Source organism: Eschscholzia californica, unplaced genomic scaffold (assembly GCF_041429995.1).
Source record: "Eschscholzia californica isolate CP2 unplaced genomic scaffold, dmEscCali1.0.p SCAF_4, whole genome shotgun sequence".
Taxonomy (NCBI): domain Eukaryota; kingdom Viridiplantae; phylum Streptophyta; class Magnoliopsida; order Ranunculales; family Papaveraceae; genus Eschscholzia; species Eschscholzia californica.
The window spans coordinates 44,487,523-44,623,930 of NW_028238461.1; the positions used below are offsets into that span (position 1 = coordinate 44,487,523).

At 36.7% G+C, this 136,408-nt stretch overlaps 18 protein-coding genes, 1 non-coding gene and 1 pseudogene across 27 annotated transcripts; 7 read left to right on the forward strand and 13 right to left on the reverse strand.

Moving 5' to 3' along the window:
• The first annotated feature begins 3,587 nt into the window (after positions 1–3,587).
• Positions 3,588–6,639, forward strand: LOC147545018 (cold-regulated protein 27-like). 2 transcript variants are annotated; one of them, XM_086633172.1, is made up of 5 exons: positions 3,588–3,915; positions 5,101–5,313; positions 5,427–5,712; positions 6,059–6,171; positions 6,255–6,639. In XM_086633172.1, the coding sequence occupies exons 1-5, from the start codon at positions 3,853–3,855 to the stop codon at positions 6,354–6,356; spliced, it is 777 nt and encodes a 258-aa protein (XP_086489298.1). In that variant the 5' UTR covers positions 3,588–3,852; the 3' UTR covers positions 6,357–6,639. The 2 variants fall into 2 exon arrangements, with proteins under 2 accessions (XP_086489298.1, XP_086489299.1); XM_086633173.1 differs by having other exon boundaries at positions 6,318–6,639.
• Positions 6,640–7,125: 486 nt separating this feature from the next.
• Positions 7,126–7,199, reverse strand: TRNAE-UUC (transfer RNA glutamic acid (anticodon UUC)). The gene has a single exon. It is a non-coding gene; the product is annotated as a tRNA-Glu (tRNA).
• A 711-nt stretch (positions 7,200–7,910) lies between these two features.
• LOC147545020 (uncharacterized) lies at positions 7,911–18,304 on the reverse strand. Of its 2 annotated transcripts, none has more exons than XM_086633169.1 (8): positions 18,037–18,304; positions 12,769–17,868; positions 12,143–12,396; positions 11,920–12,058; positions 10,752–10,953; positions 10,310–10,657; positions 9,231–9,934; positions 7,911–8,946 (listed from the first exon to the last, which is right to left on the reverse strand). In XM_086633169.1, the coding sequence occupies exons 2-8, from the start codon at positions 17,695–17,697 to the stop codon at positions 8,188–8,190; spliced, it is 7,335 nt and encodes a 2,444-aa protein (XP_086489295.1). In that variant the 5' UTR covers positions 17,698–17,868; positions 18,037–18,304; the 3' UTR covers positions 7,911–8,187. The 2 variants fall into 2 exon arrangements, with proteins under 2 accessions (XP_086489295.1, XP_086489294.1); XM_086633168.1 differs by having other exon boundaries at positions 12,760–17,868.
• Positions 18,305–18,836: 532 nt separating this feature from the next.
• On the reverse strand, positions 18,837–21,226 carry LOC147545021 (EKC/KEOPS complex subunit tprkb-like protein). 2 transcript variants are annotated; one of them, XM_086633175.1, is made up of 7 exons: positions 21,113–21,226; positions 20,733–20,815; positions 20,006–20,072; positions 19,774–19,896; positions 19,591–19,674; positions 19,415–19,501; positions 18,837–19,145 (listed from the first exon to the last, which is right to left on the reverse strand). In XM_086633175.1, the coding sequence occupies exons 2-7, from the start codon at positions 20,798–20,800 to the stop codon at positions 19,059–19,061; spliced, it is 516 nt and encodes a 171-aa protein (XP_086489301.1). In that variant the 5' UTR covers positions 20,801–20,815; positions 21,113–21,226; the 3' UTR covers positions 18,837–19,058. The 2 variants fall into 2 exon arrangements, with proteins under 2 accessions (XP_086489301.1, XP_086489300.1); XM_086633174.1 differs by lacking the exon at positions 21,113–21,226 and having other exon boundaries at positions 20,733–20,949.
• Positions 21,227–21,751: 525 nt separating this feature from the next.
• On the reverse strand, positions 21,752–27,943 carry LOC147545022 (protein WEAK CHLOROPLAST MOVEMENT UNDER BLUE LIGHT 1-like). Of its 2 annotated transcripts, XR_015223184.1 has the most exons (5): positions 26,213–27,943; positions 26,075–26,119; positions 24,309–25,121; positions 21,861–24,007; positions 21,752–21,803 (listed from the first exon to the last, which is right to left on the reverse strand). XR_015223184.1 is itself a non-coding variant. In XM_086633170.1 (4 exons), exons 3-4 carry the CDS (start codon positions 24,924–24,926, stop codon positions 22,148–22,150), a joined length of 2,478 nt encoding a protein of 825 aa, XP_086489296.1. In that variant the 5' UTR covers positions 24,927–25,121; positions 26,075–26,119; positions 26,213–27,943; the 3' UTR covers positions 21,752–22,147. The 2 variants fall into 2 exon arrangements, 1 of the variants encoding a protein (XP_086489296.1); XM_086633170.1 differs by having other exon boundaries at positions 21,752–24,007.
• A 1,127-nt stretch (positions 27,944–29,070) lies between these two features.
• Positions 29,071–31,524, forward strand: LOC147545023 (initiation factor 4A-like protein). The gene is made up of 7 exons (XM_086633177.1): positions 29,071–29,416; positions 29,501–29,549; positions 29,625–29,762; positions 30,064–30,297; positions 30,904–30,943; positions 31,020–31,117; positions 31,200–31,524. Exons 1-7 carry the CDS (start codon positions 29,358–29,360, stop codon positions 31,215–31,217), a joined length of 636 nt encoding a protein of 211 aa, XP_086489303.1. The 5' UTR covers positions 29,071–29,357; the 3' UTR covers positions 31,218–31,524.
• Positions 31,525–32,092: 568 nt separating this feature from the next.
• LOC147545024 (calmodulin-like protein 30) lies at positions 32,093–35,660 on the forward strand. The gene is made up of 2 exons (XM_086633178.1): positions 32,093–33,908; positions 34,265–35,660. Exon 1 carries the CDS (start codon positions 32,712–32,714, stop codon positions 33,267–33,269), a length of 558 nt encoding a protein of 185 aa, XP_086489304.1. The 5' UTR covers positions 32,093–32,711; the 3' UTR covers positions 33,270–33,908; positions 34,265–35,660.
• A 641-nt stretch (positions 35,661–36,301) lies between these two features.
• LOC147545025 (phosphatidate phosphatase PAH2-like) lies at positions 36,302–42,771 on the reverse strand. Of its 2 annotated transcripts, XM_086633176.1 has the most exons (10): positions 40,530–42,771; positions 40,048–40,451; positions 39,853–39,926; positions 39,344–39,428; positions 39,017–39,103; positions 38,821–38,893; positions 38,402–38,445; positions 37,074–37,202; positions 36,873–36,968; positions 36,302–36,769 (listed from the first exon to the last, which is right to left on the reverse strand). In XM_086633176.1, the coding sequence occupies exons 1-10, from the start codon at positions 42,262–42,264 to the stop codon at positions 36,713–36,715; spliced, it is 2,784 nt and encodes a 927-aa protein (XP_086489302.1). In that variant the 5' UTR covers positions 42,265–42,771; the 3' UTR covers positions 36,302–36,712. The 2 variants fall into 2 exon arrangements, 1 of the variants encoding a protein (XP_086489302.1); XR_015223186.1 differs by lacking the exon at positions 38,402–38,445.
• A 2,326-nt stretch (positions 42,772–45,097) lies between these two features.
• LOC147545026 (uncharacterized) lies at positions 45,098–46,268 on the reverse strand. Its single transcript, XM_086635782.1, has 2 exons — positions 46,100–46,268; positions 45,098–45,951 (listed from the first exon to the last, which is right to left on the reverse strand). Exons 1-2 carry the CDS (start codon positions 46,266–46,268, stop codon positions 45,098–45,100), a joined length of 1,023 nt encoding a protein of 340 aa, XP_086491908.1.
• Positions 46,269–50,523: 4,255 nt separating this feature from the next.
• RAD54 (DNA repair/recombination protein) lies at positions 50,524–59,851 on the forward strand. Its single transcript, XM_086673494.1, has 22 exons — positions 50,524–50,555; positions 51,010–51,447; positions 51,630–52,010; positions 52,575–52,661; positions 52,766–53,006; positions 53,084–53,209; positions 53,309–53,365; positions 53,508–53,594; positions 54,047–54,142; positions 54,294–54,344; positions 54,542–54,616; positions 54,709–54,795; positions 55,522–55,613; positions 55,685–55,817; positions 56,740–56,859; positions 56,938–57,051; positions 57,169–57,252; positions 57,382–57,459; positions 57,560–57,618; positions 58,036–58,213; positions 58,297–58,395; positions 58,977–59,851. The coding sequence occupies exons 2-22, from the start codon at positions 51,233–51,235 to the stop codon at positions 59,337–59,339; spliced, it is 2,823 nt and encodes a 940-aa protein (XP_086529620.1). The 5' UTR covers positions 50,524–50,555; positions 51,010–51,232; the 3' UTR covers positions 59,340–59,851.
• Positions 59,852–63,002: 3,151 nt separating this feature from the next.
• On the forward strand, positions 63,003–68,755 carry LOC147545028 (uncharacterized). Its single transcript, XM_086635144.1, has 3 exons — positions 63,003–63,085; positions 67,778–68,340; positions 68,470–68,755. The coding sequence occupies exons 2-3, from the start codon at positions 67,789–67,791 to the stop codon at positions 68,527–68,529; spliced, it is 612 nt and encodes a 203-aa protein (XP_086491270.1). The 5' UTR covers positions 63,003–63,085; positions 67,778–67,788; the 3' UTR covers positions 68,530–68,755.
• Positions 68,756–69,079: 324 nt separating this feature from the next.
• Positions 69,080–70,621, forward strand: LOC147545029 (sugar carrier protein C pseudogene; annotated as a pseudogene).
• Positions 70,622–73,949: 3,328 nt separating this feature from the next.
• On the forward strand, positions 73,950–78,865 carry LOC147545030 (DEAD-box ATP-dependent RNA helicase 53, mitochondrial-like). 4 transcript variants are annotated; one of them, XM_086633180.1, is made up of 8 exons: positions 73,950–74,584; positions 75,026–75,153; positions 75,476–75,887; positions 76,020–76,118; positions 76,645–76,869; positions 77,070–77,231; positions 77,810–78,396; positions 78,522–78,865. In XM_086633180.1, exons 1-7 carry the CDS (start codon positions 74,255–74,257, stop codon positions 78,359–78,361), a joined length of 1,908 nt encoding a protein of 635 aa, XP_086489306.1. In that variant the 5' UTR covers positions 73,950–74,254; the 3' UTR covers positions 78,362–78,396; positions 78,522–78,865. The 4 variants fall into 4 exon arrangements, with proteins under 4 accessions (XP_086489306.1, XP_086489305.1, XP_086489307.1 ...); XM_086633179.1 differs by having other exon boundaries at positions 73,956–74,584; positions 78,519–78,865; XM_086633181.1 differs by having other exon boundaries at positions 74,054–74,584; positions 78,561–78,865.
• Positions 78,866–80,056: 1,191 nt separating this feature from the next.
• LOC147545031 (B3 domain-containing protein At3g19184-like) lies at positions 80,057–83,162 on the reverse strand. Its single transcript, XM_086633184.1, has 7 exons — positions 82,694–83,162; positions 82,497–82,598; positions 82,369–82,403; positions 82,106–82,265; positions 81,134–81,340; positions 80,701–80,797; positions 80,057–80,352 (listed from the first exon to the last, which is right to left on the reverse strand). The coding sequence occupies exons 1-6, from the start codon at positions 82,826–82,828 to the stop codon at positions 80,738–80,740; spliced, it is 699 nt and encodes a 232-aa protein (XP_086489310.1). The 5' UTR covers positions 82,829–83,162; the 3' UTR covers positions 80,057–80,352; positions 80,701–80,737.
• Positions 83,163–84,811: 1,649 nt separating this feature from the next.
• Positions 84,812–87,310, reverse strand: FLDH (NAD(P)-binding Rossmann-fold superfamily protein). The gene is made up of 5 exons (XM_086633185.1): positions 86,795–87,310; positions 86,577–86,708; positions 86,290–86,454; positions 85,555–85,860; positions 84,812–85,125 (listed from the first exon to the last, which is right to left on the reverse strand). Exons 1-5 carry the CDS (start codon positions 87,068–87,070, stop codon positions 84,985–84,987), a joined length of 1,020 nt encoding a protein of 339 aa, XP_086489311.1. The 5' UTR covers positions 87,071–87,310; the 3' UTR covers positions 84,812–84,984.
• A 1,965-nt stretch (positions 87,311–89,275) lies between these two features.
• On the reverse strand, positions 89,276–92,630 carry LOC147545033 (uncharacterized). Its single transcript, XM_086635272.1, has 7 exons — positions 92,231–92,630; positions 91,671–91,728; positions 91,251–91,331; positions 91,075–91,110; positions 90,705–90,944; positions 90,477–90,618; positions 89,276–90,085 (listed from the first exon to the last, which is right to left on the reverse strand). Exons 1-7 carry the CDS (start codon positions 92,407–92,409, stop codon positions 89,598–89,600), a joined length of 1,224 nt encoding a protein of 407 aa, XP_086491398.1. The 5' UTR covers positions 92,410–92,630; the 3' UTR covers positions 89,276–89,597.
• A 4,562-nt stretch (positions 92,631–97,192) lies between these two features.
• On the reverse strand, positions 97,193–101,076 carry LOC147545034 (uncharacterized). The gene is made up of 7 exons (XM_086635639.1): positions 100,671–101,076; positions 99,067–99,124; positions 98,780–98,860; positions 98,370–98,405; positions 98,001–98,240; positions 97,771–97,912; positions 97,193–97,499 (listed from the first exon to the last, which is right to left on the reverse strand). Exons 1-7 carry the CDS (start codon positions 100,859–100,861, stop codon positions 97,405–97,407), a joined length of 843 nt encoding a protein of 280 aa, XP_086491765.1. The 5' UTR covers positions 100,862–101,076; the 3' UTR covers positions 97,193–97,404.
• An 18,406-nt stretch (positions 101,077–119,482) lies between these two features.
• Positions 119,483–121,044, reverse strand: LOC147545035 (uncharacterized). The gene is made up of 4 exons (XM_086637874.1): positions 120,573–121,044; positions 120,400–120,458; positions 120,090–120,254; positions 119,483–119,973 (listed from the first exon to the last, which is right to left on the reverse strand). The coding sequence occupies exons 1-4, from the start codon at positions 120,933–120,935 to the stop codon at positions 119,904–119,906; spliced, it is 657 nt and encodes a 218-aa protein (XP_086494000.1). The 5' UTR covers positions 120,936–121,044; the 3' UTR covers positions 119,483–119,903.
• A 7,184-nt stretch (positions 121,045–128,228) lies between these two features.
• On the reverse strand, positions 128,229–131,088 carry SDH5 (succinate dehydrogenase 5). The gene is made up of 4 exons (XM_086634245.1): positions 130,703–131,088; positions 129,287–129,597; positions 128,694–128,879; positions 128,229–128,519 (listed from the first exon to the last, which is right to left on the reverse strand). Exons 1-4 carry the CDS (start codon positions 130,902–130,904, stop codon positions 128,463–128,465), a joined length of 756 nt encoding a protein of 251 aa, XP_086490371.1. The 5' UTR covers positions 130,905–131,088; the 3' UTR covers positions 128,229–128,462.
• A 1,147-nt stretch (positions 131,089–132,235) lies between these two features.
• LOC147545037 (26S proteasome non-ATPase regulatory subunit 14 homolog) lies at positions 132,236–135,853 on the reverse strand. Its single transcript, XM_086633973.1, has 6 exons — positions 135,462–135,853; positions 135,181–135,358; positions 134,153–134,234; positions 133,682–133,858; positions 133,410–133,577; positions 132,236–132,620 (listed from the first exon to the last, which is right to left on the reverse strand). The coding sequence occupies exons 1-6, from the start codon at positions 135,589–135,591 to the stop codon at positions 132,429–132,431; spliced, it is 927 nt and encodes a 308-aa protein (XP_086490099.1). The 5' UTR covers positions 135,592–135,853; the 3' UTR covers positions 132,236–132,428.
• Between the last annotated feature and the right edge of the window lie 555 nt (positions 135,854–136,408).

Sequence of the window (136,408 nt, forward strand, 5' to 3'; positions counted from 1 at the left end):
CTCTAACCCGGCAATACTAAAGAATTGGGATGTCATTGTAAATGATAAAAGAACATAATAATGTTTGTCTTGTCCTGGTCTAAATTTATGTGGAAGTCGATTATATAATTTAAATTTCATAGTAAAAAAGTTAACCTATAAATATAAAAAAAATTTGGGCTTATAGTCCAAAAACCTGACCCTAAACACACATTTAGTCCTCTCTAATCCTAAAAAGGGTTTGTAAACCAAAATATTAGTGTAAATGGATATCTAGTCCATTTGTATCCATCTCAATAGAAAACACAAATCCCTAGAATACATATTAAATCATAATACCTAAACTAATCTTCCTTATATATAAAAAACTAATTTTTCTTCAAAATCTCCAAATATCCGTTTTTCATTTTTATCTCCCACCTTCCCTCTCCAATCACAATTCTATGAAAAGCAACCATTATCTTCATTCTTCTCCAAAACGGAACTTGTTACTTTTCTCTCTCTAACACCGAATCATCTATTGAACCTCAATTTTTTAGTCTCGAAATCTGCTTTATCTTCATTAGATCAGCTGAAAACTCCATCGTTTATTTCGATTTCCATCATCAAAGATTCAAGTTCGAACCATTATTAGATCAACCTTTGCTTCTGAGATTAAAGTAACAAACTTAGTCTTTCTTTTTAATGTTTTTCATCATCATCTTTAAAGATAGTTATTATTTTCATTATAATCGATTTCATCTTTGTATCATCTTTTCAAGTATTCATTATTATTCATGATTTTCTCTCTCTAAGATCTTCATAACCGATTTATGATGTTAATGTTAAGTCCTTGTTTACTAATTCATTATCTTCGATTATGTTATGTTTGTATCCATGTATTATTTTATTTTTCATTTGATTTAGGTTACAGATCTTGATGTTTAGAACATCTCTTGATATCAGATCCGATAAAGATATAATTTTGGATCCAGAGAAGATTACGTACGTTTTTTTTGTAACAGAATGTAAACGATGTGTAATTTATACGAAATTATGTGTACTTTATTGAACATCACAATTTTGTACCAGAGAAGATTCCGTACGTTTTTTTTGTAACATAATGTACCCGATGCGTAATTTACATGGAAGTATGTCCATTTATTGAACATCACACATTTGTACCATAGAAGATTTCGTACGATGTTACTGTAACAGAATGTAAACAATGTGTATTGTGCAAAAAATTATATGTACTTTATTGCGCTTTACACACCACTGAAGATTTCGTACAATTATACTGTAACAGAATGTAAACATTGTGTAATGTTCCAAAAATTATATGTAATTTATTACACATTATACATATTTTTTCACATAACGGTGATCTTGTGATTCAAACTAAAGTTCTGTTTGTCTCCTAACACATATGAAGTTTAACAAACAATATGCATAATTTATTCCATTACACATGTCGTTTCTAGTAAATTATATGTTTTGTTGATAAATGTATATGTTTTCTTTTTGTAGTTTTGTTGTTACTTATGGAATTTCCTACAGAATCATCCAATCTAAGTAAGACCAAAAACTAAAATCTGATGACTGGGATAAAATATTACTGAAGTTGGTCAGTTGTTTTCTGGTGGTGCAAAAGCATTTCGATATGTTCTTCGACAATATAGTGTAACTGTTGTTTGTGCTGTTCAAGACTACAAGTGGAGAGTACATGGATGGACACCATTTTTAAACTAGAGAATATTTTGTACGTTTTCGTTTTATAACAGAATGTAAACGATGTATAATGTAAAAGAAATTATGTGTAATTTATTGAACATGACACACATACATTTGATAAATTAAGTTGTATACATGAAAAATGATAGTTTCCTCATCATAAATAACACATAATTTACGTAATCGTTTCATAATTTGTATTCGATGTGTGTTTATGTATGAGTAAAAACGAAAACAAATGCTGATGTAATGTTCCCAGAAAAATATACTCTTTCCAAATCTGAAAGTTAAGTGAAAGAAAGTGATATATACGTTTTGTATATTAACCCCCAAATCACGCTAATTGATCTAAGAAAATATACTCTTTCCAAATCTGAAAGTTAAGTGAGAGAAAGTGATATATACGTTTCGAATATTAACCCCCAAATCACGCTAATTGATCTCAGAAAATATACTCTTTCCAAATCTGAAAGTTAAGTGAGAGGAAGTGATATATACGTTTTGAAAACTAACTCCTAAATCACGCTAATTGATCTCAGAAAATATACTCTTTCCAAATCTGAAATTTCGTTAGGGTTTTGCTAACTAATCGTTAGGGGAAAGTTTTGATTCGGTTTCAAAATAGATGATAGATGAGAGAGAAAATCTTGTTTAAATTATATAATTTTTTCCTTTTTTAAACCCAGAATCACGGTACAATATGCCGTTTGAATTTCGGTCCGGGCCCACGTTAAAAAATCCAACGAAATTTATTTAGGGACATGGAAGATATTTTGTTTAATATACAAAGGGTTTTTATTCCCAGAACAAAAGGACTAAAAACCTAATTTTTAGGAAGATCGGATCATAAACCCTTTTTGAACATTAATTTGGGCTATATACCCATGGACCCTAAATATAAAGGTTTCTGTGCCAGGTAATATTAGAGACAAAAATTCTTTTGTTATATTTTTGAAAGATAAAAATAAGTTATCTTTTTGTATATTTTAATTTGAAACTCCCAATAGTTTGAAATTGAAATCCCTTTATAATTTTCGTATAAAAAACTGCAAAAGCTAAATGGTAATCTCATTTAGTGTAATTATAACCCATTTGATACAAAAATAGATTTTAGAAATCAAAACTTCACTATTTTAAACATATCTTAAGATAGTGACTGTAAATCAATGGTCGAGATGCTATCTGACCCATCATACACACCTCCGTGGAGACTATCGGGAGACGTAGTGCGGTTACGTGGACACCTCTCAACCGTGGATATAGATTTATAATTCTGCCATCGTATTTCTAATATGGAGGCGCATCAATTAGCAAAATCAGCTTTAAGCACCTGACTTGAGCGAGTTCGCATTCAAGTCCTTTCAGTTAACTTTTACATCCGTACTATTATTACTTTGAACTTTAGTACTTGAGTCATTGTAATGAATATCGGGTGATCTATTTGAAAGCTTTATTCAAAAGAAAAAAAATATCTTCTTCCTTTTGCTCTTTCCCATTGAAAAAAATATACTCCTATAAAAACCAAAAAAAAATAAAATAAATATCTTTCATAAGAAAAAAAAGAAAAAAACCAAAATAACCCAAGGCAGCAAAAAGGAATAATTAAGGGGAAAACAGAAAAATATCTCATAGAGCAAGAAGAGTTCAAAATGAGCCACGTCGGCAAAGGTGAGGACAGATATTTTTGAAACCAAACTTGAAAGGGGATTTCTAAAAACGCCCCCAAATCATTGCTTTAGACCCTCCTACTCTACTCTATCAACACATGAATGAATCCCTTCCAAAATTTGTCTATATAATGGCGCCTAAAGTAGTAATATGGAGCGCCTATAGATCTGCCCGACTCGAGAAAATATCTAAGCTCCTAGATATTTTGATGCGGAGAAGGAAATAATGACTTGGCTCCGACACGTAAAAAGAGCAAAACGAAAACAACACCCAATCTTTATTCTCTCTCTCTCTCTCTCTCTCTCTCTCTCTCTAAAAGAAAAGAGGAATCAATATTTTTAGAGCCATAAATTACTTCTTCCTCTAAATTCGCCTAAAAATATCCTTCAATTTTCACAAGAGATATACTATAACCTTTCGTTCTCTCTATAACAACGGACGGAAATCTCAAAACACATATATATAGCAAATCAGATTAAACCGAGTCCAATCATGCCGGAACTCACAGGAAAAAATTCAAGCGATTTAGTTCAAAATGGAGAGATTTCTAGCTTGGTAATGCTTTTTCTTCTATATTTTCTTTGATTTGATTATATATTAATAATGGGTTTTTTTTCTCAAGATTAAATCTGGGTTTTTCTTCTTTGGGTTGAGATTTTATTTTTTTCCCCTCTATTCTGAAGATTAGTTTATAGTGAAGGATAAGATTAGTGATTTTGATATTGTTTAATGGAAGAAGCTGGAATGCTTTTAATTAGTTTATGTAATTAGTTAATCTCTATAAAACTCTTGATGGTTATGGTTTATTAGAGAATAATTTAGGTTTTAGGGAGTTTTTTTTTTTTTTTTTGTTGAACTATGGTTTTAGGGAGTTAAAAACTTATATCTTTGATGGGTTAAATCTATAATTGCTGAGTTTGCTCTTTATCTGTTGTGATTTAATGGGTAACCATTTTTAAGATTTAGGTAATAATTCCAACTACAAATCAGTTGGTTGTGAGTGGGGAAGAGTTTTTTCATATATACTTTGTTACGAGATTTTCTTTTGTCCATGTGGGACTATTCTGAAATTTTATCATTTGCAATGTTATTTGTGCCTACAATGTTCTTTTTTCAAAAAGTATACTCATCCACCTCCAGGGACTCCCACTTGAACCGCATGTGAGAGAAACCCTTGTTTCTCTCTCCACGTGACTAAACATGTGAGATGAGAGAGAAACTCTTGTTTCTCTCACATGCGGTTCAAGTGGGAGTCCTTAGAGGTGGGTTGTGTAGCCTTGTTGTTCTTTTTTGTTGGGTGACGTGGAGATTGTGTGAGTGTTGGGCCTATCATATATGGATCTAGCTTCAATACCATATTAAAGTTTGTATTCTATCATGAAAACTCCTTTTGTCCATGTAAAAAGTGTTTGTACTATCCGATATTGGATTTTGGTATATTGATTAACAAATAGTTGCAAGATTTAGTTTTCTTGTATGAAGAATTATGCATGTAGCTCCAAATCTTTGCATTTTGTTGATCGGAGAAAAAAAATATTTTCTAACATACATTATTTAAGAAATGCAACTTGGTTGAGCCAACTTTGATCCTATTATGGTTTCCACTCTGTCTTGATGAATGAAGATTCCCATGATAAAAGTTTACTTAGATTGCTTTGAACTAAAAAGTAGATTCTTGTACTAGAATCTATTGTCTATTCCAACTTCGTTTCTTACTTATTGGTCGTACTTTCGTTTCAGGGCATTAAGGTTTCTAAACCACTGTCGACGGAATGGACAGACGAGAAGCATAGTCAGTATATCAGTTCCATGGAAGCCTCATTTGTTAGAAAATTACACAATCTTGAATATCGTTCCAATGACCAACCAGAGAATAGGTCAAGAGGAAGGAGTAAATTTAATCCGAACTCTTCTACACAATCGAATGCTAACACACAAATCTCATCTGGCAAGGTAACAAATTTATTCTGCTTAATATGCTCTATTGATTACAATCACCGTTAACTCATTCTTGAATTGGGAATTTCTCTCATCTTTCGTCTTCAATTTTGTTCTCTTTTTGCTAGTTCAAGGTTCTTCGAGGTGGATGCTGGGAAAACCTCAACTTGCGAAATCCTCGACCTCAGCTGGACATTTCAAATGAAGCTCGGGCTCTTCCAGGAAACCCATGCCTCCAACATTTAACATCCGCAGAAAAAAGACTTGAAGTTGCATCACCGAGCCTCGAGGACCAAATTGCACCTCAGAGTCGAGCAGTTCACTTGAGAGAGAAGAGGATGGTGACAAATTCAAATTACTTTTCTTCTAGGGACTCGTGCCTCTTTCGTCAAGATACTATTGGAAGTGTAACAGGTAACATTCTAATGCATCTCCTTGGACAATGGGTACATTACCTAGTCAACGAATTAGTCGGCTAAAGTGTGGATCATTTAAGGAATATCTTGTTTGTGCATCCTCGAGCTTCCCATCCCATTCATGTAGAGTTTGGGGTATTACGAGCTAATTTAAAGTCACTAATTGTTACTCATTACGGACTAGTTTCCTTTTTATCTTTACCTACGAGCGTATACAAATACAATGCATTTCTAGGTTGTATTGTTAGTGCATTTGGCTTACCTAAAGTACAGTTTGATGTGCATATTGAGCTTCGCTTTTTGAAGTAAATTCTGATTTTCTTCATCTTGATAAAATGATCTAGAGGGGTCAGATCAGAACTTTGACAATGAAGGATATGAAGGGGAACATGTAAGCAGTTTGAGTAGAAGCAAACGGATGAAAACCGAGGATAGTAAAGATTCAACCAGAAATCAGGTAATATAAGAGTTACTATCTCTTCTAACTTGATATCCTAGACTATCATATGTTGTTATTTGAGATTCTAGTTTTCACTTCAGGTTGTTCCTATTTGGAAGTCTCCTATAACAGAAGATTCTAACGAGAAATCCTCTTCTCGGCAGATTAAAGCCGAATTTGTTTCAGATGAACAATCACAATAACTATCATTCGTGCGTGTGGGTAGTTATACCAATATGAGCTAAAAGAAAGATATCAATATTTGAAAGATGTAAAGTTGGAAGTTGAAGTTTCTGTAAAAAATTGGTGAGAAGTAACAAAAGTAGAGGAAAATATGTTGTTACAGAAGGTATGTTGATAGTCTTGTCTTAATTTTTGTAGGAAATCCATTAGCCTAGAGAACTAAAAGAAATGGAAGAGTAGATTTAGAAGTATACTTAGTTCTAAAAACTTATTTGTACTCAATATAATAACCTAATTCATTCTTCTCTTGTGTTCTTTTTATCTAGAGTTTCTTCATGTCTTAGATAGAGATTCTAATTATCAATAAAATACCAAGATTTTGAGTTTATAATAACCTAATTCATGATAATATTGGTTCCTAAAGGTTCTTTTGTTATTGCAAAATCCAATCTCTTGTTTGAGTGTTGTGTTATCTTTTATTAACTCTTCTTTCTTGGAATTCAAGGTATATTTTTTTTTTTTTTTGGCACTTGTCACATACTTTTAAACGGTTCTCTTATTATAGTAGAATTTGTCGGATACCATTTAGATCGATTGTCCTTGCGTAGAAAACTAGAACTTTAGAATTATCTTGTGCAGTTTCCATTTTTTGGTAAATCCTCAGAAAAAGATTAGAGTCCCCTCGATATCTCTCTTATTCCTTTCTTTTGTGTTTTTGGGTAATTACTTCAGCGGAAGATTAGTTTATTTCTCCTGTTATTTTCCCCAAAAAAAGAAACCTTATAAAACTTCCATTGCCGGGATTTGAACCCGGGTCGCCTGGGTGAAAGCCAGGTATCCTAACCGGGCTGGACTACAATGGATTGATATCAATACTAACGTTTCATATTATAAGGTCTTTCTATCATGCTTGAAGATAAAGGTTCAATCATATACAGTGATACACAGATTCCCACAAAAGAGAATTATTTCTTTCAAGACCCACTCGTGATTAGTTAATGATCCAAACGTTATGCTATAATTTTGTGGACCTACTAGAAAAGTTTCCTCAATCTTTGTCCAAAGAAAAATTCGACACATATAGCCGATTATATAAACACTAAAACTAGACTATAAACAATACCATTACACACTCACATGAGGTTGAGAGGAGCAACTATATTAGCAATTTTAGCCAACAAGATAAGTAGAGATGCAAATTGGTTGTCTTTGTCATTAGATCAGTAGGTGAATTTTTCGTCAAAAATGAGAGTTCTCACACTCTGTCTGCCTCAGAATTGCCATAAGTACTACCATCACATAGAATTCGACACTAAGACTCAACATACACACCGAGTTGATGAAATTCCAATAAAGTCGAAATGGTATAAGCTTCTGAATCAAACTCAAGTCAAAAGCCCAAGACTTAACAAAAAAAAATAGTCAAAAGCCTAAGAAGAAAAAATCTCTCTCAAAACTAAAATATACAATAAATAACACCCCAAAAAGAAAGGAAGCAGACACTTGCTTGTCTTCAATATAATATAAGAAAGTCTATAATCTATCTTCCAAGAAGTCATGTCCAAGAAAAGGAATGAACTAACATGCAGATACCCTTTTTATATAAATCTAAATCCAGCATCACTCAAATTTTGATGTCTAATAATCCCCCATCTCTATCTCCATTCACTCAAAACCATTTCAACAATTTTAAACAATATGCCCCCACCAACAATTTGGGCCTACAAGAAAAATAAATCTCATAGCCAACTCTTCCATCCTACAACCACAGTACTAGTAGTGGTAGCTGCTATCTCTCTCTAGTGATCTTCAGCAAGACAGGGCAAATACTGCGCCTTGGCACTGATGTCCTTAAATCTTTGAAGACGTTCCGCTTGAGGTTGTCTTCGCCACATAAATTTGCTTGGTCTTCTGAGACTGAAAGTTCTTGTCTGTCCCGGAAGATTGATTCCTTCCCTGATACCCACTACCCATTCTCCTGTGCGACCAATCATTTCCTGATCCAGAACCTGAACCAACCTTCTGGGGGGCTCTGTTTCCTCTCTGATCAGTATTATATCCACCAGATTGATGAAGGTAGTGTTGCTGATTTGGGTTTTGCTGCTGGTTATTAGTCGACTGATTCTTATGAGCAGAACTCATGCTCTGACTATTGCTGCCACCACTACCATTATTGTTGTGATTTCCACCACCACCACCTACTTCATTATTTGCAGAAGTGTTTCTTGATGTGCTCTTTGAGATAGCCCTCTGCACTTTGTTGGCATTCCCGTTGCTGGGGTTGTATAAAACTGGCCTGCTATTATTTAAGACATGGGTACCTGGTGTGGTGGAGCTCGAGGATTCCACCAACCCAAGCCCATCTGGAAACTGCGAGCCAGTAACAGCGGTTGGTCCAGGAAAAGACCTGTGACTGTCTGGAGGTAATGAGTTATGCTCGTAAAATCTGCTGCCAGTTGATTGATCCACTGGTAAAGACAACCCATGGCTGAATTGTGGAGGGAAACCACCCTCAGGTTGTTGCTGCAATGGCAATGAAAGAGGAACCGGGTGAAGATGAGGTGCAGGAACATGAGACCAGCGTGCTTGAACTGGAACATCTGTGGAAGACTGGAAGAGAAAAACAAATTTGGTCAATCAGGAGCAGTTATCATAAATGAATGCAGAACTTTCTTATGTTAAGTGGTAAACAAAAAAAAATCATAAAGTAACCTGCTCTGTAATGATAAATATTTTTCTTTACTGTGTTGGTGTTCCCCCATTCAAAACGTGTCCTAATCATGTTTGATACTACAATTTTTTATTGTGAAAACTAAACTTTGGTGTCAAATAAAGAACCTCAATTATAACGGGAGAGAAGGTTTACCATCTCTGTATGAATATGAAAACTGTACCTGGAAACGGGACATATCGAACATGGCAAACGGAGAAGGCAGGGGCATGAGGGGTGATCCGGGGGCCAGATGTTGGATGGGAGTAGGGATGCTTGGGGAACTTTGTTGTGCAGAAGCGTTACTCAAACTGCTAGTTTCTCCCTCACTAATACCCACTGTGGAAGTAGGGACCGGGTTGTGCTTCCAGTCAGGTTGTTTTCCAGAAGGAATATATGTAGTACCCATGTAACTCAAACCTACCTGCCCAAACTGACCACCAACTGGTGCAAAATGGTTATAAACAACCATGTGTGGTGGACCTTGAACACCAGGTATTCCTCCAGGTGGACCGATAAACGGGCCAGTGAATCCTGCCGGTGGCCCATAGAAGGAATCTGCACCTGAATGGCATTGTTGCCATGCTCCAAGAGGTCCCTGTCCCGAAGTATTACTCTTTTGAGACTGTGACTCTGTGCCGGCAGATTCATCGTGAGGAGCAAATGCAAATATAGGGCCACCTAACATGGGGTTCATCTCATAACAAGGAAAATGCGACGTCGGTGCAGTAAAATGAGAAAGCATTTGACTAGAAGAATTTTGCGGACTGGGTAAAGGCGGCCATAAAGATAGGGAAGGCATTTCTACTGACAGATCGGCTGGAAGGGCTACAGTGAGAGACTCTTCGCCCCTTGATCGACCTATCAATTGTTGATTGCCTGATCCACCTAACAAAGATTCAACAATGTCAAATTGAAATAAAATTTCAAAGAAAAAATTGCAAGAATGTCAAAGTGAAATGAACAATAACTAAAATAACTTTTCCATTTCAGGTTATGTTTTTCATTTCCGTGGAAAGGTAGGTTAGAAAGAATTGGTTGAAGTTTCAATTCCATGGAAATGTGAGTCTAAATAACTTAAAACTGTGACAAAAAGTATGGCTTTTAACATTTCCGTGGACTACATTTCTCTGCTCCCCCGGCAGAATGAATTCCACCATAGTCGTGAAAATGACACTTCCATTAAACACATTTCCTTGCTATCAAACCTTAAATTATAAAACTTGGAGGGACTAGTAGAAATGAAAAAATTGTTTTACCAACCTCCGGAAGCTATGTTTTCAATATCCACATTTCCAAATCCTCCTGCACCGGACACAGAGACAGAACATGCATCAACCCCACTCCCAACTATCTCATCACTACTAATAGCAGCAACAGCAACTGCAGAAGCAGCTGCTTCAGCTTCAGCCTCGGGATCATGTAGATGAGCGCAATTTTCATCAGGACATTGTTCTTTCTCAAAGATCAAAGAGTGACCACTCTCAACTGCAGCTGGTAACGAGTTTTCAACTGGAATACTGGCTTTGGGCCTAGATGAAGCTGGATGTCCAATTGCACTAGAGATGGCACAGCTGCTGGAAGGTAGAATGGTTGGTGAGGTAACTGCACCTGAACATCATACGCAAATAAGTCAAAAATCACTACCAGGCTGTAAACAGAAATAACTTTCATTTTTTACCAAATAAAGAAACTAAGGACTCACCAAATTGTATTTTCTCCCCATTTAGCAGGGAGCTGAGAGGACTTGACGCAGAACTAAATGATTTGTCCTGTGTCAGGTTGGATGGGGGTGCCTTGCAGCGCTCAGTAATGACACTGGACTGATCACCAATACAAGCGACGCGAGAATCAAATCGTGCTGTCTTCATAGCGTCATCAAGCTGAGTCTGGGTTAAATTCATAACCTGAAAATTATATATGATGAGAAGTACTGACTCCTGGGGTATTTCATATGAACAAAGTGACAAATAAATTCGACAGACAAACAGTAAATAAAAATAGGAAGGCTAATACAATAGCAGGAGCGAGCAGTGAAAAACTCCTAAACAACTTATAATATGATTGAAACAACAATTGCATAAAAATGATTACCTAACTGTAAGACCAAATTGACATCACATAGAATTGATTAACAACGTCAATCTAAAGAACAAAAAAAACGACATCACATAGAATTGCTTAACAAAGTCAATCTAAACAACAAATAAGCAATACAAAAACAAACACAACAAGATTATAATAGAAACTAGTCAACCAGTTTCAAATATTAAAGAGACACATGTTGCATATGTTAGGAAGACAAGAACCACAAATAATTTCCATCAGTGAAAAGGTTCCAGTTACTAGTTTATATCTACCTCGCGTAAGAACCAAATCCCACTCATTATGACGCTCAAATAATATTGAATATCAGTTGACCCAAGAATATTCATGTGGCCATGCCATTGGTAATATATTTATCAACACCCAAACATGGGCATCTATAAATCAGCTCTACATGGTTTTATGGGGAACATGACCAATAACGGAACTCAATATGCATCCATCAGAAACAATGTATATGCACGATCTCATAAAATAAGCCAACATAAACAAGACAAAGCTAATTTAAATAAATAGAAATTCTGCTGCTCAAAAGTAGAAACATTTAGATCGAATATTACTAACCAGAGAATCAAATATTCAAATAGAAATTTTGCTGCTCAAAAGTAGAAACAGCTAGAAATAAAGCATTAAGTAGAACATAAGGCTGATAAATTCTTCAAGGCAAACCAACTTTGTTGATCTGTTATGAATTGATCTCTCTTTTACCTATGTATAAAAGAAATATTTTTTCCAAACTAGATAACAACAATAAAATTTCTGCATACCTGCTGGTTAACTCGTCCGCTGCCCCACGTCCCCAAAGATGTTGGAACACTATCCAAAGCAGTACTCTGGTTATCAAATGATGTCACAAGGTTTGACCCACAATTAGATATGACGGTAACGGAAGCTCGCGGGAAGGACCTGCAGAAGAACACAAAAGAGGATTAATCTAAACTAATTTCTTGCCTAATTGCAGTAGACAACTTCCATCTAGAAGTAACATACTTGATAGAACTGGATCTCATAACAGTGGGAGCATCAGCATTGACGGCCGGAGTCCCAATTGGGGCCAGGGGTTGTGAAACTATGTTATTAGTAAACCCAGAACCTATGTCAATTTTGGACAAGCCCTGCACATTAGTGAGAGGGGAGTTGGTAGGAACACTTCTTGCTGCTTCTCTAACCAATGATGCCGGTGCTTTACCGGAATATGCTGGAGGTCCAGTTTTTTTCGGGACAGAACGTGGTTTCCGAGATGCCTAGCACACAATAACAAATGAAGCAATCAATCAACATCATGTCCGATAGTATGAGATGGGTCGGGATTAGTACGAAATGCCTAGCACGCAATAACAAATGAAGCAATCAATCAACATCATATAGGATAGTAATGACATGGGATCAAGGATTAGTGCGAAACACGTCAATGATGATAAAATCCCCAAACTAACTATATAACAAGCACAGAGAAAAAAAAAAGACTAGCTTCGACCAAATGTGCTCATTAAACCAGAATTTCCCGTAAAATAGTTCTTCGAGATGTACCAAACAAATTGACAATTTGATCCAAGAATTCTTATTTCATAAAGCTTTTTAACAGCCCAAATATAACAAAAAAATACCTTCATCACCTGGGATTTGGCCTTAATTTCCTTTTCCCTCTGTTCTCGACGATCATTCAGCATCTGCTTCTTGGTTTTAACTGTGATGAAGTCATCTTCATTGGATGAAGCTTCTATGCCAGGTTGCCTGAAAACACGTACAACACCACTATGCATAGGAGCATCAATATCCTCCATAGAACTACTATTCCTTTTAGAGTTTGCCTCTTCAAAGCTTGATATGTTGAGTGAAGATGCTAGTCTCTTTGCTGGAGCTTCTTCTCTAAGCCTTTCCGTCTTGCTTTCCAAGTCAACACCATGTGAACCATTTGATTTTTCTGACATTTTTCCAGGGAAATCCATCTTGTCGTCTGCTGCAGCAGAACCTAAGCCATCTATTTGCCTCTTCTCAAAATTATCCCTTACCCTGAACTCAGTGCGATAGAATTTTTGACGAGGCCTTCTCTGAAACTCACCAGTAACCGCATAAGTCCTATAAGGACCATCAGAAACTGGATTTGCAGGTCTCGGTCCAGAATTCTTGGCATTATATATAAACCTTTTCCCTTTGCTACCAGATACTGGGCCAGGAGCCCTTGACACATACTGAGATTTACCAGCTTCAGGTTGCAATTGACCTAGTGACTCTTTGTTGCTAGTTCCATATCTGTCATTCTTCTTAACAGCCATGTCATTTACATGAACAGATATGCTCTCACTCTGAGATGATAGAATTTCCTTATCCGCGGATTGTGTTGCAGGCAAGACGCTCACCTTTGTAGGCGAGTTATCCTGAGTTAATTCCAAAAACTTTGGCATGCCATGTTGGTCATCCAACAGAGAGTTTGTAAGGTTTGTTTGAGACAGAGTGCCTTGGGCCACTCCAATATTTGCGGTATTTCCCTGGTTCTGGCTAAAAGGATAATGAGTGGCGGCAGAGGGTTGAACAAAAGACACTGACTGAGGACCCAAAGGCAGAATTCCCTGAGAGACTGGAGATGCATATCTCAACTGCCCAAATTGGAAGAAAGGAGGCTGTGAAGGGTGCATGTGACTGAGAGATGAACCAACCTGAGGATGTAAATGAAGAGGCATCTGTATCGAACCAATCTGTATAGCTGGAACTGGAGATGGTATTAACGATGGACCTGAAAACAGGCCAAACTGAAGGGTAACAGGTACTTCAGCAGCCTGACTAACACCAACTGAAATAGGAGACTTGATTGGCTGGACAACTGGAGAAGGTAGGGCTGCAGTAGTAGTGACATTTTGCTGAGCTGGGACACTGACATTCGCAGAAGCTTCTATAATATCTCGTCCATGACCCACAGATGCTGCTAAATTACCAGGTTGCACAGCCAAATCCTGGACCACATTTTGAGTTTCATCGGCTACATTGTTAGAACTTTGCAAGATTGTTTCAGGAGAACTATATTCAGGCACACTGTCTTGTCCATTGCCAGACAAACCACTAAAAGTTCCAACTTGTGTCCCAACTGGCATATCTCCATTTCTTGATGATCTTTCAAACTCATCACCACTGGGAATGCCGACTTGGACACCCTCATTGAAGCCTAAGATTGTTTGCCCCATGTTGCCAGATGTCTCTTTCACATCCAAATGCAAACTTTCAAACTCTTGGCCCAAATTAGTGTTTTCATCATCTCCTTCTTGAACTTCATCTTCTTCAAGGTAACCATCTTCCTCCTCATCGTATTCCTCCTGCTCCTGCAATTCTTCATCATTTTCCATAGCCCATTCGTCATCTTCAATAGCAGAAGCAACATTCGAACTTGAGATATTGTTTCTGATTCGAGGCTCAGCTACTGAAAAGTCATGCTCATTTTCGGTTAAAGAAATCTCTTCACTTTTTGCAGTACTTGGTAAGACAGGGGAATCCCCTGAATTTTCGAGGTCATCAAGTGAAAGATGATTAGGTGAGTGAGGCGGGCTTGAAACAGAGAGGGAGGATTGTGAGTCACACCTTGAGAAAGTAGCCTTCTCCACTTTTTGGTCCTGGGATATGGTCTCCAGTTCAGCATCCATTATTCTAGGTTGTTCAACTCTTTCCTCGATATCTGTACGTAGAATAGATCTGGGTTTCCTCACTGCATGGTGGTACCTCATCTCACCTGCCGAAAAAGTAGAATTTGGATTTTCCATTTCAGCACTTGTGGTGTTTTTATGCATCGAAGCTAGTGATGGCGGTGGGAGAACACGAGGCTGTCTCACAGAATGCCTTGGCCTAGAGTAGGCAGAACGCTCATCAGCTTCAAAGTTCTGATATAGTCTATCTGGATATGAAGCATGAAGGCTACCACGAGAACGACCTTGTCCCCATCCCAAATCACCGAACTTATCTATGGAATTATCATAAAATTCAGGATCAGCCTCTTGGTTCATGCCATAGTGGTTTCTATCATCATCAAGATTCCACCTATGCCCTCTCAGATGAGAGAAATCATCAAATGGATGGGGCTCTGAGATCCCCCCTTTGGAAGACGACCTTCCTGGTATGATCCCAGAACCTCCATAGAACTCCTTCCTTGGAAATACTCTTTCTGAACCATATGTTTCCCCTCTTGGACCACGGTAATTATCTTCGTGATCCTGTAGCATGAAGTTGGAACTGTTTCCATGCTCAAACACATCCCTCCTCCAGGAATTTGTAGGTCTACCTCTGGCAATAAACGCAGAATCCCCATCTCTTGAAAAAGGAGGCCTGGGACCCGAGTCAAAGGATCTGTTCGGATTGGAAGCATCAGAAGATGCGGAAGTAGTGATCCTTTCTACCATTCTCTCACCATCTTCCCAATCTCCAACGTCGCTCGCCCCCGGAAAATCTGTTTCCTTGACCTTTCCTCGCATTCTATCCTCCCTCACAGCATCAGGGAACTTATCATCCTTAACCTCTTCAGTCTGCCTCATTGCAATTCTTGCTTCCAACTCCATAAGCTTTTTCCTGGCATTTTCTTTCCTCCTCTCTTCCTCCATAAGAATCCTTTGTTTCTCCTCTTCTCTAGCAATCTTCTGCTCTTCAGCCCTTCGGATTAGCTCCAGGCGCTCTTGTTCTGCTCTCCAAGCAGCTTCCCTTGCTTCTTCTTCAACTCTTCTTCGCCATTCTTCCTCTTCCCTTGCTAACCGTTCTCTGTCTTCCTCTTCTTTCCGGGCAATCTCCAAGGCTCTGGCTTGTTCTTCAACTACTCGTTGCCTCTCTTGCTCTTGCATCTTTTGAACTCTCTCGAGTTCAGCCTCAAAAGATTCCCTTACAGGATCATGGAAATCAACCTGTTTCAAAACATCTTTCTTCCTCTTGAACACTCCAACAAGCCCGCCGGTGAGGGGATCTATTCCGTCAAAACCAGGACCACTGACAATGTCTTTAAGAAAAGGATCCTCTATGTACGACTTCGCACTGGTATTTCGTTTTTCTTTACCAAAATTGAACACACGGTCAGGAATCACCTTATTCGAAACAGGTGCCTTTGGAGCTAAGCTACTTGGGAAGAAATCCGCTTTGTAACGATTTGATTGATTCACACTGTACTGATTACGCGCATTCTGCACACCCCCTCTTCCACTAAATGATTCAAAGTTGTGCGCACTTTGTCTGTTTCCTTGTTCATAAGAATTCCTCTGTCCACTATTAAAACCGCCCCGAGAATGGTCATCACTGTACTTGGTTTCTTTATTCGTTTCCCAACTCATATTCGAAGACCTTGCACCAACACCATTTCTGTCAATTCCATTTTCACGAACACCAAACCCTCCTCCGTCTTTTGAGATGGAGGAAGATCTCCAAGAACTCCCTTCATAACCTTCCCTGCTAGGAACTCTTACATCTTTGTTGTAATGGTTCCCCCTGATCAATTCCTTTGAACCACCCTTACCAGCTTCATCATCACGTGCGCTTCTCCCATCAGAAATCTTGGGAACAGATGCTCGAGACGGCATACTAATCCTTGGAAAGTTTAAGTCATCATCCCAAGTCGAATCTTTTTTCAGGTACCCATGATTTCTGTCTCTATCTGGTATACTGTGTCCTACATCACGCTCATCATCGGCCCAATCAGATGTATGTTTCAATCTAACAAGTGGCAGTGGGCCTGGGAAATATGAATCTTGCTTCCGCGATTGTTCAGCTGTACTAGACCTACCCATTACATAACTACCACCCTTGTTCTCATCTGTGTTGTTACCAACAGGCAGTCGAGATTGTACCTGCAGGGGCATGTGAAGTGATGATGAACTTGAATACGAACTTCCCTTCTGAACATCAACTTCTTCCTCACTCGCTTTCAGTTTCTGCTTATTCAGCAAATTATCCTGCTGCTTCTGACTACCAGATAATGGCAATGTGGCCTGCAAGGAAGGAAAATCTTCACCTTTCAAAACCACAGCTTTCTCTGCTACAGGAAAAGACCTCGTCGCAGGAACTAGAGCTGGTCCAACTGTTCCTGATCGAGCTGAAGGTGGCATATAAACACTATCCCCTCTTGATCTGACATCAGATGAATATGAAGATAAATTACCACCACCATCAACAATCTGGCTTGATCTTTCAATAGATGAGTGATCATTTCCAGAAGCTTTCTCTGGCAAAGTAGAAGGAGCAGGTTTTGACCAACCCATACCAGAAGAAGTAGGTCTAGATCCAGAGCCAGTAGTTCCTGAACCAGTTAAACCACCCCCAGATGCTGATGAATCAGAACGTTCATGTTCCTTTCTCAAAGAGGGCAAGTTCAAGGGGGGTGGTACTGATAATCTGGATACATTTTTCTGTGCACCGACAAGGGAACTCCGATGCCTGGAAAGAACAACCATTCCTCCACCACCACCACCACCACCGCCATGAACACTGGACCGTAATCTACTTGGTCCGGATGAATTTGCAGGCTGACCATAAGATTTATTTAAATTTACTGAAACAAACTTACTTCCAACGCCATGATTAGCCATCTCAATCTTACCCCAAAAAATCTTCTCTTTCCGGCAAATGCCGATCTCAACCAAAGCATGAAACTCAAACCCTAAATTTCTTCTCCAACACAAACAATATCAAAACCACCCCTCTTGAATAAATATCTTCTTCAAACCCTAAAAGCCTCTCTTCCAATACAACTACGCCACCTAAAACAGAAAAAATAAAAAATGATCCTATAATTTCAGTACAAAATTAAACCTATCGAAGTGTCATTTCTGTTGTGTTTTTTACGCAAGTAGTTGTTGATTGAGATTCAGATAAACAGATAGATAGAGAGAAATAGAGATCGATATATTTTAGGTGAAGAAGATTACCTGGGTCGGCTTATGGTAAGGTCTCTGTCGCAAACCCTAATTCAGTGGAGGAGAGAGAAAGAGAGAGAGAGAGAGAGAGAGAGAGAGAGAGAGAGAGAGAGGAGGGGGGGAGTATCAAATGAAAAATACGAAGGGTTCCTTTGGTTGTGTTTTTAAGTTCCTGATTATAAATGTTTTCTTTTAGGTTACAACAACGATGGGCGAAGAGTTCAAAATTGACACGATTCTGCTTTTTTTTTTTCCTTTTATAAATCCTCACGTTCTCAATAGAGCTAGAGTGTCAATCTCCTACTCAAATACATATAGAGCCAGTTCAAAAATCTCATTCACAAAAATGTAAATAGATTTTCTATATAAATTACATTGGGTTGTTCTTAAATTAGATATATATCGAGTCGGGAAATTCAACCTCTTTAAAAACATCTAGTTTTTTCTAAACTTATAAGCGGATTTACGCAAAGATGACTAGTTAAGAAATAAACAGAAACAGTAAAAGTAAACTTCTAAAGTGTTATAAGTACTATATTTGATCATGATATAACGAATTCTTTTCGAATACAGTAACAAAGTTTCCAATTCTAGCCCAACCGAAATTCTCATTTGCATACCTAAGCTATTTATGAAGGAAGCATTAGTAGGTTGAGGTCAAAATGAGGACCTAAGAATGATAACAATCAATGACATTCATGATCTCGTTTACTTTACCGACTGAGCTAGCACAATTAGGAACGTATGAAATAAAGGGAAGATTAGTGCTTTGAAGTCAACGGAAAGACACCAATCCGCATTAAAAGAAAGTTAAAAAAAAAAGATTACTACTTCGACATCAGATTTCAAAATTTAAATTCAAGGCGAGGAGAGATATATCTTTCACTCTGTTTTGCCCAACGAGGCATTACATTTAAAGGCATACCCAAACCTACAACATTCTGGAATTACAATAATAAAAGATCAAAATGAATGTAGTGAAGATGGACAACCCCATTAAGTGAACAAGCAACATCATGTTCTTTCTTTTGTCCTCAGAGTGCATCTCGAGCAGCAATTCGACAAGTAATGGCATCTGCAAGTGATGATATCCCTAGTTCCAGACCAGATATCTTATAGTGCTGAAAAAAGATAATAGATCCAAGTATATTAGTAGATAAAAGTAACAGCAGAGAGGAAACACTTGTGATGTCTATGTTTTTCTTTTTTCTTATAAACTTACAGATCTGACACCTACTAGCTTCCCGTCTTCAACTTATAGACGTAATCATCACATTTTTCTTCCGATAAAAAACCACATGAAATATGACACTTAAAGAAAAACAGACAGTCTTAAGTATGTTATTTTGAATTTAACAGACTTTCGATATAGAGGGATGAAATTAAATACCTTTTGAATCTGGGCAACGTTCGCTGCTGCTGCCAATTCTTCCAAGTCGACCTCTTTCCCATCTATAAGCTTCTCTACAGCTTTCATCTATTAACAGTACCAACTTCATATGAGTGGTATAGACGAAGGGAAGAGAAATACAATAACAATTTTGATAGAAGACTATGGTCGCTCACCTCTTCAAGAGAAGCACCAAAACGAGCAGCAAGAACATAAGTTGAGCTATCCGAGATGCCACATCTTTTCAAAGATTCCGAGATCTATAAGAAAAGTAGGAGCCCAGAGTCGAGGATTATAGCAAATCAAAAGAAGATCAAGAAATAAACACAAGTTTCTGTAAATCAGAGGAATTAATTTACATGTTTAGATCCTGAGTAGTTATAAACAAGCTCGGAGTGGAGAGTTCTTGTTGTCAACGAATCCCGTGATTTGGATAGAAGAGTTTTATGTGCAGCTGCTAAGAGTGGAAAAACATCTGGTATCTGTTTGATCGAAGAAATGTCACTATCTTGATCAAGAGAAATGAAATAAAATTTGAACAAAGAATAATGATCGGAGACTAATTTGAAAAGCAAAACTCAAAAATCTTACAAGTGTTGCATTCAGAAACGCTACTTCGGGTTCTAGAGTACCAGTCTGCATGAGATTAAGAAGTTCCCTGCCGCAAAAATGAAAGATTATTAGCCACTAAAGTACCCTTTTCTTCAAAACATATATGTATAGTTGTGGTTTACTTGAAAGTCGAAACATACTAACATAAAGTAACTTACTTCCAGGTTTTACGATTTCTTTACTTTAAAGTGATCATAAATCTTATCCAAAAATGCAAGATTGAGGAGATTTACACGAGTTTTGCACAAAGAAAATATGAAGATTAAGCTGCAAGATTAAATAGGAGACTAATTTCACACATAACTATTGCTAAGATTAACCATGAAAATGTATGATATGCGAAATTCAGTTAGTGAAGGATATTGACCTCAATTTCATGCAACAATTAGAGCATTTTCAAGCTTTCTCTTTTCCTAATTCTCCCAATATATTTTTTTCTTTCTGTCGAGGATTAGGCAAATGATTACCCAAATGAACTCTATAACCAGTATAAACCACTCAAAGCTAAGGAAACCCCATATTTGAGAAGATATCTTCAATTTCATTATCATCCCCAAATACGTTCAAAAACCAATTCATTTCAATCTAATAACAAAATATGCATTTTACATCAATCTTCACAGTATTTTTGTTTCCATGGATTCAAATAAGAAGCAGTAGAATTTAATGAACTGTCTCTAACAATAAAGCATGAGAGAGAGAGTACTTGGAATTGGTGACCCCTTTGAAGAGAGAAAGAGAGAGAGTGCTTCCGTCTACTTCGAATACCTTCATCCCTGATACTCGTCACTTGAAATTTATCTGTTAGTATAGAGAAGGAGATTTTTGCTCAAAGAAACAGACAGAAGAAAGTCTATGAAAAGCAATATTAGGGTTTCTCCCGCCCTTTTGAGAGGACAATGAGTATTAGCTAGGTCCGGTTTGACCCGTGATCCCGTGCGTAATTAGTCAAAAACCCACAAAATCGGCCCTATTGGTTGAATTTGACTGAACTATAGGTCAGAACGCCTTTTAGTTTTTTAGATCTGAAATCTGAATTAGGACTTAGGAGCTCACCGGAGACACAGAGAGAGATAGAGTTCTCACCGGAGACTGAGAGGGAGATTACGCCGGAGAGTCTGATAGGGACTGAGGCAGAGAGAGTCAGTGAGAGATGGAGGAAGAGAGATTCAGAAGTTCAGGGTTTTGCTTTTCACTTCACTAGAGAAAGAAAAGTATAGGCTTTTGTGAAATTAGATTTGTATGTGTAAAATATTGAATAGGGTTATAAATGTAAAAGTGTTAGTCAGACACTCAGACCTAATAAATTACTCAGCTTTAGAAGATAAGCATGTAACTTTCAAAATAATTCAGTATTCAAGTTATTCAATTCAGTCAATTTAGATTCAGCTAATTCAGATTACACTTAAAAAAAAAACACAACCTAATTGACTTATACTCGATTTGTCTGAATTTTGACCTGTTTTAATTGGAGGTCAAAAAATGGTCCTCTCAAATTATTCATGACAAATATAAACTACCTCTACACTCGAACTTACTTTACATCTAACTAACTCAAATGAACATAGAACCAGTCCGAGTCATTAACTTATACACATAGAATCGGTCCGAGTCATTAACTTATACAAGTTAAAGCGGCAAATAAAAACACTGAAATCAACCCAATTAGCTACTTGCAACAAAAAAAAACGAAGTTAGCTGAATTGTAAGACATAAAAACCCAAGTTAGCTGAAATGTAAGACACTGCTTAATATATACAGAAGGTTAAGTATTGCACTTAAAACATAAAATCAAAAGTAAGTACTTCCCTCATACAAGGAATTTCTATTTTACCCAAAAAATTCATACAAATTTGATATTGTCTATGGTGGGTAATACATATACGTTACAAACACAAATTCACTACTTCCAACACACAAAATTTCGATCAAGCAAAAGCTTTCACAAAAAGATAAAAAAGACATAAATGGGATTTCACTTATTAATATACATGGAGGGATTACATACACAGACTGGCAGATCCGCTTCAGCATCTTGATTTTCTTATCGAATCATATGGCTGCAGAAACACAAGAAACGTCGATGACAACAACAAGCACAAACTCAAGCTGAAGGAAGTCTTACTCTGACTTTGGGGTCGGTGGTTTCTTTTTCGTCAAAAGCATTAAGAGTTGTGGGAAGAATTTCTTCTTTTTCTTCTTCCTCACGCTCGCCATTTCCGGGGAAGACTCAGACTCCGTGTTACTTAATGGCGGTGTATGTGATTTTGTGTTTGGAAGAGTAGCATCTGCTTCTTTATTTTTCAATTCAAAGCTAACCCGAGGAATTCTAGGTGGGTTTATCATTCCTTGAGCAGCAGAATCGTTAGCCTTCCTTCTCTGCTCATTTTCGGCCCTCCATTTCCTTAACTCTTGTTCGATACCAAGCTTTCCTTCTTTAGCTTTCTCAGCTTTCTCTAGAGCAGTTTTTAATGCTTCTTTTCTTTCACTCATTTCTTTAACGACTTCTTCTAGTTTTTGCAAGCTTTTGGTTTCTGATTCTTTTGCCATTACAATTTGTGAAAAGGCTTCTTCCACTTTCAGGTTGGCTCGTTGTTCAGCCTCATGTGCCCGTTTGCTAAGTTCGTAATATTCTTCTATTGAAAGAGTAATACCTCCTGGTTCATTATCGGATCCGGTTTTTGTAGGTGATTCACTCTCGTGTAAAGCATTGATTGCTTCCATTGCTAACTTCTCTGATGCCTTTGCTGCTTCGATCTCCTTTTGAGCTGCAAGTAATCTGCTTTTTACTGTACTTGCTCCAGCCTTGGCCATTTCTGCGTCTTCTTTTACTTTTCTTAGCTCATCTTGGGCCAAGGTAGCCATTGATTTGGCTTGATCAGCTTCTTGAGCTGCTTGTTGTAGTAGCTTCGGCAACTCAGTCATCTTTTCTCGGGCTTCCTTTTCCTTCACCTGGATTAATGCTACTTCTGTTCTTGTCCTGTTTAGTTCGGCTTCAAGAGATGCAACTGCTATGGATGCCATTCCTTCTCTCTGTCTCGTGGTTGATATTGCTGATTTTTCTTTCTCGAGTTCTGATTTAAGTGATAAAGCTGCAACTTTCAAACAATCTACTTCGGCGGTTGCCTTTTCTATATGAAGTTTTACTTCTTCAAGTTCCTTTTTGGCATGTGAAGCTGTTTCTTGTAAATGTGTATGGGACTCTTTTTTCGATTGATCTTCTTTTTCCTCCAAATTTGCTTCTTTTTCACCACTTTCTTGGTTCAATTTGGCTTCCATGTAAGCTGCTAATTCAGATTTTAGATTTACTAACAAGGCTGATGCAGTTTCTAGCTTCGACTTGAGATCCTTTGCCGACAAGACTTGCTGATTTAGCTTTTCTAGCTCTCCTTGTTTTTCCTTTACTTCTTTCTCCCACCTGAGAGAATCTTGCTCTCTAGCCATAGCTGCTCCAATTCTCTGGTCCTCTGCTTCAAGATGAGCAGCATGAGCAGATTCCAACGATTCTTTCGTTGTGATTAGTTGTAGTGTGAGTTCTTCCACTGTCTTCTCAACTTCCTTCGATGCAGAAGCAGCTTCCTCAGATCTCTTCACGGCAATTTCTCTCTCTGAAAGTAAGGAAGCATATTCAGCCTGGAGTTTTTCCGACTCCTCTTTCACAGATTTCAATTCCCTAACCGCAGAAGCATGCCTTGCTTTGGCAACTTCAAGCTGTGCTTTCACCGCAACACTAGCTTCATTAGCAACTCCTTGCTCCATCTCTTCCACTCTCAGCTTCACAAGTTCACAATCCTGTTTTGCTTGGTCCTCTTCAATCTGAGCTCTTTCAAGGTTCAACTTTAGTTCTTCGATTAGCCTTTTTGTGTTGTCAAGCTCTATTAGTATTGCTGTTTTTGCTTCTTCAGCTGCCTCTGACTGTTTTTTGTATTCCGGAATTTCTTCTTTTGCCTTCTCAAGTTCATGTTCAAGAACTTTTCGCCGCTGTTCACATCCATCAATGTATAGTACTTTAGATCATCGTGCCACAGATGGATGAGATAAAGTTGATAATTGACATTCCCAGATAATAATACAAGTCTAATAAGAAGGGTATACAAACATGGTGTTTTTTTTCATTTTAGACCTGAAATATGACTCGATATCTGAATCGACTTTAATCAGAATTTAGACTAGTCAGACTCAGGCGGGGCGTATTCAGACAATCAAAATAAACAAAAATAGTAGTGAATTAAACGAGAGTAAAACCATAATAACAATGGGGAGAGTATTTTTAAGCACCTACCTCCAAACTCTGGACTTTATGAGCTCTCCAATCTACAATTCCTCCAAACATGTTAACAGCTTCTTTGACAGATTCAAATGGAGCTGCAGTATCAATCAGAGCCCTGTTTAAGTAAATATTCTTTTCATCTTTACCATGATCAGCGGAATCTGGTGTACTTGGTATACCAGCAACATCCTTTTGGAGTTTTTTAAGCTCATTAGATTGTATAGTATTTTTGGGTTCAGCTTCAGACATTCTTACTTCAGTTAGTGCAGTAGAAGGCATTGTATGGTTTACCGGAACATCGGAAGTGTTATTACTACTAACAGAGACACCATCCAGTTCTTGAGTAGAATCATGGAACTGTTCTTCTGATATTCCACGTGTATCATAAGTTGGCATAACATGGGCTCCGGAGGAACTATCTACAATTTCCCCATCTCTGTTCTCTGATTTATTAGCATTCTGTTCATCAGATGCTCCTAATGAATCAGAAGCTGGAATATCTTTGACATCAGAGGAACCAACTTCAGTTTGCTCGATCATGGCGACTGGTTTCTCTGCATTCTCTTTTGTGAGATGTTCATTCTGGTCTGTAATTGAACCGTTAGATACCGATGTAACAGATCCTTCCATTTCTTTGAACTGATGGTCACGCACTAAATTTTCATCCACAGTTAAAGAGTTAATAGTTTCTAAATCCGAAAGCCATTTAGGATAAGATAATGATGCAGGTGGAGAGGATTCAGGAAGGAAATTTCTTGTTACACTCCTTAGTTCCTCCAATCCACCTCAAGTACAAATAGAGGTGGATAAGTCCCAAATAGGTATCTAATACAAAATCATAAAAATTGCAGCCGAGTTAGTACAGTGCACGTAATAAATCCTGCAAAGCTTCATTTTCATGAAAAAACAACAAATTGACTTAAAACAGAGACCCAATTAGGGAGCCAAATCACCACACCTATTTCAGCACTCGCCAAAAATCAGAGAAATAATCACCGTTCCTAAGTGGCAAACTATGTGAAATCGACAATAAAGTAGTGCAAGTACATAAGTGAAAGACAAAGCAACTAAATGGGGAAACTAATGCCTAAATATTGAGAATTTATGTTAAGTGCTAAAAACTATGGAGCTACCAGTCCTGAGTCCGAATCCATTCTTGTGTATACAGAACTAAACTCAAATGTGTCTGTGTTGTGTTTTCGTCCATATATATTTCGTAAACCTCCATTTGCAATTTCACTTCTACTGCCGCGAGTTTCTTTTTTTCTTACCATAAGAAACCACAAGTTCCCATTACTAAAGGTCTGCCGAAGAATCTCTTTCTACGAAGATAAAGTCATAAAACACAGACTTTAGAAACGAGAGCCTCTTATTCCAATAGAAACTAGGGCATTTTCAAGTTTTTCTTTTCTCCTTCTATTCAATCGGTACAACATAACTTAGCTAGGGAAATTCCAACCTCGGTTTTGCTGAAACCATTCCCAATTCGACCATTAAGAACCTCATCAATTTGATAATCAATTAAATTTTAATACTAGCATGATGATATAGTCCATAGATTATGAATATTTGGCATAAACTGATCAAAACCTAAATAGGTAACTTTTGAAAGATATGTATGTTTAATCTGGTGAAGAATAATCTGATTATTCAAGAATCATTCCTCCAGACCTAACATGTCAATTATACAGATTATGAGCTAAAAAAAAAGCGTAATCCAATTAAATGTAAATTAACTACTCCATGAACAATAGATTAGAGAGAGAGAGAGAACTTACAGGGATAGAGAAGATTAATGAGTTGACGAAGGTCGTAAGATTCAGCTGGAATTCAAGAAGATTATTAAGATTATTAATAAATGAAAAGGACACTAAAAAATAGGAAGAAATATAGATCGGAAATTAAGGGAATTTCACCTCCTTCTTGATCATAACAAAAAAACAGATCGAATCTGTACGAATTTCCGTCTCTCTCTCTCTTGTTTCTAGTTTCTCTCTCTAGAGTAGGAAGATATGATGATGGATATTGTGCCAACGAAGAGGACCTACTTTTTTTTAACAAAAATGATGATTGAAATTAATTAAATAAATTATCTACGTGGGTGTTGTAATTTTATCGGAGGCGGCCTACTTTGCTGCACTAGCCCAACATCCAATTTTTTTCCCTTTTAATTTGGAAATAGACAGCAAGAAAAGAACACCGCCCGGCACAGTGACAAAGATAGAACAAAAGTCAAACTTCTATTCAAATTGACTGATCTTCTCCTCGTTAGTACTAAATTACCCTCTTGTTATTTAGGGTCCGTTTGATACATGTGAGACTATTTGGATGGCAAAACAATCTTTTTCTTGTGAGAAAGAATTTCTTTTTCTTATTTTTACTGTTTGTTTTCTGTGGGAAAATTTAGGAGAAGATTCGGACAACAACTTTGGGCGTCTATAGAGCATTTCAAAAACTCAATCTTCGTTCAAATTCCTTTAATTGTAGTCTTCTTCTTTCTCTCTTTAAATGTACTCGTCTTCTTATCGTGTTCATACAATATAACTTATCTGGCATAACGGAAAACTAAAGATTTTAGAATTTCGTCTAAATAGAACCGAAACTAAGAAGATTAAACCAAAATACTAATTTTTATTGATAAACTGAATGAATCAAACAACCACTAGGTCCTCTTTATATAACCTTATGATTTCCTAAACCTAATAAAATTCAAATAACAACTTCTGAGAAAATAAAACACTAGCATCTCAAGAAAAAAAGTAACTACCTAAACTAAAAACACTAACTAATTCTGACACACGTAGCTTCGGTTATGCTCGTTTTAGTATGTCACCTACTCACCTTTATATTTTTGTCGCATTGATTTCTTCCATGTATTTTTCGGTCAATTCCTCTACATCATTATCTATTGGTCGATTTCCACTGGAGAATTTTAACCTAGCTGGTGTACAAATACTTATGCTCAGATCTGGTGAAATCAACCTAATTGATCTTCAAGTACTTATGCTCATAATCTTCCTATCTGGTGAAATTAATGATGTTTTTCCACCGAATGAAATTCGAGATTTGATTCAATTTGATATGGTGAGATTTGAAATTTCAAGTTCTTTCACTTCTACATAATAATCTCTTTGGTTCGACTTAATCTTCTCTATTTTTGTAATATTTCGATTAATTTGTCGTCTCTAAGGATCATTCGATTAGGGTTTAATAAGCTCATTGACCTTGTTTCACCTTCAAAACCCACGATGTTAACAATTGAGTTTCGAAGAATTGAAAGTTGTTAACAATTTACGGATTCAGATTGGTAACGAATGTATTCACGTAAAAAGCTTTTGATCTTTCCATAAACTTGTTTCTGGTTCTTTACTGATTCAGATTGCTAATCTAATAAGTTTGGAAGAATTGAAAGTTGCTTATAACTCACTTACTGGTAATATACCTGAATTTTTTTTAAGAATTGTACTTCAAAATGTTCTTGATCTTGAAAGAAATCAGTTCTCTAGTGGGATTCTTCATAGAAAGAGAGGGAGCGAGACAAAGGGCAATCCGAGAAGAGAGACCTATAGAGGGAAAGAGTTATGCGGGATGTGAGGAGAGAGGGCGTATTTTTTTAATATAGAGTGAGGAAACAGTTCTCCAAACCTTTTATGTGGACAAATCAAGTAGGTCTTTTTTTTCCAACCTTTCTTTACTGCGGAAGATCGATTTTACCACTCTTTTGGTTCAACCAAACCGTCAAAATACAATTTTTCTATGAAATCAATTTTCTCAGTTTATTTTCTTATGTAACAAACCGACCCTTACCTGCGTTAGATAGTAGGTGTACAATATGTTATTGGATCGTCACACTTGTTGGGTTTTGGTATGGGTGTCTTTGTGGGATGGATTTCTAATGGAAATTGTAATAACTATTTAAACTTAGAAACGTCGTTTGCCCTCAAATTTGGTGTTGTCACTGGTCGAAAATTGATGTTGCCAACTTCCATTAGTTGGATTATGTGGAGAGAAAAATTCTCTGACCAGTAAGAGTCAGCCACATCAACATTCACTGTGTGGTCAAACAAAAAATTCAAGATGAATAACATTTCTCATCTAAACTTTAGACATTGATTTTGGGCATACACTTTCGGTTGTTATAAGTGAGTTTGTTTCGTTAATTACTGATACAAGCTATGTGATAATATTAATAAAAACAAATTCAATCAATTAGTCAAATTAACCTTTTCCTTAATGAAAGATGACAAGCCTTCTATTATTTCATATGTGTAATAACCGTATTATAAGTTGTTTGATAACACTACAAATGCAATTCCAATTTTTTCGACTCTATCTCCTTTAATACAGTTTCGACATTCATCTTGACCATACACCACAATAAATGGTCGTTTGAAGATAAATATATATTTGTTAAGATTTGAATCAATAATTTCTTATAATTGATTGTTTTAATCGACAAATAAGTAGTTCTATATAGACCACAAACCTCCGCGTCAAGGAGTCATTACTATCTCTAATAGATATAATATGATACAATCACTAAAACGTTGTAAAGACTTGGTTGCCCAAGTGATTTAAAATGTTGACATAAACTCCAAAAGTTCCTGAAAGTTCAGGATTGCTCAAGTGATTTAGTTAGACTTTAAAAGTTTTTAAATTTGACAATTATCGTGTTTATCACATCTTTGATACATCAACGCTATTGTAATAACTATCGTACTAGTCAATTTCCACCAAAAGGCTGACCTTTTAGGAGAGAAACCCAAATCAACTATTGAAGTTTACTCACAATTTGGGACACAAAGCTAGAGGATGTTGATGAATCAATTTAGACTGTTTGATTTAGATTTTCCTCCCAAATTTGTCTCCACCACAGGATTCTTGATCAATTGCCAGGATTATGTTGACTTGTTAGGTCAAAAGTCAAGCGTAGAATAACAAACCAACTACCGGGGGTGAGAAATCCAGCTTCGAGCTTCCTCTCTGAGAAAAGCCCTAGGAAAATTATTCTGCTAATCAGTAGCTGTCCTGTTATTTGCAAGCCAAGGAAATTAATCAACAATGGCGATCGAAAATCTAGATTCTCCATTATCTTCTTCCCCAAATCCCTCTAATTTCAAGTAATTTCTCTCCCTATTTCACTATCAAATCTTCAATTTCCTCTCTTTCTGTATCATTCAGTTTACATTTTTTCTCTTTTTCAGTCAACCTCGCCATTTCTACTTAGCCGTCGACAGAACCCAATTCAAAATGGTCTCTTTCTCTCTCTAAAAGTATATAAATTTAATGTTTCTTTTGTAAGTAGAAACGAAGTTGGGGATTTTGCAGGAGACGTTGGTGGATCTATTGGGAGTAGCAGGGAGACGTTCGTCTTTACCAATAGTGCTTTGTTGCAGCAGCCGTGATGAACTCGACGCCGTTTGTTCAGCTGTATCAAATCTTCCTTACATTTCCTTGTCATCTCTGGTAATTTTTCTTTCTCAATTTCCTTCTATTTTGAATTTAATTCATCAAACTTTGCTTCTAATACCTAAATTTACAATTTTTTCAATGTGGGTATCTCTGATTCTGGTTATTGATTTGAAAATTTCATTACCCATAGATCTATAATCATAAATTCGTTTAGTGTGGTGATTAGCATGATGAATTTCTGGTTAATTTGCTGACTATAGATTCATAGTAATTAGTTCTTGTAAAATTTTCTCTTTCAGATAGAATTTGTTTTGTTGGTAATCCCTAAACGGAATGCATATTTTTCATAATGCAGTATAGTGATCTTGCTGAAACCGAGCGTACATTGATACTAGAGAAGTTCCGCCAAGCAACTCTAGAGTGGAACCGGGAAGTAACTTTTCATCCAGGAGATGATACTGAAGCGGGAAGCCAAGAGCTAAAATCGTCAATGATAGTTGTAACTGATGCTTGCTTGCCTCTTCTTGCTTTAGGAGAGTCGCCTATTTCAGCGCGACTTTTGATCAATTATGAGTTACCTGCAAAGAAGGTAGAGTTCTATGAAAGTAGAGTACTCTCGCATTCCTATATGTTTTTATCAATTGCGTTCTCGCAAGATTCAAGATTACAGAAGTACCATCTATATATTGACCGAATATTTCTGTGACGAGAATAGTTTGATTGCTTTGCCTGAACTTCAAACTAGTTCATATATGATGAAGCAGCATATGCACTGTTAATGTTCTTGAATGTAGTGTAAAAGATAAGTTCTTAAGTTCGTAGACTCATATTAGGTTTCATTGTTCTGATTTAATAAACAACGTTCTATTCGACCCAAGTTATGACCGACCCAAGTTATGGCCGACCCAAGTTATGGCCGACCCAGGTCTGATGTTGCTCGCAATTTAGTACTTGGTTCTTGCACCTTTCTTTCCACATCTTGAGGGAATGCTAACTAGGCACGAGAGTCCATGGAGTAGGCTTCGGGCTGGCATGCATTGTGATCAGGTGTAATGATTGGAAATTAAGTAGCTATTAAAGCTGCTGAAATTTATCATAGTGAGATGTTAAGTTCAAATGTATAAAACTGCTGAAATTTCAGTTACGTTTTTGCGAAAAGAATGAAATTTCCATAACACTGGGTGGTCTCATGCAGGAAACATACTTGAGGCGCATGTCCACTTCCTTGACATCAGGTTTTCTCCACCCATGTAATTACTTAAAAATTTGATTGGGTGAAATTTCTACATGGGTTCTGACAAGTTTGCACAGATGGGATCGTGATCAACATGGTTGTTGGAGGTGAAGTGGTAACTTTGAAAAATCTCGAGGAAAGCAGTGGCCTTGTTATTGCGGAGATGCCCATACACGTAAGTTTGTTATCGTTTTCTTTTCTGCTAAAACACGCTTATGGTGTCCGATGAACTTAACATCTCACTATGATAAATGCAGATTTCTGAGATTTTATAAAGATTGTCTTGCCATACTGAGGAATGTCAATCGTAGTGGTTCGTTAAGTGGCAGCAGTGGTAAGCGGACCTTAAACCACTTCTCTCAACTTTGCAGTATAATTATTCTGCGTTCTACCTGTTTAGAAGCAGGCTCTTTGAGTTTAGTTCGGCTTTGCTGGAAATGAACTTAGAGTAGTTGATTATAGCCTTCGTAGAGTTTAGCCATGTTAGTGACAAAATTTCAACTATAAATACACGTACATATATGATCATAAATATCGAAAAGAGTTCTATCCTTGTTGAAATATCATCATGCCTTTAGAATCTGATCCTTGTTATTCTATTCTTATCTTGTTTAGTGTATTTTATGAATTGAACGGTTACAATTAGGATTCTTAGTTATTACTGTCAAACATCAATCAATTGCCAAAATATAATAATCGATAACTAGAAGGGAATTAAGAAATAAGTTTGAGGTGATCCAAGTTTTGTTGAACCTCCAACCTTCTGCTTGGGAAGCACACGTTCGATCTTCTGGGCTGCAGGCCCGACAGAGTTCACATATTTGCCTAAGTAGATGTTATGAAATATGAGTAATAACATTGTAAAAAGAATTTAGAAGGTCATTTACAAGAGGAAGGTAATGTCGGGAATGCTTAATGTGAACCCAAAATCATAAAACTAAGTTAGGTAGCTAATCCTAATTAACACAATTATCTAACAAGAAAAACCTTCGTCTTCCTTAATAGGCAACTGGATTTAAGGCTCACAACGTCTACGTAAGCAACGTTTAGAAAAACCTTGGTGTATAATAGTCACATTGTGAATATAATCTATAATTTGGAAGGACGGGGATTCGGGGAGAGGGTTTTCAAACCCTAAACTTTCTACAAAGGAGATGCCGAAATACAATGAGTTTTACCAAGTGGCTTTGACCAACTCAACCAACAATTTGTTTCCACTTACTTCATTACTTGATGTCACTCAGTAAGTCAGCATTACATAAACCGCGTTATAAAAGAAGAAATGAAAAATTAAAACAAGAAAACAGAGGAAGTATGGTGGAACTTGTTTTGTGAGTCATATAATCAATTTAAGAGATTCTATTCCTCATCTCTTAAGCTTCAAGCCATATCCATCACTCCTTCTCCTTCCTTTCTTCATTACCTTTTGTTGTTAAAAGCTACTTTCTTCTCATCAATTAGAATCCTTTTGTTCCTTATTATTGTATGCACTTAACTATACAAGTGGTAAACGAATGACTATAAATCAAGCAACCCTAAAAGGCATTCCTTTTTTACCTTTCAATCTCATCCTCTTCTCAACAAAAAACAAAAAAGAATGAAAGAATCTCTTTCTTCTATCTTACCCACACTTTCTTGACCATGAAAGGAATAAATAAAGAAGTGTGAAATCTATTCTACCCGACTAGTATAAATGTAGGATATCATCTCTATGTCGATCTATATACGAATTCTTTTTCCCTTGATTATAGTTATTTTGTTAAGAAAGAATGTCGAAAATTAGCATTTTGAATTTTCAGTACAATCTCTCGAGGAAACTCCCTTCGAAACCGACTAGATGGGGATCGAAAAACAGGCTAAGATCGAATGGTATTTCGCCTGTTTTTCTCCCAAATGTCGATGAAATGAGAAGGGTTTTTCAAAAGTTTGATGCTAACAAAGATGGGAAGATTTCACAAGAAGAGTATAAATCATTGTTGAGAGCTTTAGGAAAACAGAATGTTGAGTTAGAGGTAGCTAAAGCTTTTGAAGTTGCAGACACAGATGGAGATGGGTTCATTGATTTTCATGAATTCATGGATGTCCAGAAGAGAGGAGGTGGTATAAGGAGTAGGGAAATTCAGAGTGCATTCAGAGCTTTTGATTTGGATGGTAATGGGAGGATAAGTGCAGAAGAATTGTTTGAGGTTTTGAAGAGGTTAGGAGAAAGATCCAGTTTGGATGCTTGTAGGAGAATGGTTAAAGGAGTTGATGCTGATGGTGATGGATTGATTGATTTGGATGAGTTCACAAAGATGATGACCCACACTCTCAAACTTCTAATTTAGGGTTAACTAGTTGTTTCATGCATGTTTTAGGAATATATATATCATATGTGTGTTTGGGTCTAGATAGAGAGAGAGAGAGGGTTCAATGTGGGTCTTAGAAGTGAAGAGTGATTATACTACGTTTGAGATTGAACTTCAATCAATAATAACAACAAGAGATAAATAATAGCAACCACTTATACGGAAAAAAAAATAGTAGCTTTTGCTGTGTTTATTTTTTTTGTTAAAGTGCTCGGTGTTTCTTGAAATAATGTGTTCTATTCGTACCCGACTAACCAAGAAAATAAGTGCTTTGCAACAAAAGGAAACAAGAAAACAAGTCTTTTTGAACCATTTAAGTTACCACAATATAATTAATGAAAAAAAGGCTCTACCGCAATTAAGTCATAAATTCATTCGAAGTTTCAATTCTAGATACAGAAAGACAAACACACTGAAAAGCAAATTACACACAACACTGAAAATAAATAAAAAGTAATAGTAAAAACCATAACGAAAGCGAAACACACATAAAACCCTAATAAAGTCCCTCGTAAAAGAACTCTCTACAACTAGCTTAACCACCCCTCCGGCCGGCGACCTTCGTCGGAGAAGAAGGAGTGACTTGGAGAGAGAGAGGTGAGTTAGAGAGAGAGATGAGTTGGAGAGAGAGAAAGAGGTGAGTTGGAGAGAGAGAGATGATGTGGAGAGATATGTGTGGGGGAGTAGGAAGTGAGGTGAGTTAGAGAGAGAGATGAGTTGGAGAGAGAGAGAGGTGAGTTAGAGAGAGAGATGAGTTTGAGAGAGAGAGAGAGAGGTGAGTTGGAGAGAGAGGTGACGTGGAGAGAGATGAGTGGTGGAGAAGGAAGTGAGGTGGAATTTAGGTTTTGTTTTATTATTTTATTTTGAAAACACATTAATCAGAGGGGTAGTGATGACATTTGTCTGAAAATAGGGGGCCATATTTGAATTTACGAAAAAAAAGGGGGCCATAAAGGAAGCTGGTCACAAAGTAGGGGGCCATATAGGAATTAACTCTTTGATTTAAGGTGACAGAACTTTGTAAGAAACTACAATGACTTGATGTTGCATGCTGACATCGACATTAGCAGCTGCAGAAAGAAAAGGAATCGGATTCTCATGCGTAATGTGCCGAGATTTTGGTCCATCAACCACGATAATCGCATCTTTCAGCCCCTATTGTTATCATTTCTCCATCTAACATCCCATTTGCGTAATCTTTCTTAGTTGGTGTTCGTTTGTTATTCAAAAGATTAGAATCAGTACTTGTATTTTATTCGTGTGCAGTTTACGTGTAATTCAAGTTATGGGACGTATCCACTTCTCAAGTAAAACTAGTTTGTTAAAACACAAACTCTTCTCAAACAATCAACTTCACAACGGATTTTTAAAGATAAGTCCAATACGAATTAAAAAATGATATATTCACTTAAACATTTACGGAAAAATTAACGGTTACCCATCTATGCATACACGATTGCAAATATTACAGTAAACACATTTTGATTTAGTTTTTTCTGTACGTTAGCTGCCTCCCCTTAAGATCTTAAAATTATATTTTTCTTTTCTGTCGTGTGACGCTTAGTAAAAGAGTAGATGAGTTTTTTTTTTGATGAAAGGAGTAGATGAGTTGAAACTCAGATTCGATGTTTTTCTAAGGAAAGCCCGATACAATTGATATAACTTCAGCTAATGAAAACCCATAAAAAGCAAAATAAAGAGAGAATATAAAGAAGGTGGTAGACCAACGCGCCTAAAAAAGCATATTCTCCACTATACATGCATAAAACACCATTAACTAAGCCCTAACAGAGAAGTACTGATTCCCTTGTTGCCTTCTACCTCTTCTTCTTCTTCTTCTTCTTCTTCTTCATCTTTTGTTTTAGGGAAAGGGAGGAACCCATTTAGGGTTCATACCGAAGGGTTGAGATCATGGCGATAATGTGTTGTATACAAACATTGCCGAAAAGAGAGATGACAGTAGACGAATTCAAAGCATGGATACGAAGATTCGACTTAGATCATGACGGTAAAATCAGTAGAGATGAATTACAAGCAGCACTTAATAGTCTGCATGAATGGTTTTCATGGTGGAAAGCTAGAAAAGGAATGAAAGTAGCTGATACTAACAAAAATGGACGCATCGACAATAGTAAGAACAAAGAAGATGAGATGGATAATTTGGTTAAATATGCCCAACAACATTTGCACATGAAAATTTACGAAGATTATGATTGGTGATTATAATATTCAATCTTTTTCTCTTGTGTCTATACAAAAACAGATGTATAGATTTATGTTTTATGTTTATGTGAGTGTATCTAAGAAGTAAAGAGTCCACGAAAACTTGTATCTGTATTTTGTTATTGAATGGTTTGTCTTTAATATCAATGCTGGCTTGGTCGATTTAGTTGAAGAACCCTAATTCAATGAGTTTTAGGGTTAAGTCTCACGAGCCCGAGCTAGTATGATGTAAATAAATTCAATTCTATTGGTTGTGTAAGTTTATGTTTGTTTGATTTCATGATATATACACGGGGTTAAGTGTTAACTTCATGACTTTGAGATTATTGGTAAATAAAATTATGAATATAATAATTAATAAATGTACAATAAAGTTAGCTTATTCCATAATTATCTAAGTTTACCCAAAATAAGATAATAAATTTATTTAAGGAACCAGTTAGGATGACTCAAATTCAATGGACCATAACTAGTGAAGTTGGCCAACCTTCATAAAGCTTATTCTCAATAGATAAGAAGGAATAGTCAGACAAAATATGCGTGAGATTTTGTCCGTGAAATATGATATATATAGCATTATTAAATCCATTATTTGTTCTGATTAGTCTTAATTATATGGGGATTTGTGTTAATTAAGAGAAGGGCACTGAAACAAGTTACTATGAAACAGAAGTTACTAGTAGTACTATAAACTATGGTTGAAGGAATTCAAAAATAACCATGGCGACCCTACTGAGGCCTACCCTATTAGTAAACGAGAGTTATCGGTAGTCTTCTAGTGGATATGGTTTGAGAGATAATACATGTATATTACAAATCTTCTATTTCAACAAATCAAATACAACCAACCTGTACAAGTTATAGCAATAAGAGAAGAATGTTTCTATTCCTGACAACTTCCTCTCTGTTTGAATATCCTATTTCTTTTTTACACTATTTCACCGACAATATATTACTGTTGACGAAATGATTACATGCTTTATATATATATATATATTGAATACCGTCTCTTGCCTGGGTTTCGAAGGATATTGATTATCTCTCAGGTATCGCATAGCCCATGGGTCGTGAAAATTTCGATTTCATGATTAACGTTGAATAGGTTTTTACCTGGGGGTGCAGGACCAGCTCGCTGACCTCCTTTCCTTCTTACTACTAATACGGTTTGGGCAAGATTTTCTTGTTGCTCGATAGTATCTTCATATATCAAGATCTGGAAGAGGGATTCTCCAGTACTGCCATGAACCGAATTCCTCCTGGAGCCAAAAAAAAGAAGCAGAAGAAGACTAGATCTTCTAAGCAAACCTTATTGAATCGTAACTAAAAAAGCAAATAAATGAGTCGAGTGCGAAAAAAAACCTTCCCAGCTGACATGGCCGGAAACATCCCATTTACAAGTGCGTGAAGAGAAGTATATGATTCGGTGTCAACACGATGGTGAACAGCAATCTCACCCTGCAATATCAACGATAAGGTGAAAATATTAGGACTGGTTTACACTTTTTTGGCTTCTTTTTTAGGTTTAGCAGTTAGCATTAGGTATTGCATAATCAATATTACCCTTGGATTGATAGTGAATATTTTCCCTCTTGAAATTCCAACCTTGAGGTAGCTAATCTCATCGGTGAGTCTGTTGCCAAAACCAGCATAGAATGGTTGGCAATCCGGAGGAAACAGTTCCTTGATTTTCTGTTGGAAACCAGTTATATCGATGAAATGCTATCTAGGAAATTTGTTTTACCTACGTTGTTCTACAAATACTTCTTACCAACACAAAGAATTTCATGTTTTAATCTATATATTCTTAATATGACATGAGAATTTGACGCTCTAAAAAATTTCAACAAGAAGAGATCATGATACTAATGACAGTGAACCGGCGGAACTCGGTTAGAGTCCCACCCAAGCAAGAATCTTGGGAATATCCTCTGATTGAAGTCTCACATTTACCCTTATTACTCAAAGGATATTCCCAAGATTCTTACTCGGGTGGGACTCTAACCGAGTCCCATCGGTTCATTGTCATTAGATACGAACACCATTTGCATTGAAGTTATGTTTGATAGTATTCATTCACCTGAATTCTAAAGAAATATGCTACTTTCCCTTGTTTAATTGTAGTTTTTTTATCTCCACTAAAGTGTGAGTACATTAACTTAAAACTATACAAAGAGCGTGGTTTTTGTATACTTCCAGCGAAACACTGCTCTGCTTCCCCCATGGAAGCACGTCCTTGGAACTCCGAAAAAAACACGCCATGAAACACTTTTCCTTGCTATCAAATACAACTTAAATTACCATAAGTTGTGTTTGATAGCAAGGAAATGTATTCCATGGAAGTGCACTCGTTCCCAATAATTTCATACAAAAGATTCTATGGGGAGGCAAAGAAGTGTATCATGTAGAATTGTTTAGATCTACATTCTTTTGTCACGGTTTTGAGTTAATGGGCCCACACTTTCATGGAAATAAAATTACAACCAGACAATAGAAAAATAGAAAGAGATTAAGGCTTCTTTCGGAATCCAAGGAGGTTTTGCGAATCACATCCCACAACAATTATAACATTCTAATTAGCACAGATGAACTTGGCATAGTAGGGTGCAAATTTATAGCTATGTATAAAGTTACAATCTTTCACAAAATATTTATAGCTATGTACGAAGCCACAAACTTTAACAGAACATTTATAGCTATTTTGTCAAGTTAATATGAGCTAACTTTTTTTTTTTTTTGTTGAACTAAGTTAATATGAGCTAACTAGAAAATAGTCAAGGTGATAGCACTCACAAGCAAAAAATGGGATGTAAAGATTCCAAAATTCGTTGGATACTGAAGGAACAACATAATAGAGTTGAGAAGGGACAACATAATAGAGTTGAACTCACCTCTAAGCATGCAATCTTGAACTCGTGAGGAGCTCTTCTGATAACTGTGAAAGAGGGAGATGATTTCTCTCAGACCATATGTATAAAGCAACTATAGCAGTTAGAATCAGTCTTCACTGGTTTTGCTGCTAAGTCTGATTGTGAACTAGGTTCTTGGATAGCTTAACAACCTTTTTTCTTTTAAAATAATGATCTAGGACGTTAGTAACAGCAAATATATAGGGGAAGAGAAATTGAAGTCGAACATTAGTAGTTTAGTACACGAGACGAAAATCTATACAGAACTCAATCACGAAAAAGGAGAACCAAAGGAGACAATTCTATGAGTATGTAGAGAGAAAAGCATGTCATAAGTGCACTATTGCAGTTTATCTGAAATGACTATTTGTTAATTGACAATAAATGTAACAAGGATTTACCTTCTCGAAACAGCGAAGGAAAAAGCCCATCAGGGGAAATGACAACAGGCCCGTCAGGGAGCGTCTTCCCGTCCTGCGGAAGTTAGTAATCAGTCCTCTATGTCAAACATATCACAAGCTGAATTCTTAAGAGGGAAAACTTCCAACCAAAAACACCAACACAAAAACGGAAGCCAGCGTAAGATCAACTTATTACCTGCTTGAGGTTGATAATGAACTGCCTTGTGAGATAGGCCTGAGAAACTGAACGTGCACTAAGAAAAAGGAACTGATATCCGTTTTGCTGCAATCACCAAGAGGTGAGTTTACGTTGGAAAACGAATTATGTCGGTAAGGGATATGTTTACTTTTTTACGTCTCCAGAAATACGGAAAACCTATCTTCCATTTCCGAAGTATAAGATAATTAGGACTATAGACGAAAAATTATTGGCAGATGCTCTCATTGCTACAGATTTCTTTTGTTCGTCTTCCGAATGAATTATAGCATCACGTAATATGAATGTGAGAAAGAAGAAACAAACCTCAATTGCTGAAAACAGGTGTGCAACACCGGTCTGAGACCAATCTTTCCCTACCAAAGGCATGAATTGTCCAAGAACATCCGATCTGCAATAAGAATGTAAAAAAGAAGAGTACTTAGTTTATAACAAAAGATTTTCCTTTCATCAGAAAGTAATTCATTTCAACATCATAAGGGAAACTGATGATAGATGCATGATCATATTTCAGGATAATATTTCATTCGATGATTTGTACTAGTTAACAGAAAACGAGGAACAATTAACAAATGGAAACATTCCGACGACCAAAATATGCATCCAAAGCATAAAATGAGCTAACATGCTTATCCTCTTTAAAGCTATTAGTCACCTTTCAAAAGGTTATATAACATGCTAAACATGAGTCATTTCCGAATTTTAATTGGCATAGACAGATAATCACGTTTTTAACGATAATAATCAAGTGTTTACATGCAAGGAAATCAAAAGAAATGTCTTAAGAGATGAAGTGACCAACTTAAAAACCTTACTTGGTAATCGTCCCGTCGACATCCGAGATAACTATACGAGCATCCCATTTCCATAGAAAAATTCTAGCATGTACCTGACCAACAAAAAATTCAAAAAAAAGGAAAGGAAAAAAGATGAGTAAATCTATCTAATACATGAGAATGCGACAGATAAAGAACAATGGCACTCCTGAGGATAAAGTCGACGATAATAACCTGCTGCTTTCTCAACATTACAGTTGAGTATGTGAATGTTACCATGTTCTTTCCTTCCTTCAGATTCAATGAAGCCAACTCTTCAGATGTTGGAACGAATGATACTTTTTTCTCAGACACCTTTAGTTCTTGTCCAGATTCATCCGTCAACAAATAACTGATGCCCTCTGATGCTTTCCCAGCACCAGAATCTGTACTGCTACTCAACTCCGGACGAACAGACCCGATCGTTCCTGATCTTGTGAAACTGAAAGGCCATCTCCAACTTCTTCCAGAGGCAATGACGATGGATCTTGGTGACTGCCCTTCAAGAGTCGCGTAAACTTGGTCCCCTACAAACATGTCTTCTGGCTGATGACTTTGATCATGAGCAAATGAAGGCATCCCTGAAGTAATTGGAAAGGCTGCATACAGCAAATAACTAAATATAAGCTCATTCCTGAGAAATAAAGTATATAAAGTGTAAATGGTAGTTCTATTACCAATTCCAGATATACTTGACATTCTCTGGATATCTTTTGGGCTGGAAGTATGGAGAGCTGTATGCTGTATGTCCAGAAAGGCGCTATTTGATTCTAAATCGTGCTCAATGGAGACCGGTGTATCACTTTTAAAAATTTCTAACCTTTTCGAACCTGAATCAACCGAGCAGCTTAAAGGGTGAAAAACCTCCACAGACTCCAAGTCGTCAATGTGAGACCGAAAATTTGGCAGAGACGCCATTCTCCATTCAATTTCCTCTGATCTACCTTGTCGAACAATTGGAATACTTAATGGGCTAGATTTACTAATTAATTCGTCCAGCAACACCGGAGATGTAAGATCATCAATATTTGATCCGTGAGGCCAAACAGAGTATTCTGCCTCCAACTTATTCTCATCGGGCATTCCCTCTGTTACAAGTTCTAGCTGGAGAGCTTCGAAATTCTCAGCCTCAAGAATATTAGAAGTTACAATATGTCTATCAACCAACGATGAATGTGATTCAATTATATCATTTTTCACATTATAATCAATAACATCTGTTTTAGAAATCTCGTCAGAACTCTCATAACTTAATAAGCCTAAATCATGTACATTCCCATTAATCGCGATTTCAATGGATTCACTTCGAGAATTTACCTCGAAAAAATGAGCTTTTGTTTCATAATCCACCCTACTGGGAACTTGGACTTCCTCCAATCCAACACGAGTTAAGCGTGGAGTCTCAATGACAACATTACCTAAATTCCCATCCACTAACGATAAGCTCTTCGGCATTTCACAATATAGGTAAGAAGAAACTCTTTCCTTTCTAATTTCCTCCTCACACATACCATCATCGCCTAAAAGATAATTATTTTCCTTAAGAGCATGCTTTATAACAGAATCTGACTTAGGGTTTACTTCAATTTCATCCAATTTTGGGTTGTTTTCCAAATCAAGAACTAAAGACCCAAATAAAGAATCCATTTTCGTTACCTCATCAGTTGGAAGATTAGTTGACCATTTCATCTCCATTAGCTCTGCCGCGATTTCAGCTTGTTCCAACGAATCAACTCTTTCGACATCATTTCCTTCTTCAATTTCAGTATCTTCTAAACCTTCTAATGTTTCAGAGATATGTAAATCATTTTCATGAGTGTTAGAACTATTAGAACCTGGATGATGAGTTACCTCATCAGTTGGAAGATTAGTTGACCACTTCATCTCCATTAGCTCTGCTGCAATTTCAGCTTGTTCCACTTCATCAACTCTTTCGACATTTCCTTCTTCGATTCCATTATCTTTCTTCACAAGTTTTCGCCCAAATACAAGCCCTAAAATCCCAGGCCTTGAATTCGTTCCTATAACAACCTTATCATCTACACCCTTATCATTATGATGAATCTGATCAGATGAACTAGTATCATTCCCATCCAAATTTCCACCTTTTGATTGACTTGAACTTTCATTCCTGGATTGTTCATCTGTTTCTTCAGTGAGAAAATAAGCTTCTCCTTTATAATCCAAGTACATATGAAATTTGGCTTCAACTCCATTAACACTTATATTAACAGCGTTCTCATTAGTTTTCAAAACCCCTTGAAATTTCCCAAATCTTACATACCAAGGCGAAGACTTGAAACTTCCATCTGGTTGTTGAACTACAATTATATCAACTGCACCTCCAAATGGATGAAATGGATCAGTAACATGATAAATTCCTCTAAAAAACAAGTTCGCAACACTATACATGTTCCTTCAAAACCCTAACTTCTCAAATACCCAAATCATATAAAATTGAATCAATTAAAACCCCCAATCCCAAAATTGGGTACCTCTTGGTCAAAATTTTGAAATTAATAAAATAACTTGTCGTTGAAATTTGGAATTCTTCTTCGTGAAGTACAAACTATATAATTGGTTTTATCTAATCAAGATCACAGTTTATAGGTTATAATACCAAGTTAACAACCACTACTATAACCACTCATTCGAACTCTCTGAATTTTATTCAAAAATCTCCAGTGAAGAAGAAGAAGAAAGAGAAGTACGAAAACGCCGAATAAACGGCTATCGGAGAGATGACAAAAAACCAGAACAGAAAATCCAAAGGTGAAATTAATGGCGACGTCGAGAATACAAATGGATATAGAAAGAGAGGGAGAGAGAGTTAGGAAATGTCAAAATGGGAAGTGTGTTTAAGGCGGGGTGGGGTTCTTTGGTTGGTTTGGTCAAGAAGTAATTGAAAGTGAGGGAATGATCAAATGGCCCAAAGTTGGGCCGAAAATAAGAGCGCAGTTTATTAAGGCCAGCGCTTTGGGGAAAGCTAAAAAGTTTACGGGGTGTGAAGACTTGGTCAATTTTGCTTGACAATTTTATTTAGGGGGCAAGCAAAATACTTCTCCACCTCACCTCACTCTCTCTCCACCTCACCTCTATCTTCTCCGATTAGGTCGCCGGCCGAAAAATTTTCCGGCCGGCGACCATTAAAAAAAAAAAAAATTCTTTCACTCTCTCTCTCTCTCTAGAAACTCCGGCGAAGGGGTTTCCCTTCAATAGACCGGGACTCCGGCGAAGGGAAACCCCTTCGCCGGAGTTTCTAGAGAGAGAGAGTGAAATTTTTTTTTTTTTTTCTAATGGTCGCCGGCCGGAAAATTTTCCGACGTCGACCAAATCGTAGAAGACAAAGAGGTGAGGTGGAGAGAGAGTGAGGTGAGGTGGAGATAGAGTGAGGTGAGGTGGAGAGAGAGTGAGGTGAGGTGGAGATAGATTGAGGTGAGGTGGAGTGTTTTTTTTATTTCCCCTTAAAATTTATTTTCCCGGAAAATCTCTAAAATTTTACATATTCCCTTTAAAATTTCACACCCCGGAAACTATTTAGCTTTCTCCAAAGAGCTGGCCTTTATTAATGTCCAAAAATGTAAAGAAGGTCCAAGGCGTCAGACGGGTTGATGAAAATTCCGAAACAATCTTCTTCTTTTCGAAATTTACGAAAGTGACATCGAAAAATTCGCAGAAAACGCGAAATTTTCTGAAAAATAACCTGACACACCTCCCATCAAATCTTGTACTTTCTACAAATTTACAGAATTGCCATCGAAAAATTCCCGGGAAACGCAAATTTTCTGAAAAATAGTCTGACGCACCTGCCATCAAAACCTTGTACTTTTCACGAATTTACAGAATTGCCATTGCATAATTTATCAATTTGCCATTGTCGTTTTTTTTCCAGATTTTTATTTTTTATTTCTTTTTTATATTCTCCCACACATATTTCTCTCTCCAATCTCAACAAATTTCGTTCTTTTTCCAGATTTATTTCTTATTACTTTAAAGTTAAATTTCCTCATTTTTGGTAGTTTTTCATTGATTTGTTTCCATATTTTTTTTTATAATTGTTTCCATAAATTTTCTTTCTAGATTTATTTATTTTTGTCTTTTTTATTTTCTTTCCAACTTTGAATTTTGTTTCGAATTTTTTTCTCCAACTTTCTAGATTTATTTCTTTTTTCTTTATCTCTCCAATCTCAACAGATTTCTTTCTCTTTAAAAATATTTTTCTGTTTTAGTAGATAATCTTTAAAAAAGATAGAGATGGCAATAATATAATCGATTTTGAAAGATTTGTAAAGAGAAAAAAAATATTTGTGTGAAATTGAGTTGTCACAAACTCAATTTGTGAGAAAAATATTTGTGTGAAATTGAGTTGTCACAAACTCAATTTGTGAGAAAAATATTTGTGTGAAGTTGAGTTGTCGCAAACTTCGAAAAATTAATAATATAATTTTTGGTATTCGATTTATTGGATAGGAGAAAAATCCAAGTACAACGAGAGTGATCGTCTACGATGGTAAGGAACTAACGACAACCGGAATGGGACGGGATAGAAAATGGCTCCCACGAATCGGCGTGAAGAAGTTGAAAAGTTCTAGAAGTAACGGAAGTGCTAGACGAAAATGGTAATCACGTTTGTTTAGATAAAGGACAAATGTGGCACGACGTTTTATTAATTGGAATAAACTTCATACAAGAAATATAGGAAACAAAATACTTAAAATGAGAGATGAACGGATGGCCTAAGCGCCAATGCCATAAACTAAAAGAATCTTTATTAGACCTAGGACTGGAAAAAACAGAAAAATAAATGCTCGGGTCCGTGCGAAAGAAATAGAGTCTGTCATTAAGATCATCAACTCCAATCGTCGTTTTCTTGATGGGGTCCTGAAAGACACAAAAACGAGAGCCAAAAGTTACTAAACATTGAAGTGAATTAGTAATGACAGAGATAGAAATGAGATTGATCCTAAAATCTGGAATATGTAATAAGTCATGAAGAGAAAACGAAGTAGAAAAAAATATGGAACCGATGTGTCGAACCCGAATACGCGACCCATCGGGTAAACGTACAAAAATTGGGTGGAGCTATGGTATATGTGGAAAAGCGAGAGAGGGAGCAGCATATGTGTTTAGCCGCCCCCGAGTCAATAATCCATGGTGGAGATGATGAACATATACCTGTTTAGTGGAAAGGAGAATCCATGGTGTTGTCAATAGGTACAAAGGTGCATACAGAGTTTCGTTGTTGCTAGTCCAATACAGTGATAAGTCCCTGGTATTGTTCTTGAGTTAAAGAAGTTGTTGCTGGGAGCGCTCCTGTGTTGGCAGTGGGTACCGATAGTGAGGCAGCAAGTGGAGAAGGCCTTGGACGTTGACGAACTTGAGGTCCAGTGGTGGGTGGGTAACCATGTAATTGGTAAAAAATTCCTTTCACATGTCCATGAACTTTGCAATAATCACAATAGGAACGTTGCCTTTTATGTCGTGGGCGATCAACATGGTATGATCGAGAGTGATCTGGCCGAGAGTGGTCAGGGTGATGAACAGCTAAAGCCGCAACTTCGGATCCCAAATTGAAAGTAGCCATGATGCTTTGTTGCACATCTTCCTGTTTAACAAGAGAGCGGATGCGTAGAATTGAGGGAAACAGATCCATTAGAAGGATTTGGCTTCGAATGACTGAAAACCCGTCATGGAGTCCTTGAAGGAACTCCATGACGCATTCTTGATTTGCACGGTCAATTAGGGTTTTTCTATGACCACATATGCAAGGGCCAACGGCCAAGAGCAATTGAAGCTCATCTTGCAATGACTTAAGGTTGGTACAATAAGAAGAGACGTCCGAACCTTCTTGTTTGAGAGTGGATATGGCTCGTTTCAATTGGTAAATCTTCGGAGCATTGGTTTGAAAGAACCTATCGTGAAGATTATGCCAAATGTCGGCTGCATTGTCGTCGTAAAGAATCGAAGACCGGATATCTGATGCAACTGAGTTGAGAATCCAACTCCCAACAAGGTCATTGCACCTCTCCCAAGAGTGAAGTTCAGCTGGATTGGATGATTTACTAATCGAACCATCAACGAAACCAAGCTTGTCCTTGGCTCAAAGTATAAGAGATTAGATCAAATACTAATAAAAGTGTAAGAATGGTGTAAAACAAACTTAACAGCTTAACTAACACTTAACCCACTCAACTTATTATTACACCATTCTTACACTTTTATTAGTATTTGATCTAATCTCTTATACAAAGAGCCATTTTCATAGCTCTAGCCCAAGAAGAATAGTTATCTCCTGACAAGAGAGGAGTGATAAGAACAGTTGTGGGTGAGTCGAAATGGTGGACATCAAACAATGGAGAAGCATATGGTGGGGTGGTTGGAGTGTAATCGGATGAACTGTCAAGTGGATTAGCCATGAGAACAGAGATGATAGAACAGAGATGATAATGATAATATGTGAAATGATAATGATATTGATTGATAGAAAAAAAATTAAACAAGGCTCTTATATCATGTGAAGAGTATAAACTCTTGATGATATGAAGAGCTAGAAGACTAGCCGAATGAAGAAGGTGACTGTAAGTGAATAGGAACCGAGAGATATTAATGAGAATGAATTATTTGTGTACTTTTCATTAAGTATATTGGGGTATATAGGTACATTATGAAACATGAAAAGATACATGAAATCATAACAACTTGACTAATTCAAATTAGATCTTCTTGGAGGGAAACAATCCCACAAATCTGATAAGGCTCGGGTCTTCTAGTTGGACATCATGTGCGGACTTAGGCCTTGTGTTTGATTCGTTGGGTGACCCTTAATATGTGGCATTTGAACAACAAAAAAAGGTGAGTCTTGGTAAATAAAGAACCTGCAAAAAATTTAAATGAAAATCTTAAAAATAGAAAGCCTAGTGTTTTCAAAGGTTAGCTAAACATGGTCATGGAGATCATAAAAGTCAGATTACAGCGAGATTGCCAAAAGAAAACAAATGGATGTTTTACATTCGCCTAGCTTAAAACATCTCCGATGCAAGACTTTATATGGGGCTTAAGATGTTGAGACAACATTTAATTCTAAAATGTCTCAAGAAAAAACTCAAGATTCGAGGTTTCAATCTCAATTGTCCACTCAATCTTGGAAATGACACCTATGTAACGTTTAAGTTTATAGAGTGTTGTATTGAGATGTCTTCTGAATTGAGGACTCAATAGCGCAATGTAGGAAATAAAATTGAGACTTGACATATATCACATTTTTTTTTTTTGCATCGAAAATGTGATTAATCTTTGTTGATGTCAATTTTTTTCCTGGAATAAGTCAATATGTTGAGACTGCTACGTCGAATCTCCTTATGTTCCGTACGATTTGGGGGGGGGGGGGGGGGGGGGGTGAAACTTACATGAAACTCGGAAACGTCTCTGACGCTGAAAACAGTAAGATTTTTCTTGTAGTTAAAATATTGAGTATTATGTAAACTCGAGTTTCTGGACTTGTGACTTACTCATCGCGTGTATGTTTTGAGACGATTTGATTACCTTTTATAGGCTTATTTGACCGACTGTATGCAGTGTTAATGAGGCGACTGACATCCACCTTATTAGATTGAAAGTACGATTTTGTAGTTGTGAGATGTTAAAATTCCTCACTGGGATTATCTCGTATCTCTGATATTTAGAAGTTACATGTTTCAAGGATACATGGAAGATTATGTTTTCGATTTTGTGGATTCTTTAGGAGAAGTTTCCTCCATGCGGGATTCTTGAAGCTCAAGTTTAATGAATACTTAAGATCTTCACCAACTGGATCTTTGATAGGATTTCAAGATTAAGTCGTAAGCATTAGACACACTTCCACCGTCCATGTGTTTAAGATTGAGGTATCGACTCCACTTACACATACCCCTAGTCTTCTCTTAAATCCTAGGGCAGACCTGGTCGTATTAGAGTCAGAGCAGGGCTTAGGCGCCAAATACGATCATACCGACCTCCTAGTTCTGAGCTCGAGTAACCAACCTCTTTCGGATTCAACTTCCCTACTGCTAACTTGATACAGGTTGACCCCTTAGGCTTTTGATTATTTCTTGACTTATTTACCGTATTGAACTGATGGTCATTTTTTAGATTATCAATATTTTTCTCGTGTTAGTTATTTATTTTTAGATTCCAGACATTCTCTCAGTATATCACTTTTTTGTTGCAAGGACAATGACATTAAGAAACTAAAGTACGATTACAATAAAATAAATTGAAAATTTTAGTACAATTATTTTTTCTCACTCATATTGCAAGAGTATCAGCGGGAGAGTTGCCACCTCTGAAAATATGTGAGAATATAATGCTGCTAAATTACGGAATCACTTTCTTGATTTTCCGGATGTGTCCTATTGATTGCCACTGGATGGATCTCTTAGCATTAATAATATGGTTGATAAGTGCAACATTATCACTCTCAATTATAATCTATTTGAACTTGCATTTTACTGCCCATTGGATGCTAAACAAGATTGTTTTGCTTCACTTTCTTCTGCATTTCAGACTCAAAGTGTAGATGTTTTAGCTGCCATGGACCAACCCTTATGATCATGAATGATACAACCAATTCCTCTTATTTCGTTAATCTAATTTAAAGAAGCATCAACATTAAATTTAATATAAGGGTTGGTTGGTGGGAGCCAAGCTCGATTTTTTGGAGATTTCTTCGACCCACAACTATAATCGCTGAGTATTGGAAAAACATGAATCTGTTTAATTACTTGTTTGGAATCTATAACATCGTTTACATCTAACTTTCCAGATGTGTCATAAAATAGTAGCTTGTAGCTAATTTTTGGTAAGAGTATCCTGCAGTGACATCAATTTTCCAAGACGAAATCCAATCGATTAGAGATAAGATGTTAGTGGATCGAATATCAAAATAAAACCAGACGTTTCTAGCTAGGTAGCAGTGTAATAAGGCATGCTTTACATGATTACGTGAGTGACAGTCTAATGAGGCAGCAATATATTTATCAATACAATGTTTTACAGGTAAACAAGATGCCTTCTTGCATTAGTAAATACAAGGGATTGAATGTGACATGGAAAAACAAATACAGTATAATATCTATATTTATACCTTTGAATTTTAGACATGGTTATGTGATTGCAATTGCATTTAGCTTTCTTCCTATAATTTTTTTTATAGAATATTAGAAGTAGTTGTTCTTCTACAATTTCAGCAAAGATCTAATTGGAAAGAGTCCATCTCATAATATACATTCATTTGCTTGGCCTATTTCAGAAGAGATGATTAATTATGCAAAACAAAATTTATTGTGCCAATCTTACTTTTATGGATCTCAACAAAAAAAAAATCTTGGCACTTTTTTTTTGTTGAAAGAAACCTTGGCACTTGTGCAAAATATTACTCTCATATATTAAAATGTAGTTTTGTAGTTTAACAAATGTGCATTTTGTATAATTAAACTCTTGTGACTAGTCTTTCGCTTTCTATCTCTTAACAAAAAAAAAATCTTTCGATTTCTAGTTTCATTAAAAGAAAAAGTCATTCAATTTCTAAAGTTTCGTTTTCCTCGTTAAACGTTACTCATCTAGCTCAAATAGACCTAAAAACAACCTAAATAATCCATTTAATGAGTTGGCAAAAAAGAAGCATTTTGAAATATGTCAGATCTGATTAAGAAAAAAATCACAAAACCACACAAGCTGGTTTACCCAATCAAGACATTAAAAAGTGCCTATAACCGAATTCGACGTGTCTATATATTTTCTCTTAGGAAGATTTTAAAGCCAATGCCCAAAATTGTTAAAGGCAATTTCGCTAAAGGCAATCCCACAAATTATTAAATACAATGTGGTATTGAAGGCAATGCCTACCTTCCTTCTTCTCGGGTAAATTAGTTTTTTTTAGTTTCTTATTCTTCTTCTTTTTTCTCCATTTTCTCTTCTTCAATCTCTCAATCATTATTTGCGGATAAATTTGATTGTATTTTAGTCTGTCTTTTAATCATCTTATCCCTAATCTCTGAAGAAGAATCTCACGAAGTAAAAGGTATTGATTTTTAAGTTTTGAGAACTCGGTTTGAGGTTTCATCAATCTGTTTTACTTCTTAATTGAAGAAAAATCTAATCTTGGTGTAAGGTTCCTCTATCTAAATCCCGAAAACCTACCATAAATCTTTCTAATAATACATTTTTAAGTGTTTCAAATCAAAGAAGAACGAACAACCTTTCTTTCTCTCCTCACTGCCAAACACATTCAGTAAGACTAAATAACTAAGAGGTATAGAGAGAGTGAGGAACAAACCGATTTTGATACAAGTAACTTGGAAGGCCACAAGACATGGGAAACAATCTGATTCTACTTGCAGTAACCCCCTTTCCCAAACCACTAACAACACCACCAGCCACCAAAACATACTTCATTTTTTGGGATTTCTTCTTCAAAACTCAGACTTTCCCATTTCTGTTTGAACCAGATATAGAAAGAGTGGAGGAGGAAGAAGAAGAGAGAAGATTTTTTACTTGAAGTCGTCGATGAGGAATGTCGGAAGTCAACTTCTTACCAGAAAAAAAGAGTAGGACAAGCATTGCCTCTAACAATACTTGGTCAACTTGTTTTGACCAAGTCTTAGATGAAAAACACATTGCCTTTAACAACTTTGCGCATTGCCTAAAAAATTTCCCTTTCTCTTAAAGTTCTATAAATTTAGGCCTGTAAACGGTAGCTTATTGGATCGGATATAGGCATATCCGTATCCGAATCCGATAATTATCCGACGGATATTAGAAATCAATATCCGAATCCGATAATATTAACGGATATCGGATAATATCCGACATCCGAAACTTTAACAAAATTTCAAATTTGTTCCTTAAATTTTTAACCATTAGATCTAAACAATAAATCTTAACCATACAATCTATATATTATTATGAATAAATTTAAATTTTTATTAATTTTTTATATTACTTATCGGATACGGATATTTATCGGATCGAATATGAGTGTATCCGTATCCGATATCCGATAAGCAGATATCGGACAAGAAATATCCGAATTCGTATCCGAATCTAAAATTTCGGATATTTTTTTGAAATTCGAATACGGATGCGGATGCGGATGTCGAATATTTGGATATCTATTGACAGACTTAAATTGGTACAAGGACTGATCCAGGCGGCTGAAGAAGGTAGACTTAAACAGGACATAATCGTCATTTAGTTATAAATAAATTTCATTTTCGGAATTCTAAACTGGCAAAGCGGCAATCTTCCGGAGCAAGCAGCCGCGAAACCATTTTACCGCCAAATTGGCCCAATTTAAATCAGCAGGTCTGAAATTTGAGATCTGAAAACCTAAAGTGAAGAGGAAATGAAAAAGACTGAAATGGAAGAAAACGATGAAGTCTCTTCACTTTCAAGCCCTAACGAGTCCACTGATGATTCTAGCGAAGAATACACCATCGATGTTGATGAAGATGACGATCAAGACCAAGACCAAGACCAATCTGCTCTAGACGATGCTCTTCCTTCCGATCAAGAAGACGAGAAAGATCGGAAGTCTCAGAATGTTGCTGCTCTTGTCAGGTACAATCGTAGAATTTGAATTAGGGTTTTCATTTGCTAGGTTTAGGTGTGGTTACTGACTTAAAGATTTTGTGAAATTTAAGCTGGCCACGCGTGAATCGGAACCCTAATTCTACAAATGATGAATTGTTTTGCCCTAAATTTAAACAATTTGATATAGTTTTATATTCTTGATTTATCAGAGGTAATATTGTGGTTAAGAGGCAATCGTTGCTTCCTCGGGTTCTTTCAGTATCTGATGGTGCTGCTGTAGCTAGAAAACCGTTTAAACCTCCTTGTTCAAGTGGGTATACTGATCAGAAAGAAGGGCTTGTTCGTCGACTTTGTGCTCGTAAGAGGTTTGTCCCATGGGGTTCAACAAAGCCAGTATTGGTTGAGATAACCAACCGTTTGGATATCCCATGTGTTGCTGCGAAAGATGCCCCAGAGGAGACTGTTACTCTGCCTGAAGGGATTGACCCTCTGGTGTTGTGGCAGTCCGACGAAACGGGAGATGGATGCGGGAATTTTACATCTATTATTGTAGATCAGTTGCTTGTTCGTTTCCTACGACCTCATCAAAGGTATTCCGCTTGTCTGAAGTCTGAACTACCTTACTCTTTCGTCTTCATGTTTCTTGGAGAGTGTATCTTCAGAAAACAAAATTGCTCATTCTATAGTGTTGATTAACCTTGGATATCGCAGCATAGGGTAAATGTGGTCATAGTCATACTTCATGAATTTTGCCTTCTCGCATATTTTCCTTTTATAAATTCGCACCTCACGTAGTCTGTCAAGTTTCAGCCCAATATCTATTGGTCGTCTTGCACAAAGAGGCAACTCCTTGATTTCCATTTTCTTTATTGAAATATCCAGCCATTTAATCGCCAACACCAAAAGATAGTCAAAATACAATTTCCTTAAAAAGTTATTTTGACTATGAGAATGTGTTTTTCATCTCAACTGCATATTTTGATAAGGGATGTATGGCTTTAGGTATTATTTCGCCTCGATGGCTTTGATGTAACTCTATCAATGTAGTACATTTTTGTTTTAGAGTGACCCCAACCAATGTTTTGTCCATATCTTTATCACTAATTTAATTATACCTTCTTTGGTTTATTGATGCTCATTAACCTTTGATGCAGGGAAGGAGTTCAGTTCATGTTTGAGTGTGTATCCGGCATACATGGTTCATCTGGTATATGTGGATGCATTCTAGCTGATGATATGGGGTACTTATCTCATATGTTAGAATTGCTTTCTTTCACATTGAATAGTTGGGTAGTCATCATCTGGTCATGTTTTAAAGACTGTTGGTATCATTTTATTTATGCAGTTTGGGCAAAACTTTACAGTCAATCACGTTGCTATATACTCTTCTTCGTCAGGGATTTGATGGGGAACCGATGGTCAAAAAAGCTATCATTGTTACACCTACCAGCCTTGTTAGTAATTGGGAGTCTGAAATTAAGAAATGGGTTGGTGAAAGACTTCAGCTTATTGCTCTTTGTGAAAGCACCCGGGATGATGTTGTTTCTGGAATTGACAGTTTCTTAAGACCACGTAGCCCATTTCAGGTAAACGTTTGAGCCAGTCGTGATTTTTTATATTGTTAGCTTGGAATCTGAGTCACTTGGACTTGGTATTCTTCAAGGTGCTAATCGTTTCCTACGAGACATTCCGAATGCATTCAGCAAAATTTAATAAAAGTGGATCCTGTGACCTTCTTATTTGTGACGAGGCTCACCGATTGAAGAATGATCAGACACTTACAAATAAGGTAAGAATTTTCTTTTTGCCATTTTTAATTTCTTTTTCCTAGTATTCTGAGGATGTAGTTCATCTTTCCCCTATTTTGAGAAGATTGATTTCGGTTCAGGCATTGGCTACTCTTTCGTGCAATCGGCGCATACTGTTGTCTGGAACCCCAATGCAGGTGACAAAGCATTATCCTTGGTCCTTGATGTGCCGAAAGTGTCTTTCATGTTGTACTTGTTTATATATATATATATATATATATATATATATATATATATATTATATCCGTATCTATTTGCTTACTAGCATTATCCTGACAGAATGATTTAGAAGAGTTCTTTGCGATGGTTAACTTCACTAATCCAGGAATCTTGGGTGATGCTGCATATTTCCGTCGGTATTATGAGGTGAGTTGATTGACTTTAGGTATAGCTTTATATGGTAAAGTACTAGCATGTTATATATATATATGTGTGTGTGTGTGTATGTGTGTGTGTGTGTGTGTGTGTGTGTGTGTGTGTGTGTATACATAGATATATTTGGATATACAGATTAATTATATTAACCACTGGATCAGTGCTATACATGGGCAAAACAAGACTAATGTTATGGTCATTTCATATGACAGATTGCTCAAATTATCAAAATATATTTGTTAATCAAGATTCCGGGTACAGTTTTGAACTAAGTAAAACTAACAGAATTGTTCAGCTGTATGACATCTAACAGTTCCCGATGTTTTCAATTAAAGTACATACTAAATTTATTACGCTGTGGTGCCGTGCATCACAGATGCTATAATAAATGAGTTCAATATTACATGGTTTTCTAACACTGGTTTTGATTTTATTGAATAAAGACACCAATCATTTGTGGAAGAGAACCTACAGCAACTGAACAAGAGAGGAATCTTGGTGTCGATCGCTCAGCTGAACTAAGTGCTAAAGTAAATCAGGTAATCTTTTGTGAGTGATGATTAATATGTTCGTGATACATATATCCAGCTTCATCTATCTGCTTTTGTAAGAAAAGAACACAGTTATCAGCATTTAGCATCTGCCAGCATCTGACATTGTCTCTTCCACAATCATGGATTTCCATTGCAGTTTATTTTGAGGAGGACCAATGCGTTGTTATCGAATCATTTACCACCAAAGGTAGTGTGCACACTTTTCTAACTTCACCTCATTATCACTTTTTTACTTCTAAAAAAGTTCACTTATGTTTTGCCTTGAATAGTTCTACTCCCTCATATGTTGGTCAGGATTTGCTAGATACTAGCACTCGAAGTCCTAAGAGTAATTCTGTCTTAACCTTACGATATATCAATTTAGTACTTGCTACATCCTTGCAGATAGTTGAGGTTGTTTGTTGCAAGTTGACTCCTCTCCAATCAGAGCTGTACAACCATTTCATACATTCCAAAAACGTAAGTTCTTAATTCCTTGTGCATTTTTGAATGTTTTATTATAGTCATTTGGTGGAATAACATTATTATTTCTAATCGGTCTGCGGTTACAGGTCAAGCGAGTAATAACTGAAGAGCTAAAACACTCAAAAATTTTGGCATATATTACAGCTCTCAAAAAACTCTGCAATCATCCCAAGGTAGGATGCTGATATTATATTAGGAGTTGGTGTGTCGTATATGTTCGATTTATCGCGTTATATTGACATCAATCTAAGGAAGAAATGAATCAATGCCTAATTATTCTTCTATTGGTTGGTTATTTCCTTTTTCTTAGTTCCTAATCCCTGTTGTATAGTATACACCCAATTTTTGCAGTACTAGTAATCAAAAAGAATAATAACGACGCTAAATTCATAAATAACATGAACTTGCTCCAGCTGTCTGAATACTTCAAGTTCCTCCTTTGATCTTGTGAAGAAAGCAAACTATCTTTAGAACTAAAGGAATCTTCAATTCAAGTGACAAACTGGCGGATTTGAATCATATAAACTACTTTAAAAGCTTGTATTATAGAGTTTCGGGGGTTCATATAGTAAAGTTATTGGGATAGATTCGCGACTGTTTTTCCATCGAAAATAAGGAGATATAGGAAACAAGCAATGTGGTTCACACACTATCAGGTAGCAAACTATTTCAGAAAGATTCTTGACAGTTAGCTATGAATAAGCACACTGTGTGAGACTCTGACGAAGATGGAAGTCATGGAACCAGTGCGTCAATAATAATGATTTTCCACCCTGCAATTTTACGACTTTTATCTATTTTAGAGTTTATAATTTGGTTCTAGTTGTCACAGTTTTGTAAACTTGCTCAAGAAAATTATGTATATGCTGGTGGTAAGTTTAGGATATCTCATATTGCAGCTCATTTATGATACAATCAAAAGTGGGAGCTCAGGGACATCAGGATTTGAGGACTGTTTACGCTTTTTTCCTCCGGAGATGTTTTCTGGAAGGTTGGCTTTGCTAATTTCTTGTGTTATGTTTCTAGTTGTTTATGACTCTGATACAAGTTGTTTTTGGTTAGATCTGGAGCATGGACTGGTGGAGATGGGGTGTGGGTCGAACTTTCTGGAAAAATGCATGTTTTAGCTCGGTTGCTGGCCCAGCTTCGTCAGAAAACTGATGATCGAATAGTTCTTGTTTCTAACTACACACAGGTATATCAGTGACTATGCAGGCAAACTAATCCATTTGTCCTTGAAACTCCATTTTTGAAGAATCTTGTCATCTATCATTGTGCTGCGGTTGCACTCACATTTAGACGAGATATTTCCTTTATTATTATTGTTATTATTATTATTATTATTATTATCATTATTATCATTATTATTATTATGAAACTATTATATTTATTACTATTGCTATTAGCATTATTATTATTATTATTTGTGACTTATTAATTTTGTAATTATATAAGTTATCTATGTGAAAATTCTTCAAAGATAATTATCCCTAATTCCATACATCTGTACCTATGGTGACCCAAGAACACGGAAACAAAAGTTTGCATAAAGCTGTGTTAGGTAAATGCGATTCCCGAGTCCTTTTGGCACTGGAGATGTGTTTGTTTGTACAAGTCACTGATAATTTTAGTCCATGCTCATTCCTTCTTTCAATCCTTATCTTATCTCCCTGAGCACTGTCTCATCCTTACGCAAGCATTATTTGTACGGACCAATTCCCGAGTCACGCTACTCATCCTAAATCAATCTATACATAAGTATTGTATTTTGATCTTTTCTAGTTTTCCGTGTAGCTCATTTCACTATTGCAGTGTGCAACTTCATCATCAGTAGTTGTTTCTTTCTGCATAGCTGCAATGGGCTTCGAAAGTTCTTTTTGCCAGTTACGCTATTGGCTTTACAATGCTTTTCTTATGATTTCAGAAAGATAGCTTCTGGTAATCAGAAATAAGGGTGTGGATCTTTAGGATGATATCGACCTCAAGTGTGTTATACCTTTCGCATTAATACGAATCTACTTATAAATTGTGCTGTTCTGGTCACGAGGACAACTGGTCTTCGTAAAGCTGGTATATCAGGGTTTCTCTCTAAATTCTGTTCTCATTTGATTTATCAGACTCTGGACCTCTTTGCTCAATTATGTCGTGAAAGAAGATACCCTTACTTGAGGCTCGATGGAACCACGTCTATCAGTAAAAGACAAAAGCTGGTGAACTGTTTTAATGACCCTTCCAAGGTACACAACTTCTATTGGTTTAACCATGTAGAGTTCATTGGTCGGGTTTTCTAAGCATCTATAATCTGTATCTTGCAGGATGAGTTTGTATTTCTTTTAAGCAGCAAGGCTGGTGGTTGTGGGCTTAATTTGATTGGTGGAAATCGCCTTGTCTTGTTTGATCCTGATTGGAATCCTGCAAATGACAAACAAGTGTGTAACTATACACAGATACAGCTTTCTATATATTCAGATGTTGGGAAAGAACCCTATGGTTCCCAAGACATTGCATTGTTTGTTAACCTTGATCTTTTTCGTTCTTACCTGTAGGCTGCTGCAAGAGTCTGGAGGGATGGCCAGAAGAAGAGAGTATACATCTATCGATTTTTGAGTACTGGAACCATTGAAGAAAAGGTTTTGACATGTTAAGCAGTAATTTCATTACAGACACTGCAACTCATTAACTTCTCTTTAATACGAATGGGTTTAATCTTCAAGCAGTTATAGTTCTTTACCCTGAGAGAGTTCTAAAATTGTTTATAGGTTTACCAGCGTCAAATGTCAAAAGAAGGGCTTCAAAAAGTTATTCAGCAGGAGAAAGTGGATAATAAGAAGTCACAGGTTCTTGTTCTGTCGTCCTACTTTGTTTATCATTTCGTGTAAATATGTTTGATTTTTTGTTGCCTTTAATGTAGTTAAACATAAGAGTTTTATATTGCAGGGAAACCTTCTTTCAACAGAAGACCTGCGAGATCTTTTCACATTCCATGAGAATTCCAGGTAAATATTTAGGAGTGTACCCATGTTGATACTGTGGTAATTGTTTGTCGAAGATAAGTCTGCCTTGATGCATAAAAATCACTAACATTTTGTCATGAGGACTAACGATTTGATCAAATGTGGTTTAGAGTTTTCCTTTGTTTATTTCTCTACTTTAATGGAGATTTTTGTCTTCTTTTTGGTATACAAAAACGACTTCTTACCCTTAATCATCTAAATGGTTCTAGCTGACCCTAATTATATCTTTTTCCTACCTGATATACATTTTCTTTTTATTTCTTAATCTATTTTATATGATACGATAAGTATGATTCACGAGTTTCTATTTCCTACCGATGCTTCACTGAGGCTATTTGTAGTTTAAAGCTTTTACCTCCCAATAACCTACTAACTATTGTTTTCTCGTTTCATATCTAGGTCCGAGATTCATGAAAATATGAACTGTTTTCGTTGCAAAACTAGTGAGTTAGAGGATGAGGCACCTGACCATTTAGATGGAGAAACAAAAGAAAGTTCTGAGGATAATCAAAGTGATATAGGTGGATTTGCAGCGATTTCTGGTTGCTCGCATAAGCTCAAAAGCTCAGAGAAACAGGTAAATACTGACTCACTAATTGTTGGCAAGATTCACAGTTTGATACTTTGATCCTTACTTTCTATACGAAACTTTATTTCTAGCTGGGTAGTCCCTTGGAAGAGGATCTAGGAAGTTGGGGGCATCATTTTTTTTCTAAGTCAGTACCTGATGCTATTCTTCAAGCCTCAGCTGGTGAAGAGGTAAGCTTCAAGTCAAATATCCTTGTTTGCTTCTACTCTCTAGGATATGCGACATTATATAATTACTTGCTGTTGCCGACCAAAAATCTCAACCAGTGCACGGGTTTCTCTTTCAAGAAGTAGTTATTTTAAATGCTTCATCATTACCTGAATAGAAACTGGTAGCCTCTAATGTAAACTCAGAGTAAGAAAGAGTATCGCCAATCCTGCCATTTCAGAAAAAGTATTATCACTCCTAGGGTATTTATTGGCTTGTGCTAAGTATAGCAAGGAACGCAAAAGATTTACTAATAATGGTACCTATGAAATCTTTCAACCAAATGCGGAAGAGCATGACCTGACATGACATAAACACAGCGTCTATGCTTGAGAGTTCAGTGATGGGTAACACTTGTTTAATTGTCCCTCATTAGCTGCCAAGCAGGCTACCACAAATTCAGAAACTTATTTCGATAACTTAATGTTATTTTCATACACCACATATTCATGTCCCACCTTACCATTTGCATTTGCTAAAAAATTGTTAATTTTTATTCAGAAATCAAAATGCTTACTGCTTAAACTTCATTTTGCTATCACAGATCTCATTTGTTTTCACAAACCAAGTAGATGGGAAACTTGTCCCTGTAGAGCCAAAGATGCGTTCAAACCCTGGATGTGCAGAAGGAAAGAAATTATACTCCATTACCAGGGAACCCCAAAACAAGAAGTCCCCCGTACTGTTCCAGCAACGTCTACAACTAACTTCAGTAAGCTCTCCCAATTCCAATACAAATTCCATCATCCAATACAAGCAACCGCAAAATGCTTTCGCAAAATTACCAAAGATATCCTTAAAAAATACGATACCTGCACCTCCAACAAAACCGAGGAGTATCGGAAAACAACTACCCTTGAAGAGATTGTCTACTGCTTGCAATGACCATGACGATGATTTTATGTAAATATACTTCGCGAATTGAAAACTTTATCATGAGATAATCTGTCAGGGATTTCAACAACAAAAAAAAAGATAATGTGTCAGGGTAACCATCTCGATGAAAGGTCTTCAACATTTGTATCAGAATCACCTAACTCTAGGATTGAAGTCACAGTAGGGACAACCCGCTAACCCTTAGACAGGATTAGTGTGCACTAGTATTATGCATGGGTATACTGTCAATCCATCGACTAATCATAGATGGATGGAGCTACCTGCAACGAAAGGGCTATCATCGACAAAAATAGCCACCAAGGGGTGTTCGAACAGGGAATGTTGTAATCCGAGGATAAGTACTTAAACTTTTCTCTCCTTGTAGACAATTTCTTTTGATTTGTATTTATGAGGTACTTATAATTCATGGCTGTATAAATGGCATAGATTCCTGGAATTCCTTTGCATATCCATTGAACTCATTCTTGTACTGTCATGTCTTATGTGTTCATTGACTTCTCAAAGGAAAAGGGAAAAACAAAACTAAGTAGTCTTTGCACAGATTTATCGATTCTCACCTCATCATTTTTAATGGTGAAAGTTGATTTAATCAATTGTTTACAAACATTAGTTAGTATTCAATTCCCTGAAAACCCAAGGATTCCTCATCATTGTTTGTCCGCAGAAGGTGAGTCAGATTCTACGATCAAGCCGAAAGCTCATAATTAAAGATAACATAAGATTGATTAATTATGACTTGATTGACTAGATCATGATTAAGAATTTGTTGAACCCAAGTACAAAAACCAAGCAAAATAGAGAAGTAATGAGAATTTACAATAAATATATAATTAAGAAGAATTAAACCATTTATATTTATTCAATATTATATCATGATCTTGCTAACAAAGTAGGGAACCAAAAGTAGAAACAACATTTTATTAAGGTTTTTTTAGATCAAAGCTTTTCTCATTCCACCATTTCCAAACTGCATTGACTAGTCTTCCTCAAAAAGTATTTCTACTATGTACACTTGTCACAAACCCATTTAGCCATTTCACTATTGATTTTAAACCCATGTGAGTGACAACTCTTCATTTATTGGTTGTTTAAAATATCTTTTTCACTAAAAAAAATCACATGTTCTTCTCATTTTCTCCTCATGTTTGTCTTTCTTTATTACTCTCTACCTGTTTTTCATTCTTGTCTTAACAATGAAAATATGTTTCTTTCACTAAAAGTTCAGAGTTTTACCCAACAAAAGTGCCTTGCAACAAAAAAATAAAAACAAATATAAGTGACTTTGTGTCAATCATGGGCCCAAGTGCCCAACGTGTATAAAAAAGGTGAACATAATTATGTAGTTTAGAAAGATTGACACGTTGTTATAGGATTGATATATTTGATAAAGTAGTATTCTTGGCATTTGTTTCTACCCAATGGCTTCAAAAAACAAACATTCCCTATAGAATAGATCAGAAGAAAAAAGTTCAACAAAATCATAACAACACTTCAAATATGAGACATGTTACGTTTGAAAAATTTCTTCGTATTTGTCTAGCGTGTTGACAATTAAGCTGAGAGATCGATGAAATTGTAAATATAAGTTATCAACCTATCTTACGCTACTCAATGTTGTCGATACATCTACATCAACTTAATATTAGAATGATAATTAACTAAAACGAAATAAAATCAATCTATTGAAATTTAGGGAGATCTATGAAAATTTGTCAATTCATTAGTTTGAACTTTGAAGGTACATGGACAATTATCCATTGATCATCACCTGGTAAATAGGAGGGTCATACATTTACGGGAACCATGAAGTACCGAACCAGATATTTCAACCCCACTTTTCAAGTAGGGCCCCCCATTTACCTTTCTCAAACCACAACTTTTTTTTAGGCCAATTTCTATGAGGTTTTTTCTTCATATGGTTGGTAAGTTCTTTTTTTCTTTAAAACTACTGAACTTGTATCGATAAAATTAGAGGATCTCACAAATTGGTGGAATCCTGCAGAATGTCGAATAAGAAACTCAAAAGAGCACCTCCTCCAGAAAAGTGAAAAAAAGTCAAAACATAGGGACTCGAGACGAGATATAAAATTCCAAATAAAATTTGTAAATAAGAAACTCACCACCTATATCTAGTCACGACTCGGTAAAAAGTAGACAATTGGTCCAATTTTTTTGACTAATTATAATTTTAGACAATTACTATAAAAAAAAACATAATCCACCTTAGTCCAAAACATATCTTCTGGACCAGGATACCCCTATTTGTGAAATCTCGTGGTTTCCAATACTATATAAGACTATTCAGGATGTTCATAAATAAATTTTTTTTTTCAAACTTTTTCATGAACCCGGTCAGTGGAGATGGTTAAAATAGAATGAGAAAATATCTTATTTTGTGATTTGTAAAGGAAATACTTTAGGCCCAAGAACTCATTTTCATTTACTTTGTTAAAAATAAGAAATAATTTGCAACAAAAACAAAAAAAAAGAAAAAGAAAATAGTAAATAACATGATCATAGACTCATAATAGATGATTAGTGTGTCTGCAGATTCTGCACAGCTCATTCAACTAAAAGACAAAATACAAGTCAAAGATTGGTCAATACATATATAGTTACACTTTAGTAACACCCTTTCTTTAATATAGTTTGCACTTATTATTTCGGTTATTTAATGCCATGGAAGCTGTCAAATTGACCTACTTTCCTGTAACTCTGCTGTTCTTGACAAGAGTTATTCATTTTCTTCTCATCTCCCCCGTTAATGAATGGCCTCTCTGTTCAACATTAAAACACCAACTGCTGCATATGTATATGCATTCATGGTTCAACATATGCATGCATTCGATAGATTTATGTATCAAAGTCATATGGGTTTTAACATTACATTCATATCGTCAACATACTAAAGACATAGAATTTTAAATTTAATTCACACATAAGAATAATCGTTTGTCCAACTGGAATAAATTTTTGATGCAACTCTTCGGAGACTGATTTGAGAGAGAACTTCAAATCAACAACTAGAATTTAATTTCTTCTTGATTAAGCATCAACAGGAAATTTGCTGTTGATTTGATACTCCCTTCTAAATCTGCCTACAATTTTTCTTGCGAGACCATTTTCTTTACGCTATCTGCACTGGCTTCTAAAATCCCAAAATTGATAAAAATTACTCATTGATGGGATTATTAGTATGATTAACTAATAGACCTTGTTTTATACTAGTCTAATTTTCACATGGTAGCATAATGTACCAATTAACCAAGTAGAGAATATTAAATTTTCAGCAAAAAAAAAAAAGTACAAAATATTAAAGTGAGTCAAATGAAAGGAAGACCACATCAATTTGACCCTCATATATCATCTTCAAACTCACATATGACAGATCTATATATATATATATGTTAGTCAAATGAAAGGAAGACCACATCAATTTGACATAATCATCCAACAAAATAGAAATAATATTACATCCTATATTAGGCATGATACAATCAAGCAATATTCTAAAATAGCTACATATATTATATTGGATGCGGGTGTTATGTCTAGTATATCAGTAAGGCGCCTGTTATGTCTCGTGTGTTATGTCTAGTATATTAAACACTTCAAAGTTCAACCCCGCTACCAATATATATATATATATATATATAGACTCGTTAGAGAGATTGAGTCTAAGTTTTAGCAAGAGAGAAATTGAGTTTGTATTTTTCTTCTTGTTGTTTTTGAGAGAGAAATAGAATTGAGTAGTTAGTACTATAAGTGTATACTCATGTTATGTCTTTTATTACTTTTCTCAAGGGTAGTTTTGCCCTCTTTTATCTTGTAACTTTGTCTATATATATAGAATGATCAGCCCTCATTAGGGCACCTCTTGACACTCAATTACATGGTATCAAGAGCCATCTAGGGATTCTCATTTTTTTTGAGTTCAGTGCCTCTCATTCTTCTCTTCTCCTCTTTTCTCTTCTTCCTCTGTTTTTTGTTCTTCCTTCTTCTCTGTTTTCATGGCAGACTCAACAGGACCCATCTCTTCTCCTACTCAAATGTCCACTCAAAACACCTCTTCTTCTCTGACTTTTCCCTCCCTTTCTAACATTTCAAATCTTATCTCTATCAAACTTGAACGAAACAATTATCTTCTCTGGAAAAGCCAAATGCTTCCTATCTTGCACAGCCAAGACCTCTACAAATTCGTCAATGGCACTTGCCCTCCTCCTCTTGAGTTTCTTCCCACTTCCACTTCCTCTGCTCCTTCAATCAATCCAGAGTATTGTTTCTGGTATCGTATTGATCAAATGCTGTTATCATGGATCAATGCTACCCTAACTGAACCTGTTCTTTCTCAAGTTCTTGGTCTTTCTTCCTCTCAAGCTGTGTGGGAAGCTTTAGAGAGGAATTTTTCTTCAGTTAACTCTGCTAGACTCATGAACCTCAAACTCCAACTTCAAACCTGCAAGAAAGGGTCACAGAGTATTTCAGATTACCTCCTTCGAATTAAGAACTTATCTGACTCTCTTGCCTCTATTGGTTACTCTGTTTCTGACCAAGAGCTTGTGCTCATTGTTCTTTCAGGTCTTGGGTCTGAGTTTGAATCATTTGTAACCTCGATTACTACAAGACTCACTCCTCCCTCTTATGATGAACTGTATTCTCTCCTCTTAACTCAAGAATTTCGTATTGAACTCACTCAATCTCCACCTCCTCAACCTACTGCTATGTTCTCTCACACCCCTGTTGCTTCACCCAGACCCTCTTCTTCTCAGTTTCGACCCACTAGAGGTCGTTACAATAACAGAGGAGGTGGAAGAGGAACTTACAGAGGTGGTGGTCGTATGAACAGAGGATATTCTTCTGTATTGGGTCCTCCACCTGACAGATACTCCATCACTTGTCAATACTGTGGGAAAAATGGTCATTCTGCTCGTCAATGTTTTCAACTCAATCGATCCTCTGAGTTTGTTCAATCATTTGCTGCTCTAGGTCTTGACAATTACTCTCATGATCCTCACTGGTATATGGACTCAGGAGCAAATAGTCATATCACATCTGATGCTTCCTCTGTTATCTCTCGATCGGAATCTGCTGTCCCTAATCAAGTTATGGTTGGAAATGGCCACACTTCTACTGTCACTGGCTCAGGTAATGTTTATCTACCCCATTCTAAATTTCTTCTCAAAAATGTCCTTCTTGTTCCTGATTTCAAAAAGAATCTTATCTCTATATCAAAACTCCTTCACGACATTAATTGTTGTATCCTCTTCCATCGTTCTGGTTTTTGTGTGAAGGAACTCCCAACAGGGAAGACCCTGCTCGCCGGAACGATGTCTGATGGTCTTTTTCGTCTTCATGATGTTCCTGCCAAAGAAACAATTTCAGCTCTTTTCACCAAAGTGGCGTCGCAAGGATCTCGTACCAGTGCAGCTATTTGGCACCAGAGACTTGCCCATCCACATTTTAGAAATTTAAAATTTACTTTGTCTAAGTTTAATTTACCTTTATCTTCCTCTGTAATCAAGAACAATTTATGTTCAAGTTGTGTGGCAGTAAAACATCACTCTCTTCCTTTTAATGATGTTCAACATTATTCGAAATCACCTCTAGAGATTATTCATTCTGATCTCTGGGGTCCGGCTCCAATTACTTCAAACAGTGGTTTCCGTTATGTTCTTCTTCTAATAGATGATTTTACTCGATTTACCTGGATTTATTTCATAAAACAAAAATCAGAAGTTCCCCAAATTATTAAAAATTTCAAAATATTAGTTGAAAATCAATTTAACAAAAATATCAAAATTTTTCAATCTGATGGTGGAGGTGAATTTGTTAATAATCAACTCTCCACATTGTTCATCCAATCTGGCATCATTCACTGTCGATCCTGCCCCCATACTCCCCAGCAAAATGGATTAGCCGAACGAAAAATTCGTCATCTAGTGGAGACCTCTCTGACTTTACTTTATCAGTCATCGGTCCCCACTTCCTTTTGGCCTGAAGCTTTTAGTACGGCAGCTTATACTTTGAATCGTCTTCCTTCTGTGATTCTTAGTTGGATTTCCCCTTTTCAAAAGTTGTTTAATCGAATCCCTAACTACTCTGATCTTCGATCTTTTGGATGCCGATGTTATCCGCTTCTTGTTCCATACAATTCCTCAAAACTTCAACCCAAATCTCGACCTTGCATTTTTCTGGGATATAGTTCTGATCATAAGGGCTACCGTTGCCTAGAAGAGAAATCCAATCGAGTCTTCATCTCTCGTCATGTGTTATTTGATGAGTCTGATTTTCCCTTTCGTCAACTTCAATCTTCATCATCTTCTTCGTCTTTACAGTCTGACCAAAACCCTATTTCTCTCTCATGGTCTGTTTTTCCTCTCTCTCATCAAATGAACAACAACCTTCCAAATGAGTCAAACCCTCCATCTCGTCGTCCATGTGTCAATCCTATCTCTACAGTTGGTCCCTTTTTCAGTACAACGCGTCCCACTATCTCTTCGCTCCCTGCTACTGTCCCACCTGTCCATTCTCCTACCACTGTTTCCACTACTCCTGTTGTTACAGTACCAGATGTCGCACCTTCCGTATCCACGTCTTCCACTACTTTACCGTTAGACACAGCTAATGATGAGTCTGTTTCACCCACTTCAACTGTTCCGTCTATTCCTTTAACGACAGTTTCTTCTCGGCACCCAATGATAACGCGTACACGTGACGGCACGAGAAAACCTAAGGTTCTTTTCACCTCCTCCCACGTGATCCCTCACACGCTTATCTCTCATATAGACAACCCTAATCTGTCTGAACCATCGACTTTCAATCAAGCTTCAAAAATACCTCACTGGATATCCGCCATGAATGATGAGTTCGGTGCTCTTAGTAAGAATAACACATGGACTCTAGTACCGTGGTCTCCTTCGATGAATCTCATTGACTGTAAATGGATTTATAAGGTTAAACAACGATCAGATGGTACTGTGGATCGGTATAAAGCTAGGTTAGTTGCTCGTGGGTTCAACCAACAACATGAAATCGATTATAAGGAAACCTTCAACCCGGTTGTTCGTCCGGCAACAATTAGAACAATTCTTTCCATTGATGTCAAGAATGCATTCTTGAATGGTGAATTATCAGAAGAGGTCTTCATGCGACAACCTCAAGGTTTTGAGGATCCTAATTTCCCGAATCATGTGTGTAAATTAAGCAAGGCAATCTATGGGTTGAAACAAGCCCCTAGGGCATGGCATCAGAAATTTACAGATTCTCTAATTAATTTGGGGTTTCATCAATCCGTCTCTGATCCATCTATGTACAGTAGACGAAATTCATCAAGTTTTTTGGTGGTTTTACTTTATGTTGATGATATTTTAGTTACTGGTTCATCGAGTTCAGAGGTTGGTAAGTTAGTTTCACATCTTCATGATCGGTTTTCTCTCACGGATTTGGGTAATGTGTCTTATTTCTTGGGTATGGAAGTTACTAGAAATCGAAATTCCATCTTGATCACTCAACGGAAATATATTGTGGATTTACTTAATCGTTTTGGTCTTCTCAATTCGAAACCATCTCCTACTCCAACGAGATCTGGTTCGAAACTATCTGTTCTTGATGGAAAACCTATTTTGGATCCTCAAAGCTATCGAAGTCTTGTTGGAGCATTACAGTATCTCAATCTAACTCGACCTGATATAAAGTATGCAGTAAATCAAGTTTCGAAATTCATGAAAGCTCCATCGGATATTCACTTCACGGCGGCCAAGAGGATTCTCCGGTACCTCAAAGGTACTATCGCCGATGGTCTTACCATCAGAAAGTCATCGTCGATGGAGATTAGAGCCTACTCAGATGCTGACTGGGCAGGCTCACCAGATGATAGAAGGTCGACTTCGGGTCTATGTGTACTACTGGGTCCAAATGTCATTCTGTGGACATCTAAAACTCAACCGACGGTATCCCGCTCCTCCACCGAAGCAGAGTATCGCGATGTCGCCCATACAACGGCTGAGGTAACATGGCTACAAAATTTGCTAGTGGAATTGGGGTTTCGGATAAAGGCACCTCCTGTTATTTTTTGTGATAACATTAGTGCCACCTATTTGGCAGTCAACCCTATTCTCCACTCTCGCACCAAACACGCGGCAATTGACTTTCATTTCGTGCGTGAACAAGTCAACAATGGATGTCTAAAGGTTCACTATATTCCCGGAGATGATAATATTGCGGATGTCTTCACAAAGAGTCTTCCTACTTCTAGGTTTAAGAATTTACTTTCCAAGCTTTCTCTTGGTTCCCCATGTTCAACTTGAGGGGGGGTATAAGTGTATACTCATGTTATGTCTTTTATTACTTTTCTCAAGGGTAGTTTTGCCCTCTTTTATCTTGTAACTTTGTCTATATATATAGAATGATCAGCCCTCATTAGGGCACCTCTTGACACTCAATTACAAGTACTTCCATTAATGGCATGCTTAGAAATGTACAATTCAGATCAACAACATCAAGGAGGGGGAGGTTTATCATGTAGTGCTCCAATGAGTCCAAGAATTTCATTTTCTAATGATTTTGTTGATACCCAACAATCAATCAAACAACATGAACAACAACAACAGAGGAATTCAAGATCATTAGATCAATCATCATTTTCTTCAAATTTTGAATTCTTATCTGTTTCTAATTTCAACATGATTAGTGCAGATGAACTTTTCTCTAAAGGAAGATTACTACCTTTCAAACAAGCTGATAATAATAAGATTACTACTTTGAGAGATGAACTTCTTAATGAAGATGACAATATTGAAGATGAAGATGATATTTTCTCTCTCAAGCCACCCAAAGGTCCTATAAGATGGAAGGAATTTTTGGGTTTAAATAAAAGAATCCACATTTTATCTAACAAGAAATTTGATCATAATAAAGTTCTTGGTGAATTAAAAATGGAGAAAGTGGTAGAAAGAAATGGGTCAGTGTTGATTCAAGAGGAGGAAGAAGCTCATAGTGTTAAGATCTCAAAGGTAATTAATTAATTAGTATAAACAGTAATTAAGTTTAATACAATGGATTGCATGGGTTAAGCTTATATTTTAATTTCTAGAGAGAGAAATTAGAGAGTCTGATTAGGGGTTTTGATGATATTATTGCAGGAACATTTAAGTACAAATAATGGAGGTTCTGGTAGCAGAAATGTTGAAATTGGGGTTTAAGATCATAATTAGTTGTTGGTGATGGATGTGTCACTTTTGTAAAGGGGAGAGATATGAAAGAATAAAACTTTTTTAGAGGGTAAATTTGTGCTAATTGTAGAGGGTGGTACTTGATAAATTAGGGTTTGATTTGATTACTTCTTGATTTTCATCTTCTTCTATTGTACTTGTTTTTGTGTTTGATGTCACTTTGTAATAAAGAATTGTGTTTGGCTGTTTTTATTAATTTATCTTGTACAAAAAATGTTTGATGAAGTACATTTGTGTGATGTTAAGATTTGGAGGGTCTTTACTTACATGATTAGATCTTTGATATGACCATAAATAACTTCCTTGTGGTTCTCTTTTGGGGGCCTCTACGGGTGTCCCATCTTTTTGTGCTAAGCTCACTCCTCTCTTTGACACTACGTTGTTAGACTGCACTTAGTTTGTGTTGTTCAAACCCAACATGAACTAGGCTTAGTCCTTATAAGAGTAAGGGCGGGATAAGAGTAAAAGAAATAGGCGCCTATAGATGCTCCCTTTTCTTTTTCTTATATATGGATCAATTATGGCGAATGTAACTTGTAAAGTAGACAAAAATTGGAGTTGGAATACCTAACCGTTATAGGTATTGTTTCTGCTTTTGACACCATGTCAAAAAACAAATAGATACAGGGTTTTGTCCTGGGTGATCATTCATGTATTCTCCCCAAAGACCCTCGAAATGAAGTGAGCTTGAGCTCGCACCTACAACCCTAAGAGCATCTCCAATGCAAAACTAAAAATAACTCAAATTATCTTATGTGTCAAGGTTCAATTGAGTTCCTCTTTCCTAGATGTCAATGTTGAGACCCTCAATTCAAAAGACATCTCCTATACAACACTCTAAAAACTTTAAAATAACTTAGATGTCATTTTCTAGACAGTTAGATTTGCTTTTAATATTGAGTGGTCAATTGAGATCCTCAAAAGAAAACTCAAATATTGAGTTTCTTTCTTAAGATATCTCAACATTAAGTGATGCCACGCCATTTTGAGTCCAAATTGAGTGTTGCATTGGAGAGGGTTTCTTACAATAAAACTCAAAAAATTCTAGGTGGCACTTTGAGTTTTTCAACGTGAGTGTTGCATTGGAACTAATACTATCAAGGGTGAGTTAGGATGGAGATTAGCTTTAGGTCTTGCTGTGGTACCAGCTCTTGTTATCACTTTAGGATCTTGGTTACTTCCCGATACCCCGACTTCCATGATAGAGAGAGGAAAAATAGAAGAAGCTCACCGTAATCTAAGACGTATCCGTGGTGCTAATGATGTTGATGAAGAGTTTAAAGGTCTAGTTGAAGCTAGTGAAAAATCAAAGAAAGTTGAGATTAATGCTTGGAGTAATATATTTAAGAGGAAACACAGACCTCACCTTGTCATGTCCATTGCTATTCCTCTCTTCCAACAATGTACTGGAATCAATGTTATAATGTTCTATGCTCCTATGTTGTTCAAGGCAACAGGGTTTGCAAGCAATGCTTCACTTATATCGGCCGTCACCTTCGGAGTTATTAATGTTATAGCTATGATTTTAGCTATCTTTAATGTTGACCGATTAGGAAGAAAAGTTCTATTCATTCATGGAGGTATTCAAATGTTCATCTCTCAGATAATAATTGGCACACTTATATGGAACCAATTTGGAGTGAAGGGAGTTGCAAATGTTTCGAAGGGGTACGCTAGTCTTCTTATACAATTTATATGCTTTTACGTGGCGGGGTTTGCTTGGTCTTGGGGTCCAATTGGATGGTTAGTACCTAGTGAGATTTTCCCATTAGAGATTCGATCGGTAGGACAAAGCATTAATGTGGCGGTCAACATGTTATTTACCTTAGTTATTGCACAAGTCTTCCTCACATTGCTTTGCCATCTCAAGTTCGGTTTGTTCTACTTATTCTCTTTCTTTGTGTTGATAATGACGTTTTTCATTATCTACTTCGTTCCTGAAACAAAAGGTATACCTATAGAAGAGATGTCGGAAGTGTGGAAACAACATTGGTATTGGAAGAGGTATGTTAATGACGAAGATATGGATATCAAAGACATACAAATCAAATTACAACCGTGATCAAACTTTCGAACTCAATCAAGTTCATCTAAAGAACTTCAACATATGTAGTTCCTAGTGCTTAGACAATTGATGTTTTTTTCCCTCTCTAGATTGATTTTCGTTTTGTACTCTTTTCAATGATGGATGATTATTCTTAATATGTAGTTTCCTGATTGCAAATGTCAGTGCTACTAACTTGGATAATAATGAAGCACTTTTTCATCATAACTTGAGGTATTTAGGTGTTTCATATTGGTTAGATGCCCATGAGCTCATCTGCTATTTCATAATTCAAGCACTCCCATCTATCTCTACATCTGACTCTTAGGAGATGTTTGAAAGGCCTAGGCACTTCCTTGGTTTACAATTCCATCGTTAATTAATAGCTTGAGGGGGATTTTATGAGCACAGACTGCACAGTTGATGTTCCTAAGTTGCTTATGGTCAGCCACAGTAGAATCCATCCAGTCTAGAGCTCAACCCCCTTACTTGTATAATTTGAAAAAATCCCCCCCAAACAAGATTACATGTCTAAGTTTGTGTCAGTCTTAAGTCCAAATCAATTGACAATGAGTGAAAGATATATGTATGCCCGATATTCTCCTTTGTGAGAGAACTTTTCGTCTCCATGGAACATTCTTACCTACTTCCTTGCATGTGATGATGTGACATTAATTTAGCCTAACATCTATTCTTTTTGTTGGTGGCATGAAACAAATGTGACTATTTCGCTTGTTGCCTTAAGGCCTAGCTCTAGTGCCACGTAAATTTTGTCACCAGCTGAATTCCAAACCAGTTGCCAAGTACCGTAGAAGACATAGATATTGTATTATTGGTTCTGAAATTGCTCTTTGTCTGTGTGATACTATTCTCACATAGGTTAGAGATCTATAAGCATATTCTGCATATTTTATCCTCATCAGTTCTCACACATTTGCAAAATTTGCACAAGTTCATAAAAGATACTCAAATAGAAAGAAAAAAAATGTTATGTTGAACAGAAAATCCAAACTGTGTTTAAAAAACTGTTAGATGTTTTAGCATAATAGTCCACCAAAGTGTCTAGCATTACTAGGTATCAAATCTCAACTTAAGGATTTAAGAGAATGTCAAATGATAAATCTAAAGATATTCAATTCAGTTAGGACAAAAACTGAAAAAATCAGAAAGAAAAAATGGTCTTAGAATCCATTTTATGACACGAAATGTGCAATAAGTCCTGGCTCGGCAAAATATGGGCGATTAGTCCTAAAGGGGGGGGGGGGGGGGGGATCATAAGTTCATAACCGACGAGGGGTTAATTTATTCAGACCAAAATACTCACCCGCTGTGAGATTTCATGAATCCCCTATGCATTATGACAAAATCCTTTGTTCTTTAACTTGAATACGTAATTGTTTCTCTTCCTCAACCCAATTTCTTGTTTCTCGCCATAATGCATTATGAACAAGAATAATACGTTATAAACACGCACAATACTATACAGTTGTTCATAATACGTGATGAGCAGAAAAAGATTTGGATTGATGTATCAAAATAATCTGTCCTCTATTTTCGTTTAACCATTCAATGCTTCAGATATCTATTAGTGCATTAGTTCATCATTAACGTCATTTCTAGCAAGAGAGATTAAACCAAGAAATAAAATGTGATTTAGATATATTTGTGGTTTTTCTCTCTAGAACATTAACCATGTATCAGAACTAATTTCGTTTTCTAGCAAGATAGACATTTAAAATAAATTGATAATATAATTTCACAAAAAATTGTTAATCTCTTGATTGAAATGATCATATTCGTTTTAGAATTTTTGTAAAAAGTCTCGTATTTTCATAACACATTATGAACTATCATACTACTTAAATAGTTGAGTTAATTCCTATATGGCCCCCTACTTTGTGACCAGCTTCCTTTATGGCCCCCTTTTTTTCGTAAATTCAAATATGGCCCCCTTTTTTGAGGTAAATGTCCTGATTACCCTTCTTATTAATATTTTTTCAACATAAAAGAAAAAAAAAAAATTGAATTCCACCTCACTTCCTACACCCCCACACATATCTCTCCACATCATCTCTCTCTCTCTCCATCTCACCTCTCTCTCCAACTCACCTCTCTCTCTCCAACTCACCTCTCTCTCTCTCTCCAACTCATCTCTCTCTCTCTCCAACTCATCTCTCTCTAACTCACCTCTCTCTCTCTCTCCAAGTCACTCCTTCTTCTCCGACCAAGGTCGCCGGCCGGAAAATTTTTCCGGCCGGCGACCTTAAAAAAAAAAAAAAAAATTTTTTTTTTTTTACTTCTTCTCTCTCTCTCTCTCTCTCTCTAGAAACTCCGGCGAAGGGGTTTCCCCTTCGCCGGAGAAGGTCTGTTCTTGAACAGACCTTCGTGGTCTGTTCTTGAACAGACCTTCGTGGTCTGTTCAAGAACAGACCATCGAGGTCTGTTCAAGAACAGACCATCGAGGTCTGTTCAAGAACAGACCATCGAGGTCTGTTCAAGAACAGACCTTCGTGGTCTGTTCAAGAACAGACCATCGAGGTCTGTTCAAGAACAGACCTTCGTGGTCTGTTCAAGAACAGACCATCGAGGTCTGTTCAAGAACAGACCATCGAGGTCTGTTCAAGAACAGACCTTCGTGGTCTGTTCAAGAACAGACCATCGAGGTCTGTTCACGAACAGACCAGATCTGTTCGTGAACAGATCTTGAAGATCTGTTCACGAACAGATCTGGTCTGTTCGTGAACAGACCTTCAAGGTCTGTTCAAGAACAGACCTGCTCCGGCGAAGGGGTTTCCCCTTCGCCGGAGTTTCTAGAGAGAGAGAGAGAGAAGAAGTAAAAAAAAAAAAATTTTTTTTTTTTTTTTTAAGGTCGCCGGCCGGAAAAATTTTCCGGCCGGCGACCTTGGTCGGAGAAGAAGGAGTGACTTGGAGAGAGAGAGAGAGAGAGAGGTGAGTTAGAGAGAGAGGTGAGTTAGAGAGAGAGATGAGTTGGAGAGAGAGATGAGTTGGAGAGAGAGAGAGAGGTGACGTGGAGAGAGATGAGTGGTGGAGAAGGAAGTGAGGTGGAATTTAGGTTTTGTTTTTTATTTTATTTTGAAAATACATTAATCAGAGGGGTAGTAATGACATTTGTCTGAAAATAGGGGGCCATATTTGAATTTACGAAAAAAAGGGGGCCATAAAGGATGCTGGTCACAAAGTAGGGGGCCATATAGGAATTAACTCTAAATAGTTATTCATAATACGCTGTATCAGTATGACTTTTTTTCCGTGCGATTATGTAGAAAAGACGTATGAGTATTTTCGCATTTCTATTATTTTAGACCTTCGATCTATTTTTTCCTCTGGCCAAGATTTCCTCCCATTTTTTTTTTTGACTTTGGGATGGGTCTATATCCGGATCCAATCCCTTCAACAAAAAAAAACCAAAAGTTTGATCTTCAACAAAAAAAAACTAACATGACAATTTCCTCCTCCGGATGAGATGGTAGATATTTCTTACCGGCGACTGGCGGGAAAAATGACACGGTAGAGAGAAAAAGGAGATATTTCATTTGGTCCATATATACCAAATCCTCATTTCTTCCCCCCCGGTAGAGAGAGAGAGAGAGTCAGAGTGAAGAGGCCTTCCTTCCTTCCTTCTTTGCTCAAATGGCGTCCACTACGCTCCTCTTCTCTCCTCTTCCTTCAACAGCCTTCTTCCACAAAAACCCTAATTCTTCAAATTCATTTCTTCTCTGCAACTTCTCCCCTCTTTCAGTTTCCATTTCCATCAACAACACCTCTACTAGCACTAGTAGTAGAAGGTCCACTTCCTACGTTTCCCCCTCAGCCGCCGCCGTCAGTTTCACGAATTCAATCGAAACCAGTGCTTCCAGTAGTACTAATGGTGACCCTCTTGATATCGCTGAACTTGGTATATCTCAAGAGATTGTTTCTGCTCTTTCTCGTCGTGGGATTACTCATCTCTTCCCCATTCAGGTATTTTCTCATCTGTATTCCTCAATTAACCTTGCTTCTTCAGTTTAATCTTGAACAAAGTTGAAAACTTTGTCCTAATTTCATTCCATGAATAGTTTCAAAGTAGTAAGTTGTTATCTCAAAGGAAAAGAAGATTGAATTAGGCTTGTCCTTTTCATTTGCGAATGCTTTGTGGTAAAACAAGATAAGGGTATTCAATTTTGTCACTCTAATCCCTCATTTCAGAGACAGGCATCACATATCCAGTATACAAACACTATTGCATTTATAAGATTATATTCACACTGAAGTCTAAGCCCTTATAAATGATAAACCCACATATTAACTCTAAGGCCTCGGCTAATCGTAGACTCTATATGGTGGAAAAGGGCGATGTATTTTATGGATTTTACTGGGAGTCTGATAAACTAGTTCCTAAAACACTATTTTTTTTCTTTGCAGAGAGCAGTGTTGGAGCCGGCCATGCAAGGGAGAGATATGATTGGAAGGGCTATAACTGGATCCGGAAAAACTCTAGCCTTTGGTATTCCCATTTTAGATAATATTCTCCGAAACCGTGTTCCTCGCAGGTTTGGTCTTAATCTCCTTGCCTTTTCTTTTATAGCAAAAATCTTCACATTATCTAGTTTCATATTTCCCGTAGGACTTTGAAGTTCATCTAAAGTGTTCGTTGTGAACCCTTTTCTATGACAACCAATCAGAGAACAAAAAAGAATGATTTTCCCAGTTTATGCTTCATATAAATCTGACTGTTAGTTTAAGTAGCCTACTTGCCTCTATTAAACTTTCCATTTTCAGCTAAGTTTGTTGTAACTTTATCATTGTACAAAATGATGTTCTTGTGGAGAGTGGAGGGCCCGTTTAACCCTTTTATTACATTCTACTCTGTAGGCAGAGGAGAGCTCCTTCGGCACTCGTATTAGCTCCTACACGTGAACTAGCCCGGCAAGTACAGAAAGAGTTCAAAGATTCCGCACCAAACTTGGGTAGTGCTTGTCTCTACGGTGGTACCCCAATCATGAACCAAGTCCGTACGCTTGCATACGGCATAGACATTGCTGTTGGCACACCTGGACGAATTATTGATCTTGTCGAAAGGGGTGCTCTAAATCTTTCTGAAGTCAAGTTTGTTGTGCTGGACGAAGCTGACCAGATGCTGGCAATTGGTTTCCAGGAGGACGTTGAACGTATTTTAAGTTATTTACCTGCTAAAAGACAATGCATGTTATTTTCAGCTACAATGCCTCCGTGGGTGAATGAGCTCTCAAAGAAGTATCTCACTAATCCTTTAGTAGTTGACCTTGTAAGTTGGTATTTACACTTTTATGTTCTTTTCTACCTATTCCCCTTTTATTGCATCCTATCTTAACTTGAAACATGGAGTTTTCGTCACTATCCTTACAAGTTTTAATACTTGCATACTTTCTCCATGCAGGTAGGTGATTCAGAGCAAAAGTTGGCTGATGGTATCTCGCTTTACTCGGTTGTGTCAACCTCCTATGGAAAGGAAAATATTCTCCCTTCACTTATATCTGTAAGTTAATAGCCCCAATACATTATCTGTAAGAACTAAACCTTATCACTAATGTCGTCTGCTCGGAGTTTAGTTTCGTTCTACCACGAACGTTTAAGTTCTGTATCACGAAAGTACGAAACACATGAATTTAGAGAAAATATTAAAGAGAAAAATCAGCAGAGACAGGAGCAAGCATGGCATGCCCCAAACATTTGGGGTATAACTATTCGTGAAGAAATAAAATACGGATGCAGCTCCAATCATGGCCTCTTTAATGTCCGTATCTTCTGGAGTGAATAGTACTGATTTTTGGTGATGGCACTTCTTACTGTAAAATAAATGAACATCTCAATCAGCGCCCTCTTCAACAGAAGTTATCAACTATTGTTATCAATTAAGGTTTTCTGTAAACCTGAGCTCCTTTGGTACCAATTTTTGGTATTTACTCGCCATGTGACTAACTCAACTGATTAGGTGGTTAAGCTCATTTTACTTCCCTAAAGTTCTACATTTGTTGCTAACAACTTAAATTTTGCATGTGCAGGAATATGGGCAAGGAGGTAAAAGCATAATCTTCACAAGAACTAAAAAAGATGCCGAGGAACTTTCAAGATCCATGGGCAGTATTCTTGCAAGCAAAGCATTACATGGAAACATGCAGCAGTTCCAGAGGGACAGAACTCTTAATGCATTTCGCGACGGACGGTTTAATGTGCTGGTAGCGACAGATGTTGCTGCTCGTGGGCTTGATATCCCAAATGTTGACCTGGTAATGCAGTTTATTATTATCACACTATACACGTTGTCTACCCCTCTCTCTTTGCACATAAAATAAAGTAGAGAACGGAAAAGAAGAAGAAGAAGAAGAAGAAAGAGATTAAGGGCTTTATTTATGTTTTCTCGTTTGATAGTTGCAGCCTTGTGCTGGTATTTGCTTGAGCTTGGTCTGACAAAAAATAATATGTGCAGGTCATTCACTTTGAAATACCAAATACTTCTGAAATCTTTGTCCATAGATCCGGTCGTACAGGTCGTGCAGGAAAGAAGGGCACTGCCATTCTTATGTATACAAAGGCCCAGCGCCGTTCTGTTACCACTATAGAGCGAGATCTCGGCTGCAAGTTTAAAGAGGTATACACCTTGAGTTGGTTAATTCTGAATATTCTAGGCTTTATTTGCCCCTTTATATGCTAAGATTATCGACTCTTTCGAATCGTTATTACTTGGATTCTTAGTTGTCCTTGGTTATTTATTACTACAACCAAAATGGATGATAGAGATGAGACATATTTTCTTGCTTACAAATAATGCAAAAGGCAAAAAAGTTAAAATTCTTTTTCTAGTTGAGTTCGCCTATCTGCTCTATGTTCCCTGAGTATTACAAAATGAAACACGCAATGTTGTGTCACTGGTATGATTCGTATGAATAAGATAACTAGCTAGTAAATGTAGTTTTAAAATTCATGGTAGATCATTAGATGTTTGAGTCTTGTTACTTACGAGTGAGTTGTTAGCAGTTAAGCTAATTTAAGATTCGTTAAGTATCAAAAGTTGAATCATCTACAAAAATGAAATTATAGAAAGAGAATTAGCCTTTTTTTTCTATGAGTAGTTTATAGTTATAGGATACTGCAAAATCTCTAACTATCCTGTCAGATTTTAATATTTTGGATGATGAGTTATATATGCTGATATCTTTTTATCACCAGCTTCCAAGCATCGCGGGAAGTTCTGGAAGCAGAATGGGGAGAACGGATGTGGACGATAGAAGTTATGGGAGGTATGATGACTCAGGACCGAGCCGCCGTCAGTATCCTAGCCGTTCCGGACCTTTAGGTGAACGGAATTTCGGAAGTTATTCAGGATCTCGAGGAAACAGCTACGAAAGTAGAACCAGGCAACCTAGAGATTACAGACTACCAGAAGAACGTTTTGGAGGGTATGGAGATGCAACTAGAACTAGGCAATCAAGAGACTTTAGACAGCCAGAAGAACGTTTTGGAAATTATGGCAATGAAAGTAGAACTAGACAATCAAGAGATTTTAGACAACCAGAAGAAAGTTTTGGAGGTTACGGAAGGTCCAGAAATGACAACTATTCAAGATTTTCAGACTCCAAGAGTGTTCCATTTTCAAAATCTAGAGAATCACAATTGAAGAAATATAACGATTTTGACGATGATCAGAACTCAGAAAATAAATCGAAGAGTAGACAAGAAGGGTTCAAGCAGATACTTGATATGCTTAGAGAACAAACTTAATTGCATCCACAACCAAGCCACCTATGATTTCATTGGTAAGTTGCAATATGCTTCTAATATAAATTTGAACCGAAACATAATCTACTCTATTCTCTCACAAACCTCTTTTATTTTTTTTCTATTCATTGAATTTAGATTGTTAATTGATTTGACACAGCAGCATCAAACATGACGAATCTTGGAAATGACTCAATGACAGAATCACCTCTCTTTCAGCTTATGGCTCGTTTTGATCAACGGTCCTAGTTGGAGCATCAACTTAGTGGAAGAGCAACAATGGTTCTGGGATCCTAAAAAAGAATACTGCAGTACTATAACATTTGGTGGATGAACAAAACATTCATATATCGATGCTTTCAGAACTATACACAAGTAAGTTATCTGATATTGTTTAAAATTCTGTAGTAGATCAATGTCAAATACAAGTCAGAACTATTGTTTCCTCTTCACCATTTATAACTAAATAAACTTACGAAATCATTATTATTTGTCATTGAACCTTTAGATCTGTTGTTGGTGGTGTCTTTCTGTTTTTTTTCCGTCAAGATCCTTACGATCAGGGAATTTAACCTAGTATAGATCACTGAGACGAAACAGGATGAACCTAATGTTATGTATCAATAGAATTTGACAATCTCTTTTCGTGCTAGTATAATTATGAGTATGCAGATTGAACATTTCTTGGTCATCTTCCCCATTTTGGCAATGTCAGTAGTTCATACCGAGTGAACCACTTTATTTTTCTTCTACTGATTTACATTAGAAGACAATGGATGACCGAAAGAACAAAAGATTTAGCCTTTCTTGAAAGAGTTCTCAAAGAAGTATCGTCTCAGACTGCAATCTCGACCACCTCATTTACTTGAAACTAATGTTATATTTCCTTTCGACAGTTGAAGCTTTCACATAAATCAATCCTAAACTCTCCATTAAACAACAGTTGAAGGTATATATATATGTATATATATATATATATATATATAAGGATTAGATAGATGCACAAGTAATTGCCACAATCAATCATATCTAGGTTAGAAAACCAAAGAGGAACAAATAAAAACAATAAACTTAAATGTACCATTAATCCCATCTCCTGTACCATTTGGTAGCAAAAATCGAAGTCCTCATCTTTCTTGATTTGGGTGGCCTGTAACCATCTACAATTTTTGGTTTCTCTCTCTCTCTCCCTCCCTCTTGAGCAACATCTTAAGGCTCCAGTGGAACGAAATGACGATGATCCACCAAATTAACTTCAATTCGGTGAACGATTTGTCTCAAATCTTACATTTCAAAGGTCAGGAAAGATAGAAGCAAATGGGGAAGGTTCCAACCAGGAAATTTTTCAAAATGATTTGTGGAATTTAATTGGAGAAGAACATGTGAAGAGCAAATGACATTTGCATCATTGAACAGAGTAATTCTAGATATCTAGCAATCAAGGAATAATTAATCATAATTTCAGTCTAATTAGGATAAGATTATAATCTGATAAAACAAAAGAATTAAGATCTATCAGCTCCCAAAATGAAAAAAAAAAAAACTAGATTCGTTTTATAAGTTAACAGGATTAAATGATAATATAATTTATTTCTGTTACAAGAATAGAGAAATAAAGGGAATGGTGCCTCCTGTCCTATGGTCCCAATTAATAGGGCATGAGTTGTGCTTTTCCGGCCAAGCAAAAATATTATCTAATTTGTGGTGTTTTTTTATCATCCATTTGTCATTACTATATATTTAGTTGATAAGTTGTTTTTGTCATCAATGTCTGAATCTGAATTGTCTGAATTTCCCACACTGTCTATATAAGTTAAAGATGAACTAACTGATTATCAATCTACATATATTGATATTAACCCATTGATAGACGAGAAAAGATGGCATCTCATAAACAATACAAAGAGATCACCAAAACATACAAAATTTCACTCTTTGTCCTCTAATTTCTTTGCCCATTTCCATGAAGAAGGGATCCAAACTAAATTATGTACCTGTTAAACACAAACAAAAAAAATAACTTGATTTTATGATAAGAGAAATGGTATTCACTAAAACCCTAGTAAGTTACTCGCAGTCATTTCGTAAATATAATATTTGAGATTCGTATGTACATTTTGTGTGTATAATACGGGCATATAATTGTTTTAAGACAATAATACCGATTAACGTTGAAGTCTTTTTTGTAGAATGTAATATTGTTTATCCACATATACTTTGTTTTGTCGCCTCTTGTATCTGATAGGTTATACTTGTAGTCTTTAATATGCATTGGTACTCATACCCCTTCGCTCATGTTACATAGAATTTACTTTTGGAACGAGATCGAGTAAGTAAATTACCTCCAAATATCCATCCGTCACCAATTATCAAGAAGAATTAAGATTCATTATCATCGTCATCGTTACCTTCCAAACCATTGGCCCTTATTATGTAAACCTAAAGAAAAGGAATAACCTAATATTAGTTCATCGAACAAAGATGTAGTTCTAATAATCATGTACTAGTAAAGAATTCAAAGCAAGAGAAGAAATTGCTCAAGGAAACAAAAGTAAAGAGAACATTAGAATATGTCTGAAAGTGGAGATATTAGCTCAAGATTCAACTGTCAAATCCGGAGATTGAGAATTTAAGATTGATCAAACTATTCAAGGATTAACCATCAGAGATTCAGCCAATCAAATCACAATCTATAAGAAAAGCAAGATTCTAAAACAACTCAAGTTTCTATCTCTTAATAATATATTCTTATAGAAGAGAAGCTTCAAATAGTACCTTAAATTTGGTAGGTTTAATCAATTGGAAAACACAAGCATCTCCATCAACTAATTCATGAGCAACAGCAAACCCTTTCCATCCACCACTTAGTCCTGACTTGAGTGCTAAATAATTGGTAGGGAACTCTTCTCCATTTTCATCTATCAGAGTTATCGTTTCATCACGCTTTGGTAGACTTGTCTTGCAAAAATAAGCAGGAAGTCCCTGTACATTGTGATAATTGCAACAGATAATCTATTAAATCAATGCAAAACCCTAGTTGCACCTGCATAATTATGTTATATAGACTACGTATAATATTGAAGCCAATGTTGGCTATATATCCGACAAATCGGCTTCATCACCTAGACCTACTGGTCCTACTCAGTCCAATCTCTATATCAAAATCTGCGTAGTTAGTGTTGGGACAACCACACCTACTCAGTTAGGTTCGACATGAAAACATGACTTTGTTTTGGTATGAGCCTGCTCTAGACTAGAAGCTACCTGACACTATTGCCGACTGAGCTCATTTAAGAGCATAGTCGATATGTAAAACAATGTACTACTACCTTATAACACAGTATTAGAAGTCTTACGAACTAATGTGGGACTAAGTGCATCACGGATGGTTTTTGAGCTGACATCAAGATTCAAGGCTATTGTCCGGTACGATCAACTAGATAATATCAGTGATGTATAGGTCGTTCAGACCAATATATTATATGGGAAGGACAAGGCAAAAAAGGGGGTTTCGATATATCTAATTATTCCGCAATATTTTTAGATTTTAATCTCAACATATGGGGCATGTCGCTTTTGCCCCTTGGTTGATATGGTCCAATTCCAAACTACTAGCCACTGAAAGAAAATTTCTCTCTAAGAGTTTGAGCTTTTCGATCAAGTCGTTGAATACGATCTCAAAATCAGTCACTAAAAGTTAAAAGTAAGATACCCAAATTTCGAAATCAGGAATGAAATCATGCTTACCAACCAGAACCCACGATTAACATGAGAATGGAGCATTGGCTTAACAAAGATAGGAAATTCATTTCCAAGAGTTGATTCAAGTTGTTCTGCTCTCTCAGTTGCATACGCCCTAGCTTCTTCACTTGCTGCTGGATACGGTAAATCCCTAGGCTTATAGTACCTTCAAAGTAAAACGAAATCAAAACAGAGTTATAATACTGAATCCCCTGATTCTTTTATGATGATTAATGGTTAAAACCCTAATTTATGTTCAAAGTTTCTACCTTTTAGTCCTTTCAAAGTGATGGACGAAGGTTTCCTGAAAAAAAAGAATGGGATTTGATTATATTGATAAACATGGAAAAATGAAAACCCAAAAAGGTAAAATGAAAAAGCTTTCATGATTTATTACTTCTTTGTAAGCTGGAGGAGGTTTGTTTGCGACACGATTTGATCTTCTTACTTGGACAAACTCCAGTTTTTTCTGAATCAATCGTGGCTTATATATCTTAGCCTGTGATATTGAACAAACAGATTAGCATAATATGATTGATTTCTAGAGAGAGAAAGAGGAAAAAGGGTTTTTAGAGAGAGAAAGAGAAGACGAACCGGAGAGGGCTTGGTAGAGGAGTTTTTGAGAGAGGAAGCAAGGTGAGTGAGTTTGAGGTCTTCCATTCTCTTTTTGTTTTCCTCCAACCTTTTCAGTCGACAGTCTTCATAGGTGCTCTTATTAGCCATTACCATGGTTTTTCTCTCACTAGCAGGAAATCAAAACCAGCAGCTCTCTCTTTCTCTCTCTAATCCACTCTTTTTCTCACTCTTACCCAGAGAAAAAGGAAACAGGAGTTCAGAAAATGAAGGAGGAGGGAAATGTCTGATTATTTGAAGAAGGCGAAAATTCAAATAAGTCGACCGTTGAGAATGTTTGAAGTGGGTAAGCAGCACCCACTACCTAGATGAGTGTGCATAAATGGGCTCTAGATCATACCTTAAACCCTAAAAACCCTAATTGTTATAAGCAATATGCTTCCTTTTTATAAAATGCTCACTATGTGAACTCCAAGAAAATCACAAATTTTTTTTTTAAGGGTAATCGTAGTATTATTTATGAAACTATAACGATTACAACACTTGACAGAGGTAATACAGACATGAAGAAACGAAAATTACAATCAAATTTAAACCGATTTTCTCCATTCTGTGTCTTCGACAGTGAACATCCTTCTCCGTAGTAAGAGGAAAAGAGAGATACTTCGAAGAGCAAGACTTTACTATTTCAAAGCAGATGTCTATTATCCGATCCAATAAAGACCACCACTTCGAAACCAAAAAGGATTCGAACCGCACCAGTAGAACAAGATGGAAACAGAATATCAAAACTTTAACAAAGTCTTGAGGATTCTGTAAAGCGGAACCCGAAGATTCCAAGGTTACCCCCCAGTATTCTCTCGATAGAGAAATCATGTCCCGCCACAATCAATAAAGATTATAATTAGACACCTGGAAATTAGGGTTGCTGGCAAAGCCCAAGGCGAAAGACTTAACAAAGCCAGTTAGAAACTGCAGACGGACTGCAAAGGGTGATTGGTGAAGCCGAGAATCAAGATTCGTAAGGAGTGATGTCAAAGTTGAGACCGAAAAAGCATAGCTAAACGAAATAGAAGGGACTACCATATTCGTTTCTGAATGAGCCAATAATAGTTTACCGGGATCAAAAGGGTTTACCCAAAACAGATAAAAACCCAGCCCTTTTTAGTTCTCCTGGGTCAATGGGGGTGCCCCCAACATAAGCTAACTTGTTCTGGCTGAAGAAGTAATTTGGCCCAAAGTTATGGAACAAGCCCAGGAAGGGAAATAGCCCACCACCTATATGGAGAGGAAAAGAAGACGTGTCTGCATACAATGATATAGGATCATGCTGCCGGACACCTGTGTTGTTGCCGGAATTCCAGCGGTTCTCTACATCTACACCGGTAACAGAAAAACTAGAGATCATGGATTCTTGATGATAATATTCAAATAAGTGCAAAAAAACTGGTTGATCCATAACCCCTCCAAACTATATAGGTTGTGCTAGATCTGAAATAAATAGACTGAAGAAACTAAATGGATCTAGTGAAGAAGAAAAATTATAAAGCTTGTCTTAGATCTTATAGAAGAACCTGAAGAAAACAAAATAGATCTAGTGAACAAGATAAATCAGAACAAACACCCACTCAAAAGAGATCCAAGTCATTTAAAGGCATGACTAGCCATTGCTCCCGACTTAACGAAGCTTGATGTATGAAACCACAGGAAGAGGACTCGACAAAGCTGTATAAACGAAGATTTGAAGTGCCTAACTTACAGATCAATAAGAAAGGAATCAAAGATGGAAGTTAATTTGGGATTACTAACAAACCCCTAAAGATGGAGGATGATTCAACAAGATTTCTAATAATTGAAGTCTTCCATCATGCTTCTTTTGTTGAACTTTCAACCAAAAAACCACAAGTTTAAAAATGATCTGATTTTCTGAGATTGTATCTATCATTATCATTTACTACTATATATTTATCTTCTTTGAAGGCAAAAAATCCTTTCAAGTTTGTCTTACTGAGATTTTCAAAAAACGTATTGTCCGCTCATGAATATAAAATTTGGCATGGCTTTGGCATTACCTGGATTATTCCATTCAATCTAAAGAAGCCCTCGAAATCAGTTGCCTTACCTACTCAAAACGGTTCGTTACTCATAAGTAATATGCTTTAGATTGACATTTAGTCTTGCAACAAAGCTGGAACTTCCATTTATTTCATACATTGGTTTCTAACTCATTGATTTGATTAATGCGTCGAGTAAATGACAACATCAACAACAACAGGAAAAGCCACACTTCAATTGTCATCTATCTGCCACTTTCAGTATTTTATTAAGTTCAAGCTCTTCAACCATGGAAGCATCTCATCCAAACCTTCCCTCAAGCTTCTAGGGTTATATCCCAGCTCCGTCTTGGCTTTCTCGCAGGAATATGCCCATTGACGTCTCAAAACAGCAACAGTCTGCCATGTAAGATTCACCAAGATTCAAGATTTAGACAAGAATTACACTCACTTAACAGAAAAATAGAAAAGAGAGAGGCACTTATAATTTTTAAATCAATAAACCATTTAATCGTGTATTGGTGCACTGATCCTTCTTTCTTTAATGACCCAAACTTTCATCCAAGACCTGCTACTGTCCTTGTCGTATACAGGGACGGGCAATTAGGGGAAGAATAATCTTCATCGAGGTGGCAACCCAAGTTCCAAACCAAGGATTTGTCATTCTTTGAAACTAAGACTGGCATTGTGGGATGAAACTCCTAATATCTTATTGGTATGAAACTATATTTCTTATTGGTATGTAATAATAAGTTTGTTTTATACTAAAGATCGATTCACCACAAATGATAATAAGAAAATTAACTCCATGATGTATAGATTATATACCGGAGGACTAAGCAGAGGAAGCTTTCCGGTGATTCTAGAGAAGAGAACCGACGCCCATCCATAGATGTCTATCAACCAAAAAGGGATGTGAAACCAAGGCTTTCCTGTGCTAGTGATTGAAGCAGCAATATTGAAAACATCCTTGAAGGAAGCATTATCCCCAGTAAGCAAGTATCTTTCACCGACTTGACCTTTCGTCATTGCTGCAATATGTCCCTCTACTACATCATCGACATGACTAAACGAAAACTTATCGTTTCCGTTTCCAATATAACCAGGTAATCGACCATTGAAGCGTTCAATCAACTATAACAATAAAAAGGAACATAATTTTCAGCACTCAACCAAAATTCAACAAACGTAATCCAATGAAAACACTCACAAATAATTGCAGCAAACGCAAAAAATAGATAAAAGCAATCAAGTTTGAAACTCATTTCAATCAATTCATTTTAAAAACATCATCTAAGATGTAACACCTGTCTCAATACCAGCCGTGTTGTCCATATTTTAGGCACCGCCCACTAACCTTCACAGTGGAATGGCCTAAATCCTAAACCACCCTATGCTTCTATAGGTGACCAATCTAGACTCCAACCTAACCCAAAAGCCTAGCCAGTATGTAAGACAAGGTGTTAAATTATAACTTAGGTCGGAAGGTCTTCCTAAGCAATGTGGGACTAAGCGCCTTGCACAAATGAAACTTCCAGTTTATTTATCAACACACTTACTTACCAGTCGAGCAACTACATTTCCTGCCGTAAGCTTTCCGGACCCGTAAATCACTCCAGGGTATAGAAGGATAATGGGTAACCCATTTGAAGCAGCTTCAATTGCAATCTTATCAGCAATTGCTTTTGATCTTTCATACTCAGTACAAAAGAATTTCTCATTATGAACCTTCCATCAAAAAGTATTCAAAAAAATATCAGAAATTCAACAAATTATAAAGAAAAAAAGAATAACAACCCAAATTGGAAATCAGAATTTGAAAGAAAAAAATCCAGAAAAAAGATTCTTACTTGGGTTTCATTTGCAATAAATCCATCATGGGTGGATCCAAGAGCAAAGAAAGAAGATGTGTAAATTATCTTCTCTACTGACTTTGTTTCTTTAAATGCTTCCAACACATTTCTAAGTCCTTCTACATTAACCTAATCAAAATCAAACACAAAAATTAAACTTACCAAAGAAACAAGAAAAGAGGGGGATTAGGGTTAGGGTTTTTGGGGAGACTTACAGAGAAGAATTTAGAAGGATTTGGAAGCCAAGGTTCAACAAGAGCAGCTGCGTGGAAGATGATCTGACAGTCGGAGCAAGCCAAAAGCAAGGAAGGGTAATCAGTAACATCACCGTAAGCGAGTTCAAGAGAAGAATCGTCGGTGACTGGAGGAAGGGAGGTAAGATCACTGGTGGGTCGTACGAATGCCCTAACGGAGTAACCTTGACGGAGTAATGATCGGCAGAGATTTCCTCCTAGATAACCAGAAGCGCCGGTAACCAGTACCTTCTTCATACTACTAATAATAAGTTAAAGAGTTTGACTTGTGAGTAAAGGGAAAAGGGCAGTATATGAATTTGATGGTGGATATCGTAAACCATGTGATTTGTTAGTCTGGGTGAAGGGGAAAAGGACAGAGAAACCATGACCGATTCTTAAACTTCAATATAAAATTCAGTGGTTGGCGGGAGTCTTCCCTCTCTTTCTATAATTTTTCTTTTCTTCTCAACGGCTTATATAGAATACAAAAAGTATACTCAGTCCGCCTCCAGAGACTCCCACTTGAACAGCATCTGAGAGAAATCTTTATTTCTCTCTCCACGTGACTAAACATGTGAGATGAGAGAGAAACTCTTGTTTCTCTCACATGCGGTTCAAGTCTCCCTAGAGACGGGTTGTGTAGTCTTGTTGGATAGAATATAGAGTACAATCACTTTCAGACTCTAGAGGCGTCCCATCCCCCTCTTCGCACTCCACGGGAGCCTCAGACTAAACAATCTTAGGGCTTTCGGGCTGGACCTAATTTGTGTTGTTCAAGCCGAGTATATATTAGATCAGTCCGGAGTTTGAGAGGGTTCAGACTGCCCCAATCAGTAGGGCATTCAGAGAGGAGGTCCAAGAATAAAATGAAGGGGAGCTTATAGAAGCACCCAAAATTTAAGACTAACAAGGAAGATACAATGTCCAAAAATGGTTTGGTGTTTGTTTTTTCTCTCACTAAAAATAAATGCGAAATCTAGTCAGACCACGTCAACCTTTTTTTTTCACTAAGCAAAACTCCTTTGATTTCAATAAAATGAGGTGAAGTGTTATTTACTTATATCAAATGAGTCGAGTAGATACCACAACTTACTTGGAAATGTTGCTTCTAAGTTCTAATGTGTTCCTTAATTTAAATGTAAGAGAAAATAGATTGTATACCATTTCCAAACACACCTAGAGACGTCTTGAAACACATACTATCAAATGGGGTCGAACACAGGTCGCTTGGGTTATAACCACAAAGTCCTACCAAGAAGCTGTTAACAGTTCATGTTATTAAGTATTATATGTGGTAATTCTTGTGAATCATGGCTATAGTGGAGGTCAGTACGACTAGGTTTAGGGGGGCATGGCCCGCTTCGACCTAGTTGTGGTTCCGTTCCTGCACCCGTACGATATGGGAAAGGCGTCTCGAGCGCCCTTGTTCCCTTTCTGTCCTAATTTCTTCTTCATGTCTTCTCCTTCTTATCATCATCATCATCACCCCATCATGAAAAGAACCTTGATTCCAAACCCATCATCATCGGTCCCACAACGAGGAGTTGAGAGAAATAACCTTGTTTTAAATAAAGAGAGAGTAAAACCATCATGGAAGGTCAAGAAGGGTTCGGTAACATATCCTTGGTGGATTAGAAGGCCAGATAATGCTCATCTTCACGTGGGTTAATCAGGATGCATCCACCACTCTCCTTCTCCAAATCTTTTCTTCTTGTTCCAAAACCAGCATTAAAATACCCTCAGAATCTAGTCTAAGACCTCTCAAACCAGTCTAAGACCTCTCTAACCCAAACCAGTTTATGACCTCTCAGACCGGCCAACCACCTTTTGGACTAGCTCAAGTCTGAAGCTTTGATTTGCCTCTCAGACTGGTCAGTCTGAAGAAAGGCGCATATAGATGTCGGAGGTCAAACGGGGTTGACTATAGGCGCACCCATTTCAAACTAGTTCGAGTCAATCCCTTTTTTAGGGCGTGAGTAGCGGTTTCAAGGGGCGCCTTTAGCCGCTAGTATATTATAATGGGTGAGTCGAAGGCGCACCCCAACATTGCTCTTGGGGACTTCGTCTATAAGGTGCACCCTATACGGGCCCAAAATTGCTTTTTTGGCCACCGAGCACACTCCCTTGTTTCATTTCTTCTTTTCTACAACAAAAGGATTCTATGTAAGGGTCTGAGACCTAGCTTGAAGGGTTTGATGTTGGGGTTTCTTCTTCTTCGTTTCTTTAGATCTGAGACCTAGCTTGAATGGTCCGAAACTCTCTGACAGACACAGTCCGAAGCCCACCTATAGCTGTCATGAGTCAATGGAGATTGACCATGGTCAATCACTCAACGGACGCCACGAGCAATGAGCAATTTTTGCTCCAACATACTGAGTGCACTTTTCTGTTCAGTTTCCATTACGCTTGGTACTTATATACGTGTTTTTTTTTGTTGAACTTCTATATACATGTATATAGTTTTCAAATAGCAACAGGAATTAATTTGATAAAAAGAAACACAAGTTTCTCTAGTGGCTAGTATGATACTTTACATTTGATGCCAGAAAAAGGCTATAGCAACATGAACAAGCCTCTACAGAGTCACTGGCTAACCTTATTCCCCTATAAAATAGAACAACAAATACCTCCACTCTCATTCTCTGCCTACCATTAACTTCACCTTCTCCGCTATCTAGTATCGTGAATAATATGCTCGTGGTGTCTGCTACTCGACAACAACATCTTCATCGAAGTGAACTTGCACACCAGCTCTCATGGGTCTTCTTCAACTGTTAATATCTTACAACCTTGATCGCCTTATACATTTCATAGGATTAAAAGGTGAGTTTCTTCTTGTCGAAAGTCCACTCAAGGAACTGGACGGCCTTATGTCCCAACCTTCTATGTTCTTAGGAACACATACATCGAATAGGATCTTACCCAAGACTCCGTGTGCATTGATGCTCGGAGGATTCTGAAGATGGATCAGATCTTCCTTTCGTTCATTTTGTAAAGATCCTACATCTTTATCTTCATAATACTCAACTGAGCTTGGTAAGAAGAAGTGGTCACTCGGATCAATAGCAACTCTTCTTAGGCTTTCAGTTGAAGTTGCTGCCGCTTTCCGGAGGTTGCATATAGATTCTGATACCCCGTAGTTATGGTCCCCTTCGACACCCATTGTATGTCCTTTGAATTTTTCGATCCTTCGAGAATAGATGAGTGATGCTTTCTCTAGAAACTCCGTAATTGCAGCCTTGTAATCAGACGGGTATTGCCTGTAGTGACCTGCAAGGTCGGATAATTATGCAATGAGAAAGAAGTAGTTATTTGCCAATCTATGGATCTCGAGCATTTTCTCGTTTTGTTCTGCAAACAGAGTTTGAGGAGCCAAAAGCACCACCCATCCTTACATTAAGACACAAGGAACTTTTTTCAGGGTGGCCGTCGGATATATACCCGAATAAATCTTGTTATCGAATTTTTATCTGGAAATCTAACTTAGACTATTCTAACAACCCATAAGTTTTTGCCAATATCTCCTTAACTACTCGTGGTAACTGTTTTCTACTTACGAAATGAAATGTCAATATTTTATATTAAAATAAAAAAATTTATCTTTCCTCTAGGCTCGGGTTGTAAAGATTAACAACCCAAAAGTAAAAACTTTTGGACTTACCTACGTGAGGGGAACTGTTCCATTTCACTAGTTTAACATCACCACCGAGATCTTGCAATCTTTGAGCAAAATTGCAAATAATTGGATAAGGGGCAAGATCATCATCTTCTGAACATAATATGAGATATGGTGCCCCCATTTTCTGTATCATACATTCGAACGTTTAATGATTACTGAACTTAGAAATTGAAAAGATTGGATGGATTTAGGCCAGAAAAAGATACTTACAACTGATGCATAAAGAGTCTGCCAATAATCAGCACGTTCAGATTCAAACCTACTCACGAAGAGAGTGTCTAGACCAGAAGCAACGCCGTTTGCTATCCATGACATGACTCTTGGTGGACTGGACATTTTGAGGACAGTGGGGTGGAGAACAAACTTCGTTCCGATATCACTGGTAAAATCTACAGGACTAGAATCGTATATTTGACCAGAGATACAATCCCTGACCAGTTGGTATTCATCCTACACAGGAAAAAAGAATTACGATGTAAAATGCAACTTGAATTGTTTCAACAGAGAAATCTTCTTAACAACACAAACCATGTAAAACTTTACACGTTAATTAGCGATAATGCAAATGAACAAAGCATACCTGGTTGTTTTTTGCTAGACATTCTCCTTCAATTATCTGCAACAAATGAGCAGATTATATGACTTTCCGAAAGATATGGGCGAATAGAAGCATAAACTTTGATAAAATAGAGAGACCCAAAAACAAAGTGCATTATTGGAAAATAGGCATCGTTTTCACATCTATACAGAATTTACCTGAAGAACCTTGTACATGCACGCTTTTGGACCACCAGAAAACGAAGAAAATACTACAGGACATGGCCTAATCTTCAATACCTGCAATTTGGAAGGAAATTTAGTTTAACAAATTGCGTTTTACTCTGTATAAGAAATTCCAAGTGAATCCTCTAAAGGCCGGTTAAAACCTTATAGTAACAAAGGATTATAAACAACGGTGACTAGAACTTATTTGGTGAAGGACTTGATCCCTAACCGTAGTTGATAACTGAAATGGTTTTTATGAATACCACTATTAGTCTGCTTCGAATGACCGATCCAACTTTTTTTCTTCCTCAAAATTTTGGCCCGTAAGGACACATGATTTTTTTTTTACCAACAATCGTTTTAATTGCTCGAGTATTAATATTGTTTTAATTGTAATAGTAAATCACTAACCTTAATGAGTTCATTGAGAATACCTAGTCCAAGAGTTGTGGCCTTCTCAGGAAAGAATCTGCAAAAGAAGTTTCTAAGTTCATTGAGTATAAGTCTTTTTTATCGATATATGATACACAGATATGTTATACTATCCTTGTTGGAGGATCATTGTGACCTAAAAGTGTTATAGACCTATAACTAGGTTTCATCTACTCAATGAACAATTCTTTTATAGTCTACCAAGGAGGCAAGGATCATATATCTTAATTAACCCCCACCACCTAATATTCTACATACCCTAAAAGGATGAATAAATACCCAAACTTCTTTGACTAGGATTTGAATTCTTAATATAAGAAGCTAAGTTTCATAATTAACAACTATAACAGCACCAATCACAACAAAATTCAAGACAAACAATCTAAAGATTCACATAAAAAAATAAAACCCAATTTTGAAAAAATTCTTATTCTTCAATGGAACTTCAATCATCACTAACATTGGAATAATAATAATATATATTAGGACAAGATCTCAATTATGAAAAAACTAAAAATTGAAGTGAAATTTCAACTTACAGATTAAGAAATTCAGGATGGCAAACAAGGGAATTCCATCCAAGAGAAGAATAGAGTTGGACATAGTTCTTTACATGCTTTTGTTGACTAGACATCCAAGCAAAAACCACAACAATTCCTTCAAACTTTTCTTCTTCTTCTTTTCTACCCCAATAGAACTTTCCACCATCTCCCCACATCTCCTTCAACCTCCAAAAACAAAACCCACCAGTATCCTACTCTCTTACAGCAACCTTATAACTGAAATCCCCCCAATATATTAGCATGGAGTCATGGATAGAAGAATGCAGATAGAGGTAGAGAGAGAGAGAGAGAGTAGAACAGACAAGCTTCTTTCTCTCTCTAAAATGCAAAGATGGGGGGTCAACTGGTGTAAGATAATTGGGCGTATTTGCGACATAATTTACGATTAGACGTGCGTATGTTAAAGTATACGGTCGTATGAAGTGCGTAGGTTAGTGGGGAAGGATAAGTAAAGGTCAGCCGGGAAGGATAAGTATTTGCATCATTACATGTGCCAAGAAGAAAAGTTTTGCGAGTTCATAGGATAGCTAGGGGTGGGATAACGGCCCGGAGGCCCGATACCCGCTTGGGTCCGCCCGGGACCGTTAGGTACCGCGGGTACCCGATACCCGTGACGGGAAAAGCCCGGCCCGCCAGTCGGGTAGTTAGCAAGCGGGAAATGGTCATATCCCTTTGACCGGGTGACCGAACCGATTAACCCGTCCGATTAAAGACCGATGGTTAATACCGATAGGCCCGACTATTAAGTACCGAAATAACAACCTACCCGACCGATAGGCCCGTCATATCCCTTTGTAACTAATATACTTATATCTCACTTTTCCCTTTTGTTAATTTAAATACCCCCAATATTGTAATGTTACTTTTTTTTTGTTGAAAGTATTATAGTCTCACATGTAAATTGTAAGTGACCAAGTCTAAGTCTAAGTGGTATTTAAGAGTATAAGAATAGTTAATGAAATCTAATTTTAACTTTTCATTTAGGTATTATTTAATTGTAAATTAGGTGGTTTGGCCCGATACCGTCCGACCGATACCGGTGAGTCCCGACCGGTCTCTCGGTCACAAGCGGGATTTGGTCAATGGAAATGTTGATTTTGACCGGACCGGACCGACCGAGTAAATAGACGAACATTTATTTTGAGTGCCCGACCGAGACCGACCGATGAAGTTAAGACCCGCGGTCGTCCCGACCGGACCGATTCCCACCCCTAAGGATAGCTATACATTTGAGCCAAATGGCCACCAACTTTGTGACCAGCTTCCTGCCTGGTCCCCAACTTTGTGAAATATTCTCGTATTTCCACCTTTTACCGTTATCTTTAACTGTCCGTTACTCTCTCTCCTCCATCTCATTTTCTCTCTCTGCCAAGCCACCTATCACGCCACATCATTATCTTCTCCGGCAGTGGTCGCCGGCCGGCCAAATTTCCGGCCGGCGACTTCAAATAGTAAAAAAAAAAATTTTTTTTATTATTTTCTCTCTCCTCTCTCTCTCTCTCTCTAGGATTTTTTTTCCTCACCCTCTCTCTCTCTAAAACTCCGAAGAAAATAATTTTTTTTTTAAATATTTGAAGGTCGCCGTCCGGAAATTTGGCCGGTCGGCGACCACTGCCGGAGAAGATGATGATGTGGCGGTGATAGGTGACTTGGCAGAGAGAGAAAATGAGATGGAGGAGAGAGAGTAAATGACAGTTAAAGATAATGGAAAAAATGGGCCATAATGAAATATTTGCTAAAGTAGGGGGCCAGGCAGGAAGCTGGTCACAAAGTTGGAGGCCATTTGAGAAATAACCCAAAAAAAATAGTCCAATTTTTATTATTTTTTGTTTAAAAAGACAAGTGATGTTTGTTATGTTAGAAATCCAAAATTTGTGTTTTTTTTATTGTGTAAAAATTTAAAAATTTATATTTTGTTGCGTTAAAAATCTAACATTTTTTGCAAACGTGTTGCAAAGGTGTTGTAAAGTTGTTACAAGGCGTTGCAAAGTTGTCGTAACGCGTTGGAAAACTGTTGCAAATTAAAAAAAAAATACTCAGGAAGCTCAAGACTAAAAAAAAATTGAGAAAATCATTTTTCACCAAATCAAAAAATTTAAATTTATAGGAAGTTTTGACTAAATTTTCCAGAAAAGAAATGTCGTTGGGCCAGTTACTTTTAACATTTAATCTAAACCTTTAGAAATTTCAAGTTCGTTTCAGGGTGAAAGCTAGAGAAAAAACGGTTGTTTAAGTCAAACAATTTATTAAAATAACTAAAAACACCTAGATCTTTTTCTGTTAGGTAAAATTGTCAAAATATTATGTGTAATAATAGGTAAAGTTTAAAATAATATTGGTAATCGCTATTCATATCATTTTGTTTTTATTCCTGAAATAACTTTACCCACTAAAACTCCCTCTCTGTCTCTATCTCTAAAAAATACATAAATTTTTCGGGTTAGGGCCTCTTCTTCTTCTGCCAATCTTCTTCTTCTTCTAAACTATGAGATGAAAACTTCAAACCTAATTTTCAATTGAAAATTTTAGACCAAATTTATAGTTTTTTTTTTTTTGATGAGAGAACCAAATTTACAGTTGAAAACATCATTTCTGATTTTACAGTGACTATATTAGATCGAGAGAGAGACAGAGACAAATCAATATGCCTTTCTTAAACCTAAACAAATCGAGATGTGAAAATGGTTGCAAATCTACAAAGTTCTTTAATGAATTTGAACAAATATTTGTTCTTCTTCTTCTTCTCTATCTATCTTTCTTAAAACCGAAATCCTAATATTGATGATGATGAATCTGAAGTTGACGAAGTATTTGATGTTGATGATTTTATACACCCACATCTGAAACGCTAATTTATCTGATGATGACGAAGATGAACTTTTTTAGATTTGAAGAAGAAACTTCGATCTTTTTTATTATATTTGTAAATCGAGTATGCAAGATCTGCAACCCGAAATTACACTCGTAACACCTTGCAAATCCAGTTTGCAGTTCACATTTGACAAACCCCAGTTTTACTTTATATTTTGCTAATCCAATTTGCAAGAATTGCAACCTAGTTTGTAGAAAAACGAAAACAAAACACCATTTTTTTTCTTCTTCAAAAGGCATTGGAGGTGGATCTTCTAAATCGAGTTAGCAAAATCTGCAACCCTAGATTACATTCTTGACAACTTGCAAGTCCAGTTTGCAATTTACATTTTGCAATTCTAATTTGCAAGAATTGCAACCTAGTTTGTAGAAAAACTAAAAGAAAACGCCATTTTTTTTCTTTTCTTTTTTTCAAAAAAAGACATTGAAGGTAGATCTTATTAGAAAGCTAATGAAATATCATTTTTAAAGGTATAAATTACATCTAAAGAAAAAGTTATATAAATTTAAAGTTTAAAGAAAAAATGAATTACTTACACAAAATGACGAAAGGGTATTTTAGACTTTGTATTTTTTACCCGAATAATGATTATGAAATATTTTGTGTTTTTTTTTTACTCATTTTCAATATTATTTTAACCCATTTAATTAAAACCTCAAATCGGAATTCACTTTTAATCGGGGTGAACAAAGGTAAAATCTATCATAATAAAAAAGTTAGTCGGTTGTGAGAGGATAAGTCTGACCGTCCATTCTTCTTGTGAATTTTATAAAAAAAAACACATCTGAAAGGCTGATATAAAGTCCTCGTCATGTAAATTGACTCAAAATTGAAGGGTATTAGTGTCCATAATTAATTTTCTTTTTAAATACTAAAATCGGTTAAGATATTGCTAAAATTGGTTAAGATATTACTGATTTATTTTCAATTTCTTTTAGATATATGAAAGTCGGTTAAGATATCGCTAAAGTAATTGTCCTCGCCCTTAATTCTCTCTGCCTACCCTCTATTTTCTCCACTCTCACTATATGCCTTTCCTTTTTCTTTCTTCTTGCAACTCTCTATCTTTCTCTCTGCAACTCTCTTTGTTCTCTATTAACTGTGGAATATGAAGAATGTTACGGCGTCATTCAAGAGGGACTTGTCGCGTTTGGGACACGGTGAAAACCTAGTAACTATAAAATGACGAAATACATAAAATTTTCATGAAATAAGTGTTGGCTGGTGATTTAGTGATAAGTTGTTCGCCTATAAAGACAACAATTTGATTTTATCTTCTTTTCATTATTCATGCTTCATAACTAGATATCTCATGCTATGTTAAGTTGTTTGATGGAATATGCTTGTTAGATGATAAATAATAGTTAACAGAGTATAGTATTTATAAGATAGGGAATTAGAAATACATGGTTGTGAAATGATTTTATCAAGAATATCTTCCGGAATTTAAATATATTAAATTTCGAGTTATAACGAAAAAGGTTTAGTTAATTAATTGCATGATTTAGGAAGTGAATTTATGTGGTGAAATCGAAAATCGTAGATCTTTTCTCATCTTGCTTTCATTTTTCTTTAGTCTATTATTGTTTTCTTATTAAAATCATTTTCAAAACCAAATCATTTTTATGTACGGTGATCATTAGAGTGAGAGAGAAAAGAAAAGAAGATGATGACGATGAAGATGAAAAGTAAAAAGAAGAAAAACACACTAGACTACGACAAAAATAAATATGGAAAAAGACACAAGGGTAGAATTTGAAAGTTAAAATATTTCTTTTCTTTTTGTCAATGCAATGAAAAATACAAAAGGAGACCATCTCGGTATTTCTCACACTTTAGGAGGCCACACGAGAATCCAGTCACACTTTAAGGGGCTAATCAGGAAATAACCCTTTCTGTTTTGGTAAAAAATATCACCCACTTTTATCTTGTCTTCAGCTCCTTAGGTATTTTCATGAATCTGCCACAATTTGGATGAATTTTGTAACAACTTACAGGAGAGTTACATGGGTTTTAATTAAACAATATACAACATTTTTGGTTTTTAACCAAATAAAATACAAATGTTGAATTTTTAATCAAACAAAATATAATTAAAATTAGATCTTCGGTCCAATTTCCTGATTAATAATAGTGCTAATGGTGACAACATTTTACTATTATTGTAAAGCTCGTGATAAAGGTAAAAAACAAATACAAATCCTGGTAGGTAACTCTTTAGTGTGCCACATTTTTGTGGTTGTCTAGGTTAGGATTTGCGTATACATTTTATGTCCTTTCAATTTTTTATCCTTCTAGAATAGACGAGTGATGCATTCTCTAAGAACTCCTTAATTGCAGCCTTGTAATCCGATGGGTATTGCCTGTAGTGACCTGCAAGTTCCGATAGTTATAAGTAGAAATAAGGATGGGCCGCCTCCTATATATACCCGAATAAATTTTGTTGTCAATTTTCTACATAACTAAAAATCTACTTTTTTTTTTTTTGTTGAAAGAACTAAAAATCTACTTGGTGTATCAGTTTTCTACATACAGAATGAAATGTCGATATTTTATATTCAAACAAAAAAAAATTATATTTTCTCTAGACTCGGGTTATAAAGATTAACAACCCAAAAGTAAAAAAAAAAAACTTTGGACTTACCTACGTGAGGAGAACTGTTCCATTTCACTAATTTGACATCACCACCAAGATCATGCAATCTTTGAGCAAAATTGCACAGAATTGGATAAGGAGCAAGATCATCGTCTTCTGAACATAATATGAGATATGGCGCCCCCATTTTCTGCATCAGACATACGAAAGGTTTAGTAATAACTAAACCTTAGAAATTGAAAATTTCGGTTGGGTGTAACCCAAAAAGAGATACGTACAACTGATGCATATAGGGTCTGCCAATAATCAGCACGTTCTGATTCAAATCTACTCCTGAAAAGAGTGTCTAGACCAAAAGCAATGCCGTTTGCTATCCATGACATGACTCTTGGTGGACTGGACATTTTGAGGACAGTTGGGTGTAGAACAAACTTAGTTCCGATATCACTTGTAAAATCTACAGGACTAGAATCGTATATTTGACCAGAGATACAATCCCTCACCAGTTGATATTCATCCTTCACAAGAAAAAAGAATTACGATGTAAAGGCAACTTGAATGAGTTCAAAAGAGAAATCTTCTTAACAACACAAACCATATAAAACTTTACACGTTAATTAGAGATAATGCAAATGAACAAAGCATACCTGGTTGTTTTTTGCTAGACATTCTCCTTCAATTATCTGCAACAAATGAGCAGATTATATGACTTTCCGAAAGATACGGGCGATAGAAAAATAAATTGGGAGTTTTAATTGCACCCTCAATAGTGTTATTCGCGCCCACCATAGTGTAAAAGTTTGTTAAAAGCACCCCTTCTAAAAAATCTTCACTTTTTTTGGGTTTAAAATCGGTGGCTCTAGCCGATTTGGTTACAAAATCGGCTCAAGTCCACCGATTACAAAGGGGCGGAACAAAGGGGGTGCGCTTTTAGCAAGAATGGTAGGCCCTTATAAAACTTCCCAACATGAATTTTGATAAAATAGAGAGACTCAAACAAAGTGCATTATTGGAAAATAGTAATAGACATCATTTCGCACATCTATACAGAATTTACCTGAAGAACCTTGTACATGCATGCTTTTGGACCACCAGAAAATGAAGCAAATACTACAGGACATGGCCTAATCTTCAATACCTGCATTTTGGAAGGAGAAAAAAAGTTTGCCTTTTACTCCATACAAGAAAGTCCAAGTGAATCCTCTCAACGACGGCTAAAACTTCTTTATAGTAACAACGGAATGTACATAATGACTGAGTAGATTTTTTTTTTTTTTGAACAACAATAGTTATTAATAGCTTGAGAATCAATTATCGTTTTAATAGCAATGGTAAACCACTAACCTTAATGAGTTCATTGAGAATACCTAGTCCAAGAGTTGTGGCCATCTTTGGAAAGAATCTGCTCAAAGTTTCAAAACATATTCCTTGGGTTTCAGCAAAGTTCATAAGCTGGAAGTTTATCACTAGTTTGTCAAAAGCACACAAAAGGATCTAAGCTATTAACGGGAAGACAAAGAGTCTCTTCTTACACTTGGAAGATCATTGTGCCCAAAAATGATATAGACCGACATTTATAAAGAAAAACAAGGGTTAATTTCGTTTTAGCCTTCAATTTTGTCAAGCATTCCAATTATACTCTCATTGTACTTTTGTAATTTTGTCCAACTCACCTCCAATTCATAATTCACTTTCTGCCACATCACCTTCTTCGACCTAAGAACATCGAAGGAAAGTCGCTAGCCGAAGACTTTTTGCGACGACCTTCAATTTTTTTTGTGTTTCTTAACTCCTTTTTTCACCACCTCCATTATCACCTTCCCCACCTTCTCTTTTTTTCTCTCTCTCTCTCTCTCTCTTTCCCTCTGTTCCGACGAAAGGGTTCCTCTTCGACGAAACTACATCTACATCTAGGAGAAACCCCAAATCAAGACGAAGGAGAACTTAGGATCTTGGGGTTCCCCCAGACTCAGATGTAGTTCCAGTGAAGGAGAACCACTTCTTTGGAACAAAGACGGTTAGAGGGAGAGAGAAAAATGGGGAAAAGGGAGAGAGGGAAAGAGATGGACGAGAGAAAGGTGGGGAAGGTGATAATGGAAGTGGTGGAAGAAGAAGGAATTCAAAAAAAAATGAAACTCGTTGAAAAAAATTGTTGCCTGACGACTTCCCTCCCACGACCTTCTTAGGTTGAAGAAGGGGAGGTGGAAGAAAGAATGATGAAATGGAGCTGAGTTGGTCAAGAAGAAAAAAGAAAATGCAACTTCAAAAGTACCATCGGGGTACAACGGGAAGGCTTGACAAAATATGGGGCAAGATAGATAGCTTGGAACAATTGGGGGTACAAATGGGCCCGTTAAGTCACAAACTAGGTGTAAAACGGAATTACCCAAAGAAACGAATACTTGTTTTGTCTTCATCTACTCAATGAACAAACTGTTGGAAGTTTATCAAGGATCATGTAACTTAATTAACCCCCCCCCACCAACTAATTTTTTTTTTCCGGAGTGCTACATGTACAAAGTCCTTGACAAAATTCTTGACTTAATGACTCATTTTCACTAAAAGACAAAAGTTGATCAAAGTTTTTCAAAGTTTGACTTTGATCGGGACCGTTCACTTAGCATTTTGTCAAGAATCTTGTAACAGATTCTTTGTACATTTAGCATTTCCGTTTTTACATGCCCTAAAAGGCTGATTAAATACCCAAACTTCTCTCACTAAGATTTGAATTCTTGATATAAGAAGCTCATAATTAACAACTATAACAGCACAAATCACAACAAAATTCAAGTCAAACAATCTAAAGATTCAAATACAAAATAAAACCCAAATTTGAAAAATTCCTATTTCTTAAATAAAACTTCTTCAATCATCACCCACATTAGAAAATATATTAGGAAAATAACTCAATCATGAAATTTAGGTAAGTAAAAAAAATTCCAACTTACAGATTAAGAAATTCAGGATGGCAAACAAGGGAATTCCATCCAAGAGAAGAATATAGTTGCACATAGTTCTTTACATGCTTTTGTTGACTCGACATCCAAGCGAAAACCACAACAATTCCTTCAAACTTCTCTTCTTCTTCTTTTCTTCCCCAATCGAACTTCCCACCGTCTCCCCACATCTCCTTCAACATCTTCTTCCTCCTCCAAACCCAAGAATATCCTACTCACTTACTGTTGCTGTAAACCACAATATATTAGCATGGAATCATGGATAGAAGAATGCAGAATGCAGATAGAGGTAGAGACAGAGAGAGTAGAACAGAGAAGCTTCTTTTTCTATCTAAAATGCCAAGATGGGGTCAACTGGGTATAAGATAGTTGGGCTTATATGAGTTCTTGCGCCATTATTTACTATTACACGTTAAAGAATACCTTAGAGTCAACTAGGGAGCGGCTCCCGAAACGTGCTTATGTTAAAGAATACCTTAGAGTCAACTAGGGAGCGGCTCCAGAAACCCCGCAGAATTGTTAATCGCGCCGAGTGCCTATTGGCCCCGGTACGGCCTGGGTCAGACACCCGACACCCAATGACTATATTCAGAAATTTTTTTTTCATCTATACAGATTTAGAGATAGAGTAAAAGAGTTACTCACACCTTCTACAAGATCAAAGAGGATAATTTGGGAAGAAACTGATTATGTGTTAACTAGAAAGAATTGATTGGCATGATTCATGGGGTTTATATAACCACAAGTTACTGTTTTGGTAGAAAATTCTCGATTTCTTTAGTTCTCATACTTATAAGAAATTAGTCATAGAAACATGTTATGGATGGTTTATTTGTAAGAAATTAGCATCTTGTTCTTCACGAACATACAACTGATCGTGAAAAACATATCTCTATTATTGGAGGTTCAACATAGACCTTTTCTTGCCGGATTTTTTTTTCTAATTATATATTGTAATGGTTTTGAGAGATGGAAAAAAATTATTTTTTTGTAAATGGAATTTAAACAAAAAAATGAGGAACCTTGGATAGAGAAAAGAAGAAAGGAGAAGAAGAAAATAGATATAAAATGTGAAGAGATAAGGACAAGGGACTCAATCAAAAATAAAGAAGGATAAGACAATCAACGTAATTTAGGGAAGAAAAAATATGACATTTTAGTCAATGCATTGGAAGTATAAAAATAGCCGACTACGAAACATTATAGTTGCTTCTCGTTTCTCTTTTTTTGGAACCGAGTATCTCTAATATAAAGTAACTAAAAATGAGATAAAAATTTGATAATTTCTATTAATAGGTACTCAACTAGAGTACTCGACTCTCTCTACTTCTGAGTTATAGGTCTGAATTGCAGCTAGTATTGAGTTTCTGGTTATGATCATAGGTTCTGATATAAAAGTGATTGATTTATAAATTCTTTTATGATCTATGTTTATGATTTATTCTTAATTTCCTATGGTCAGATATAAAAAATTTATCAACAATCTCATCTCCTCCTTAACCCACGCCTTCTGATTGTGATGGATGTGAAAAGAAACCTGATTGGTTTCTAAGTGCTTACATGTTATTATCTCAACAAAAATCTTTTACCTTTTGTCTCCCGAGAAATCGATGGGATAAAGAATTTGCTAAATTGCAAACTGGATAATCGGATTTGATTAGATTTCGAGATTTTCGAGGGAAATTTCGATCTGGGATTTTGAAGTTGATTAATATTTAAGTTGGGTTCTTCTCAGGTCTAGTTTTTCTACAATTGGTGGATCATCATCATCTGTGAAAGGAGGGGAAGTTTATTTTGTTGATTGTTTACCTGTTTATGTTAAGGAATTGATTGTTGGTGGCTCCGCTGGTGCATCTGCAAAAACTGCTGTTGCACCTTTGGAAAGGATTATGATTCTCTTGCAGGGTGGTTTTCTTCGTCGGGACAGTGGGTGCTCGGAGTGGTGGCGGCGGTATTCCGGTGATTGCGGCGGTTCGCCGACGATAAAGGCAGCTTTCTGGTGACGGAAGCGGTTTTCCGGTGACGGCGGCACTTTTCCGGTGATAGCGGCGACGGTTCTTTTATTTTATTATAGTATTTGTAGGACCTTTTGGGTCTCTTTTCACGATCTTTAGGATCTTTTTGTCGGCCTTTAAGGTCTTTTTTCTCGATCTTTAATATCATTGTGTCTGTGTCTAGTCCAATTTCTTTCCCTTTATGAGGCACTTTGCATTTAAAGGCATGCAACTCTCATGAAGTTTTCAGAAGAGAGAAATAAGAATTATCGTCCATGTAAATCGTGATTTTATCACTTATGAATGGAAATGTTTCCCTTGGCTTAAAAAAAAAGATATAAAAAATTTATTGAACGGTTCTGATCTTACTTTCTTTTTTATTGATGAACATGGATCTAGAAGTCCTTGTTAATCGAGTTGCTCCCACTAAAGAAACCCACTCCACCATCCTCTTCAGAGTGTATATTCTTTAAAAATTGATACAAATATTTGTATAATTGTGATGATTATTAACAAACAAATAGTAATTATTGAAAAGAAAATATGTTATAGCATCATTGAAGAACAATTTTCTATCTAATTTTGAGTAATTTTTTTAAACAGATTGGTACTCGCTATGTGGCCTGCTCGGGAAAGCCCGTGGTGTTCAAGTGCCCATTTGAACAAGATAATTTCATCTTTGTCCAGCCTGAGTTGCTCGAAAAGTTTGATAGTTTCCTAAATTTCTTACTCTAAAATGCTCCAGAACCAAGGTACCCACAGGTAATCCGAGCCTGGCTCATTTTCCACCCTTGTTCGGTCCTAGTTAAAAAAAGAAATCCAATGTTGTTTTTTTTTTTTTTTTTTGAATCCAAGCAAAACATTTCATTTCATAAGTGATAAAAATCACAATTTACATGGATCATAATTCTTATTTCTCTCATCTGAAAACTTCATGAGAGTTACATACCTTTAATGCAAAGTACCTCATGAAGAGAAAGAAATTGGACTAGACACCGACTCGATAAAAAGACCCTAAAGGTCGAGAATGAAAAGACCCTAAAGGTCGTGAATGAAAAGACCCTAAAGGTCGACAAAAATACTGAACTAATATTAAAAGAACCACCTTAGCCATATCCGGAAACCGTCGTAGTCACCGGAAAACTGTTTCCATCACCGAAAAACCGCCACGATCGCAGGAAAAACCGCTAATTTTATTATACAACGAGAATACCCAGCCGATAGAGCCACCACCGCCCCTGACCACACAACCAAAAAACACCACCTTTCCTAGCCACCACATACCACACCTACGCCACAAACCGCCAAACAAACTCACCACCACCTTTAACCACAACCCCCATCGCCTCCACCACACCAGCACCATCACTAAAAACATCACCACGGAACCCTCCACCATACCACCATCACGAATCTCTATCTTCTACCTGTCACCGTCTATAAAGGAAGCGTCGCCCAACAATCGGAAATCGCTCAGCCTCAGAGAAAAATGTAGAATTTTTGTTTGATTTGGTTTTGAATACAACATTTTGAAGGTTAATCAAACCAGTGCTTGTTGATTTACTAAATTTACTGAGAATTTCACGAATAGATTAAGCAAAACTTTTCCCTAATGTAGTATAAGCAAGATAAAGAAGAAAATATCAAGTTTGATTTCTCTATTCGGAGTGAATTAGAAATAACCCAACCTGGGAACATGAAAAGGAATCCAAATGACTTGGAAAGTAGAATTTCTGGCTTCAATGTTTATTTTTCCCTGATCTGAGTCGTATTTCTAATGAAATTGAAACCTAGAAAGAATAGATAAAGCGATCAAAACTACTACATGGATCTATCTGTATTTACAGATCCAAGAGGTTCGGTACCTAAAACGGAAACCCTAAGAGGGATTCACCACGGATTAACTAGAAAAGAGAGACAGAGGGGAGAGAGAGGCTATGCAAGAAACCATTAAAGGTTCCAGCGAAGGGAAGACCCTTCGCCGAGGGAAATCGACTAGATCTGAAACGGTTCCCTCCTTTTTTTCTGTTGAAGGAGACTTCTTGTTATACTATTCTATATGGTCATTACATAGAGATTCCTGCATAAATTTTACAAAAAAAGGGAACTTATGAAGAAAGGGTCAATTTCGTAAAGCGAGAAATTTGTTGGTAGTAAGAGACAAGTCTCTTGTAAACTCAAGCAACATTCTCTTGAGCAGTCCTGGATTCCAGGTCCCCCAACTTTCTAAATACCTCTCTCTCTATCTCTTTCTTATAGCTTGGACTTTTCATTTGCTTTGTTTTCTTTTTTTTTTTGTTAAGTTGTTCGGATCACATTAATAAATCAAAATGTTATTACAGTACAAAGAAATTAAAAAGAAAGGGATTCTATTCCAAGATTCAGATTTATTCTTCTTCCTCGCTCGCTTCGCAAGCCTGTCTGCTGGCATATTAAATTTCCTGTTAATGTAATTAAATTTCACTCTATTAATCTTATTTATGGTTTCATGGATTTTCTTGATGTGTACTCGCGATTGCCAATGAACCTCATGCTTGGGATTCTGGATATGACTAATGATATTAATGTTATCACTTTCTATGATGATGTCTTTGTAATTATGTTCAGCCGCCCAGATTAGGCCGTTAAGGATAGCAATTGCTTCCCCTTCTTCACTATTTCTGCTCCTGGATATAGACGTATGTGCTTCTATGAAATTTGCCCCAGCATCATGAATAATTAAACTTATACCTGTCATTTCATTCACGTTAATAAAAGATGCATCTACATTGATTTTCAACCAAGAATTTTCTGGGGGATTCCATTTAGTTTGTATGGGTTTGATGTTTTTATTATTGGATAACATATTCTTAGGGAATTTATAGATCATTTTGATGATATGGGAGAGATCAGTTATTTCGTATTGAAAACAATGATCACATCTAGTTTTCCATATTATCCACAAAATCGTGGATAGAAGGTTCTGATAAGCCGCATCGCTAAATTGAGGGGTGTGTTCCCATGAAAAAATCCATTCTGATAAGTTCACTATATTCTCCGATATAATGTTAAAATGGAACCATATATTCTTAGCTAGAGGACAATGTAAGAGTGCATGTTCTATAGATTCAATCGCATTACAATTAGGACAAATAAGGTTGTTATTGATAAACTTCCCGATTCTCTCCCTAACTGGGAGGGCATTTGTACAGATCTTCCATATAAAGATTTGAATTCTAGGTACATTAGGGAGGTTCCAGATGAACTTCCAATTGGGGTTAGAATTTATGGGGGAATTCATACTCGTACAGAGGTAGTTATACATGGATTTAACTGTGAATTTACCCGATTTTGTTAGTCTCCATATCCTCTGATCTTCTCCTTCCGTACAGATAGGAATAGTTTTTATAAGATTTTGTGTCTGTTGATCAAAGATATTATTAAGAGTCATGTCATCCCAACTATTATTATTAATTAACTGTGCCACTTTCGTGATTTGGGTGTTACTAGTATTATTATGCGAAAGATTATTATCTGGGATCCAATTATCTGACCAAATATTAATTTGATTACCATTATGGACTTCCCAAGTCGTTAACTCTTCAATCTGATATAAATGTTTATTTATGGTCTTCCAAAGCCAAGAGTGATGGGCTTTTAAAGGACCTGGGGACTCAGCTCGAGGGAAATATTTGGCTTTCAGAAACCGGACCCACATTGCATTAGGTTCCGTTTTAAGTCTCCAGGCTAATTTACTGAGCATAGCTGTATTATCTAGCTCAGTACGATGAATACCCAAACCTCCCAAGGCTTTAGGAAGGCAGATGGACGACCACGATTTCGTACATATGCCTCTAGACTTACCCCACCAAAACGACTTTTGAATAGTCGTAATGCTTTTGCTGATGCCTTTAGGTATGGCAAAGCATTGCATTTGGTATCGGGGTACAGCGGCTGCTATTGTTGAAATAACAATAGTGCGCCCAGCTTGAGAAAGGAATGAAAATTTCCATTTCTCTAGTTTATTCTTAATTTGCTGGAGGAGATCCTGAAAAGCATTCCGCTTGTTAGCTCCGATAAAAAGATGCGCCCCTAAATATTTATCTGAAGGAGATGCATATTTGACTTTCAGAGAGCGCATTATCATACGCTTAAACTTCGGATGGGAGTTTTTAGAGTAGAAAATGTTAGATTTCTTATAATTAATCATTTGACCTGATGACTCGCAAAAATCCTTAAGAATGCTTTTGAGTATGTGAATGTTGTCTAAGGAGTTCTGACCGAAGATGATGCAATCATCAGCAAATAGAAGGTAGGAAATGGTCAGATCCGTATTGTTGGTAGGGAACCCCTTAAAAGTCCCTTGATCCTGATTAGCTACTAATAATCTACTCAGACCCTCCATAGCTAAGATAAATAGGAAAGGGGACAGGGGGTCACCTTGTCTAATACCTTTGGTCGGATAAAAAGTGCGCCCGGATGACCGTTAATAAATATTTAGGGCACGGGATCCAAAGCAAGCGGAAAACAAGATAAACAGGAAACGGACGACGTGCAATTTCTTCATTTTTTTTATCTTATTATTATTTATTTATTTTTATTAATTACTATGATTTACGTTAGTAATTACATCACATTGATACATCATCACGATGTAATAAACATGATAACCGCATAAGTTAAAGGAAAAATGACTATTTAGGGTAATATAAAACAAGATAAACACGTGCGATTATTTTTTTTATCTTAATTTTTTTATTTATTTAATTTTATTATAAACTACAATTTAAATTTGTCATTACATTATATTGGCACATCATCAAGATGTGATAAGCACGATAACTTCATAAGTTAAACTAGGAATGAAAGAGGTCTAAACTCCAACAACATACTAGAAACACATAAAATCCGACAAACAATTTACCAAATTTTTTCTTTTCATAAAATTAAATTGATAGTTTTTTATTAGACCCACATGCAATTATAAAGAGCCACTTGATTCTTGACACGTGCATTTTCATTCTCTGTTGGAGGCCATTTGAGTTTTGTACTAAAATAGGAGTCTAAGGCAATTAGTTACAATGTTGTTCTTTAACACAGAGAGGCAACTTCTCTGCCTAAAACCGTTTTTCAGATCTAGTCAATTTCCTCCGGCGAAGGGTTCTCCCTTCGCCGGAACTTTTATGTTTCCTGTTTTAGTTTCTTCCTCTCCTCTCTTTCTCTCTTTTTCAGTTCCTCTCCTCTCTTTCTCTCTTTTGCAGTTTAAAGATTTACCAATCTCATCTCCTCCTTTAACCCACACCTTCTGTTTGTGATGGATGTGAAAGGAAACCTAATTGGTTTCTAAGGGCTTACATGTTATTATCTCAACAAACATCTTTTATTCATCATGATTCTTTTCTTCACCTTTTATCTTTAGACTATATTGGAAAAGAACAGAAGAGAAGGAAGACTCCCCTTCCATCTAACCGTTTCCTCAACAAAATCTCTTTGGATTGAAGAAGAACAGGAAGAAGAAGAAGAAGGGCTGGTCCTTTTTATTATCTATCAAGAAGGGCTGGTCCTTTTTCCTTATTATTATTGTTTGTTCTTAACTTTAACATTATGTAGTTCCTCCAAGTTTATATTTATGTATCTGTAATGGTGTAGTTCCTCCATGTTTATTTTATTTTATGAAGAAGAAGAAGAGAAAAAGAAGAAGAAGAATAGGAAGAAGAAGAAGAAGAAGAAGAAGAAGAAGAAAGGAAGAAGAAGAACCAGTAGATGCCAAGCCAAACCCATCAGTGGTAATGTGATTTCTATGGTGGTGAGATGGCGACGATTTTCCGGTGACGGAAGTGGTTTTCTGGCGGCAGCGGCGATTTTCCGGAGACGGCGACGGTTTTTCGGCAAGAAGGCGATGGTTCTTTTATTTATTTTTCTGTAATATTTTGTCGACCTTTAGGGTCTTTTCATTCACGATCTTTAGGATCTTTCGTCGGCCTTTAGTGAAGGATTTATCCGTTCGGTCTGAAGGAGATGTCCTTCCGAAGGAGTGTCCTTCGACCAAGGTGGCAATGCGATCAATTTGTCAGTTAGGATAACGATGACCACACGTAAAGATCATCCAGTCCGGTCCAATTAGGGGTCGTAATGCTTTGCTAGAAGCCAACTACGATCGTCGGATCAAGGAGTTGATTCGAGGCTAACATAGACCGGATCCTACAACGGGTTACACATAAGAGTGGTAACTTGATCGGAGAGATTTGACTAGACGGGAACTGGCCAAAGTTGGATGGGATTCAACTGGAAAGGCCGAAAGGGTCCGAATGGAGATTCGGGACAAGATAGAGGAAGGCTCTTTGGGCCGGCCATGAGATGGCCGACCAGAGTAAGTGGGCCGGCCATATAAGGCCCATAGTGAGCTGCCCTGGCCGGCCACACTTAAGGGGATTATCAAAATACCCCAAAAAGGGTATTTTGGTAATTATCTTTTCTGTGACCCAGAAAATAGAAAACCTAATCTGAATGAGATTCTAATTAGGGTTTGTCTATATATTGGGTCAGTTGAGAACAGAAAAGGTGTGGATTTTTCTCTAAGGAAAATTATACAGCTCTCTCTCTCTCTGAATATACAGCTATTGGAGAGAGAGGAATATAGAGAGAAAGTTCCCATTCTATCAATCTAGTCAAGAAGAAGAGTTCTTCTCAACCTTCTACTAAGTCCTAGCAGTCTGAAAAGAAGGGAGATCAAGTCTATTCACTCGGTGTCTCAAGTAGAGGAGCTACAGTTGGAGCTCTCGATCTTTGCATGCGATTGGAATGGTTCGAGGGAAAAACGCGTTAAGGTATTTATCCCTCTCTAGTTCATTGATTAGTTTATGCATATAGTTCCTGGGCAATCTAGTGTTAAACATGAGATGTTTGAGATTCCGCTTACAACACTAGGTAGTGTATAGGATACACAAAACCCTACAGTGGCATCACGAGCCGGTTGCATGAAACTATCTCTGACTAGTCGAATTAGATTCGAGCTTGATTGATTAGATGATTTTATGTTTAAATTGGGATTTAGACATGAAATTGATTAGTTTGAATTAGATTTAGACTTAATCGGATAGAAAATTGAAAGAGTTTCAATGGAAATCTTTAAAATTTGGTGTTTTTGAAAAGAGTTTTCAAAATAAAATTTTAAAGTGGATGGTTTTTTGAAAAAGAGTTTTCAAATTGCTGAGTTTTGGATGAAGAATCATCAAAAACAGCAGCAAAAAGTTGGGATTTTTTCGAAATTTGGAAGAAAACATGGTGCTGTCCAGAGACCGGACTGACCAGGACGCGTCCCAGTCCTTCCCGGACTGGGAATCCGAGAGCGTCTCGGATTAGGACGCGTCCGAGCTTCTCGGACAGGAAGACGCGTCCGAGAGCGTCTCGGACTGGGAGTCCGAGAGCGTCTCGGACAGGGATCCCGAAGGATCCGCGTCCAGCACCTGAGGTCGCGTCTTCCAGACGCGACCACGGAGACAAGTCCGGACGCGTCTCGGATTGAGAATCCGGACGCGACCAGGACAGAACCTTCCAGAACGCGTCTGGGACGCGTCTGGTGAGACCAGAAGCTGTCTCGGACTGGGAGTCCGAGAAGCTCGGACTTGGGCAGAGCGTCTAGGACGCGTCTGCAAGGTCAGGAAGCGTCTGGCCTAGGGCCAGGACGCGACCACCCGAGGGGCTTGGCACGGTCTGGAACGTGCCAATCCGGGTCCGACCTTGGTTCGGACCTTGACCGAGACTTGACTAGGTCTAGTCAAAGGGTCCCTTGACCAAGTTTGACTTAAGTCTTTGGAGTTAGACTCGGGTCTTTTGGACCTTGACTTAAGTGGGAGGGTTCGGTTTTCTTCTTCCGACTTTGACCATAATTTTTCCGAAAGTGACCCGGGCCCACCAAAGCCCGAATCGGAGTTTTTCCAAAACGATTTCAAAATCTTTTAGGATAAAACCAGAACGAGCCATTAGTCAGAATTATGAGATAATTAGACTTAAGGCACGTTAGACATAGAGATGTCGGTAGTACCTCCCGAAAAGCTATCTAGAACATAGCAAACCTAGATTCGACCTAAGTAAGCGAATCTCATACATACTTGGGTGTTTTATGAATGTCATATTATTATGTGTGTATGGATGTGAATGCGGGTTCTAGTATGGCCATAGAATTGTTCTATCTTGTTTTTAAGCACGGATGGGTGCCCGTTGTAATTAATTTAATTTCAAGTTTTATACGATCTGCGAATCGTTGAGTCTTGTAATTAGAGTTTAAGGGTACAATTGAGTCCATCGAAGAGCCAAAGGATGAGATCGTGGTTCGAGTGGGAGAATTCAATGGATGTTCGAGGATGGAGATCCAGGCGAACGGAGGCTAAACAAGCAAAGAACCTGAGAAGATTAGATCTTTTTAGGTTAGGGGCCATACTAGGATCATATCTGCTTGATTTATTTTCTCGCGCGCATTTACTTATTTACGTTTTGTGTGGTGTATGATTATGTTAGAGTTCACAGTAATGCATGCAAACAAAAACGTAAGAGTCCCCAAAAAGAATTTTGAGTAATGCCTACCCAGATTAAGACACCTGTTGCGCCCTTGTTCATCGATGGTGGGTCATGCCAAAGCAGGGTGCCATCTTTTACCTCGGGACAATACGGGTAGACCTATGAAGAGGTCTACATGTCTAAATGGTTATTCTCAAACGAGTCAGCAAAAGAGTTTTGGATTTCGAGGCAAAAGGATGAATTTAACACATAAAGTGTTATTCATCAACCAAGAGTCATATGAGATATGATCAGTAAGGAGTTACTCACCCAGGAGGGTGAAGTTAAGGGCAGTGCCAAAGTACGCTTAGCTTCACAGGAATGGGGTCTTGGAATCGTATTATTCATAGGGGGACGTTTTTCATTGAATAATATGGCAAAAAGTGTTTTTGCGTAAACATTGAATGTAGTACTTAGCAAAATCCTTATTTTGTTTCTGTAGAGTAGAGATGGCAAATAGGATTAGTTCACGTTTAGATAGAGATCTATACGACTTTCTAGATTGGGAGGAAGATCAGAGAAGAGTTCTCGATGCTTCAAAGAAAGAAAGCGTAATAGAGCTACCAGAAAGGGAAGTGGAAGTCGGTGCCTATGTTATAGAGGTCAATTTGGCAGATATGGCTGACTCTCCCTCATGGGTATATGATACCGGATGTGGAGCTCATATAATTTCAGAATTAGATGAGCTCAAGGAGGTCAGGTATCTGACAAAGAGCGAGATGGTTCTACGAGTTGCAAACAAGGCAAGAGTTGCTGCTGTGGCTGTAGGAACTTTCGAGCTCAGTTTAGAGACTGGGTTGATATTAGTGCTACGTAATTGCTATTACGTACCGACTATATCGAGGAACATCATCTCTGCGTCGGTGTTAGACAAGGAGGGATATCACGCTATAATAAAGGACAAAAGTTGTTCTTTATACAAGGGTGAGATGTTCTACACCAGTGCTAAGCTGCGTAATGGTCTTTATGTTGTGAACATAGAAGACGAAATCCTGAACATAGACACGAAACGGCTTCGTACTCATGATTCTAACCAAAGCTATCTCTGGCATTGTCGTTTGGGTCACATTAACATGAAACGCATGCAGAAGCTTCATGCAGATGGACTTCTGGGATCGTGTGATTTGGAATCGTACGATACATGTGAGCCATGCTTAGTGGGCAAGATGACAAGATCGTCCTTCAAGGGGAAAGGAGATCGGGTGAGTGAACCCTTAGGACTGATACATACGGATGTATGCGGACCTATGAGTACACTCGCGAGAGGTAACTATGGCTACTTCATAACGTTCACTGATGACTTCACTAGATATGGTTACGTGTATCTAATGAGGCATAAGTCGGAATCGTTTGAAGTGTTCAAACAATTCCAGAATGAAGTAGAGAATCAGCTTGGCAAGAAAATAAAAGCCATTCGATCGGATCGAGGTAGTGAGTATTTGAGTCAAGAGTTTGAGGATCATCTTCGGAGTTGTGGAATAGTTTCACAACTCACTCCTCCAGGAACACCGCAGATGAACGGTGTGTCCGAGAGGAGGAATCGAACATTGATGGACATGGTTCGATTGATGATGAACTTAGCCGATCTTCCTAACACTTTCTGGGGGTACGCTCTAGAAACGGCTGCTTTCACACTTAACCGAGCTCCGTCAAAAGCTGTAGAAAAGACGCCACATGAGATGTGGACTGGAAAGGTTCCAAAGTTGTCTTTTCTCAAAGTCTGGGGTTGCGATGTTTATGTAAAGCGTTTACAAGGAGATAAACTAGCACCAAGATCAGACAAGTGTCTCTTCGTCGGTTATCCGAAAGAGACAAAGGGGTATTACTTCTACAACCCGTCAGAGAACAAAGTGTTTGTTGCTCGTGATGGTGTCTTCCTTGAAAAGGAGTTCCTTTCCAAGAAGACAAGTGGGAGAAATATAGAGATCGAAGAGGTTCGATCTGAGCAACAAACTGGCACCGTTGTACCGATGTCAGAAGTCGCGATTCCTAACTATTATGAGCCGATAGAAGAGGAAAGAGGGGATGAGATGGTAGATCTCGGAGATCCTCCCGCGCAGAGCGAATGTGATTCGCAGGAGAACCCTCAAGGAGTTGAGAGTGTCTCACCTGTTGTTCAAGCCCCGCGTAGGTCCGCAAGGCTGATTGAGTTGTCTCAACGACAAGAGTTGTTGTTGGTAGAGGATAACGAACCCAGCACCTACGAAGAAGCTATGACGAGCCCAGACTCCGAAAAATGGCTGGGAGCCATGAAATCCGAAATGGAATCCATGTCTGAGAATCAAGTTTGGAACTTGGTTGATTTGCCCGATGGGGTAAAACCCATAGGATGCAAATGGATTTTCAAGATGAAAACAGACAAGGATGGAAACGTGAGCGTTTTCAAAGCTAGACTGGTGGCAAAAGGTTACAGACAAGTCCAGGGTATAGACTACGAAGAAACATTTTCCCCTGTCGCGATGCTTAAGTCCATTAGGATTATTCTAGCAATTGCAGCTCATTACGATTATGAGATTTGGCAAATGGATGTCAAAACCGCCTTCCTGAACGGTAAACTGGAAGAGGATGTGTACATGACACAGCCTGAGGGTTTTGAGGATTCCGGGAATGCTGGAAAGGTTTGCAAGCTTCAAAGGTCCATCTACGGGTTGAAGCAAGCAAGTCGGAGCTGGAATCTTCTATTCGACGAGAAAATCAAAGAGTTTGGTTTTCTGAAGAATGAAGAGGAATCTTGTGTATACAAGAAGGTTAGTGGGAGCAACCTAGTTTTCTTGGTCCTGTATGTGGATGACATACTGATCGTTGGAAATGACGTTCCTATGCTTGACTCCGTGAAAGAGTGGCTTAGGAAGTGTTTTTCAATGAAAGACCTAGGAGATGCAGAATATATATTGGGCATCAAGATCTATAGAGATAGATCGAGGAGGATGATTGGACTCAGTCAAGAGACTTATATAGATAAGGTTCTTGGGAGGTTCAAGATGGAAGACTCTAAGAGAGGATTCCTACCCATGACACATGGTACGACGCTTAACAAGACTCAGTGTCCCCGAGATCCTGATGAGCTAGCACACATGAAGAAGGTGCCTTATGCTTCGGCAATAGGATCTATCATGTACGCCATGGTCTGCACTCGCCCAGACGTCTCATATGCTTTGAGTATGTGTAGTCGTTACCAATCTAATCCAGGGGAGAAACACTGGACCGCAGCCAAAAATATCCTGAAGTACTTGAGAAGGACTAAGGATCACTTCTTGGTGTATGGCGGGAAAGACGAACTAATCGTGGAAGGCCATGTGGATGCGAGCTTCCAAACGGACAGAGATGATTTCCGATCGCAGTCGGGTTATGTCTTTTGTCTAAACGGAGGAACAGTAAGCTGGAAGAGCTCAAAGCAGACTACTGTAGCAGACTCTACCACAGAAGCAGAATACCTTGTCGCTTCGGAAGCAGCGAAGGAAGGAGTTTGGATAAAGAAGTTTATCTCCGAACTTGGTGTAGTTCCTAACATAGAAAATGGGGTTACTCTATATTGTGACAACAATGGAGCAATCGCCCAGGCTAAGGAACCCAGGGCACACCAGAAATCCAAACATATCCTAAGGAAGTACCACGTGATTAGGGAAATCACTGAGCGAAAGGATGTGGTCATTTGCAAAGTCGATACGGACGACAACGTTGCCGATCCGTTAACTAAACCACTGCCTCAGCCCAAGTATGAGAGTCATAGAAGGGGCATAGGTATAAAGCGCATCGATGAATGGCTTTAGGTTTTAATTGGATTAATGAAAAGGGGTTTTCATGTAATCAATTAGCTACATTCAATAAAAAGAAATAAAGTGGTTATTTCTGTCGTTAAATAATGGTTTAGTGTTTAATGACGGTCCAAAAATAATGAGGAATTCCAGGTGGGTTTATCAGATACGTGATCTGGTAAGATACGTGATCTGGTAAATGGAACCCCACTAAGTGAACGTGGAATAGATTCATTATTGAGTCCCTAGTCCAGGTTATTGCATGGACAACAATGACTTAAGAAGACTAGCATGGGAATTGACTGATAGCGCAGTTCCATGGGCTATAGGAATATGGTATTTAAGTCAATTACATGGATGTAGATTGGGGAATCTACATTGGATTAACCCAAAGATGAGAGTTTTTTCAAGAAGTTGAAAAAGGCGTCACAAACTCTCATAGGCAAGATTGGAGAGATTCCGTAAACATGAGTGCTCCACTCATCTTATGTAAGGAATGTCGAACTTTGGTACTGTCAAACGCCGCGCCGTAAAAGGAGGTTATAAAGGCAGCATACTGGGGGAGACAGGATAGACATGAAGTTAAGTGGGAGTACAAGACTGGATGATGTCCTCCTATTAAGTTAGGAATAAGTATCTCCGGGCCACTTGAGGAGAAGCAACTGTGAAATGTGTGGCCGCACTCAAATGGATTAAGAGTTAAGCATTTGAATTGACAGTTGTTCTCTGGATCAAGAAAGTCTGAACGGTGTGACGTATCAGATGGGATACTAAGCGACATGGGAATCGAGCATTGCACTTGTTCTAAGTACAAGTGGGAGACTGAAGGATTTATCCGTTCGGTCTGAAGGAGATGTCCTTCCGAAGGAGTGTCCTTCGACCAAGGTGGCAATGCGATCAATTTTTCAGTTAGGATAACGATGACCACACGTAAAGATCATCCAGTCCGGTCCAATTAGGGGTCGTAATGCTTTGCTAGAAGCCAACTACGATCGTCGGATCAAGGAGTTGATTCGAGGCTAACATAGACCGGATCCTACAACGGGTTACACATAAGAGTGGTAACTTGATTGGAGAGATTTGACTAGACGGGAACTGGCCAAAGTTGGATGGGATTCAACTGGAAAGGCCGAAAGGGTCCGAATGGAGATTCGGGACAAGATAGAGGAAGGCTCTTTGGGCCGGCCATGAGATGGCCGACCAGAGTAAGTGGGCCGGCCATATAAGGCCCATAGTGGGCTGCCCTGGCCGACCACACTTAAGGGGATTATCAAAATACCCCAAAAAGGGTATTTTGGTAATTATCTTTTCTGTGACCCAGAAAATATAAAACCTAATCTGAATGAGATTCTAATTAGGGTTTGTCTATATATTGGGTCAGTTGAGAACAGAAAAGGTGTGGATTTTTCTCTAAGGAAAATTATACAGCTCTCTCTCTCTCTGAATATACAGCTATTGGAGAGAGAGGAATATAGAGAGAAAGTTCCCATTCTATCAATCTAGTCAAGAAGAAGAGTTCTTCTCAACCTTCTACTAAGTCCTAGCAGTCTGAAAAGAAGGGAGATCAAGTCTATTCACTCGGTGTCTCAAGTAGAGGAGCTACAGTTGGAGCTCTCGATCTTTGCATGCGATTGGAATGGTTCGAGGGAAAAACGCGTTAAGGTATTTATCCCTCTCTAGTTCATTGATTAGTTTATGCATGACGTTTCTGGGCAATCTAGTGTTAAACATGAGATGTTTGAGATTCCGCTTACAACACTAGTTAGTGTATAGGATACACAAAACCCTACATTTAGGGTCTTTTGTTTTGAGTCAGTGTCTAGTCTCATTTCTTTCTCTTCATGAGGCACTTTGCATTTAAATGTATGTAACTCTCATGAAGTTTTCAGAGGAGAGAAATAAATGATGTATCATCCATGTAAACAATGTGATTTTATCACTTATTAATGGAAATGGTTCCCTTGGCTTCAAAAAAAACAATGTTGTTCTTTTTTTTTTTTTTTGTTGGAAGAACAATGTTGTTGAATCTAGGTTCTTTTTTTTATTGAACTATTGTTGAATAGCTCAACAAAAAAAAAAAAAAAAACTATTGTTGAATCTAGGTTGATGAGTTAAAATTGCAACCCATTATAACTTGCCAAATACATCTCTCACATGATATTGAGTCATATTCTCTATACTTACTATATATGTCATATTAGAGGGAAAAATAATACGGAGCATACATGCTTATCTTTTTTGGACATAAACATAATATGTGGGTTGATGTCAAATTTTGTCTGTCATCAGTCAGAATGACGAGATTGTAACATTTAATTTTGTTTTTGTTCCTTTCAGTCAAGTGACGAAACTTACAAGAAACTCAGAAACTTCTCTGACAATCAATACAGACAGATTGTCCTCAAAGTTAAAATATCGAGTATTAAGTGACCGTAGAGTTCGTACCTCTTTCGAGGCATGTTGATTATCTTCTATAGCTTCTTTAACCGACTGTAGAGAGGCAGTGATGATTAGACACTTGAGATCCACCGTGCTGGATTGAAACTGCTATTTCATGGTTATAAGATATTAAGATTCTTCTTCAGGATTATCCCGCATGTTAGATATTTAGGAGTTAATTACCTTATTCAAAGATACTTAATATATTATGTTTCCTAATTTGTAGATTCTTTAGGGGATGTTTCCTCCTTGGAAGACTCTTGAAACCTAAATTTATCAAATACCTAAGATTTTTGCCGACTCAGATCTTTGATAGGATTTCGGGATTAAGTTGGTAAGCATTAGACACGCTTCTAACCCCCCCCCCCCCCCCCCCCACCTTATTTTGGCATTGAGGTATCGGCTCCACTTACGTAGATCTCCTAGTCTTTTCTTAAATCTCGGAACATACCTGGTAGTATTTGAGTCACGACAGGACTGAGGTGCTTAAGATAATTGTACCGACCTCTAGTTCTGAGCTTTCGGTTTTTTCTTGACTCATTGATCTTAGCTAACTGATGACAAATTTTTAAATCATCAGTATGTGTAAAACAAATGTGTCGAGGTAAAACTGTAACCCGTTATAACTCGCGAAATATGTCTCTTATATGACATTCAAGTCATATTCTTCGTACCCAATATATGTCACAAAAAAAAAAAGAAAAACTGAGCTCACATGTCAATCTACGTTCGTCGTGATATTTGGAATTTGATACATCATAGATGTGATAAACTCAATAACCGCCCACTCAAACACTAACAAGACCGGCCTATAGCCCAACAACATTATTTATACCCTCATAATCACAATTCAAATAACCAAAGATTTCACTTTTTCTGGGATTCGAACCTGGGACCTCCAGGGCTTTCTGGAGTTTATGTCAACACCTTGGAACCACACTTGGGTTACCAACTGTTGACGCAAAAATACTATATGGTGCGTGTAACAACATAGACATCTCTTTGCATGTGAAACCATTGTCAAGTTGATATAAAACTACAAATTTAACATTCTTTTTCCAAAACTCCAAAAGAAAGATTTGGTGCTCGAAAACTTAAATTAGTCGAGAAGATTTTACTAATATAAGTTTCCCTATTTTGTTCTCTCGATACAAAAAACGTTTCTAACACGACATATATTTCTAACTAGTATTATAAGATTTTTTTTTTCACATAAAGTTCATTCCTCCCAAATTTTAGTTAGAACAGTACTCTACCCCCTTAACAAAAAAAAAGAACAGTACTCTACCCTAGTAATACTTGTTTGTTGTCTCCATCTAACTTGTAATCTTGGAGTTGGGTTTGTTACCCCACCCTCTGTACCAGACGAAATTGGAATCCAAAGAAGAAAATTATGGGCTACCTCCTGGGAGTTGGGTAACTTGGATTGCAAGTTACAACCATCCAAAAGAATATTCCCACTACAATTACACCATTAATCCAAAGGCTCCAAAATGGTCAATAATGTACTTGACTCTTTTGACTAAAGAGTGGGGTATAAACAAAGACTAGTTCTAGTGGGAGAACATTCACATTACCAACCTCTACTTTTCATCTTTCAACAAAAATTAAGAACCCTCTACTTTCCATAGTATAGTTTGCAATCCGACTTATCTAATTGAGTATATATTAGGGGCTTTCTTGTCCGTAAATGACCTGACAGAACACAACTACGTTGAAAGATCTATTGAGCCATTTGCATTACTCTTTTATCGAACCATGTCTAAATGGACATGATGAAACTCAATTTGCATTTACGTACCCCACGAGTATGAAAAAGAACAATTTATGGATCACTTTTATTCAATTTCACAAAAAAGAAAAAAAAATAGTCTTCTAAGTGTTACTATAATAGATATAATAAAAATAAATAAAAATGGAAGAAATTAAGAAGAGGTGAATTATACCTAGTTTGGGTAGTTTATGTTTTTAGCTTATTTTGTGGAGAAAAGGAAGGTTAAAGAAAAAGCTTTAGAAAAATTCCTGACTATCACTACCAGAGAAGAAAGTAAAAACAAAGAGAGAGAAGAAGAGACATGGATTTAGGGCTAAAAGTTATTCATTTATTTCTAACGGTTCATTCTCTCTTCCTACTACTCTTCTACCTGAACATATCTGCATAATAAGAACCTTCTTCTCTCACTCAGTATACCCACCACCCCCTTCAAGTAACTAGTACAAACTACACACCACCTACCTTCTTCTTCTTTTCACTCACACAGTCACACAGTAGAGAGAGAGAGAGAAAGATAGTGGGTAGAGAGAGAAAGAGAGAAAAGTGGTTAGAGAGAAAAAAGTTAGAGAGAGAAAGAAGAAGAAGCAATTGTACAGACTAAAGTTACTACTACTAGTCTACTACTACATATTAATGAAATTAAGAAACTACCAACCTAAATATTTAGATAAATTAGCAACTACTTCTTCCTTTTTAGTTTTTCACATCTTTGATTTCTTCTTCTTCTTTACTGCTTCAATGGGATCCACTCATAACGCCCTTCTAATGGAATATCCTTCACGATATCATAATTATACCTGAACAAAAAGAAATTTCAATTTGGGAGGAAGTTAACCTAATCAAACTCAACTTCAACCTACTTATTAAACACTCAAAAGTTAGAAAGTTTTTTCAATTTTTGTTAAAAACTTACTTTTCTTCAAAGCGTTTTTGTTCATCTTTCTCAAACTCTGAGAAAAAATCATCAAGCTCTGATTCTGTTGGCATCTGTTCTGATGTTGTTTTTCGGTAGTATTCCTCTGATTCCATCACCACCGTTGATTCCAGTTTCTTCAATTCCTTGTTACTAACAAGATCACTGTGAATTTGACAGAGGAAATTAAGAGAGAGAGAAGAAAATTTGAGTGTGAGAAAATGAACGGAAATGAAATAATTATATGGCTTTATCTCTCTCTCTCTAACTTTCTCTCTCTAGAATTTGAATTAAACGTTAAGAAACTAACCTTTTTATGCGGTTGAAGAAATATCTTGAGCTAAATTCAAATTTCAAACCCTCACGGCCCTAAGAGAAAACAAAATTGGTATTTAAAGAGCAATTAAAGTAGGACAAACGGAAATTTCATGAAATTAAATTGAACTATAATTTAATTCAATTTGAATTCCGAATCTTCTTTACCTCAAGATCTTCTAAAGATCTCATCAAATTTCCACTAACAAAATCACATGATCCGTTACTTGAGCATCTACCTGACGACGAAATAACACCAGAATTATCTGGTGATGTCGCCGGTGAATTCAGCATCTCCGGCGTGATTATTAACCGTTGATTCTTCTGATTCTTCTGAACTTGATGATTAAATGAAGATGAAAACTCCAATTCTGATTCTTTTGAGTAAATCTTACTTCTCTTTGCTTCAGTTGAAGCAGATTCTTCCATTGATAAGGTTCGAGCTCTTGTCTTCTTTCCTCCCTGAGGACCTAATTCCGCCATTACTGAAACTTCTCTAATTACTTTACTTTTCCTAGTATATTTCCCCATCTCTGTTCAATCAGATATCTTTCTTAGTTTCTCTCACTAGAATTCTTCTGATTTTAGAGAGAGAAAGTAAAGGAAAATGATTCTGAACGATTCATTCAACTAAACGGTTAAGATTAAATTTTAAATGTTAGTAATTTTCATGGTTAACGGTGACGTTAAAACGGAACGGATTTCTGGTGCGGTCAATGTAACGGCGTTAGATAATTTGGGTATTCATATAGATGAGGCCGATTTATTGGCGAATGATAGAATGACACGCCGAATTTTTGTACGATTATAGTAACGGAATTTTGGATTGACCGGGAATAGGAGGTAAAATAGAGGGATGATGACCGAGCTAGTAGGTTGCAAAAGGAATATTGACCAAATCGTGAAGTTAGTTGGGTTCCTGACCGTAGAGTCTGTTTGTTGAGGAACATAGCTCAACTGTAATAATTTCATTAGGAAGGAGAAATTACGAAATTATGTTCTATTTAGCTGATTATTACGAAAATAACCCTTTTCTTCTTTTGAACGTTGGTGTATTTCATTTTCACGTAACGAAGTATCGTAAGAATTACCTTATGAATTCGTCCGGGTGAAAAAGACTAATACCTATATAAAAAAAAACATTCTTATGTAAAAATGTGTCTAAGAATTACCTTATGAATTTTTCGATCATTTATATATAATTTATGTTCAAACACGAATACACGATAAGTTATTTGACAACTTACAATAGTTTTTAAGACAGTTATCATGGTTCTGATTAAGTTAAAAGTTTAGATGCGATGTACTTATCATGTCTATAGGGTTGTTGGATCGAAAGACTATAGTGGGATTTCAAAATAATAACTTCTACAATAGTCACATGGAACCTGTTTGGGTCACTTTTTTACTCGCCGTTTTAAAATAAGACAAAGAGCATTTTTATCTTTTCATACCTCTAATGGTTGTGTGAAAATACTATAATACCTTTAGTCTTAATCGACAAAGGCGTTGTACAAGGGACTAAGGGAGTGAGATAGACATGTCTTTTATGGCCTTATAGGAGAGAAATATTGATAAATTCCCTGTGTCTATCAAATGCTAACAAAATGAAAGAGTTTATAGTCTTTCCTTATATTACATATCCAAGCCATTTATAGTTCCTACTTCAAACTAGCCTCATAATTCCACAAGTAAAAAATTCAATAAATTCCAAATTTGTTTTCCCTAAAGGAATAACAATAAAATTGGATTGTAGTACAAAATAGAAATTTGTGGTAAATGATAGCTTACCACAAAGATGAATAGCTTAGAAATTACAAGACATGTAATAAAGATGAATAGCTTAGAAATTCCTAAATATATTGGAATAGTAGTAAACCGACCAGATAGTAGTAGGACCCATTATTCCTTCCTCATGGAAATGGTAAAGATGGCCAAGAAGGTATTAGTTTCACCCTATATAATAATAAAAACGTGTTACTTCGGTTTGACTTAAAGTTTTTCAACAAAAAAGAGTTTGACTTAAAGTTATGAAGCAAAAGGGGAATGGCTAGCAAGGAAGAAACTCCATATGGATAATATAGTCTTTGCATTTTCCTCTGAGAATTGGTTTTAAATTTTGACACAAGCAACTTATCCTAAAAATTTATTTCATATAATTTGTATACACTATAATGAGACACGTGAATAACGTGATATGCTATAGGTAATCTATTACATGAAATAGGATGGTGCGTGAAGGACTGGGATTAAAAATAGCGTAATAACGTGATATGCTATAGTTAATATATGTAAAATAGCGTAATAATTTTTAGGGCAGAAAACAGTCTTTAGTTATGGTCGTTTTTTTTTATGAGGAAACATTGCATTAACGAAACCACGAACAAACAACATACAACATACAAACAAAATTACTAGAGTAAAGCAGAAACAAAAGAAGGTACAGAATTCCACACATTTCTATCCTCATTTCTTCTTCCCCATTTTGCAAGCGCATATGCCGGAGCATTGCAGTCTCTAGGAACAAAGGTGAAGATGATGCCCTCGAATTTATCTGTAAGGACCTTTACTTGTTGCATATTCTATACGGCTTGCCAGTGGAGTCCGACAGTTTGACCGTTGATGAAATTGACAAGAGATTGATTATCACTTTCTATATGAGCGTGAGTGATATTCAATTGTAACGCCCATTGGATACTAGACAGGATGGCTAGGCTTTCACATTCTTCCACGTTTTGGCACCGCACCGAGTCCGCTGCTGCTATAATGAAGTTAGACTCTTCATCCCTAATGATACATCCTATTCCGGCCGGATCTGTAGTATTGGTAAAAGAGGCGTCGACGTTCAGCTTTAAGTATGGTGTCGATGGAGGTCTCCATGTTTGTTGCTTAGTGTTCTTCCTGCATTTGTTAGTGATAACAGTCTCACTTTAGTTATGGTCATAGCGCATACATAAAATATATCAAAACCATTTGATTTAATGTATCGTAATGTTAAAAAATGATATCCAAACATGGTACTTAAATATATTGTCACATTGGACATTTTTATAATTAAAAAACTGTGAAATCTTTTCACATGTTTGCCTAATACCTTATCAAATCTAATTATTTAGTACTAAATAGCTCTGGAAGTAGTATGTTATTCCTAAGCCCATTTAGTATATATATATATAAAAGATTACATGTATTTACTCTACCAAAATTCATGTAATCTTCTAGTTGTTTGATGAAATGTACTTGTTTTATTTTCATCAATGAAATTTCAATTATGTTAATTTATAAGAACTAATATTCTTAAACTAATAGTATTAATTATAAGAATTAGATATACTTTGTTTAATATTTAAAACAAATATTTTTAAAATGAAATTTAGTTTCAACAAAATACAAAAGACAAGACATGGATGTCCTTTAGGATAATCATTTCACAAATGAACAGTAAGTTGCAAAACTTGGCAACCATTGTTCATGGTTTGTCATTTTTTAGTAAAAAGTGGCTAACTATATGTTGACGACAAATTTTATTTGGAGATGATGAGATATATAGAATGAAAATATAAATTAGATGAGAAAGAAAATTCGAAGAGAGAATAAGACTCACTTGATACTTAAAAACAAGAGATACATGGAGTAATTCAAAATGAAAAATAAAGATTTGAGCATTTGAAGATGTTAGTACTAAAAGTCGCGGAAGCTATCGAACCTATCTTAGAAATTGATCCGATCCTGAAAATTAATCGAAAAGTTAAGCCAAATTCTAAATATGCGAACAAAATTAATGAGGTTCGGCCTAAAATCTACGTCCTCAGGCGAACAAGAAATCTTTATTGAAGGATATATGAAGACGACTCACACAACCCGCAAGTTCGTCCCAAGTTTGGATTCAATTTCTAAACCGCCTCTCAGAACAGAAATACATGAAAAATTAGTGGATTTGTAAGTGCATTTCAAAATCAAACCTAGATTAATGAAGTGGAAAATTACATTTCCTTCCCCTAAAAACCACTATTCCTAGTAAGTGCTAACTTACAAAGTAGTGTTTTTCTTTTTGTCCCACAGGTAACTAACAAAATAATGTTGTAGTTAAGATAGAAAAATATGCAAACTTTGACCCCCTCTTGGACCATAGACAAAAGCATTTGGACCCTTTTATGGATGGTAGGGCACTCAAAGTCATACATGGTATCTCCTTTAGTTTTTTTTTGTTTTTATGATGAAAGAGATACAATGTATTAGGCCGAAGGGTGTTTTCAGGCTACAGTTCTTCGTGACAAGGTCACAAGACCAGCACTACAATTTCCTTCAGCTATATTTTTAATTCTATTTATGTAAAAAAATCGTCCACCCTTAAAATTTAAATAAATAACAAGCGGTAGCTAGAGTTAGCAAATGTTTAGGGGAAACTTCAAAATCGGGCTTCTAGTGAAGTGTAATGTTTGATTTTATATGCTCTTTTTTGTTTCGACAAAAAAAAGAGCTCAATTCAAATATAATTGTGTTTTGCAACCAAAAAATATATAATTGTGAGAATTCTCACTAATTTATCAATTTGTATCTTGCGGTTTAAAAAAAATATTATTGTTGCAATTTACTATGCAAACATTCTCTCTAAAGTCAAGAGGCATTGAGACTATACATGGTTTAATTTGATGAGGGCATTCCAACCAGAGTAAGGGGTTAGGTATAACATTTCATACTATCCACATGACCTAACAGGGGTTAGGCTTTTAGGTTTCTTTGTAAATGACCCAACAGGAACCTTGTGTTCTAGTCCTTGGTTTGGGGATCCTGTCTCCTTCTAGTGCTGTACTACTACTACTACTACTACTATTATACCTTCACTGCATTAAAGAGATAATTATTGTGTTCAAGGGAAAAAAAGTTATGCTGCACTTAAATTTAATTTTTGAGCCTCATCCTACTATCCATATGGTATCGAGCTCGTGACCTAGAGATCTGATTTCATAAACTCCATTTTAGAGTTTAGGCCTAACCATTAATCAAGAAGTGGTAGGAACTTTGAAACGTGTGACTGTTGAACATTCTATTGAAGACGAACCCTAATGATTCATTGAGTGGGACGACCGAAAGAATCTCAACCCCATTCCTTATTTTGAGAAGTTAGGGTCATATACTCATATTGCATCAATCTCAAACAAAAGTTAAGGTTGATGCGAGAATGGTCCTACACGAGAGAAGGGGTATCTAACAACCAAGAATATAATGTCTAGATCCTCCGCATTCATTGGCAATTAGTTTTGAGTTAGATGACCACAAACTTAACATGATATCAGAGCTAGGGCAACACGTGATAGACTTAAAAGCCACACATGTTCCATGTCACCTAAAAGAAAAAAAAAACATGTGCTAGGTTAGGTTCAAAGAACACCACACGTGAGGGGACGTACAAGAATATTCCTACACAGGAGAAGGGGTACTAGCAACCAAGAATATAATGTCCAGGTCCTCTTCACTCCAAACCAATTGGTTTTGAGTTGAATGACTACAAACTTAATAATTGAGAAGCTCGCTACATCAGTAATTCAATTTTTAGGATCCACTTGGTTACATATTTGTAAAAGATCTCAATGATAAACTAGGCAAAGTAGATTTCTACGAGACATTTTTGTGATTCAAATAAGAATTAGTGATAAAGAGATTGACTGACGGCCACTAAAAAGTTCAAACAATTAAGAGTGGGCAAGCCCACCACTAGCCTCATCTTCATGTTAATCTCATTGTAATTAAGTGAAGGTTCAACTATTTCCATCTATGTGTGAATTGGGATGATAAAAATGATGTAAAAGTTTTTATCAGCCCCATTACCATTTCTCTTATTTAACAGTTTGAAATTTATAATTTTTTTCCCTATGTAGATTTTGGAGGGTATATTTTAACAAAAACAAAATTTTATAAAGTACCGTTCTGTATACAAACGAAATACGAGTAGATTATAAAAGATAGAGTAGTGCTAATTGCAGACAGTAGAAACTTTTTGTAACTTCATAATAGTAACAAGGAAGACTTTGTTGGACATTCATTAAAAATAAATTCGCTTGCATATGATGAAAATGATATTTACGGGATGATTTTTTTCCTCCTATTGACCTCCCTCTTAAAATATTTCATTGCTATCTCTTTGAAGTTTGATCCCTTTTCTTGTAAATGTGATAGTTAAGGTATGGATTTCACCTCTCAACAAAAAAAAAGATATAGATTTCACCCACTAGGTGGAAGCGTATAGATTATATTTACCATGCTTATAGTTTTTCTTTTGAAATGACACTAGGATTTCATTGAGAATTATAAAACTTTTATCCAAATGGGCCTTTGCTCTAGCGGTTTGTGTCATCTTCATAGATTTCGAAAGTCATGCGTTCTAATATTGGTTGAGGTGAAATAAAGTTAAGGCAGTGTAGATGGATTCTAAGACCTATTAGGATGACCTTAAGGGCCCAAGTATCATTTATAACTAGGTATGCCCTCACTACTATAGTATATCTGTATATATATGGACTTTAAACCCCTCATAATCACTCAAAAGCTACTGACATGGTTGCTTGAAAATGACAAAACCCTTCTTTACAAATATAAAGTTTTTTGGGATAAAAGTGTAGAATATTTCAAAGAAAAAATGATGTAAGCTAATTCTTCTATACCCTGTTTTAGGGGAATATACTGTAAAAAAGATTCGTATACCCAATTATACACCACCATATATAAAAAAAAAAAAAGGTTGGAAGAACATGGAGCTAGCACCCAGCCAAGATATTTACATCAATAAACAAGTAATTGGACCACTATGTCTTTGATTCTTTTTATAATAAGGTCGATGACATTACTTAATTTGGATGTTATATGGGCAATTTTACAAATACAAACCCCAAACCATCTTGACTTGATCCACTCACTTGCACCAAGTAATTGGCGAATCTCCGAAAAAACAAAAATAGTAAGTCCCCTGGTAAATTTTGGACTTTGCCAACAGTGGCCGCCTTAACTGGAGTTGGGTAGCCACTTCGTGGAGATCACAGTGCATGACTTGCAAGAGATTGAAAAATATGGACATTAGAGACAATGTCATGGGTTCAAGAAAGATTACAAGGGCATATCTTAATGAACAACGAATTCAGACTCCGTCTCACCTTTTTCAACTCATCAGCTAGTGCTCACCCTCCATGGTAGTGTTGGAGAATATGAACAAGCATCGCGAACCTCAAGGAGTCTTATGAATACTTCAAGATCAAGCGACAAATTACTTAGCTAGTTGGCAGGCGGATTTACCTTTGTTAGAGATTTTCTCGTCGAAATTTACACAAAACTAATGAACTTTGTTGAAGATGATAGGTGGGGTAAATTATATGTAACAAGTTCATTTTCTATTCTTGGGTCGCGGCTTTTCTCATTGTATCTTTACAAAAAAAAAAAATCAATTGTAATGGCTGGATATACAGCACTTCTAGTCGACTTCAGTTTAGGTGATAATTAGTAAAGAGCTTGGTTTTAAAATTGGGAGCTTGGGAGATTCGTATCAGTCCGTTTGGGATCAAAGTTTTGGTAGTAACTCTGGAAATCTTTCTTTCAACCCAAACAATCCTAAGAAAGAGGGAGTGTCAAACAAACTACAAATTCAATCAGTTCAACGGTTGGGCACTCCTCTAAAACTCAAGAAAACATCCCCCCTCTCTCTCTCTCTCTCAGCTCAACGGTCCTATCACAGGCTACCACAGATGTTATCGTCGATAACATCGTGGCTGATATAACTCAATACTCATAAAGAATGAAAACCCAAACAATGCAACAAAATAGTATAACTGAAGATGGTAGAAGCAAAATCAACTTCATCAATAAGAAAACATAGGTAAAAAGTGAGAGGTCATTGACTTGTATTGTTTCCACCCCTTCCATTTATAAGGAAAACCTCTTTATTTTCATGTTCAGCGTCGAAGACAAGTGAGTTTTCTTCAACAGATTAGACCAAAAATCTAACTATCAAACATGATTGCCAAGACAAGAAAGCTTACAATAATGATCTAAACCACTTTTTTCAAACCACTAAGCTCGGTGCTCGACATAGGACCCTGAAAGACCAGATGTTCCAAGAACCGTAACCTGCAAATAAGGAAATTTAAATAAGTAACAAGGCTATGTTGTTATTTGATATATTAATTAGGTTAAGTGAGAATCGTAACAGTTCGACTACGATATATACAGTTCGAGTTTTTGCCATAATTCATTCCTAACATGTTGGTGCCTTGAGAGTGTAAAGCAACACAGGATATTTACCTTTCCCCACTCGGACCCAAGGCCACTGCACCTCATCTTTAGGTGAATCATCTTTGTTCCCAACTCTGTCTCAACTTTCTTCCTCAAATAAGTTTCCTCGGGGCCAAATGCATCCAAATAAGTCATGTAGCGCTGATATGCAGCACGAAGCGCTTCCACAAGCTCCTTTGGGAGGGGTCGAACATTCTGCAAGTTGAAGTCGATTTATAAATTCTAACAACTTCATAGAGAACTAACAACTTATGCAGTGTTAGTTTTTCTAAATTTTAAAATCTGAATAACTTGGTCTGTTAAATACGAGTTAATGCACTATTTGATGATTTTGATCTAACTAATTGAGTTACAAGTAACAAGTCTCTGTTCCCAAATGGAGAAGTTTTCAGCTATAAAATATGTCTGAATCTGAAATGGCGACTTCTTCTAGGATTTCATTTTGTTAAAATGATAGAGATATGCATCACTTTAGATCAATATGTAGATTACACATGAATATTGGTTCTCAGATTTAAATGCGTTTTTTTCAAAAACACCACCTTAGTCTAAATGATAGACGTAAATTAGTTAGTCTAACGCTATCATGAATAATTGAATACCTCTCCACTCAACCCAACGGCATCATCAATTTCCATCCTCAATGATACAAGGACCCCACTGAAGTGCTCTACAGCCTCTGCTGCACGAAAGACATTTTCCAGGACCTCCTTGCCTGTCTTGTCGTCAGTGTTTTTAGCCAATGCATTCTTGACATCATGAACAACAACATCTGGGATTTCATCCCAACTCAGAGCCATCAAATCCTTGAAAGCATTTTCAATTTCAGGGTCTGTTATGGTAGGCAAGTGGGAAACATCTTCACTAAAAGACCTCTTACTCCCGAGACCAGTTCCGATAGAAGTCCCAAATTCTGGTTGTTCATAAAAGTAGGAAATAAGAACAATGAAAGAAAGATGGATTTTATTTAGCTAAGAAAGTCACTAGAAGTACAAATGCTAAAAACCCAGTAGAGGAAACTCATCCGAATCTCGAACGAACTCCATATAATCAATTCGGATGCATTTCTATGAACAAATTAAGTTCACAAGAAAAATAACACAGAAATAGAAAGACAAAGACAGGTTACAGGAGTTCAATGTTCTATACCCATTCAATCAAAACATGACGAGAGCTCATGAGCTAACAACAGAAGGTGAAAATTATCGGTCAATTTCTGAAATATGATATTGTCATAACCCAAAAGTGCAAAATTTCAAGCCTCTTGTAAATGAGGATGTGGTTCCATTATGAGAAATTGTTGATTGCTTTAGGATAACTGGAGGTTGAAGTAGTTGAATCGTGATACTATCGAATATCCGCTACTACCAGAATACCAAAACAGAAATGAAATTGATGTGGCTGATGATATCATCAATATATCGCCCATATCAGTCAATGAATACGCTGGACTAAGATCAGAGTTTTCTGCAGGGTCTTATTTTCTAATTTTTCCGATGTTTTCCGAGATATATCAGTCAAAATATTATCCTATATCAAGTACTTAGGTTAATTCCAAGATAAAGTTTATCTCAATTTTAAAACCCTAATCCAAATGATATTCAGATACTAATAATGAGGTAATTGTTGTATAATCATTATTATTAAGAAGTTTAGCTAGTCAACAAGATACTATAACAAGTTCATGGTGATTCCATCATAATCAACCAGAGAAGTTTCTATTCCAAAAGTTCTAGTAAACAGATTATAACAAGAGAAAATGAAATAGTACCCCACATAGGTACTTAACCCTAAATTTCGAAAACCAAATTTTTTATATTCAAAGATCATTATTAAAATTGTTCCTTTCACAAATAAATCACACAGATTAACAAAACACAAACAAAAATAACATGAAGATCAGTTATCAAAATCAATAATATACCTATTTAATTATTGGTCTTATCCGAATCACTTTTATCTAGGTATCAATCAATGAAATGAAAACTGGAAATACAAAAAAGGTTCGAGAAACAAACCAGAAGAAGTTCGATTCAAGTAAGTTGATACGGAACCAGGTGAAAGAGAGAAGAAAGTCCGGCGAAGATTGGAGGAAGAAGGATTAATGTAACGGCGGAAATTATTAGAGAGTAATTGCTTGTCGGTAATGGTAGAGAATCGAGCAGATCTGAAACAAGTAGTAGATCGTTGAATCAATCTTAATAATCCAAATCTCTCCATTTTCTTTCTCTTTCTAAAAATCCCTTCTTCTTTTTCTCTCTCTCTCTCTCTACCCCCAACAAAATACTTGACGCTGTTGATCAGAAAAAGGAGAAACCCAAAAGATGGAGATGAAAGTAGGAAATGGTGAAAACTGGTTTTATGCAGGGAAGATTTAAAAGCGCCTCTATAACAATTATAAGGGGCGCCTTTACAACTTCCCTGCGAGTAAAATTATTATTTCAATCGACAGTCTTGTGATTTTCAGGTATTTGCAGAAAATTATCTAAGCATTTTACTGTTCACCCTCTATACAACTATTATATACAAAGTGCCCCCCTACCGAGTATGGACAATCGTCATATTGTGGCTGCACTTTGGTCTTGTTCTGTGGAGAACTCATAAGAGCGTCTCTAACGTGGATCGTAGGGGGTTGAGGCTCAACCCCAGCCTAACGCTTCAGCCGACCCAACACTTTGGGTCGGTTGAAGGGGTCCAACATGACCGGTGGGACTCCCAAATGTCATGTCGGAGGGCAAATCTAGCTGTCGGATTTGTTCTAACGGCTAGACTGTTTTTGTAAATGTTATTGGTTTTTTTTTTTTAATTTCAGTTAGTTTTTGTTTTTAAAAAAATATAATAAGTTTTTTGTTTTTCTAAAATATAATTAGTTTTTGTTTTTAAAAAATAATAATTTCAAAAATAGTTCACACACGTGTTATACACATACAAAAGATAGGACACATATTTCGCACACCAAAAAACTTGACTTAGACTTAGTTTAGGCCAGCGCTTTGGGGAAAGCTAAATAGTTTCCGGGATGTGAAGACTTGGTCAATTTTGTTTGACAATTTTGTTTTGTAAGTTGTTAGAGAGAAATAAAAACATCCACCTCACCTCTTCTCTCTCTCCTCCATCTCATCTCTTTTCTTTTTTTTTTTTTGTTGAACTCTCATCTCTTTTCTCTCTTAAAAAAAAAAAAAAAAAATTTCATCTCCTCTCTAACCCCCTTTGCCGGAGTTCGTCCGGCAGACCTTGAAGGTCTGCTGGAACAGATCATGAAGGTCTGTTCCGGCAGATCTGGAAGGTCTGTCCGAGCAGACCTTGACGTAATGACTAGCCTTCTAAAAGACAAATAAATTTAAAGTTTCATTACGATCTTGACCACTCTTTTATAAGGTGAGTCACCTCACCTCTTCTCTCTCTCTCTCAAATTAAGCCAATTTTTTTGTCGTAACAGCACTCTCCTCAAAAGGAAATGCAACGTCATATTGACTGTAAAATCACACATAAATCTGAGTCATCTGAGTCAGATTCAAATCCAAGTATATTAAAAGAAAAGAAGCACTACATTAGCCAGCAAATTTAGACTTTTACTTCAACATTGATTCATCATTCCGCTCATCAAATTCTACTTGCATAAAAAAACAATACAAATGAAAAGTAGTAACTAACACCACTTACTGTTTTTTTTAGATTCAGATAGGAAGATATAAATCAGTTCCCCGAAGGAAAAACTACACCCATTTAAATGGACCATGGTCCTTAAAATACAACAGTATCGAGCATGGTACCCAACGTCTGAACTATGTTTGATGACATCAAGTTCGAGACATGCTCCTCCAAGTGCTTTTTTGCATCTTGCCTTCCGACGTTGGCAATGGCAAGCTTCTCCGGCGGCAACTCATCCTCTTCTTGAACTGCTTTGTTGTATTTAATAGCTAAGCCTAGCATTTCCTGCACGATCCTCCAACCATGTCAAATGAAGATGACCAACAGATTTCAACTAGTTAAATGTGATACATGTAGGTGCAGTTCATATTCTCTGCACGGGTTTCAGCTAGCTGTAGTTGTAAAATGTTTTATTGATACAATATGTAGGAAATTTAGTCATGATGAGACGGTTAATATCTCCTCATATACTCCAATGTCATATTTGTCACCCAGGTGGACTGGACCTGGTCCATGAAACATTAGCCCTTGGGCGAGTGGCCCAACCCGTTAAACACCCCTATCTAAGGCCGACGTGCAATGCAAATAATACTTAATAACAGGCAGACAATGTAGTCAGCACTAGAGGTAAACCCTGGCAAACCCATTCAGAGAGAATGAAACAGATAAAAGAAGAAATGATCGAAAACCTGTTCAAACACGATATCAAGCGACTCATGCTAAACAGCCAAAGGAAGCAATCAAATAATGACATGAAATTTTCTCTTTCATAGATATCAAATGTAAAACTTGACGTAGTGCTTGTTTATCTATAATTCGAAGTGACTTCGTATGCTAAATATGAGATTTTGTTTCTTTTACCTATCTAATTGAGTTAGATCTTAATATCTTATAACAAACTCAAATGTGTAACTTTTCAGCTATAACGTATGTCTGAATTTGATTTTATTTTAAGAGATAAAAATATGCATCAAACTTACGTGCAATATGTAAAATACACACAAATATCGATCACTTCAATATTCAGATTTATTAAAGACAAACACCACTTGAGAATGAAAAACGTTCACCAACCTGGACAGTTTGCTCATTTGTTTTGGAATGGGTGTCAAATCGCTGAAGTGTTAACCCATCAGTCCACTTCTTCTTATGTAAATTTAGTAGCATTTTCTCTTCAAGTTCATTTTTCCTGTAATTGATGGCTATCGAGTAGTAGTGCCTGTTCAAGCCATGGATCAATGCCTGAAGCAAAAGGAGCATAGGTGAGAAGCAAAACAAGTTAAAGTGCATAACAATATTACGGAGTAAATGTCATGGCCTCATAGTTAAGTTTGTAGGTTTCTTACTTGAATAGATGGCTTATTGAGGTGACCAAGGTTCGAAGTCGTTTGTCGAGGTTCTTGGCCAAGCATCATAGTTTGAGGGTTGATCAAACGAAAGGCATCAATGACAACCTTCCCCTTGACACTTTGTATTGGGTCCACAACCACCGCAACGGCTCTTTGATTCAGAGCTTCAAAACTCTGAAAGGAATAGATAAAAATTAGTGCCAGTTTGAGTAGCACGGCATTAAACAGGAGACCAAAATAAGCTTCTTTTTCTCTTTTCTGAGATTGACTAAACGAAGACCATCTCCAAAACTAAGACCTCCATTTAAGATTAAGAAGACAAATTGAGAGTTAATTAAATAATAACTTGCTAAAAATCACCATTCTGCTCATTAATCGACACCATAAAAACTATCACTTTGCTATCTGATAATATCAACTTCATTTTTAACACCGTTAATAATATAACTGTAAATATTGTTATCGTACCTGCTGCGTATTAATATCAACACCGGAAAGCCAGCACCCAAATCCAGGATGTGAATGATACCATCCTACCACCATCTCAGGTCTGCAATAGGATACAATAATATAAGCTGAAGGCACCAACAAGAGTAAACCAACTCTGCGATAACTTTGTGTTTCTTTATATTATTGAACAACAAATAGACTAAGTTTATTAGTAATTCACAAACATATGTAGCGGATAGGTATCTCACGAAAAGAACCAGAGCGATAAGATGCCTTAAGGTAGCCGTAAGTCAATTAAAAATCCAATTATGGCATGAAACCCATAGCTCACTATAGCACATTCACGTTAGCATAGCGTCACTGGAATGGATCCTGCCTTATCAAGTCTTAGCTTATTGAATAAAAATTAGTTCATGGAACAAAACAATGACTTGCTCCAGACTCCAGTTATACAAATCACGGGTGACGAAACTAGAAAAAGCACTAAAGCATCCTTGGACCAATGAAAGAAGAACATCTCTACTGCTTTCCAAACTAATTCAGATGAAGTTAAAATCTAGAAACTCAAAGAGTCTAATGACGGCAAGCAATAGTTCTCCTATATAATCGTAAGACAAAGGAATCGTCAAACAAATCACTATGCAGTATCGTGCGATATAAACATATTAACTCAATCACGCATTACGATTCCAATTTCCAGGCTCATGTTGACCCACAAATCTCTCAGAAAATCCTAAGCGATCTCCTAAATTAGTCATTCATGGTAAATGCACAAAACAGTTTCTTTCTTCGAAAAGAATGGTGTTTCTTTGTTTAAGATCCTCCTTGCTAAGGAACCCATAATCCCATATACACGAGAAAATTTCGCCAGTAACACACTGTCACACGATCAAACAACCGCAACCAAAAACACACATTCAACATTAAAACTTTTTCAGGGTCTTTCTTGGGAAATAGTGGGGTTGTTACCTTCAATTCCACAGTTCCCACCATTCAACATTAGTCTAAAAAAATCTATAAATAGAGTAGAAAGAGAGAGAGAGGACCTGCCAGTCTGCTTGAGCATATCAAGCATATTAGTCTGAAAAACATGATCGACAGCTTCAACACTAACACCAGTACCACTCTGAGGCATAGCAAAAACATCAACTACCCTAACAGTGTATTCATCAACAAAATCCCCCAACATCAAACCCATTACTTCCATTGGTACACCAGCTCTTCCTATATTTTCAAATCATCAATCATTATAACAACTCATCACAGACCAAACACACAAACCCTAAAACCCAAATTACAAAAAAAATAAGAAGAAGAAGAAGAATACCGTGTTTGAGCATTTTGAGGAGAGCAAGAGAAGATATGTAAACCTGCTCTGACGAATCCAACAACGGTGAGTCCGGTGGTGGGTGCCCCATCCCTCCGGCTCCTGCTAGAATCCTCTGTAGTCTCTCCATTGATCCTTTCTCTCTCTCTCTTCCCAAACCTTCGATCTGATTTCTGTCACGGTAAACAATTTTCCAGTTTCTTGAAAAGAAAGAAAGCAGGATATGGAGTACAAAAATAAATTATTTTTAACTTTTTAAAGGCGCCGACAGCCTTGCTCTCTGCGATTTAACATTTTAACACCTAGTAATTAAGTACTAAACGTGAAATTTTCACAAAGACTATTTATTGATTAGAATTTAGAAATAATAAACTTCCAGTTTTTTTTTTTTTAAAACTGATTACGAAAGTACATTGACGTTTTATTAATAGAACCATCAATTTCGGTGTTGTTTTTCGAGGTACAACATTTTTTACTGGTGATAGTAGTATTGTATTCATGACTTTGAGAATTTCTGAACTATAATTCTTCTAATTAAGTTTAATAATCGTTGCGAGAATCGAATTCCTTTTACGTTTTCTTAGGTCTTAATTTTCTCTTCACTTTTTATCTAATCACATCTAACTTCATAAACAAAATAATAATTTACTTTTTTTTTGTTAAGGAAAACAATTTACTCGCCCTTTGAGTTATTTTTTTTTTGTGCCTTTTTTGAACTTTTCATTTTCATACCATTATTTTCCTGTAATATTTAAATAAAACATTGGAAGGAAATTTCCCATTTGGCATCATGAAGTGTAACTTTTCATTTTCATACCATTGTTTTCCTATAATATTTAAATAAAACATGCAGAGGGTTATTTCCCATTTGGCATCATTAATAGGGTATACTAAGATAAAATTTAGTTCTTAACAAAAAAAAAAAAAAAAAGATAAAATTTAGTTTT

What these genes read in the sequence shown, in the direction of transcription:
- LOC147545018 (XM_086633172.1), top strand. Translation starts at nt 3,853, where the DNA reads ATGCCGGAACTCACAGGAAAAAATTCAAGCGATTTAGTTCAAAATGGA. An exon ending in ATGGAGAGATTTCTAGCTTG is followed by an intron (nt 3,916 to 5,100) that starts GTAATGCTTTTT and finishes CTTTCGTTTCAG; the next exon opens with GGCATTAAGGTTTCTAAACC. An exon ending in AAGATTCAACCAGAAATCAG is followed by an intron (nt 6,172 to 6,254) that starts GTAATATAAGAG and finishes TTTTCACTTCAG; the next exon opens with GTTGTTCCTATTTGGAAGTC.
- LOC147545020 (XM_086633168.1), bottom strand. Translation starts at nt 17,697, where the DNA reads ATGGCTAATCATGGCGTTGGAAGTAAGTTTGTTTCAGTAAATTTAAAT. An exon ending in CCAAATCCCAGGTGATGAAG is followed by an intron (nt 12,397 to 12,759) that starts GTATTTTTTTGT and finishes ATTGTGTGCTAG; the next exon opens with GCATCTCGGAAACCACGTTC. An exon ending in TGGGGAGAAAATACAATTTG is followed by an intron (nt 10,658 to 10,751) that starts GTGAGTCCTTAG and finishes TATGATGTTCAG; the next exon opens with GTGCAGTTACCTCACCAACC.
- LOC147545021 (XM_086633175.1), bottom strand. Translation starts at nt 20,800, where the DNA reads ATGAAGGTATTCGAAGTAGACGGAAGCACTCTCTCTCTTTCTCTCTTC. An exon ending in CGTTTCTGAATGCAACACTT is followed by an intron (nt 19,897 to 20,005) that starts GTAAGATTTTTG and finishes TCGATCAAACAG; the next exon opens with ATACCAGATGTTTTTCCACT. An exon ending in ACTACTCAGGATCTAAACAT is followed by an intron (nt 19,675 to 19,773) that starts GTAAATTAATTC and finishes CTTTTCTTATAG; the next exon opens with ATCTCGGAATCTTTGAAAAG.
- LOC147545022 (XM_086633170.1), bottom strand. Translation starts at nt 24,926, where the DNA reads ATGGAAGGATCTGTTACATCGGTATCTAACGGTTCAATTACAGACCAG. An exon ending in ATAAAGTCCAGAGTTTGGAG is followed by an intron (nt 24,008 to 24,308) that starts GTAGGTGCTTAA and finishes GGATGTGAACAG; the next exon opens with CGGCGAAAAGTTCTTGAACA.
- LOC147545023 (XM_086633177.1), top strand. Translation starts at nt 29,358, where the DNA reads ATGGCGATCGAAAATCTAGATTCTCCATTATCTTCTTCCCCAAATCCC. An exon ending in ACAGAACCCAATTCAAAATG is followed by an intron (nt 29,550 to 29,624) that starts GTCTCTTTCTCT and finishes GGGATTTTGCAG; the next exon opens with GAGACGTTGGTGGATCTATT. An exon ending in GTCCACTTCCTTGACATCAG is followed by an intron (nt 30,944 to 31,019) that starts GTTTTCTCCACC and finishes AAGTTTGCACAG; the next exon opens with ATGGGATCGTGATCAACATG.
- LOC147545024 (XM_086633178.1), top strand. Translation starts at nt 32,712, where the DNA reads ATGTCGAAAATTAGCATTTTGAATTTTCAGTACAATCTCTCGAGGAAA.
- LOC147545025 (XM_086633176.1), bottom strand. Translation starts at nt 42,264, where the DNA reads ATGTATAGTGTTGCGAACTTGTTTTTTAGAGGAATTTATCATGTTACT. An exon ending in TCAAGATTGCATGCTTAGAG is followed by an intron (nt 37,203 to 38,401) that starts GTGAGTTCAACT and finishes GGTTTCCAACAG; the next exon opens with AAAATCAAGGAACTGTTTCC. An exon ending in TATTCACTATCAATCCAAGG is followed by an intron (nt 36,969 to 37,073) that starts GTAATATTGATT and finishes TTGATATTGCAG; the next exon opens with GGTGAGATTGCTGTTCACCA.
- LOC147545026 (XM_086635782.1), bottom strand. Translation starts at nt 46,268, where the DNA reads ATGGCTAATCCACTTGACAGTTCATCCGATTACACTCCAACCACCCCA. An exon ending in AGCTATGAAAATGGCTCTTT is followed by an intron (nt 45,952 to 46,099) that starts GTATAAGAGATT and finishes TTATACTTTGAG; the next exon opens with CCAAGGACAAGCTTGGTTTC.
- RAD54 (XM_086673494.1), top strand. Translation starts at nt 51,233, where the DNA reads ATGAAAAAGACTGAAATGGAAGAAAACGATGAAGTCTCTTCACTTTCA. An exon ending in TTGTTTCTAACTACACACAG is followed by an intron (nt 55,818 to 56,739) that starts GTATATCAGTGA and finishes TTGATTTATCAG; the next exon opens with ACTCTGGACCTCTTTGCTCA. An exon ending in ATCCTGCAAATGACAAACAA is followed by an intron (nt 57,052 to 57,168) that starts GTGTGTAACTAT and finishes TCTTACCTGTAG; the next exon opens with GCTGCTGCAAGAGTCTGGAG.
- LOC147545028 (XM_086635144.1), top strand. Translation starts at nt 67,789, where the DNA reads ATGGCATGCTTAGAAATGTACAATTCAGATCAACAACATCAAGGAGGG. An exon ending in ATAGTGTTAAGATCTCAAAG is followed by an intron (nt 68,341 to 68,469) that starts GTAATTAATTAA and finishes ATATTATTGCAG; the next exon opens with GAACATTTAAGTACAAATAA.
- LOC147545030 (XM_086633180.1), top strand. Translation starts at nt 74,255, where the DNA reads ATGGCGTCCACTACGCTCCTCTTCTCTCCTCTTCCTTCAACAGCCTTC. An exon ending in CGAAACCGTGTTCCTCGCAG is followed by an intron (nt 75,154 to 75,475) that starts GTTTGGTCTTAA and finishes TCTACTCTGTAG; the next exon opens with GCAGAGGAGAGCTCCTTCGG. An exon ending in ATATCCCAAATGTTGACCTG is followed by an intron (nt 76,870 to 77,069) that starts GTAATGCAGTTT and finishes TAATATGTGCAG; the next exon opens with GTCATTCACTTTGAAATACC.
- LOC147545031 (XM_086633184.1), bottom strand. Translation starts at nt 82,828, where the DNA reads ATGGTAATGGCTAATAAGAGCACCTATGAAGACTGTCGACTGAAAAGG. An exon ending in CCTCTACCAAGCCCTCTCCG is followed by an intron (nt 82,599 to 82,693) that starts GTTCGTCTTCTC and finishes TCAATATCACAG; the next exon opens with GCTAAGATATATAAGCCACG. An exon ending in CACTTTGAAAGGACTAAAAG is followed by an intron (nt 82,266 to 82,368) that starts GTAGAAACTTTG and finishes TTTACTTTGAAG; the next exon opens with GTACTATAAGCCTAGGGATT.
- FLDH (XM_086633185.1), bottom strand. Translation starts at nt 87,070, where the DNA reads ATGAAGAAGGTACTGGTTACCGGCGCTTCTGGTTATCTAGGAGGAAAT. An exon ending in TTATTGCAAATGAAACCCAA is followed by an intron (nt 86,455 to 86,576) that starts GTAAGAATCTTT and finishes TTTTGATGGAAG; the next exon opens with GTTCATAATGAGAAATTCTT. An exon ending in TTCCTCTGCTTAGTCCTCCG is followed by an intron (nt 85,126 to 85,554) that starts GTATATAATCTA and finishes CTTACATGGCAG; the next exon opens with ACTGTTGCTGTTTTGAGACG.
- LOC147545033 (XM_086635272.1), bottom strand. Translation starts at nt 92,409, where the DNA reads ATGTGGGGAGATGGTGGAAAGTTCTATTGGGGTAGAAAAGAAGAAGAA. An exon ending in GCATGTACAAGGTTCTTCAG is followed by an intron (nt 91,111 to 91,250) that starts GTAAATTCTGTA and finishes CATTTGTTGCAG; the next exon opens with ATAATTGAAGGAGAATGTCT. An exon ending in GTCTAGCAAAAAACAACCAG is followed by an intron (nt 90,945 to 91,074) that starts GTATGCTTTGTT and finishes TTTCCTGTGTAG; the next exon opens with GATGAATACCAACTGGTCAG.
- LOC147545034 (XM_086635639.1), bottom strand. Translation starts at nt 100,861, where the DNA reads ATGTTGAAGGAGATGTGGGGAGACGGTGGGAAGTTCGATTGGGGAAGA. An exon ending in TTCTCAATGAACTCATTAAG is followed by an intron (nt 98,861 to 99,066) that starts GTTAGTGGTTTA and finishes TCCAAAATGCAG; the next exon opens with GTATTGAAGATTAGGCCATG. An exon ending in GCATGTACAAGGTTCTTCAG is followed by an intron (nt 98,406 to 98,779) that starts GTAAATTCTGTA and finishes CATTTGTTGCAG; the next exon opens with ATAATTGAAGGAGAATGTCT.
- LOC147545035 (XM_086637874.1), bottom strand. Translation starts at nt 120,935, where the DNA reads ATGGGGAAATATACTAGGAAAAGTAAAGTAATTAGAGAAGTTTCAGTA. An exon ending in GATCTTTAGAAGATCTTGAG is followed by an intron (nt 120,459 to 120,572) that starts GTAAAGAAGATT and finishes GTTTTCTCTTAG; the next exon opens with GGCCGTGAGGGTTTGAAATT. An exon ending in TTCTTCAACCGCATAAAAAG is followed by an intron (nt 120,255 to 120,399) that starts GTTAGTTTCTTA and finishes TCAAATTCACAG; the next exon opens with TGATCTTGTTAGTAACAAGG.
- SDH5 (XM_086634245.1), bottom strand. Translation starts at nt 130,904, where the DNA reads ATGGAGAGATTTGGATTATTAAGATTGATTCAACGATCTACTACTTGT. An exon ending in CCGTTGGGTTGAGTGGAGAG is followed by an intron (nt 128,880 to 129,286) that starts GTATTCAATTAT and finishes TTCAACTTGCAG; the next exon opens with AATGTTCGACCCCTCCCAAA. An exon ending in TTGGGTCCGAGTGGGGAAAG is followed by an intron (nt 128,520 to 128,693) that starts GTAAATATCCTG and finishes CCTTATTTGCAG; the next exon opens with GTTACGGTTCTTGGAACATC.
- LOC147545037 (XM_086633973.1), bottom strand. Translation starts at nt 135,591, where the DNA reads ATGGAGAGACTACAGAGGATTCTAGCAGGAGCCGGAGGGATGGGGCAC. An exon ending in CCTCAAAATGCTCAAACACG is followed by an intron (nt 135,359 to 135,461) that starts GTATTCTTCTTC and finishes TTGAAAATATAG; the next exon opens with GAAGAGCTGGTGTACCAATG. An exon ending in TCAATAAGCCATCTATTCAA is followed by an intron (nt 133,578 to 133,681) that starts GTAAGAAACCTA and finishes CTTTTGCTTCAG; the next exon opens with GCATTGATCCATGGCTTGAA.